Below are 144179 nucleotides of genomic sequence, written 5' to 3'. Positions count from 1 at the left end.
CCCAGATAATCACCGTGGTGTGATCACTCACCTAGAGCCAGACATTCTGGAATTCGAAGTCAAATGGGCCTTAGGAAGCATCGCTATGAACAAAGAAAGTGGAGGTGATGGAATTCCAGTTGAGCTATTTCAAACCCTAAAAGATGATGCTGTGAAAGTGCTGCACTCAATATGCCAGCAAATTTGGAAAACTCAGCAGCGGCCACAGAACTGGAAAAGGTGACTTTGCATTCCAATCCCAAAGAAAGGCAATGGAAAAGCATGCTCAAACTACCACACTATTGCACTCATCTCACACGTTAGTGACGTAATGCTCAAAATTCTCCAAACAGGTCAAAAGGAAATGAATCGTGAACTTCCAGATGTTCAAGTTGTATTTAGAAAAAGTAGAGGAACCAGAGACCAAATTGCCAGCATCCCTGGCATCATTGGAAAAGCAAGAGAGTTCCAGAAAAACATCTCCCTCTGCCTAATTGACTATACCAAAGCCTTTGACTGTGTGGTCACAACAGACTGTGTAAAATTCTCCAAGAGATGGGAATACCAGACCACCTGACCTTCCTCATGAGAAATCTGGATGCAGGTCAAGAAGCAACAGTTAGACCTGGACATGGAACAACAGACTGGTTCCAAATTGGGAAAGGAGGAAGTCAAGGCTGTATATTATCATTCTCTTTATTTAACTGATATGCAGAGTAAATCATGAGAAATGCTGATGGATGCTTGGATGAAGCCCAAGCTGGGATCAAGAGTGCCAGGAGAAACATCAATAACATCAGATATGCAGATGACACCACACTTATGGCAGAAAGCAAAGAGGCACTGAAGAGCATCTTGATGATGGTAAAAGAGAAAAAGCTGGCTTGAAACTGAACATTGGAAAAAACAAAGATCATGGCATATGGTCCCATCACACCATGGCATATACATAGGGCAACAGTGGAAACAGTGAGAAACATTCTTATTTTGCACTCCAAAATCACTGCAGATTGTGACTGCTGCCAGGAAACTAAAAGACGCTTGCTCCTAGGTAGAAAAGTTATGACCAACGTAGACAGCATATTAAAAAGCAGAGATATTACTTTGCCAACAAAGGTCCAGCTATGGAGTCAAAGCTATGGTTTTTCCAGTAGACATGTATGGATGTGAGAGTTGGGCGATAAAGAAAGCTGGGTGCCAAAGAATTGATGCTTTTGAACTGTGGTATTGGAGAAGGCTCTTGACAGTCCTTTGGACAGCAAAGAGATCAAACTAGTCCATCCTAAAGGAAATCAGTTCTGAATATTCACTGGAAGGACTGATGCTGAACCAGAAACTCCAATAGTTTGGCCACCTGATGAGAAGAACTGACTTATCTGAAAAGACCGTGAGGCTGGGAAAGACTGATGGTGGGAGGAGAAAGGCATGACAGAGGAAGAGACGCTGGATGGCATCACCGACTCAATGGACATGAGTTTGAGTAATCTGGGAGGTGGTGAAGGACTGGGAGTTCTGGTGTGCTGTAGTCCATGGGTTCTCAAAGAGCTGGGCACAACTGAGTCACTGAAGTGAACAGAACCCGAATGTGTTAGGAAATTGTTGTCACAGACAATATGAGGAGGGCTGAAATACACGTGCAGGTCCAAAATGAACAATGAAAGCAACAAATGTGCACCCTCCAAACACTCTGATAGGCAAAACAGATAGTGGACCTGTGAAACAGCAGATACAAACAAACCTCTGTCATTCCTGAAGATGTGTTCATTAAGTGAAGTCTATGGAAGGGATCTGTTTTGAAGATGGAAGTTCGATGAAACAGCTGCCTCTAGACATGCCTATCTTAAGAAAATTCCTACCTTGCCCCTGTCTGGATTTCACTTCAAAAAATGGGTCAACTTCACACTCCATATCTAGACATTTGGAAACTGTAACAAAATGGAAGGAACACAAAGGCAGCCCTGGTGCACCCACTCCCCCCAGGTGTGATCCGAGCTCACCTGTCCTTCAGTCCAGCTGCCTTTCTCACCAACAGGGATGGGACGGCTACTGGCCGGGCCACAGAGCTGTGTCTGCTCAAGTCAGGGTCACCCGAATGACCCGCCTGAAAGGCTGGCATAACAAATGAAAAATATATTCCAAGTAATGACTTTTCAGAAGACTTCAGATCTTCAGAGGAATTCTTTCTAAACTGAATTTAAAGTGAAAACTCTATGTTTAAATACAAGCCTATTTTGGTATTATATTCCTATGATGAGATTTAAATTTTTCCACTTTACATAAGATATTAAGGAATAGTGTATAGCTATTAAAATCATATTTTCAAAACCTTTAAGGAATGAATAAGTACTAATATATAGTGGAAAGGTTTCAGTCTCTGAGAGCCAGGCTGGCCTTGGGAACCTCTGCTCAGGGACAAGGTCTGGATGACCCGATGCACCCCACAGGCTGGGTTACGGCTGTGCTGCATGTCAGGAAGCGGATGAGCACTGGCCAGGTCAGGAGGGCAAGAGCTTGGTCCAGACAATGCCCTGGTGCCCAGCAAGTCTTGTTGAATTTGCTTCCCCATCTCTAAAAGTCAATGACCAGATTCCCCAACACCACTTGTTGAAGAAACTGTCTTTTTTTTTTCCTCCACTGTGGGTTCCTTTTATATTTAATTCTGCATTTTAAGGAAAGATGGGATCCTAGCTGTTAGCATAGCCCACCTTCGCTGAAAACCAAGCTATAACCCATATGAATGTCAATTTCTCAGTATTTGAAATATATTTTCAGGGAGTGAAATTCATTACAAAATTTAATGCATGGGTATGGAAACTACAAAGGTTCCTAGGTTAAAGATGAAGGGTTACTGGTGAACCTATTTGTAAGGCAGCGATGGAGAGGCAGACATAGAGAACAGACTACAGACTTGTGGATACAGTCCAGGAACAGAGGGTGGGGCCAACTGAGGAAACAGCATGGAGACATTTGTATGATTTTATGTAAAACCAGAGCAAGTGGGAATTTGCTCTGTGACACAGGGAGCTCAGCCTAGTGCTCTGTGACAACCTGGAGGGGTGGGATGGGCAGGGAGAAGGGAGGGAGTTTCAGCAGCAAGGGGACATATGTATCCCCGTGGCTCAGTCATCCTGATGGATGTCAGAAAACAACACAACCTGTAAAATAATTGTTTTCCCATTAAAAAAAGTAGAAACAAACACTATGCAGTAAACCCACAATTAAAGGCTATTGAGAAAGACAGACCAGCCTGACTTTCTATCATAGAAAAACATTCCTGGTGTTAATAGCATTTTCACTGCTATGACTCCAACTGAAGAAGCTTTAAATCAATCCTTTAGACTGACCTTCACATAACAACATTCTAGGAGACAAAAATTTACCTGTTTTTCTTTGAAGAGACTAAAAAGTGAAATATTTGTTATGGTTATATTCTTTAGTATCCATAAAAAGATCAACTTCAGTTTAAATACTTCTTGCTTGATCAAATAAGGTATAAAATATTCAATGATACATATTTAAACACTATTACTTTGAGAATCACTCATCTCCTCATACTGACAGCATGTTTCCAATGCTTCCACACTGATAACTGTATGTCTGAAAAATCATGAACTCTGAAAAAATAACACATAAACAGCACAATTGAGGCAGTGTGCCATCCTAATGAGGGAAGGTGGTCCTTGTCACCCCTAGTGATTAGTGAGGCTGAGCGTGGAAAACTTGTTGGACATTTGTGGGTCTTTGGAGACAAGTCATAAAGTTGAGAGTCCAGAAACATATCCAAGCAACCATGGTCATCTCATCCGTGACAAAGAAGGGGCGAACATACAAATGGGAACAAGAAAGCCTCTTCAGTAAATGTCCATGGAAAACCAGACAGCTCCATCCAAAGAATGCTATTGGTTTTCATCTCATACCACCTCAATATCAGTGAAACACATCAACCCAAAGACTGACATGATGAGATTTCTAGAAATAAGCATAGGTCGTAGGCTCCTTAACATCAGAGTATGCTTCACATTTGGTGGGCAGAAGCAGAAATGGGACTCTTCAAGTGAGGGAAATAGGAAAACAAACTACACCAGTGGCTTTCCATCCCATTGAACAGCTTTGCAATGGATAAGCTAAGCAGTCACAAATCAAGAAAGATGGTAAACTGAACATGAGAGATTACTTGCAAGTGGTGTATCTGACAAGGGGTTCACATGTAAAAGAGACGAAGCACAAACAGCATTCAAGTCCCGAGAAAAAACACACCACCCTTGTCCCGGCCCCCAAACCAACTCCAACCTAAACCTTTATCTCTCTCTGACCTGTACCTAAAACCTAACCCTAAGCTAAAAATATACATGAGCATTCAAAGCCATCCGTCCATCCACAGGTGAGACAGAGAGAAAGAGAAACAGGAAGACATAGACTGAATTCAGAAAGGTAAAGAGAGAGACACATCTGGAGAGAGACACTGGACAAAAGAGAGGAAATGAGTCGATTGTACAGACTTTTCATAAATCTGTCTCAAAGTTAGAGGCAAGGACCGTGCCCACCCACGCCAGATGCCCGAAAATGACCCAAGGTAATGAGAGCAAAAGACAAGAATGCAGGGAGCCATGATAAGCTCCCACAGAAGCTGAGTTGGGACAACTGAACCAGAATCTCCATGGAAAAAGAGGACCAGAAAGTTGGCTAGGCTTTTATGTAAGAGAGAAAAAGGCGACCATGGAGACTTCCTTTCAGTCTTCCAATTGGGGGGTGGGTTCTTGAAAAGGCAGGAAGGGGAGTGTCTTTTCCTAGGTCCCAGAGCCCATCCAGACCTGTTTCTGCCCCATTCTGTGCTAGGTCAGCCCTGTATTGAATCCTTCCTTTGGGAAGTCTAAGTGCACAAGCTCCATGCGATACCAGCCCCAGTGGAAAGTCATGGGGGTCTCGTAGGCCAAGAGACCTGGGCAGGAGATGGGAGAAAGATCCCCGCTCTGCATATGGAGAGATGGGGGAAGCCCTGAGGGGCACATGCTTGTCCAGGACCACGTCACTTATGACAAGGAGGAGCCTGGTCTGATAGCAGCTGTGTCCCCAGAGCTCAGACCTTGGCGGCACCCAGGCCTCCCCAAGGCTGAGGGCTGGGCAGTGTGGGTGTCACTGTGCCCGCACGTGGCCTAAGGGTGTGGCTGCACAGTCAGAAACACCGAGGTTCCCTTGGGGAGCTCTGTGTAAGGGACCTCTGCAACGAACCCAAGAAATGATGTCACTTCCTGGCAACAGAACCCAACAGGACCCAGAACCCAGGTATCCAGGCACCACTGCGAGAGGAGACCCCAGCCAGATCACTTGGGCCCAACATGTTCTGCTGTTTGCCCCTGCCCAGAGGCCGGGGCCTCAGGAGGGCTCACAGGCAGAGTGTGTGGGATTGCTGTCGACGCTGCCTCAGGGCCCCCCGAGGAGGCCTCTGGCCCTTTGCCCGAAGGAACAGGAAGGTAACACGGGAGCCCCAGGCCGGGCCCGGCCACCTCTCCCATCCCACCCGGGCAACCCTGAGTCCTTTCCCTGGGAACGGGCACGGGGGGTTCTCCGGGTGTGTCTGCCTCAAGCAAGCCCAGACGGATGTGCGGTCACAAGCCTGTGGGCCGGTGGCGTCCCCGCCCCAGGGGAGAGCAGGCTGGGCGGGATGGGGAGAGTCCAGGCAGCGCTGGCTGCCCAGGTTGACCTTACGCCCTAAGAGGTGTCTCCTTCCTCCCGGGTGGGTATCTGAGCAGACACACGTCTCTGCTGGGAGCAGAAATTCAAGTGGGCAGAAGCAGCAGCCATACTGGCCAGGCCCAGCTCGCAAAACACCAAGCAGGCCTGGCTGACGGTTACTGTCGTTGCAGAGCTTCCCACCGGATGCGGCCTCCGAGGGGGACACGCCGTCCACCTCCTCGAGGGAGGGGGCGGAGCCCCACCCCCTGCCCGGGAGGCCCAGTGCAGGGTCCAGGTGAGCGTGCCCATGGAGGGCTCAGCCCAAGGGGCAGCCAAGAGCAAGAGGGGAAGGCCTCCCCAGAAACCACCCAGGAAACACCCCGGGGCCCAGTCTCGGGCTGCTACGGGGCTCAGCACACCTGGCTCCGACCCAGAGCCCCGAGGACCCAACCCTCTGAGGCAGCACGAGGACCTGGCGCCCAGCGCGGCAGAGCACACAGGTGAGGAGGCTGGGGCTGGGAATCTGAGTGGGTGGGGAGGGGTGCGGAGCTTCCCAGGGAGGAGTCCTCCAGAGCTGGGGCTGGGCCTGGAGCAAAGGCTGGCCTCACACCGTCTTGCAGACTGCAGTCAGAGAAGGCATCCTATGCTGGGGATTCTACTGGAAGTTCTGGGAAGCTGGAGAGCCCAGTTAGGCCCGTGACAAGGGAGACCTGTGGGGAGTCTCTTCTTCTCTCCCAGCTCTAGCTCTGACCTTCCAACTCAACCAGGCTCCATTTCCAACACCTGTCCCTACAGAGGAGGTGGCTCCACGTGTAGGACCCAGGGATCCACTGAGGGGACATCGAGACCTGATCCATCCTGTCTCAAAGACACTGGGCCAGCTGGTCACTGGCCACCACTCTGGGCAGATCGGACCTCTGTGCCTGCATGACCACCAGTCGCAGGCACCGATGTCCCACCCCCTCAGCCCGAACGTCCACCTCCACCTGCACCTGCACCTGCACCTGCTCGGGCTTTGGCAGGAGAACCTGACTCAGGGCATGAGTTACCACCTCTGCAGGGAGAGGCTGCCCTGGCTCCTGCTCAAGACCCAGACGCCCACGATGACTGACCAACCGCTGCAGGGAGAACGGGCCCCTGTTCTGGACAGAGACCCAGAGCCCGTTCCGGAAACACCAGGTCCAGGGGAGCCGTGGGCTCTGAAGCCGCGATCCCTGTCTGCCCCCCGTGGATGCCATCACCTCGCTCCCCACCCAGGGGAGACTGAGATCCCTTCCCTTGAGGGTCTTTTCATTTGGCTTTTCTCTACCTATGTTGTGCTATTTTATTTGTTGTATGGTGTTCTGTATTTTTTTGGCTTCCGTTTTAATAAATAAAATTATTCATTTATTTCATAAGAACAATTTAATCATAACAATGATGGTTGTTTAACAATTCTTATTGTTGTTAGCAATTACTGTTGTTTAACAATAACAATTATTCAAAATTGTTGGAATTTGGGAACACTGAGGACCTACAAAGTGCTGTGTGACCATTGCCACCTTGTAGTTTCAGACCCTTTACATATTTCCGCCTCACCTCCCAGCAAACCCTGTGTTCACGGCAAGCACTCCCTGTTCTTCCGTCTCCCTGCCCATGAACACACTTGAAACCTTTTCTTTCTTCATTTCTTCCTATATTCTGGGTGTCCCCATCAATGACTATCAGGGAAACAATGAGGTACTTTTGTTCTGACTCCCCACATTTTGCAAGGCTTTGTTTGAGAACTCTTGTCTTTATTTCATTTGAAGTACCTTTGAGTATCTGAAAGGATGGTGTAGGTACCTTCAAGATATCATGGGCCAGATGAAGCCCTTTAGGCAAATGCCATCGTATTCCCCAGGCAGACATGGCTGTTGTTAAGAATGACATCTCAGCCAGAAGGCAAATGCTGAGCTAGCTCTTCCGGTGGCACAAACAACTCACAAAAGAAGCCAAGAAAGAGAGCTGGAAAAACAAACAACCCCAACAACTGGGAAGCCATCCCTCATGAGACAAGGCTAGAGAAAGACCTAACATCCTGGTGACCCAAAAACCCTCTAGAAAAGCCATGTTCTGGAAAGAAGAGAACACATGGGAAGAACTAAGGAGAGGCAATGCACACGGCCAGTCTAGTTTAGAGAGGGCCTGACTGCTCAGATGGAGACGCACCAATGGAAACCCTTTGCAGACAGCAGTGATGGTCATCACCATGGTAACTGACTTGTCTGGTGACAACCTGCCCTGGGCACCACACGAGGGAGCAGACCTGGTTCTCGTCCTCTGGCCCAACACCACTCCCTGATGAAGGCAGCTCAGGTGCCATTGTGCCCTGCCTGCCTGTCTGACTCATCCATGAACTCTCACCACCTCCAGGGCAGGCCTCCACTTTCTCCTCTCTGTGCACCGTGAACCTGCACACAGTGGGCCTTCAGAATCTCAGGAGACTCGAGCCATTCCCACTAGAGCCAGAACCCTACCCCAGGCATTAAAATGCCTGTGGCGTCACTTTGGCCCAAGCACGGGACCCAGAACCCTGGAGGCAACGACACCCTCTCCACTGGGAAGAGTCAGGGCCCTCTGTGCGGAGCTTCTGAGCCGTCAGATCTGAGCTGTTGTGTCATGTCAGCTCTGTCTGTCCGGGGGCAGCCAGGAGGGCCACGCTGCAGACAAGGGAGCTCACAAGCTGAGTTTCAAGGGAGGGATGGCAAGGGCAGCGAGGGACACAAACTGAGGGAGGGTCCCCACGACATGCGGAAAAGGCCTGCGGTGTGCAAGTGGGGAGTGGGGCCCCCAGGGTCCACAGAAAGAGAGGTGCTCGGGAGCAAAGGCCGCTGGCTTCTCCTCTAGCAGCTCCACATGGCAGCCCTGTGAACAGCAGTCAGCAAATGTGGCCACAAGAGGGTGGCTCTGTCACTTCCTCAGAAATCGAGAGAAAGGTGTCAGTGTAAGTGGGAATCTGGAGGGTGTGGTGGGGTGGACGAAGCGAGGTGCCCTTCCTCTCTTCAGCGCAAACTGCTTTTGGAAATCTCAAAGCTGCCAGATGGCAGTTATCAAGTCAGGCCCCAACAGTATCCAGTATGTGCTGATGCCTTACCCAGGACACACGGACAACCCACACCACTGGCTCCCCTGCGTTCAAACGGCAGGATCCGGGGGTTCTGTCTGGGTGCACACCTCCTGGCTGTAGCCACGTGACCCCCTTCTCAGAGCACCAGTCTCATGCTCTAGAATGAGGACATCGACTGCTCCCTTAGCAGCTTTCTATCTCAATCCTCTCAAGATTAATTCGGGTTATCCCAGAACTAATATCTGACTCGAAGAGATATCACCTGAATCCAGATTCAACTGGAGTCTCCCAGTGGTATCTGGCATTCCTTCCTGAAGCCAGCCAAAACCCACACAGCTGCATTTCCAGGTCTCCACTTGGCCAGCTGGATAGAAAACCCAGCGAGGTTCAAACAGGCTGACAGACAAGCAGAAGAGGACTCACGAGCAGACGGCTTCCCTCAGGTCTCAGGAAGAGCTCCGGGTCCACACTGGGAACGGGCTCTCTCAACCCCTGGGCTCAGTAGCGCCCTCATCCTCAGGCTGGCCGCTCTGCCCTGACGGGAGCTGGAAGGCCACCAACCGCCCCAGGCTGACCTCAAGCCCCTCCCACTGCTGTAGCCTGACGTCACCTGGCCACACCCCTTCCGGCAGAACTAGACCTATCTTCCACTTGATTCCATCTTGAGCCCGTCCCTGGGCCCGGATTGGGCCCTGCCCCAGTCCTGAGCCAATCACGGTGGCCATGGAGGATGGAACACACCGATTGGCCTGGTCCAGGTCTTGTGACCTTACTCTCCGGACCCGTGGTAGCTGCTCATCGTGTGTCAGGTGTGGAGACATTCCGATGCTCCAAGAGCAGGGCTCACATCTTATAAGGGATTTATACCTTTAACATTGCGAACTTCTAAAACCGAACATAAACAATCTGTTCAGAACATGCGCAAGGAAGTTAAATAGACATTTCTCCAAAAACACACCAATGTCCAGCAAGTTAAAGATATTCAGCCTCACTAATCACTAGGGAAGTCAAGGATCACCCTGCCCTGTTAAGATGGCACACTACATCAATTTATGGGGGGTTTGCATTTATTTTTCAGAGTTCACCATTTTATATATCTATAAAATATAGTGGTGGAGAGAACAATATAGGGGTGGGGGAGAAAAAAGTTTATTATGGGAATATAGGAGATTAGGTGAAATCATGTGTGAACCTTTCAAAAATTGTAGAGCACCTTAGAATTTAAAAATCTTTCTCTAAAAATATTGAAATTTTAAACAGTCTTAAGTATGATGTTTCTTTTCTTTCATTTTATGTATTTGTTTTCGTCGCGTCTTACCTACTACATGTTGGATCTTCACTGCATTTTCCCAGACCCCTTGCTGTGGTGCACAGGCTCTCTGGTGTGTCGCGTGGCCTCCAGAGTGGTCAGGCCTCAGTAGTTGTGGTGCGTAGACCCAGTTGCTTCATGGCATGTGCGATTCCAGTTCCTGAGCCCCCTGAATTGCAAAGTGAACTCTCAACCACTGGGCCACCAGGGAAGTCCCTAGTTTTCATCTTGAGGTGATAAAAGTTTCTGAAATTAACAGAGTGTGATGGCTATTTTGAATGAAAATGGCCATATACACTATTCTAGTTGCTCAGTCCTGTCTGACTCCTTGCAACGCCATGAACAGTAGGGTGCATGTGTCTTTTGAAATTATGGTTTTATCAAGGTATTACCAAGTAATGGGATTGCTGTGTCATATGGTAATCCTATTTTCAGATTTTTAACGAACCTCCATACTGCCCTCCATAGTAGCTGTATCAATGTACATTCCCAACAAGAGCCCAAGAGGGTTCCCTTTTCTCTATATCCCCTCCTGCATTGTACATTTTTTGATGATGCCCATTGTGATTGGTGTGAGGTAATACCACATTTGGAGTTTCGATTTGCATTTCTCTAGTCCTGACAGAATAGTGAGTGAGGTTGAGCATCTTTTCATGGGTTTTTGGCCATCTGTATGTCTTCTTTGGAAGACATCAAAGTCTTCTTCTATGTATCACCTCCACTGATCTTTATTTTTGTTCTTGTTCCACTGTCACACTGTCTTGATTACTGTAGCTTTCTGGTATCATCTGAAGTGAGGGAGTCTGATTGTTCCAGATTCAATTCTCATTCTTAAGATGACTTTGGCTATTCGGGTTCTTCTGTGGTTCCATACAAATTGTAAAAATTTTTGTTCTACTTCTGTGAAGAATGCCATTGGTAACTTGACAGGGATTGCATTGCCTCTCTAGATTGCTTTGGGTAGTAGAGTCATTTTCACAATATTGATTCATTTAATCCAAGAACATGGTGTATCTCTCCATCTGTTTGTGTCATCTTTGATCTCTAAGCATAATGTTTTCATATTCACAAATTTTAAGTGTATCAGCAGTTCATTCCTTTATTAAGCTACTTCTGCATTGTTCAGACATAAATTGTTCATCTGTTGAGCAATCGCTTCTTTTCCCACCAAGTTTTGGCTATTTTAAGTAAAACTATTATAAACAGTTCAGTTCAGTGCAGTTCACTCGCTCAGTCGTGTCCAAGTCTTTGCAACCCCATGGACTGCAGCACGCCAGGATTCCCTGTCCATCACCAATTCCTGGAGCCTACTCAAACTTATGTTCATTACATAGGTGATGCCATCCAAACATCTCATCTTCTGTCATCCCCTTCTCCTCCCACCTTCAACCTTTCCCAGCATCAGGCTCTTTTCAAATCAGGCAGTTCTTCACATCAGGTGGCTAAAGGATTGGAGTTTCAGCTTCAGCATCAGTCCTTCCAAGGAATATTCAGTACTGATTTCCTTTAGGATGGACTGGTTGGATCTCCTTGCAGTCCAAGGGACTCTCAAGAGTCTTCTTCAACACCACAGTTAAAAGCATCAATTCTTCGGCACTCAGCTTTATTTATAATCCAACTCTCATATCCATACATGACTAGGGAAAAACCATAGCTTGACTAGATGGACCTTTGTTGGCAAAGTCATGTCTTTGCTTTTTAATATGCTGTCTAGTTTGCTTGTAACTTTTCTGCCAAGGAGCAAGTGTCTTTTAATTTCCTGGCTGCAGTCACCATCTGCAGTGATTTTGGAGCCCAAGAAAATAAAGTCTGTCACTCTTTCCATTGTTTCCCCATCTATTTGCCATGAAGTGATCTGCACAGATGCCATGATCTTAGTTTTCTGAAAGTTGAGTTTTAAGCCAACTTTTACACTCTCCTCTTTGACTTTCATCAAGAGACTCTTTAGTTCTTTGCTTTCTGGCAGAAAACTGATGTCATCTGAGGTTATTGTTATTTCTCCCAGCAATGTTGATTGCAGCTTGTGCTTCATCCAGCCCAGCATTTTTCATGATGGACTCTGATAAATGGTGTCTTAATTGCTGCTAAAAGTCCACTTTTGGGTAGGCGGCCAGAGGGACAGTTAAAAGCAATGATGAGAGAGTTGCCTCGTAGCATAATGGTTAGAATCTGACTCTTTCTCTGTTGTGACCAGAGTTCAATCCCTGGTTGGGAAACTGATATCCAACAAGCAGCATGGCCATAACAAACCCAAAACAAACAAAACAACTGAAAGCTGAGTATAAAAGTGCACTTTGTTGGAAAAGCTCCTCAGGTTCTGCTGTCTGATTTTCACTCTTCTCGCCCTCATTTTAGAAGTTTCTGAAGCATGTACTCTTATTCCTTGTAAAGCTATTGTGCCAGAGTTTGAGACACCACCAGTTTTCTTGGCCTAGCCCTTCATAGGCTTCATCAGAGGGGCTTGGGTTAAAAAGAGAACCAAGATAGCTACGCCCATGTCCACCCTGGGAATAAGTCCCATCAGGGCACTGTGGCTCACATACTTAAGGGAAACTCTGCCTTCAGGACTGGCCCACCTCCTTCTTCTCACCTGCTGATCAGAGGCCCAGACACCACCATCATGGTTCCACTCCCCAGGGCCTGGATTTTGGGATGGCTTTGGGGTCGCAGGAACCTCTTACTCCTCTATCTGGCGGGACACCAGCATGTCTTAAAAGAATCTGAGTGTTTCTGGTCTTAGGAAGCCTTGACCAGCATTGCCTGAATTAGGATTTCTGTTCCGAGCCAGGGACTGCAGTCATGCAATGACAGTGAAAGAGTTGAATCCTTACCACTAGACCGGTTGTCATTGACAAGACACAGGCTGAGTGGCTTTGTATAAATGAATTTCCACAAATAAGCAGACAGGATTGAAACAAGTAAAATGCTTATTAGGACAAAAAATACTCATTGTGAATAGACAAAATGGTGTGCTCAGAAAGAGGTTTCACCATTGTGGTGGCTTAAATCACTTCTATGCAGGGTTTCTTTCAGGTTTCCTCTGGCCAATCATCTTGCTCTGTCTGGTTTTGAGTCCACATTTGGTTTATCTCAGGGTCCTTCCCGTGTGTGCATCTCTTAGCCAAATCAGGTTCTAGCAAGGAAGTGTAAGGATAGTTGATGTCACTTACTGACTGTAGGTTGGCACCCTCTCGCCCTTTGACCCTTTGGAGCTTTTCTGCACATGTGGAATAGAAAAGGTCTCCTGGACCTTGAGAATGAGGACTCTGTGGTCTTTTATCTGTTGTCTGAACAAGGATCAGCTCCTTTCCCCTTCTGCTGTTGTCTTCATCTTGTAGTATCTGTCCACATAGGAGAGCCTCCAGGTTCTCAGTCTGGGGCCTGTCTCTCTTCTGCCTCATTTCCAGCTAGTGTGGGTGGAAGGATGGGGTGTGAGGTTACTCCATCTGCGTGGCATTCCATGTATGAAGGTCTGTGCTTTTCCCCATGTAACCAACTCCCCACACCATCCTCTGAGAAAGCCTAAAGCTAGGATGTGGAGGGCTTATCTATATTTCTTATCTCCCCTTCCTTATGTATAACTTCCACTGTCACAGTGAGACCAGTCTCCCAGTATCTGCCATTTATCTGTGCATTGTACCCTTCCAGATTACATAATAAGTGGTTTCAGAATTGTCAGCTACTGCACTTCCCTTGTGGCTCAGCTGGTAAAGAATCCGCCTTCATTGTGGAGACCTGGGTTCGATCCCTGGGTTGGGACGATCCCCTGGAGAAGGGAAAGGCTACCCACTCCAGGATTTTGGCCTGGAGAATTATTCCATGAGGTCACAAAGAGTCAGACACAACTGAGTGACTTTCACTTTCACACTCTGGACAGAACTCCAGAAAACAAAGCCTACTGCTTAGGTATGGTCCATTTTGCCTTTAGTCTAGAGAGTCTCTTCATTTCTAAAGTTCATTTAGGTCAGCACCTTTTCCCATCCCCTATGGTGAAGTTTTTCCATGCATTTCTAATACAGTTAGATTCTGTTGTATTTGGCGTTCCATTCTATGCACTCTTATAGCCTAAAAAAGTAAATTTGAATAGATCATGATTGACCCCTTGGACTATATGAATTGATATGTTTAGCAAACGCATATTAACAGGAATCCATCTGAAGGGTCACTTCAAATTCCCCACCCCAGGATCTCTTTTAACATCTGTGTAGGTTTGCCTTTCCAAGAATGTCATCAATGGGATCCTACTGTACTCAGCCTCTTCAGACTGCATTCTTTCACTTAGCCATATGCATCTAACATTTATCCCTGTCTTTCAAGGGCTGACTTTTCACTCCTGTCCACTGTTGAGTATTATTCCTTTGCATGTGTGTAGGAGGAAAAACAATTTCCCTCTGCCCTTTTGGTTCTTGGTTGAGCCTTCCTTCTCCATAATTAAAGCCAAATTATCAGAAGAGAAACAGAAGTTTAATAACATGTATATCTCTTGCATATAGAGAAGATGCCAAGGAAAACTGAGTCACTTCCTGAAGTGACCAAAGCCATCACCATATGTATCGTCTTCAGCTAAAAACATATCAAAGACCTTGGGGGAAAGGGGGAGGTCAGTTATGGCAGGTTATCATGGAAAGCACAGTAAAAAAGCTTATGATTCTCTGCAGATTTATGTCGGGACCTCTTCACTGAGAAGAGTTCCTTCAGATGTAACTATCCTATTTCAGGTGCAAAGGTGTAAGGACATACCCTTACAAACAGAGACTTCCCTAATAAACGTAAATGGAACTCACAAAAGGGCAACCTCAGGCTCCCCTGGTGTTCTGCTGGTTCAGGATCTGTATGCTAATGCATGGGATATGGATTTGATTCTTTGTCCAGGAGTATCTCACATGGCTCAGAGTAGCTAAGCTCATCCACCACAACTTCTGAGCCAGCGCTCTAGAGTCTGGGAGTCACAGCTACTTAACACATGCACCACAACGACTGAAGCCTGGACACCTGGACCCGTGCTCTGCATCAAGAGGAGCCCCACTCACCAAAACTAGAGTAAGCCCTCTCAAAGCAATGAAGACCTAGCACGGCCAAAATAAATTAATAAATCTTAAAATCACAAAGGGCAACTTATACTCAGGTTTTTTTTTTTTTTTTTTTTTTACTTTATTGAATTAAACAGAGCAAACTAACCCTATATCAGAAACACATCTTAGGGTAACATGTTCTGCCCCCCTTGACTTGGATGTAAACCAATTTACCTACACATTCATCTTCTGAAGGATATCATAATTTCTTAAAATTTATAGCCATTTTGAACAGAACTGTTGTGCATAATTACGTCCTTGTCTGCATTTTCAGAGCAGTTGCCTAAATACTGAAAGCATGATTGTCAAGTCCCAAGGTGAGACTTGTTTAGCTTTGGGGAAAAACTGCCAAACTGCCTCAGAACATGAGGCATTCCACCATGCATTCCACCAGCAATGAGGGGTAGGTCCTATTGTTGCTCACCCTCCAGTGATAGGTTTTATCATATATTTGGAGTTTAGCAGTCCTAACAGTTGTGGTGTAATATGTCATGATTTTAATCTGTAGTTCCCAGATGGTACATGATGTTGAACCTACGTGATATTATTAACAACTAAAGAAATTCTGAAATGTGCTGCAAAGTGAGTAAACTTTGAAGTCACTATGCTAATTGAAACAAGCCAGAGAGAAAAGGACAGACACTCTATTATTCCACTACGAAGTGTCCATGTAAGTCTACTGCAAAGACAAAGTAGAATAAGGGTGCCAGCAGTGAGGGGAGTTAGACCTGTTGGTCTTGGACAAGGTCCAATGACTGCGTATGATGTTGGTGGTGGTGGTGGTGGTAGACGCTCCATCATATCCGACTCTTTGTGAGCCCATGGACTGTAGCCAACCAGGCTCCTCTTTCCATGGAGTTCTCTAGGCAAGAAACTGCAATGGGTGGAATTCCCTTCTCTAGGCGATGGGCCTCTGGCAAACTTCCTGCTTTACCTGGCAGAACTCTAAGCCAGATGCCATTGCCCCAGTTGAGTTCAGGTCAGTCACTCAGTCATGTCTGACTCTTCCCTCTCCAGATGCGCCTGGACTACCCAGGAGAGACAGGACACAGCCAGTAGCAGCACCTTCTCACATAGTTTTCCTGCTCAGCACCAGTCACCATTTCTACACTCTTGGTCTGTCTCCTTTAGCTCTGAGAGCTCAAGGCTTCTTGGAAGTGAGGTGTTCTCCTTCTCAGAAAATGGAACCTGGCACACAGCCCCGTGCCTCACCCTGCCAGCCAAGGACATCAGCTCCTCTTACTGAAGAGCCGTGTGTCATACGTGTCCTATAGAAGTCCTCACACTAACAACAGCAATGCCAACAAGAACACCTAGGGTCAGGGAGGGCTTAGTGTTAGTGAAGTTATCACCAGATTCGCTAGACTGCCAGCTGCTAAGACAGCAACTTCCTACGGGTCTGACCTCTTGGGGGTCATTTCCTGGACCTGGTGACCAGGTACCTGGGGGACACTGTGGCACTATGATCAGCAGGTACTGAGACCTGGGGGGAAAAGTGGAAATGGACAGAAGGTAGACCCTGCAGCAAGAGCTCACTCTCTGGGTTGATGTGTTTGGCTTAGAATTATAAATGGAACTGTGTAGTGGTGAGGTTATTTAATCTTAGACCAAGCCTTTGGATTTCGCGTGCTCTTGAATTTTTATTTATTTTGCTCTCACTAAGGTGTCTTGGTTTTCCCAAAACTTCAGAAGCTTAAGGAGTATGGGGGAGGAAGGGAGTGAGTGATCAAAAAAATTTGAATCCTAGTTCTAAACTATGAGAGTCTAAGATATTGGCAGTTATGAAAAGATGTCCCTCCTCCAAGAATTTAATTCTGCAAATAGTTAAGCCTTCAGAGATTGAACTTGGCTGACAAAATATTCATTTGCCTATTCCATATTGCATAGTGCACCATCCTTAATTTCGGTCTCTAAAATCTAAATTAATGAGGACATCTTCTAGTAAACACAGTCAGTGTTGTCCTGCCACCACCAACATGCAATCTTAAAACCAAAGGAAGAAAAGGAAGAGCATAAAAGGATAATACAGTACAGCTTCCAGAAACCAGAACCTTTCTCAACTCACCCTCATTCCACCCCCATTCTGCCTCCACTGACATATTTCAATCTGCCATCATAATTCAACTGCAAATGTGTGTGTGTGCTCAGTCACTTCAGTCATGTCTGATGTTGTGTGACCCCATAAACTTTAGCCCACCAGGCTTCTCTGTCCATGGATTCTCCAGGCAAGAATATTGGAGTGGGTTGCCATGCCTTCCTCCAGAGGATCTTCCTGACCAAGGGATCAAACCTGAGTCTGTTATGTCTTCTACATTGGCAGGTGGGTTCTTCACCACTAGAGTCATCTGGGAAGCCCCAGCTCAAGTACACTTAACAGGAAATGCACTCCAGGCCTGTTTGTTCTGTCATCAATCAAAACCCACGAAGATTTGGTCAGAACCAAAAAAATCAAATGACGAAAATTTTGTGAAGACAAACTACACTCAAGGATTCTCTATGTCCACAACCAGTTCAATCGCACATGGCTCTAATGGGGAGAGTCTAACTCTGTCTAGGCAAAGGTGTGCCCAGCTCCCAGCCTGATGGTCATTAGGTCACCTTGACTAGGCTTCCATTCTAGGCCAAAGCTGTTCATGGAGTGTAATGTGGACTACAAATTCAAGCTCCATATAAAACCTTAAATTTTCTAGTATCCACATTTAAAAAGCAAAAAGAAGCAGCTGAAATTAATATTCAAATCATATTTTAATCCAGCATGCAAAAAATATTATCATTTCAATACGTGATCAGTATGTCACAACTCATGGGTTGCATGCAGATAAAGCTGTCCTTATGTTTATGGCGAAATACGTTCCTTTTGAAGACCAAGTGCCTCTCTTGGGATGTGAAGTGGAAATTGGAACCCCTTTTCCTTGGGAGTGAGCCTGACACTAACACTCATCAGAAGCTCTGTATATGAATAATTATTCACAACCACTACTAAGTGTGATCAAAAGTCTCCGATGAACAAAAGCCCAGGGCTTCACAGGTGAATGCTATCGAAGGTTTAGTGATGAGCTAACACCCATCCTGATCAAAGTCTTTCAAAAACTGCAGGCAGGGGGACACTCCCAAACTCCTTCTGTGAGACTGCCATCACAGTGATCCCAAAGCCAACAGAAATACCACTCGGAGAAGAAAATAAAAAGCCGATATCACTGATGAACATAGATGCAAAAAGCTTGAACAAAACATTAGAAAAACAACAACAACAACAACAACAACAACACACAAAGCTACATGAAAAGATTCACACACCAAGTTCGAGTGGACTTTATCCCGGGGTGTGTAAATTTTTCACTATATGCAAATCAAGCAATTTGATACACTATATTAACTAATTGAAAGATAAAAATCATATGATCATTTCAATAGGTGCAGAAAACATTTTTTTCACGAAATTCAACACCAATTTATGTTTTTTTAAAAAAAACTCTCCAGAAAATGGGCACTCTCCAGAAAATAGGCTCCAGAAGGAGCCTACCTCAACATAATAGAGATCATATATGACAATCTCACAGCAAATATTATTCTTGATGGTAAAAACCTGAAAGTATTTCCTCTAAGATTATGAACAACCAGGGCGCCTACTCTCCCTGTTATTATACAATACAGATTTGTAAGTCATAGCCAGAACAATCAGACAAGAAAAAGAAATAAAAGCAATCCAGATTATAAAACAAGAAGTAAAATTCTCATTGTTTGCAGATGACCTGTTTCTATACATAGAAAACCCTAAAGATACAATCAGAGAATTAGAAGAGCTAATCAATGAATTTAGTAAAGCACAGGACACATAATTCATACACAGAAATCCCTTGCATTCCCATACAACACCAATGAAAGATCAGAAAGAGAAATTAAGGAAACAGTATCATTCACAACTGCAAGAAGAATAAAATACCTAGGAATAAGCCTACATAAAGAGACAAAACATGCATATGCAGTAAGAAATGCTGTATGAAGAAAGATATCAAAGATGATACAATATTGTGAAAGAATCAATATTGTGAAAATGACTGTAATACCCAAAGCAATCTGAAGATTCAGTTCATCTCTATCAAATTACCAATGGCATTTTTCAAAGAACTAGAACATATAATTTTATAATTTGTATGGGAAAAAACAAGACCCCTAACGGCCAAAGCAATCTTGAGAAAGAAAGGTGGAACTAGAGGTATCAACTTTTCTGACTTCAGACTATACTCCAAAGTTAGTGTCATCAAGACAATATGGTCCTGGCACAAGAAGAGAAATATATATTGATCTAAGAAGATACCAAGCTGAGAGATAAACTCATGCACCTAAAGGTACCTTTTCTTTCACAAAGTAGGCAAGAATATAATGTGGATAAAAGACAGAAATGAGAGCCTCTTCAATAAGTGGTGCTGGGGAAATTGGACAGCTACATATACAAGAATCAAATTAGAACACTTCTTAGCACTATATGCAAAAGTAAATGCAAGATTGAATAAAGACCTGAATGTAAGGCCAGAAACTATAAAACCTTAGAGGAAAACATAGGCAGAACACTCTTTGACATATATCAAAGCAAGATCCTCTTTGACCCACCTCCTAGAGTAATAGAAATGAACAAAGAAACAAAGAAACAAACAAAAAACACACAAATGGCATTTAGCTAAACTTCAAAGTATTTAAGCAGCAAAGAAAACTATAAACGATGAAAAGACAACTGTCAGTATGGGAGAAAATAATTGCAAATGAAGCAACTGAAAAATGATTCATCTCAAAGGTTACAGGTGGATCATACAGTTTGCTATCAGAAAAACAAACAACCAGTTAAGAAATAAGCAGAAGACTTAAACAGACATTTCTTCAAAGAAGACATTAAGAGGGCCAACAAGCATATGAAAAGATGATAACCCTGCCCATTATTAAAGAAATGCCAATCAAAACTACATGAGCTCTCATGTCGCACCAGTTAGAATGGCCATCATCAAAAATTCTACAAACAATAAATGCTGGACAGGAAATGGGGAAAAGAGAAGCGTCTTGCACTGTTGGAGGGAATATAAATGGATATAGCCAATTAGGAGAACACTATGGAGGTTTCTTTATAAATGAAGAATAAAACTATCATATGACCAAACAATCCCCTCCTGGGCATATACCCTGAAATAATAATAATTGAAAAAAGACATGTACCCCAATGTTCGTTGCGGCACAATTTACACAGCCAGGGCATGGAAGCAACCAAGATGTCCATCGACAGATGCATGGATAAAGAAGTTGTGGAACATGTACACAATGGAATATTACTGAGCCCTCAAAAGGATCAAACACAAGTAAGTTTAATGGAGGTGGATGAATCTAGAGCCTTTGATACAGACTGAACTAAGTCAGAAAGAGATAAACAAATATCATATACCAGTGCATATATATATGGAATCTTGGGAAATGGTACTGGTGAACTTTTTTGCAAGGCAGAAATAGATACACAGATGCAGAGGAAAGACTTGTCTGCCTAGCTATGGTAGGACAGGGTATGACAAATTGGGAGAATAGCATGGAAACATAGCCAGTACCATATGTAAAATAGCTAGCTAGTGGGAAGTTGGTATATAATGTAGGGAGCCCAACACAGTGCTCTGTGATGACCTAGAAGGGTGGGATGGCAGGAGGCGGGAGGGAGGCTCACCAAAGAGGAGATATATATACTTACAACTGATTCGTGTTGTTGTATGAGGGAAAGCAACTAAACATTGTAAAGCAGTTATTCCTCAATTAAAAATAAATAAATTTGAAAACTCTCACTCTATATATCTGCACTATCATCTAAACTCTACGGGATCATGTTCTATTCATAGCTACTTTCCCAATATATTTTAGTGCTTATTCATTCCTTAATGATTTTGAAATATGATTTTAATAGCTACACCCTATTCCTCAATATCTTACATAAATTAGAAAGTTTTCAGCCCTCATCATAGAAATATAACACCAAAATAGATTTATATTTAAAATTAAACCTTTCATGTCAAATTCAGTTTAAAGAGAATTCCTCTGAAGATCTAAAATTCTTATGAAAAGTCATTATTTGGAGGGTTTTTTTTTTCATCTGTTATGCTTTATTGTCATTTTGTTCTAATGACTCTTTTATTTCTGTAATCTTTCCTTTGACTGTAGTTTTTCAGTGAATTAACATTTTAAATTTAAATTTAAAGAATGTCAAAAGGGACTCTTGTGTGTGTTAGTCACTCAGCTGTGCCCAATTCTTTGTGACCTATGGACTGTATCTTGACAGGCCCTTCTGTCCGAACAATGCTGCTGGCAAGAATACTGGAGTGGGTAGCCATTCCCTTCCCCAGGGGACCTTCCTGACCCAGAGATCAAACCTGGGTCTCCCGCATGGTAGGCAGATTCTCTAACATCTGAACCACCAGAGAAGCCTGACCATGGTGTAAACAGATGCAGACATCCTCAAAAGAATATTAGCAAACCAAACTCAAGTATACATTGAAAGAATCATACACTATGCTGCTGCTGCTGCAAAGTCACTTCAGTCATGTCCGACCCTTAGCGACCCCATGGACTGCAGCCTACCAGGCTCCTCTGTCCATGGGATTTTTCAGCGGAGAGTACTGGAGTGGGTTGCCATTGCCTTCTCCATCATACACTATAATCAAGTGGAATTATTTCTAGGGATGCAAGGATGACATTATCTGTGAATCAATCAATGTGATACAGCATATGAACAAACTAAAGAATAAAAATCATATGATCACCTCAAAAGTTGCAGCAAAAGCTCTTGATCAAGTGTAATATCTATATATCATTCCAACTTTCAGTAAAGTGTTTATACATGGAACATACTAAAGGCAATATAAGACAAGACCACAGCTAACATCCGACTAAGTGGTAAAAAGTTGAAAGTTTTCCCTAAAAATCAGGAATAATACAAGCATGTTTGCTCTCGCCAATTTTATTCACTATAGTATTGGAAGTCCTTCCCGGAACAATTAGGCAAGAAAAGAAAATAAAGGCATCTGCATTGGAACAGAAGATGTAAAATATCACTTTTCGATTATTACCTGATATTACATGAAACCCTAAAAAACCCACCAGAAAACGACTATTAGAACAAATAAACTCAGCATGATAATGGGAGATGAACCATCAGAGAGAGAAATGAAGAAAACAGTCCCATTTACAAATGCATCAAAAGGAATAAAATACCTTGAAATAAATGTAAACCAGGAGCTGAACGACTTGCACAGAGTCATGGACTCCGAGACAGGAATTCTGGATTGAAATCCCAGCTCACTCGTTAACCTGCTGAGTGACACAATGATCTGAGGCTCAATCATTTTAACTGCAAAATGGACACAAAACCAGTACCTCCTTCCAGGGTTGTGAAACTAAAAGAAATGCTTATTTAGACCAGGGGGTTGAAGGGTCAGTAGCAGCCTCTCCTTGTGTGAAACTTTTCTGGAACTGGGCTCTCCTCCATCTGTGGGTGAGGGTCCAGTGTGGAGCCGGGAAGCCAGATGGGACTGGATGTGGACCGAGGCAAAACAACAACAACAACAACAACAACTAGTTTCTTCGGGGGGGGGCGGGGGTGGCAGGGAAGCCACCTCCTTTCCAGATCTCAGAGTGGGGCCTGAACCAAGGGCCCAGGGTTGCACAGTCGGAAGTGAACCCTGAGCCCCGCCCCCTCCACAGCAGGGATGGAGCCTTCCTGGAAGGAACCTTTTCTCTGGTCCAGTGTGATGTGGTGCTGCTCCGAGTTCTCCTTGTCTCCACCAGGCAAAGAGCTCCCAGGAGCTGGAGGTCTATTAAGGCACAGGTGGCTGAGTGTCAGAATGACACAAGGACTAAGATAATTGAAAATGAACTATATTGATAAAAATGACAGAAGTACAGACAAGGCAAGGGGTGGAAAGCACAAGTACTGACTGCCTTTCACGCCTTTACCAGAAATGTATCCGAAACATCCCCACACCAGCTCAAGAGAGCCCAAATGGTAGAAACAGAATGGAAAATCAGGCTATGGATCTAATCTCTACACTGCTGGTTGCAGAGACCCACGTTTCAACCCTTCAAACTTCTTGTGGGCAGCCAGACACCAAAGGAAGACACACAGACCTTGCCTTAGGAAGTTACAGCCAGACTTAACCTTGGGGTTGCTCAGCATGGTCAGTGGTCTCACCACGGACTCAGCCCCACCTCTGTGCTCACATTGTCTGTCTTCACAGAAACGTACATAGTTCACTACAGAGAACTTTCTGGGGGCACTTGTGTATACTAGGAACTGGCAATGGTGACATGGGAGGAGAAGACACAGAAAAGGACACCTGCCTCTGGGGTGCTCCACAAATAACCAAAGATTTGAAGTTCTTAATACTTGGGGTTTTGAAAAATGTTTCTTAATATGTAAATGGAGAATGGAAGCCCACTGGGACTATTTGGTATCCATTGGGAAAGTAAGTTGAATCCCTGCCTCACAAAACACCACCAAAGCAATTAGAAACATACCAACACTTGAAAGGAAACCCTGACAAAATTTTGAACTATTTTTGATGAGTGAATATTTTTTTTTAACTTGAGGTATTGTTGACTTTTAATGATTTTTTAGTTTAAGGTGTACAGCTAAAGGATTCAGTGATTTGGTGTCTCAGGTGCTTCCTTGGACAAACTTCACTCCCTTTGACAGGACCTTGGGCCATGTCCTCTACTCAGAACAGGTAATAATCCTGAAAACACAGAGCAGCACGTGATGTTGCTCACTGGTGGTTTCTGACAAAATTAATTATTCTAATATGACACAAAAAACAAACCTAGAGACTAGCAGAGGATCTCCAAACATACCTTCATACAGGAGGCCTTGCTCCCTTGAATGTGGTACGTGAAACAGAAGAGGTGTGTCATGAATATTTTCTCTGCAGCTGACAAAGCAGTGTGTAGAGAGGAGCAGGCACGTCCCAGGACACTGAGCACATGGACACAGTGACTGGATGCTCAGCCTTGCTCTTGGGGCATTGCACTGTCTCCACCCCTGACAGAGGCTAAGCAGCTCCCACATATCCTGGAGATTATGGTCACATGACCTGGACCTGGCCAATTGGTGTGTTCCGTCCTCCCTGGCCACTGTGATTGGCTCAGGACTGGTGCAGTGACCAATCAGGGCCCAGGGCCGGGCCCCAAGCTGGAATCAAGGGGAAGAGGATTTCTCCTTCTGCCAGAAGGGGTGGGGCCAGGTGACGTCAGGCTACAGCAGTGGGCGGGGCATGAGGTCAGCCTGAGGCCGTTGGTGACCTTCCTGCTCCCATCAGGCCAGAGCCACCGACCTGAGGGTGAGGGCGCTGCTGAGCCCAGGGGTTAAGAGCGCCCGTTACTGCTGTGGTCCCGGAGCTCCACCTGAGACCTGAGGGAAGCCGTCTGCCTGTGAGTCCTCTTCTGCTTGTCTGTAGCTTCTTTGAACCCCGCTGGGTTTTCTGTCCAGCGGACTAAGTGGAGATCCTGGAAATGCAACTGTGTGGGTTTTGGCTGGCTTCGGGGAAGAAATGCCAGATGACACTAAGAGACTCCAGTTATTCTGGATTCAGGCGATATCTCTAAGGGCTAGATATTAATTCTCGGATAACCCAAATTAGTCTTCAGAAGATTAAGATAGCAACGTGCTAAGGGAGCAATAGATGTCCTCTTTCTAGAGCATGAAACTGGCGCTCAGAGAAGGGGGTAACGTGGCTACAGCAAACAGATGTGTACCAGACAGAAGCCCCAGATCCTGCCGTTTGAACTCAGGGAAGACACTGGTGAGGCTTTTATCTGTAACAGGGGCTAAGGCACTCAGCCCACACTCGTTACTGTGGGGACCTGACTTGGTAAATGCCATCTGGTAGCTTTGAGACTCACAAAAGCAGTTTGCAGTGAAGAGAGGAAGGGCACCTCCCTTTATCCACCCCACCACACCCTCCAGATTCCCACATACCCTGATCTCTTTCTCTTGGTTTCTGAGGCAGTTACAGAGTCATGCTCATGCGACCACATTTGCTGTCTACTGTTCATGAGCTGCCATCTGGGGCTGCTACAGGAGAGGCCAAGGGCCTTTGCTCCCGAGTACCTCTCTTCCTTTGGACCTTGGGGGCCCTACTCCCCACTTGCACACCACAGGCCTTTCCAAGTATTGTGGGGACCCTCACTCAGTTTGTATCCCATTGTATCCATTGCTGTCCTTTCAGTGCCTCCCTTGAAACTCAGCTTGTGATCTCCTTTGTAGCAGTGTGGCCCACCTGGCTTCTACTGGATGGTCAGAGCTGACAATGAAACAACAGCTCAGGTCTGATAGCTCAGAAGCTCTGTAAAAAGGGACCTCACCCTTCACAGTGCAGAGGGTGTAGTAGCCTCCAGGGTTCTGGAACCAGTTCTTGGGCAAAACTGACTCCACAGGGGTTTTAATGTCTGGGGAGGGTTCTGGAGATTATGACTATATTTCCCAAAGGGTCTTCATTTAGCCCATGATATCTTCAAAGTACCTACACTGTCCTTTCAGATACCCAAAGACTACTTCAAATGAAATAAAAATTCTCAAATGTAGCCTTACAGTATGTGGGGAATCAGAAAAAAACTACTTCTATCATTTTGCTATAGTCTTTGATTGGGGACACCCAGAATATAGGAAGAAATGAAGAAAGAAAAGGATTAAAGTTTGTTCAGGATCAGGGGAATGGACAAACAGAGATGTGAACAAAGGATCTGTTGGGAGCTGGGGCAGAAAGATTGAAAGGGTCTGAAACTACAGAAGGTGATGGTTACACAGCACTTTGAAGGTCCTGAGTGTTCCCAAACTGCAACAATTTTGAATAATTTATTCATTAAAACTTAACCGAAAAAGGCACATAAAGCCATAACACCTAAAAGAGCACAAAAAAGTTACATAAAATCCAAATGAAAAGACCCTCAAGGGAAGGGAAGTCAGTGTCCCCTGGGTGGGGAGCGAGCTGATGGCATCCATGGGGAGCAGACTGGGATGGAGGCTGCAGAGCCAACCATGCCCCTGGACGAGGAGTTTCCAGAATGGGCTCTGGGTCTCTGTCCAGAGCAGGGGCCCGTTCTCCCTGCAGCGCTGGGTCAGTCATCGTGGGCATCTGGGTCTTGGGCAGGAGCCAGGGCAGGCTCTCCCTGCAGAGGTGGTAACTCATGCCCTGACTCGGGTTCTCCTGCCAAAGCCAGAGCAGGGGCATGTGCACGTGGAGGTGGATGTGCTTGCTGAGGGGGTGGGACATCGGTGCCTGGGGCTGGGGATCCTGCACGTGTAGCAACCACTGCTGTAGGGACAGGTCTTGGAAGTGGAGCCCGGTTGAAGGCGAGCAGCAGAGCTGTGAGAGAGGAAAAGATTACCGAGAGCCTTGCCTTGGCGTGTTCGTATCTGAGGATAGAAAGGTTCCCTGAGATTCCCAAAGAATACCCAGCATAGAGGTCTTCTCTGCAATCTACAAGATGGTTTGCTCCAGGCCCAGCCCCAGCTCTGGGGGACTCCTCCCTGTGTAGCTCAGCACCCCTCCCCACAATCACATTCACAGCCCCAACCTCCTCACCTCTGTGCTCTGCCGTGCTGCGCTCCAGGTCCTCCCGCTGCCTCAGAGGCAGAGGTTCTGGGGCTCTGGGTCGGAGCCGGGTGTGCTGAGCCCCATGGCAGGCTGAGACTGGGCCCTGGGGTGTGTCCTGGGTGGTGTCTGGGCAGCAGGCCTTCCCTGCTTCCTCTTAATTCCTGGTTGGGCTGACCCCTCTGTGGGCACACTCTCCTGGAGCCTGCACTGGGCCTCCCGGGCAGGGGCGTGGTGCTCTGACTCCTCCCATGGGAGGGTGGATGGGGTGTCCCCCTCATCAGCCATATCTTGTGGGAAGCTCTGAAATGACAGTGACCGTCAAGCCAGCCCTGCTTGGAGTTTACAGAGCTGGGCCTGGCAGTATGGCTGCTGCTTCTGCCTGCGCGAACTTCTGCTTCTGGAATGAGCAGAAATGCGTGTCTGCTCAGATACCCAACCGGGAGGATGGAGACCCCCTCTGAGGGCGTGAGGTGAGCCTGGGCAGCCGGCGGTGCCTGGACTCTCCTCAGTCCGCCCAGCCTGCTCTCCCCTGGGGTGTGGACAACACCGGCCCACAGGCTCTGACCCCACATCTGCCTGGGCTTGCTGGACGCCAGCACACCCCGAGAAACTCCCTTCTACACTCACAGGGAAAGGACTCAGGGTGACCCGGGTGGGATGGCAGAGGGGACCTGGCCCGGCCTGGGGCTCCCGTGTTACCTTCCTGTTCCTTCGGACAAAGAAAATTCTGGAGACAGAATTCTTCCCTGAACTTTCAAGACAGTTCCCAGTCCAGGAAGTCACAAGAGGATGTTGTCTCTGACTGCAGTCCATCAAGTGGGTGGGCTGAGGCCAGCCTTTGCTCCAGGCCCAGCCCCAGCTCTGGGGGACTCCTCCCTGTATGGCTCAGCTCCCCTCCCCACACTCACATTCACAGCCCCAGCCTCCTCACCTCTGTGCTCTGCCGTGCTGCGCTCCAGGTCCGAGGCAGCAGTTCTCAGGGCTCTGGGTTGGAGCCGGGTGTGCTGAGCCCTGTGGCAGGCTGAGACTGGACCCCGAGGTGTGTCCCGGGTGGTGTCTGGGCAGCAGGCCTTCCCAATGCCTCTTCATTCCCAGCTGGGCAGAACCCTCCGTGGGCATGCTCACCTGGATCCTGAACTGGGCCTCCCGGGCAGGGTGCGTGGTGCTCTGACTCCTCCCATGGGAGGGTGGATGGGGTGTCCCCCTCATCAGCCATATCTTGTGGGAAGCTCTGAAATGACAGTGACCGTCAAGCCAGCCCTGCTTGGAGTTTACCGAGCTGGGCCTGGCAGTATGGCTGCTGCTTCTGCCTGCGCGAACTTCTGCTTCTGGAATGAGCAGAAATGCGTGTCTGCTCAGATACCCAACCAGGAGGATGGAGACCCCCTCTGAGGGCGTGAGGTGAGCCTGGGCAGCCGGCGGTGCCTGGACTCTCCCCATCCCGCCCAGCCTGCTCTCCCCTGGGGTGTGGACAACACCGGCCCACAGGCTCTGACCCCACATCTGCCTGGGCTTGCTGGAGGCCAGCACACCCCGAGAAACCCCCTTCTACACTCACAGGGAAAGGACTCAGGGTGACCCGGGTGGGATGGCAGAGGGGACCTGGCCCGGCTTGGGGCTCCCGTGTTACCTTCCTGTTCCTTCGGGCAAAGGGCCAGAGGCCTCCTCGGGGGGCCCTGAGCCAGCGTCGACAGCGATCCCACACACTCTTCCTGTGAGCTCTCCTGAGGCTCCAGCCTCTGGGCAGGGGCAAACAGCAGAATATCTTGGCACCAAGTAATATGGCTTTGGGTTCCTCTCCACTGTGGAGACCTGGATACCTGGGTTCTGGGTTCTGTTGGTTTCTATTTCCGGGAAGTGACATCACTTTTTGTGGTTCGTTGCTGAGGTCCCTTACACAAAGCTCCCCAAGGGAACCTCGGTGTTTCTGACTGTTCACCCACACCCTTAGGCCACGTGCGGGCACAGTGACACCCACACCGCCCATCCCTCGGCCTTGGGGAGGCCTGGGTGCCTCCAGTGCCTGAGCTCTGAGGACACAGCTGCTTTCAGACCAGGCTCCTCTTTCTCATAAGTGACGTGGCCCTGGACAAGCATGTGCCCCTCAGGGTTTCCCCCGTCTCTCCATCTGCAGAGCGGGGGTCATTCTCCCATCTCCTGCCCAGGTCTGTTGGCCTAGGAGCAGCTCCAGTGCCTGTTCAACCCGTGGGCTGGTGTCACATGGAGTTCATGCACTGACTCTTCACAGAGGAAGGATTCAATACAGGGCTCACCTAGCACAGAATGAGGCAGAAGCAGGCCTTGATGGGCTTTGGGACCTAGGAAAAGGCAGTCCTCTCACCTGCCTAACTATTTCAAGTTCCCCCCAGCCCCCCACCCAGTGGGAGGTCTGAAGGTAAGATTCAGACATCACCCCCTCTAATCTACAACAACCTTCATCGGTCCTCCTGTTCCATTGAGATTCTGGCTTAAGTTTCCCATCTCAGCCTCTAGGGGAGGGCGAGGCTGCCCCTCCAATGGCTCCCAGCATTCTCTCTTTTACTCTTGTCACCTTGGGTCATTTCCCCCCTTGCAGAGTGAATGGGCCCTGTCACTGGTTGAAACCTCAAGATTGATTCATGCAAATCCTGTGAAATCTTCTCATTTCCTCTTTCTTAACCTTTCTAAGTTCAGTCTATCAGTTTTTCCCTCCCTGACTGTCTCTCCTGTGGATGCATGCCTATGAATATATATTGCATGTCTATTGTTAGCCTAGCGTTAGGTTTTAGGGTTTAGCTTTCAGTGAGAGAAAGGATTGGGATTGGAGTTGCTGTGAGGGGAAGGGATAGGGGTGGTGCTATTGTTTCTGGTTCACTGAGTGGTGTGAGTTCTTAGTCTGTTTTCCATATGAACCCCTCATCAGAGACACCACTTGCAAATAGTCTCTCGTGTTCAGTTTTCCACCTTTTTGATTTGTGAATGCTTAGCTTTTCCGTTGCAAAGCTCTTCAGTTGGATGGAAGCCCCTGGTGTTCTTTGGTTTCCTGTTTCCCTTACTCGAAGAGACCCATTTTTGCTTCCCACACCAAATGTTAAGGAGCTCTGATGTGGTGGAGCCGACGGCACATGCTTATTTCCAGGAGTTTCAAACTTCCCTTGTGGCTCATCCTGTAAAGAATCCACCTGCAGTGTGGGACACCTGGGTTCGATTCCTGGGTTGGGAAGATCCCCTGGAGAAGGGAAAGGCTACCCACTCCAGTATTCTGGCCTGGAGAATCCAATGGCCTGTATAGTCCATGGGGTTGCAGAGAGTCGGAGACACTGAGTGACTTTCACTTTCACTCATAACTTCAGGCTTGGGGTTGATGTGTTTCACCGATATTGAGGTGCTATGAGAACAAAAGCCAACGTGATTCTTCAGATGTAGCCATCCAGCTTTGCCATGGCCCTTTCTTGGAGTCTTTTGTATTCCTATTTGCATATTCTCCTCTCCTTTGTAGTAGATGAATTGACCATAGAAGCTAGGGTTTATCTCTTGGACTCTCAGCTCTATTGTATGGATCTGGATCTGCATGTATGTTTGTGTGACCGACACCATACTGTCCAGATGATCCTAGTGTTGCAGTCTAGTTGGCTATCAGGCAGTCTGGTAGGCCCGTATCAGGCCTTCTTTCCTTAGACTGTACAGACGATTTAGGCTCCTTTGTGTTTCCATACCCATTTTGAAATTCCTTGGTCTAGCGCCCCGAAAATATCCCTTGGCCTTTTGAGAGCAATAACATGCACCGGACCCTCTGGATTGCCTTTGGGGGTGTGACATCATTTTACCAATAGGAATCCTTGCAATGCATGAGCTCAGCTTATTTTCCATCGGATCGTGTGGACTTCACCTTCTTTCATCCATCTCTTGCAGTTTTCTGAGAACAGGTCCTTCCCTCCTGGGTTAGATGGACTCCTGGGTATTTCCTTTTGGTGTATCTCATTGTCAGTGGGGTTGATACTTGCCTTGTCATTCTAAGAGTTTGCTGTGAGCATTGGAAACGCAAACGATTTCCTCCCTTCCATCTCTCTGAGCCACCAGGTAGCACAGGCCTAGTCGGGGTCACGCGGGGCTCGGGGAGTGCAGCTAGACCGTGTTTCTCGGGCCCTCAGTGCTGGGCATCATTCGGTGTGCTCTCCGTGTGCCTTCCTCGGCCTGGTGCCCCTTCAGGCCTTTCCCTAGTTTTAGTAGCCTTGTTTGTGTTCTTTGTCTCTTTGGAGACAAATCCTTTATCAGCTGTGTGTTTGCAAGCATTTGTGTGCCAGTGAGTGGTGTGTCCTTTGCTTTTTTTCATAAGGTCTTTACCAGAGCAGAAACCTTTGATTTTACACAGTCCACAGTATTGCCTTTTTGTGCATTGCCTTTCTGTATTGTGTGTGAAGACTCAAAGGTCATGTCTAGCCTCTGCTTGATTTTCTTCTGGATTTGTGAGACGTTTGGCATGGAAAATATGTCTCAGAAAAATTTGAAGTGAATTTGATGTAAGGTGTCAAGTTTCCATCCACATTCACGTCATCCCCTCTGGTTTTCAATTCATCACTCCTGAACTCTTTTGGAGAACTTGTGGGAAGTTTGGTTGCATTTCAGTTTGAATTTCTGCCCTTTAGTAGATTCACCCAGTTCTGCCAACAGGGACACTGTGAAGGGTGAGTGAGGGGCAGCCTGCACTCCCAGCAGTGACCACAGGGTGGGAAGAATGCTGCTCTCCCCTCGGGAGCCACAGGCCACAGGCATCCCAGTGAGGAGCAGGCTGTGTGTGCAGCTAAAAGGAGTTAGTCTCTCAGGCGCCTGTGCGACGTTGCCTTTGGGTCACCCAGGGTGGGCGTTTACAGTGACAGGAACCATTGCACCGCAAGCGAAGTGAGAGCCGGTCTGAAATCCGCCACTGCTCCTAAAGAGATGCACCTGAGGCCCCTTGAGGGTCCTGCACAGAGCGCTCTTTGGTGGACATGCTGGGGACACTGCTGCCTCGTGGGCTGCCCAGGGCAGGCTGTCACCAGTCCAGACACGGACCACGGCGATGACCATCACTGCTGTCTCCAAACGGTTTTCATTGGTGCGTGTCCTCATCTGAGCGGTCAGGCCATGTGCACTGCCTCCCCTTGCAACTTCTAGGCTAGGTCTCCTAGGCTAGAGCTCTCAGGTCTAACTTGTAGGGCTAGGCTACACTGGCCATGTGCATTGCCTCTCCTTGCAACTTCACCGCTTTCTTCTCTTCTTTACTGCACATTGATTTTCAAGAGTGTTTGGGCCACAAGGATGTTGGGTCTTTCTCTAGCCTTGTCATGAGGTTGAGACAGTGCTTCCCAGTTGTTGGCATGCTCATTTTGCCCGCTTTCTTTCCTGGCTTCTCTTTGTGACTGTGCCTGAGGAAGAGCTCAGCATTTCCCTTCTGGCTGAGACGTCATGCAACAGTAATGCCTGCCTGGAGATTATTTGCCAAAAGGGTCTCATTTTGCAGATGACATCTTGAAATCACCTGCAGTGCCCTTTCCGATACACAAAGGCTGCCTGAAAGGAAACAAAAAAATGAGAATTCCCAAGTCTACTCTTAAAATATGTGCAGAGTCTAATAAAACCACCTTTTCTATGATTTTTTTCATCAGCACTGACGGGAGACATCCAGGATATGGGAAGACACTCAGATATAAGAGGATTAAAGGTTGTCAGGGGCAAGGGAGGAACAGGGAGTGCTTGAGGTGAATACAGGATTTGCTGGGGCGGGGGGTGGGGTTCGGGAAATGAAAGGGTCCCAAGCTAGAGAGTGGTGCCTGCTGCACAGCATTGTGAAGGTCCTTAATGCTCCGGAAGTGTACCACTGAACGCCAATTTTACTGATTGACACTTAAAGGGGAAAAATACACAAATCTGTGAAGAACAGAATATAAATCAAGAAAATACAGAGAAACCGAATAAAAAGAAGCTCAGGAAAGGGAACTGAGTCTCCACTGGCTAGAGAGAGAGTTGATGGCGTCCACAGGGAGCAGACAGGGATGGAGGCTGCAGAACCAACCCCTCCGCTGGACACGGTGTTTCCAGAAATGGAAATGGAAAGGGCTCTGGGTCTCTGTCCAGAGCAGGGGCCTGTTCTCTGCAGCGGTGGGTCAGTCATCATTGGTGTCTGGGTCTTGAGCAGGAGCCAGGGCAGGCTCTCCCTGCAGAGGCGGTGACTCATCCCCTGACTCAGGTTCTCCTGCCAAAGCCGGAGCAGTGGCAGGCGTAACTGCACATGTAGGTGGACCAGCAGCTTCTCCCTGGGGGATTGGAGCACTGGTGCCTGGGGCTGAGGTCTTGCAGGCACAGAGATCTGATCTTCCCCGTGTGCTGGCCAATACCCAGCCGGCCCACTGTCTTTGGGAAGGCATGTCTCAGGTCTCGATCTCCCCTCAGTGGATCCCTGGGTCCTGCACGTGTGGCAGCCAGCTCTGTATGAACAGGTCTTCAAAGCGGAGCCTGGTTGAACTTGGGGGCAGGTACTAGAGTTGTGAGAGAAGAAAAGATTACCCATGGCCAGCCTTGCCCTGTGCCTCTCTGGAGACAGAATTCTTCCCTGAACTTTCAAGACAGTTCCCAGTCCAGGAAGTCACAATAGGATGTCGTCTCTGACGCAGTCCACCAAGTGGGTGGGCTGAGGCCAGCCTTTGCTCCAGGCCCAGCCCCAGCTCTGGGGGACTCTCCCGCTGCATGGCTCAGCTCCCCTCCCCACACGCACATTCCCAGCCCCAGCCTCCTCACCTCTGTGCTCTGCCGCGCTGGGCTCCAGGTCCGAGGCAGCAGTTCTCAGGGCTCTGGGTTGGAGCCGGGTGTGCTGAGCCCCGTGGCAGGCTGAGACTGGGCCCCGAGGTGTGTCCCAGGTGGTGTCTGGGCAGCAGGCCTCCTCCGCTTCCTCTTCATTCCCAGTTGGGCAGAACCCTCCGTGGGCACGCTCACCTGGAGCCTGCACTGGGCCTCACGGGCAGGGGGTGGTGCTCCGACCCTTCTCTCAGGGAGGTGCTACTTCAGAAGAAATAAAAACAAGAATTCTCAAGTTTGGTCTTACAATATATGGGGAGTCAGAAAAATTCCCTGGAGAAGGGAAAAGCTACCCACTCCAGTATTGTGGCCTAGAGAATTCCATGGACTGTAAAATCCATGGGGTTGCAGAATCTAACAAGACTGAGCGACTATAACTTTCACATTCAGTCAGAAAAAATCCAGTTTTCTATCATTTCAGTGATTGGCATTGATTGGAGACACCCAAAGGATGGGAAGAACTGGAGAAAGAGGACGAGTAAATGTTGTCAGGGGCCAGGATGAGGGAGGGAGGAACGGGGAGTGCTTGACATGAATCCAGGCTTTGCTGGGAAGTGGGGGGGATAGAATGAGAGGGTCTGAATGTAGACAGTGGGGATGGTTACACAGCATTGTGAAGGCCTTAATATTCCCTAATTGCATCAATTAAGGTAAAATTTATTAACAAAAACTTAACAGAAAAAAATACATAAAGCTACAAAAAAAAATGACAAGAAAGCCAAACACAAACCAGATGACCAGAATCTCAGGTGAAGTGAACTGAATCTCCCCTGGGTGGGGAGCGAGGTGATGGCATCCACGGGGGGCAGACAGGGATCGCTGCTGCAGAGCCCACAGCTCCCCTGGACCTGGTGTTTCCGGAACGGACTCTGGGTCTCTGTCCAGAACAGGGGCCCATTCTCCCTGCAGCGGTGGGTCAGTCATCGTGGGCGTCTGGGTCTTGGGCAGGAGCCAGGGCAGGCTCTCCCTGCAGACGTGGTAACTCATGCCCTGACTCGGGTTCTCCTGCCAAAGCCCGAGGGTGCAGGTGGAGGTGGGCAGTTGGTGCCTGGGGCTGGGGTCCTGCAGGCACAGAGCTCCGATCTGCCCACTGTGGTGGCCAGTAACCAGCTGACCTGGTGTCTTTGGGGAAAGGCTCAGCTCTCGATCTCCTGTGAGTGGATCCCTGGGTCCTGCACATGTGTATAGCAACCACCTCTATGGGGACACGTCTTGGAAGTGGAGCCTGGTTGTATTTGAAGGTCAGAACTAGAGCTGGGAGAGAAGAAAAGTTTGCCCACAGGCCAGCCTTGCCATGTGCCTAACTGGGCACTAAAGCTTCCCTGAGATTCCCAAAGAATACCCAGCATAAGAGAGTTCTGTGCAGTCTACAAGATGGGTGGTCTGAGGCCAGCCTTTGCTCCAGGCCCAGCCCCAGCTCTGGGGGACTCCTCCCTGTGTAGCTCAGCACCCCTCCCCACAATCACATTCACAGCCCCAACCTCCTCACCTCTGTGCTCTGCCGTGCTGGGCTCCAGGTCCTCCTGCTGCCTCAGAGGCATCAGTTCTCAGGGCTCTGGGTCGGAGCCGGGTGTGCTGAGCCCCATGGCAGGCTGAGACTGGGCCCTGGGGTGTGTCCTGGGTGGTGTCTGGGCAGCAGGCCTTCCCCACTTCCCCTTCATTCCCAGTTGGGCTGACCCCTCCGTGGGCATGCTCACCTGGACCCTGCAGTGGGCCTCACGGGCAGGCGGGTGGGGCTCTGACCCTTCCCCTGGGGAGGTGGACGGCGTGTCCCCCTCGGAGGCCACATCCAGTGGGAAGCTCTGCAATGACAGTGACCATCAGCCAGGCCTGCCTGGAGTTTTCCGAGCTGGGCCTGGCCAGTATGGCTGCTGCTTCTGCCCGCTCAACCTTCTGCTCCCAGAACGAGCAGAGACGAGTGCCTGGTCAGATAACACCCAGGAGGAAGAAGACCCCCCTGGGGGCGTGAGGCCAGCCTGGGCAGCCGGCGGTGCCTGGACTCTCCCCATCCCGCCCAGCCTGCTCTCCGCTGGGGTACGGACATACCGGCCCACAGGCTTCTGACCGCACATCCGCCTGGGCTTGCTGGAAGCCGACAGACCCCGAGAAACCCCCGTCTACACTCACAGGGAAAGGACTCAGGGTTGCCCGGGTGGGAGGGAGAGGGGACCTGGCCCGGCCTGGGCCTCCCGTGTTACCTTCCTGTTCCTTCGGCCAAAGCCCCCCTCCTCGGGGGGCTCTGAGCCAGCCTCGACGGCGATCCCACACACTCTGCCTGTGAGCTCTGCTGAGGCCCCGGCCTCTGGGCAGGGGCAAACAGCAGAACATCTTGGCAACAAGTGATCTGGCCGGTGGCTCCTCTCCGATGTGGAGACCTGGAGACCTGGATACTAGCTGAACAGTATTGTTTCACAATGATCTATAGTCCTATCTGACTGAGTTGTTCTAAACCTTTTTGATATGTGTTGACAAAGCTTCTTAAATCATTCTAATGAAGAAGATTTCTAGCCTAACTTTGGGATACTTCAGAGGGCCCCTGAAACATCCCAGAGAGAGGTATTACACTAATTAGGTTCGTTTTGTATACAGAATTACATGGGAAGTATTGTCAAGTGAGTAATAAGTCTCCAGGTTATATTGTATGTATCTTCCTGACCCAGGGATCGAACCAGGGTCTCCCGAATTGTAGGCAGCCACTTTACGGTCTGAGCTACCAGGGAAGCCCATTGTATGGTAATATGTTAGCAATATAGATACCCTAGAAACTGTGTGGAGTTCCTAAAATTTTGATGTGTTTGGGTAAAATGTTTTCAGGCATGATTCAGTTACTATCTCAAAATATTGTCATACACTAACCAAATTTCGCAAAAATGCTTCCTCTTCAAGCTTTATAAAAAGGACTTTTGGATAAATACCAGTTCCTGAACTGGGAAAAGATTCTAATGAAAAATCTGACTTCACAAAGGTTAACAAAAGGACTGAATGAACTGGTGAATATGCTTATCACTTTTATGGTTTTTAGTTTTCCAGGTTTAAGAAAAACCTTCCCTTCAAACTAATTATGATGGTAATTTGGTAAAATTATATTTTATAACAAATCGAAACATTTATCTTTTCTCTCTGTCTGAACTTCCAGAGACTGGAAACTCTTTAAGTTTCCAGTAATTTTATCAGATAAGTTAGGAAGGTTATTTCACTAACAGGTACAGAAATCTGAAGGAACTTGCAGGAATCTGAGACCTTGAGAAGGGAGGAATTCACTTAGATCTGTTAGGGAAAATCTGTGATAAACATTTGGCATGACTTTCCTAGCCCTGAAAGGTTTTATTTTAAAAGTTCAGTCTGAGACTTTTATAGTCTCAGCAAAGCAAAAAAGTCTGTGATCAATTATGGTTGTATAAATCATCAGGCAAAGTTTATTGCAACCAGACCTATATTACAAACAAGTCTTAATTTGGTTATATTTGGTAAAAATGGTGGTGATTTTAGGGAGAAAAAGATGTTTCAATGAATGTTAAATCCCAATTTGTTAATGGAGGTCTGTATCTACTAAGACTCATTTCCTGGATAGTTCTTTGTTGTTAGGATATATTAATGTAAAATTTAATTGCATTATTAAAGGACACTCTAGGGTTGTTTCTGAAGCTTATTTTAGTAATCTGTCTTTGGATGAAGATCAGAGTGCCTCACACATGACCTGCAATCAAGACTGAAAGAAGACATAATTTAAGGAACTTTCCAACCTGGATGGATGGACCTTTCTATCAGGTACTCTTACCTAGCTCATGCCCAGTGAAATTGAAGGGAAATGACTCTTGGGTTAACTCCCACTTCCAAAGGCCCCTAAGCTGGACTGGTCTATAGAGAGGCCTGCTGACCTCAAACTCACCTTAAAACAATGCTCAAACAGAGGAAACTACACTACACTAGGACGAGAAGAAGCTGACATCAGAAGTAGACAGCTTGCCCAAGATGCTGATCTGACTTTTATGACCATTTGTAGTGTTCTCTTGATTCCTTGGACCTATGCCTATCAATCAAATCTTTTCTATCATGGACACAATTCTATGCTAGTTTAAAACTCAATCCAATTGTTTGTGGCCAATTACTTATGTCTGGTACTTCTGGGTTTCCTTGGTGGATTTCTGTTCTCTAGGGATACCCACTAGGAAATTTATTTTAGATGAGAGTTCAGTCCTGTTCTATCTTCATGATATTACAAATGGAATTCTCTCACCTGGCCAATTAATAATATCTGCTCTGGGGATGCAAGCAATAGATATAAGTTTTCTCTTAGGATCATTTTAACTCAATCGGAGTGATGAGCCAAGTCTCAATTTAAAAAATTAACCTATCAATGGAAAGGAAAATTCCCACAATTACAGGGTGGATCTACATGGTTAACACCAGGCTATGTTCATTTAAGTTTAAAAGCTCCTCTATGTTGGGAAGGGTTCAGCTCAGTTCAGTTCAGTCACTCAGTCGTGTCCGACTCTTTGCAAGCCCATGAATCACAGCACATTAGGCCTCCCTGTCCATCACCAACTCCCGGAGTTTACTCAAACTCATGTCCATCGAGTCGGTGATGCCATCCTGCCATCTCATCTTATGTTGTGCCCTTCTTCTCCTGCCCCCAATCCCTCCCAGCATCAGGGTCTTTTCCAATGAGTCAACTCTTCACATGAGGTGGCCAAAGTACTGGAGTTTCAGCTTCAGCATCAGTCCTTCCAGTGAACACCCAGGACTGATCTCCTTTAGGATGGACTGGTTGGAGCTCCTTGCAGTCAAATCATACTAAAAATGATCAACCTGGTAATTATGAAACAAGGCTGGGTGCTTTATGAACTGTGTCTCTTACTACCCTTAGAGAGAGTGATTGGTATGGAACTCAGTGGATTTGTGGCACTAATTTATGGCCTTCACATCTACAGGGATGGATACAAAGGTGTAGCCTGGGATTCCCATGAATTTAAGGTCATACATGTTAACGAAATAGAGGTAACCCTAACCAATCTACCATTGGTATGATCCCAATGGGTCAAAGATCTGTATTGTACTGGTATGACCATTTAGCAGCTTGTGTATATGTGTTTGTGTGTGTGTGTGTGTGCACGCCTTCAATGGGGTTGGAGGATATCATTGACCATATCTAAGCCTTAACATCTTTCATAAGCTTTAAGTGAGAGTAACCAGGCTATTAGCCTATTGAATTCTGAGATCTCTATGATGAGAGAGGCAATGCTACAGTACAACTGCAAGGCCCTTGACACCTTACAGGATCTCAGGGAGATATCTGTCCTATAGTTCAATCTGAATGCCAGATTTTCATACCTGGTAAATCCTTTAATGTAACACATTTGAACCACATGAAAAATCAGATTTCTGCTTTAAGTGACCCCTTCCCTAATCTTGACGATCTTTTAAGAAAAAAAAAAACTGGTGTAGGAGGCTCATGGCTAAAGTATTTACTTTTAATTCCATTAGTGTTATTAACTATACCATTTGTAATTTGCTTGTTTCACAAGATTATCATTTCATGTATTACCAACTGTATGAACCTCCAACGAAAATGATGACTAGACTTGAAGCAGTTGATCAAATGTATAGCTCAATATATGATCAATGATTGTAATAGTGTAACTCTAGGTTTGAAAAGATGCAATGAGAGGGAATACTTTCCTGGACCATAACTAGAAGACAGGTGTCCAGAGATCTTTGACTATTAAGACCTAGTCCAGTAATAGCACATTGAGTGTCTTATCAACAAAAACCTTCTTCATAACTGGGAACGAGCCTTCCCAGCAACGCGGAACAAAATGGTCATGAGATGCCTGCCAAAGTATGGTCGGATTTATGACCACTAGGGGGCCATGTCAACTACAAGTTGGCATGTACCAAGAGCATTGCCAATGACTGAACAACAAAGGCGTCTACAGAGATTGAGCCCCATGCTGCTATAGCTGGTGGCCTTCAACAACCCCTGAGAGAGTTCAGGCTGGAGTGAGGCACTCTCTGCTCCAGGGAATCTGGTGGGACAGGTCTTTAGATAGTTGGATGTTTTTAGGGACAGATTTTATGATCACAATCCTTGCATCTCCTCATATCTAGAGAAACACTAAAGCCCTTCCTGGTGATATCAGATCCTCATGACAAACAAAAAGACTTTTGTAAAATGAGTGCTTCGTGGTATTGAACTCTCCCTTCCCCGAAACCTTATATATTGTCCTTCCCCCACTGCTGCTTGAGAGCAGTTTCTCAGAGCTATCTGAGAGGCTGCCTCCTCGGCTGCAGTTCTCATTTTACCCCAAATAAAACTTTTAACTCACAACTCTCAAGTTGTACATCTTTTTTTAGTCGACACGTGCCACTGTAAAAGTTACCCTAGGCTCCACAGAGGTGATGAGAGTCGGGGCCTGGGGTCCTGGGCACCTTTAGTCTACAGTGGCAAGTCCGAGGAGGCTGGGCAGAGCTGGGTCAGAGGACTCCTGCTCAGGACCAGGAGGGGATGTCCGGATCTCTAGAGGGACCCAATGTCCCTTTATGCCACAGCTGGGACATGGACCTGGAGGGGGCCTTGGCTTTAGACATGAGCCGGCCTTCTTTGCCGCCTTTGAAGCAGGGCCCAGGTCACTTCCTTTCTTTGTTGGTTGATAGAGGCTTGGAGCCATGTAGGGCAGTGGCTAAAAGGTGGCATTTGGCCTGATCTCGTTGGGCCTTCTCTAGCTTTGCCTGTCCTTCCTGGTTGTTGAAAATCTTAAAGGCTAAATTTAAAAGGTCTCATTGAGGGGTTTGAGGGTCTTCTGCCTTTTTTAGTTTCTTTCTGATATCTAGGGATGACTGGGAGATAAAATAGGTGTTAAGGACAATGGAGCCTTCTGCTGAAGTGGGGTCTAATTTTGTATATTTTTGTAGCGCTTCCATTAACCTGGCTAGACATTGTGCTGGGTTTTCATCTATCCCTTGAGTTACTTCCCTGAGCTTATCAAAGTTGACGGATTTATGCCCTGCCTCCTTTAGGCATGAGCCGGCCTTCTTTGCTGCCTTTGAAGCAGGGCCCAGGTCACTTCCTTTCTTTGTTGGTTGATAGAGGCTTGGAGCCATGTAGGGCAGTGGCTAAAAGGTGGCATTTGGCCTGATCTCGTTGGGCCTTCTCTAGCTTTGCCTGTCCTTCCTGGTTGTTGAAAATCTTAAAGGCTAAATTTAAAAGGTCTCATTGAGGGGTTTGAGGGTCTTCTGCCTTTTTTAGTTTCTTTCTGATATCTAGGGATGACTGGCAGATAAAATCGGTGTTAAGGACAATGGTGCCCTCTGCTGAAGTGGGGTTTAATTTTGTATATTTTTGTAGCACTTCTGTTAACCTGGCTAGAAATTGTGCTGGGTTTTCAACTAGCCCTTGAGTTATTTCCAAGAGCTTATCAAAGTTGACAGCTTTATGCCCTGACTTTTGAAGGCCCACAATGAAGCAAGCAACCGCGTGATTACGGGCTGCTCGTCCAGGTCTCCCTGCCTGGTAATCCCAGTTGGGATCTTCTCAGGGGACAGCTGTTGCCCGTACGTGCTTAGGGTCGTCTGTCCTGTATATCTCATCAGCATGAGCCTGAGACGCTTGGCATCCTCTTTCCTTCTCTTCTGGGAGAAGAGTGGGGGAAAGGATGGTGTAAATATCATGCCAGGTTAAGCTGTAAGACTGGGTACGATGCTTGAATTCTTTTAGATAATTATCAGGGTCCGAGGAGAAGGAGTCAAGACGCTTCTCAATCTGAGATAGACCAGAGAGGGAGAATGGGACACGAACCCGAACAATGCCTTCTGCACCAGCTACTTCCCCTAGAGGGAGTGGAGCAGAGAAAGGAGCTGGGTCCTGCAGTGAAGTTTCCTGCTTTAAAGGTGCTCGGGACAGGGTACAGGGAGGGGATCTAGGGAGGTCGGGGTAAAGCCTTGGGACCCTTGGGTAGAGGGTGGGGCTGAGGTCTCAGAGCTTTTCTCAGGCACAGGCTGGGGAGGGGTTGGGAGCTGCAGTGGCCTGCGCCTGAGAAGGAGGGAGGGAGGTGGGGGCGTAAGGTGGAGGTCGTGGAACTGGATCTGGGGCTGCTACAACAGGATTGGGAGTGATAGTGGGTGGGCTGTGGTCAGAAGAGTAGAAGGAAGAAGAAGAAAAGTCTGAACAGGGATCGGGAGACATTATATTAGGAGGATGTGGCCCAGAGTGGATTCACAGAGAGAGGATCGAGAGTGAAGAGCAAAGAAAGCCTGAACATAAGGGATTTCTAACCACTTGCCATTGCAGTGGCAGAAGTTATCGAGGTCTGGTATAGTGTCATAATCAAGAGTTCCATTTCTTGCCATTGGGACCTTTTATCAAGTCTGTATTGCAGCCAGACAGTGTTAGAATAGTAAATAAGTCTTTTTGGTCTTATCTCCCCTTGGAAGCCCAAGGCTTTTAGGTTACGGAGAAGGCATCCTAGAGGAGTAGGTTTTGAGGGCTGGGATTGAGAATTTCCCATCGCGGCTGAATGAGTACGGAGGTTAGAGAAGGGCGAGAGAAAGTGAGGAGAACGGTAATCCGAGAGAAAAGGTGTCCCCATTCTCAGGACTTGCTCAAAGAGTAATAACAGTCTGCTTTGAAATGGGCATCCCCTATTTCAAAGTCAGACGGGGGTGCAAGGCCGAGGACCCAAGGGCCATGGGAACCTCCCACCGAGTAGGAGAGAGAGGGGATCCGAGAGAATGGGGTTTCACTCACCCTTGTAATCGATGGATGAAAAGTGGGCAGGTCTGTGGATGTCAGTCCAGCAAGGCAAGTGAAGAGTCCCATCCCAGAGATGGTCTCGGTTTCTCAGAAAGGTCCAAGGGAGGGGACCACTAGCGGTGGGCTCTTGAGAGGAGCCTACCCAGTTGCCATGGATTTTCCTTCCCAGGTTTTGGCACCAGAATGTAAGGTGAGTGCAGAGAAAAAGAGCAAGCTGGGCAGTCAGGCAAGAAAAGGAAATTTATTAGAGGGAAAAGAGAGGGTGACTGGCTCTTAAGGAGAACCAGCATTCCCCCTTTCTAACAGAATCCTTCTTATACCCCACCAATGGAAAATTCTCTGATGGGATTATCACGTAGCCAGAGGTCTGGAATCTGGTGGTCTCCCAGCTTTAAGAAGATAGGCAGCAGTGAGACAATAGGATGCCATTTGGGCAATTTGATCAATCTCACAGATCACTGTGATTTATTCTTTGCGAGGTCAACAGAGCCATCTTATCAATGAGATTCCATGTGGGCCCTATCGCATAATAGGCTTGTTCCAAAGTACTGATGCTGAATGTCAGCTCAGAGGCAGCAGCTTGAAAAGTGCATGGGTCATATGGGAAGGAGAATTATGGACTAACTTTAGGACAAGTGCCAAAGGGGCAAGGATTTGTTGCAACTTCCTCTAGGGATGAAATCACACATTGATGACATTTAAAAAAATCGTCCCTGTAGCCAGCTGGTCCAGTGCTGGCTGGAGACATTTCTGACATTGCCCACTTACCTTCCTAGCACTGCTTGCCCTGCTATGTCTCTGGGTTCCCTGTAGAACACACATATCCAACCCAGTCATGCCCACAACGCTCCTCTAAAATGGCTTCCCCCTCAAGAGCCTGGATTTCCTCCACAAGAGCCTCCTTCCCTTCCACGCACAGTGGGTGGACTCAGCCATGACTTGCATCCCCTCAAGGTGCTCCCACTCCAGGTCAGCTCCAGCCAGAATCACATCTGCAACTGCTGAGGTGGGGCTCACGTTCAGCTCCACTGGTGGCCAACCAGACCCACCACCATGCCCAAAGCAATGATGGTACATCCAACAGGACACCATACTCAGCCTACACAGCCTACCCTGGGTTTCCTGTCTCTGCTGACCTGGAGTGGGTAACTGTTCTTCTGAGCCACACAGGGGACACTCCACATAGGTCCACTCATTCAGCATGGAGACATAGTTCATCTACCTAATATTAATGCACAGAAACAAAAAAGATCAGCAAAATGAGGAGACAAAGAATATATTCCAAATGAACAGCTAAGACATGACCTCAGAAAAAGAATTAAACACGATGGAGATAAATAATCTACTGGTTCATTGGTTAAGATGTTCCTGATAATGTAGGGTACAAGGGTTCAACTCCTGGTCTGGGAACTAAGATCCCAGGCTGTGGGGCAACTAAACCTGCATGTCACAGCTATTGAACTCATGCACCCTAGAGCCTGTGCTCCTCAAGAAGAGAAGATAGAACACTGGGAAGCCCAAACACCAAAACTAGAGTGTAGCCCCTACTCTAGGCAACAAGAGAAAGTCAGTGACACAACAAGACCCAGTGGACCCATGACATAAGTAAATAAAAGATATTTACTCATCTCAGGGAAGAATGGAGAACAGAGTGAGAACCTCCACAAAGAGGTAATAAGTATAAAATAGAGTTGATTATAATTGAAGAATACAAAAACTGACTTGAAAAATACAGCAGGTGACTCAACAGATTATATGATTCAGAAGGACAGATCAGTAAGCTGAAATACAGAGTAGTGGAAATCACCAAATTTGAGCACCAAAAGAAAAAAAAAGCCATGAAGTTGAGAATAGTTTAATGCATTTGGTGAATAATATCAAGCATAATAACATTTGCATTATAAGGACTCAAGGAAAAGAGAGAGAAAGATAAAAATTCACTTGAAGAAAGAATGACTGAAAATTTCCCTATCTTTGTGAAGGAAAGACACACAGGTCCAAGAAACACAGAGAGTCCAATACAGGGTAAGCCAAAGGAGAAACATGCCAAGACACATATCAATCACCTAAGAAAAATTAAACAAATAGAGAAAACATTAAAAGCACGAAGGGAAAAGCAACAAATAACAAGGGAACCCCCATAAGTTTAACAACTGATCTTTCAGAAGAAATGCTGCAGGGCAGAAGGGTATGGCATGATATACTTAAAGTTATGAAAGGGAAAAACTTACCAGCAAGATTACTCTAGCCAGCTAAGTTCTCACTCAGGCTCAAAAAAGAACTCAGTAGTTTTACAAATAAGCAAAAGTTAAGAAATTCAGCACCAGCAAAGTAGCTTTACAACAAATGTTAAAGGACGTTCTCCAGGCAGGAACCAGAAGAGAATGAATAGACCTGGAAATAAAAAAACACCCAGGAAAATAAAGTAAATAATAATAAGTTCATACATATCAATAATTACCTTAAATGTAAATTGACGAAATGCTCCAACCAAAACACAGACAGGCTGAATGGAAACAAAAACAAGATCCATATAAATGTTGATAATACATCCACTTCAGATCTAGGGACACATACAGACTATAAGTTAGGACCTGGGAAAAGATATTCCATGCAAATGGAAATCACAAGAAAGCTGGAGTAGCAATTCTCATATCAGAGAAAATAGACTTTTAAGTAAAGGCTATTACAAGAGACAAGGAAGAACACTACAAAATGATAAAGAGATCAATCCAGGAAGAAGATATTGCAATTCTAAATACACATGCATCCAACATAGAAGCACCTAAATACATAAGACAAATACAAACAACCATAAGGGGAAATTGACAGTAAAAAAAAATAATACTAGCGGATTTTAACACGAGACTTGTATGGGGTGTCCACCTCAGTGGACAGATCATCCACACAGATAATTAATATAGAAACATAGGCCTTAAATCACACATTAGACTAGATGGACCTTATTGATATCTTTAGCATACTGCATCCCCAAACAGCAGAATAATTTTTTTTCCTCAAGTGCACATGAAAGACTCTCTGGAATGGATCACCTCCTGCATCACAAATCAAACCTTGATAAGTTTAAGAAAATTGAAATCCTAGCAAACATCTTTTCCGATCACAATGCTATGTGATTAGGAATCATTTATAGGAAAAATCTGTAAAAAAACACAAACACATGGAGAAATCAAACAGGTCACTGAATAAATCAAAGTGGAAATTTAAAAATACCTAAAAACAAATGGCAATGAAAAAATGACAACCCAAAACCTACATGATGCGCTAAAAGCAATGCTAAGAGGGAATTTTACAGCAATACAAGAAGCCTACCTGAAGAAATGAAAAGAACATTAAAAAAAAAACCTAATCTAACACCTGAAGAACCTAGAAAAAGAAGAAAAACAGCCACAAAACCTCCAAAGTTAGCAGAAGGAAAGAAATTATAAAGATCACAGCAGAAATAAGTGAAAAAGAAATGAAGGAAACACTAGCAAAGATCAATAAACAATAAGAAAAGTCTTGGAGAAGATGAACAAAATTGAGAAATCATTAACCAGACTCATCACGAAAAATAGAAGACTCAAATCAATTAGAAATGAAGAAGGAGAAGTTACAACAGACAACACAGAAGTAGAAATGATCATAAAGGCAATTAGAAACAACCATATGCCAATAAAATGGACAACATGGAACAAATGGACAAATATTTAGAAAAGTACAATCTTCTGAGTCTGAACCAGGAAGAACTAGAAAATAGGAATAAATCAATCACAAGCACTAACACCAATCACAAGCTCTAACTATGAACAGATCAATCACAAGCACTAGTAACTGTGAGCAAAAGTCTCCAACAAACAAAAGCCCAGGACTTCACAGATGAATACTCTCAAACGGTGGAGGTGTGACAATACCTATCTTGATCAAAGGCTTCCAGAAACATGAAGGGAGGAACATCCCCAGCTCATTCTGTGAGGCCGCCATCACCATGAACCAAAATGAAGCAGAAATGCCACACAAAGAAGAAAATTGCAGGCTAATATCACTGATGAACATAAACACAAAAATCCTGAAGAAAATCCTACCAAAAAAAAAAAAAAAACCTCATTAAAAGGATTGTACACCAAGTATAAGTGGGGTTTATCCCAGGGTTTCAAAGATTCTTCACTATCTGCAAATCAATCAATGTGATACACTATATTAACAAATTGAAAGGTAAAAACCATATGATAATCTCAATAGATGCAGAAAAAGATTTTGACAAAGTTTAACACCAGTTTATGAATTAAAAAATGCTTTGTAAATGGGTGTAGAAGAAAACTACCTAAACATAATAAAAGTCATATAGAAAAATCTCTCAGTAAACATTCTCAATGGTGTCAAAATTTAAGCATTTCCTCTAAGATCAGGATCAAGACCATGGTGCCCACTCTCATTCCTATTATTCAATATAGTTTTGTAACTCATAGGCATAGCAATCAGAGAAGAAAAAGAAAAATAGAGCCTATTGGAAAAGAAGATGGATGTACATCTCTCACTGATTGCAGAGGACCTGTTTCTATTCACAGAAGACCCTAAAGATAGAACCAGAAAATTACTAGAGCTAATCAGTGAATTTAGTAAAGCACAGGATACAAAAGTAATACACAGAAATCCTTTGCATTCCTATAGTACAACAGGAAAAATCAGAAAGAGAAACTAAGGAAACAGTGCCATTCCCCACTGCAACAAAAAGAATAACATAGCTAGGATTAAATCTACCTAAACAGACAAAAACACGTGTATGCAGAAAGATGGGCTGTATGATGAAAGATATCAAAGATGAAACACACAGATAGAAAGACATGCCATGTTCTTGAATTGGAAGAAATCAATTATCGTGAAAATGACTATACTACCCAAAGCAATCTGCAGATTCAATTCATCCCTATCAAACAATCAATGACATTTTTAAAAGAACTAGTACTAATAATTTTGTAATTTATATGCGGGAATAAAAGACCCAGAATAGCCAAAGCAATCTTGGAAAGAAATGTGGAGCTGGAGGAATCAACCTTTCTGACTTCAGACTATACTACCAAGCTAGAGTCATCAAGACACTAAGGTACAGGCACAAAAACAGCAACATAGAGCAATGGACCAAGATACAAAGCGAGGGATAAACCCACACTCCTATAGGCACCTTTTCTTAGACAAGGGAGCAAGAATGGACAATGGAGAAAGGACAGAAAAGAGAGCCTCTTCAATAACTGGTGCTGGAAAGCGGGACAAATACATGTAGAAGAATGAAATTAGAACACTTCTTAACACTATACACAAAAATAAATTCAAATGGATTAAAGACAATATGTAAGGCCAGAAACTATAAAATTCTTAGAGGAAAACATAGGCAGGACACTCTGTGACATTTATCACAGCAAGATCCTCCTTGACCACCTCCTAGAGAGACTGAAATAAAGACAAAAATAAGTATGGCATCTAGAGAAACTTCCAAGTATTTAAACAGCAAAGAAAACTATAAACAAGATGAAAAGACAACTCTCCGAATGGGAGAAAATAATTGTAAATGAAGCAACTGACAAAGGATTATCTGCAAAATACACAAGTAGATCACAGAGCCTAATATCAGGGAAAAATATGACCAATTAAAAAATGTTCAAGAAGACTTGAACACATTTCTCCAAAGGAGACATTAATAAGGCCACCAAACACAAGAAAAGATGCTCCACATCACTCATTATTATGGAAATGCTAATCAAAATGACATGAGGTATCACCTCACACCAGTCAGAATGGCCATCATCAGCAATTCTACAAATAATAAATGCTGGACAGGACATGGAAGAAAGGGAACCCTCTTGCACTGTCAGTGGACACGTAAATGGATACAGCCACTATGGAGAAGAGAACGTAGGTTTCTTAAAAAAAACTAGGAATAAAACTATCATACGACCCAACAGTCCCCTACTGGCCATATACCCTGAGAAAACCATAACTCTAAAAAGACACATGTACCCCAATGACCATTGAAGCACTATTCAACATAGCAAGGGCATGGAAGCAACCCAATGTCCATCAATAGAACAGTGGGTAAAGAAGTTGTGGAACACATACACAATGGAATATTACTCCACCATGAAAAGGAACAAATTTGAATCATCTTAACTGAGATGGATAAACCTAGAACCTGTGATAGAGTGAAGTAAGTCAGAAGGAGAAAAACAAATATAGTATATTAATGCATACACATGAAGCTTGAAAAATGGTACTGGTAAACACATGAAGGGCAGAAATAGATACACAGATGTAGAGGAAGGACTTGTGAACTCAGCTGGAGAAGGAGAGGGTGGGATGAATTGAGGGAGTACCACTGAAACACAGCCACAACCATATGTAAACAAACTAACTAGTGGGAAGTTGCTATATAACATAGGGAGCCCAGCATGATGCTCTGTGATGGCCTAGATGGTGGGATGGTGGGAAGTGAGAGGGAGGCTCGCCAAAGAGTGGATAATATACTTATGGCTGATTCGTGTTGATGTATGAGGGAAACCAACCAAACATTGTAAAGCAGATATTCTTCAACTAAAAATAAATAAGTACAATCCGAAAACTATCATTCAACACGTCTGTACTGTCATCTAAAGCTATATGGGATCATCTATTCCTAGCTACTTTTCCACTATATATTAGTGCTTATAAATATCATTAAAGGTTTTAAAAATATGATTTTAATAGCTACACAGTATTCCTTAATATCTTATACATAAATTATAAAGATTTCAGCCTCATCATAGAAACATAACCCCTGGAGCAAATTTCACAAAACAACTTCTGATCGCTAGCAGAGGACATCAGGCGCCCAGAAAAGCAGCCCATTGTCTTCGAAGGGAGGAGTTCATGATCCAGACATTCCTCAGTTGCTGCTGAAAGACAGGACGCATCACCTAGACATGTGAGGAAAAAACTTAAACAACTTACCTGAGATTCTTCATCCAAAAGAAGATAGGATCAAGCTAGGGATCAAGACAAACTTGACCCTGGAATTCACATGCTTGCCATGATGCTCTGCTGAAAAGCTGAGCTGAGGCTAGGGATAAGAAAAGACTGCAGCCTCTCTGTTCTGAGTTAGGGAAGTTCAAAAGAGAAGGCAGGATTGAAGCAACTGGTGACTCAGCGGTAAAGAATCTGATTGCACTGCAGGAGACTCAGGAGACATGGGTTCGATCCCTGGATGAGGAAGATCCCCTGGAGGAGGACATGGCAACCTACTCCATAGTCTTGTCTGGAGCATCCCATGGACAGAGGAGCCTAGGGCTGCAAAGAGTCAGACAGGACTGAAGTGGTTGAGCATGCATGCACACACAATAAATTGCACATATGGAAATGTATAATTTATTTAGTTCACACGTGTACATGAATTGCTCACCACAATCATAATAATGAAGTATTTATGCCTTCCAGCTTCCTTTCACTCCTCTGTAATTCTTTTTCCAATACCTTCCCTACTATGCTTTCTGTCCCATAGTTAGGTAGCCATTAATCTGCTTTCTCTCCCTATATACTAATTTGTATTTCCTAGAATTATATATAAATATAATTATTTGGTATGTATTATTTTGCTGTGTACTTTCTACTTTCACACAATGTATCTATTTTGAAATGTATCCCTATTGTAGAGTATAGCAATAGTTCATCACTTTTTATTATTGTGTATGATTCCATTGTATAAATATACTGGTCTCTTGATGGGCTTCTGGGCTGTTTCCAGTTTCTAACTATTACAAATAATGCAGCTTTGGACATTTTGTAAAAAAAAAAAAAAAAAAGAAAAGAAACATAACCCCTAAAAAGGTTTATATTTTAAACTAAAGCTTGCATTTTCTATACAGTTTAGTGAGAATTCCTCTGAAGACCTAAAATTCTTATGAAAAGTAAATTATGTGGAGTCCTTGCTCTCATCTCTTTTGCCTTATTGTCATTTACTTCTAAGAACTCTTTGACTTTTGACATTTTTGCCTTTGACTATAATTTTTCACTGAGATAAAAATCTTAAATTTAGATATTAAGAATGTCAAGAAGAACCCTGTTAAGTGTGAGTCACTCAGTCACGTCAAATTTTTTGTGACACATGGACTGCAGCCCACCAGGTTCTCTGTCCACAGAATTTTCCAGGCAAGAATACTGGAGTGGGTAGCCATTCCTTTCTCGAGGGGATCCTCCTGACCCAGGGGTCAAACCCAGGTCTCCCACATTGCAGGCAGATTCTTTACCATATGAACCACCAGAGAACCCTGACCGTGGTGTACCTGGATGTACAAATCCTCAAAAGAATATTAGTAAACCAAATTCAAGAATACATGAAAAGAATCATGCCTTATGATCAAATGGAATTTATCCTGTCACCAAGGGTGATTTACTATCTGCACATCAATCAATATGATACACAATATGAGCAAAATTAAGAAGAAAATCATGTGTTCTTCTCAATAATTGCAGAAAAAGCTTTCGACAAAGTGTAATATCAATTTTGATACAATCTCTCAATACTTTGGTTATACATGGCACATACTAAAAGGTATATAAGACAAGCCCACAGCTAATATCCAACTCAGTGGTAAAAAGGTGAAAGATTCTCTGCAAAGATCAGGAATAGTAGAAAGATGCCCACTCTCACCAATTTTGTTCAACATAGTAGTGGAAGTGTCCTACCCAGAGTAACTAGGCAAGAAAAGGAAATAAAAGGCATCCCCATTGGAACAGAAGTAACACTGTCACTATTCGATTATGACAACATTTATGTGAAACTGTAAAAACTACACCAAGTAATGACTATTAAAACTAATAAATTCAGCAAGATAGCAGGATATGAACCATCAGAGAGAAGAGTGTAGTCCCATATATGAATTCATAAAAAAAAAATCTGAAATAAATTTAACCAAGGAGCAGAAACACCTGTACAGTCATGGACTCCAAGACATGGAGTCTGGGTTCAAATCCCAGCTCACCCGCTGACCTGCAGAGTGACCCAGGGCAAACCACACAATGATCTGAGGCACAACGTATTCAACTGTAAAATGGATACAGACCCAGTATCTCCTCCCAGGGTTGTGAAACTCCAAGGAAATGCTTATTTAGGCTCCTAGGGATGGAGTGTTTCAAGGAGCCTCTCCTTGTATGAAACTCCTCTAGAACTGGACTCCCCTGATCCTGTGGGTGAGGGTCCAGGGTTGAGCCTGGGAGCCAAATGGGACTGGATGAGGATCAGGATAAAGAGAAATACTAGTTTTGTGTCAGGGAGGGAAGCCATGTCCTTTCCAGATCTCACAGTGGGGCCTGCACCAAAGGCCCAGGGGACGCACAATCAGAGGTGATAACTCCGACCCCCCCCACACACAGACACACACAGCACGGATGGAGGCTTCCTGGCAAGGACCTTCTCTCTGGTCCAGGCTCCAGTGTGATGCAATGCTTCTCCACGAGTTCTCTATGTCTCCACCTGACAAAGAGGTCTTGGGAGCTGGAGGTCTATTAAACCACAGGTGTCTAAGTTTCAGAATGCAACAAGCACTAACAACACTGAAAATTAGCTATATATTTTTTTTTAATGACAGAAGTACAGACAAGGCAGGAGATGGGAAGCAGAAGGATAGAGTACCTCTCAAGCTTTTAGCAGAAGTATTTCCACACTAGCTCAGCAGAGCCCAGAGGAAGAAAAATAATGGAAAAGCAGGCTATGGGTCTTTCTCTACTCCTCTGGGCCCAAACACCCAAGTCCCAATCTACCAACTAATTATTGTGCACATCCAGACACCAAAAGGAAGAAACACAGCTTGTCTTAGGCAGTTTCAGCCAGACTTAATGTTCGGGTTGCTAAGCACGGTCAGAGGTACTATGGACTCACCCCTCCTCTGTGCTCACATTCCCGGTCCTCATGGAAACATTCGTGGTTCACTATAGAGAACCCTCTGAGGGCACTTGTGTATACTAGAAACTGGCAATAGCTAAATGCAGGGAAAAGGAATGGAAACATGTCTCTGGGGTGCTCCACAAATTACCAGAGACCTGAAGTTCTTGATACTTGGGATTTTTAAAAAGAGCTTGTTAATATGCAAACGGAGAAAGGGCATTTACAGGAGAAAGGAGAAAGGAATCTTCCCATTGGGACAATTTGGTACCCATACAGGAAAGTAAGTTGGATCCCTACCTCACAAACCACCACCAAACCAATTAGACACATACTAAGAACCAACAATTGAAAGAAAACCTTCACACATTTTAGAACAATGTTTGATGAGGGAGTATCATTTTTTTTCTAATTGAGGTATTGCTGATTGATTTACAGTAATTTGTTAGCTTAAGGTGCACAGCAAAGTGATTCAGTGCCTCAGGTGCTCCCTTGGACAAAATTCACTCCCATTGGGAGGCCCCTGGGCCATGTCCTCAACTCAGAACAGCTAAGACTCCTGAAAGCGCAAAGCAGGATGTGGTGGTGTTCGTGGGTGTTTTTGACTAAATAAAGTATTCTAATACGACACAAAAAACAAGCCTAGATGCTAGGAGGGGATCTCCAAACCTACCTTCAAACCGAAGCCCTTGCTACCTTCAATGGGAAGGGCAGAGGTCTGCCATGAATATTTTGTCTGCAGACCACAAACCGCTGTGTAGCGAGGATGGGCAGGCTCGTCCCAGGATACTGAGCACACGGACACAGTGTCTGGACTCTCAGCCTCACTCTTGCTGCATCACACTCTCTCCACCCCTGACATACGGTGAGCTGCTCACAGGTGTCCTGAACAGTATGGTCACATGACCTGGACCTGGCCAATCGATGTGTTCCATCCTCCCTGGCCACCGTGATTGGCTTAGGACTGGGGAAGTGACCAATCAGGGCTCAGGGCCGGGCCTCCTGCAGGAATCAAGGGGAAGAGGATTTCTCCTTCTGCCGGAAGGGGTGGGGCCGGGTAATGTCAGCCTACAGTAGTGGGAGGGGCGTGAGGTCGGCCTGGGGCGGTTTGGTGGCCTTCCTGCTCCAGTCAGGGCAGAGCCGCCGCCTATGGACGAGGGCGCTGCTGAGCGCCAGTTCTTGCTGGGGTCCCGGAGCTCGACCTGAGACCTGAGAGAAGTCGTCTGCCTGTGAGTCCTCTTCTGCTTGTCTGTCAGCTTGTTTCAACTACGCTGGGTTTTCTGTCCAGCGGGCTAAGTGGAGACCCTGGAAATGCAACTGTGTGGGTTTTGGCTGGCTACAGGGAAGAAATGCCAGATGACACTGGAGACTCCAGTCTAATCTGGATTCACGTGATATCTCTCGAAAGTGAAGTGAAAGTCCCTCAGTCATGTCCGACTCTTTGCAACCCATTAGACTATATGGTCCATGGAATTCTCTAGGCCAGAACACTGGAGTGGGCAGCCTTTCCCTTCTCGATGGGATCTTCCAAACCCAGGGATCGAACCCAGGTCTCACTCATTGCAGGCAGATTCTTTACCAGCTGAGCAACAAGGGAAGCCCAAGAATCCTGAACTGGGTAGCCTGTCCCTTCGGCAGCGGATCAGGATTCCCGACCCCGGAATCAAACCAGGGTCTCCTGCATTGCAGGAGGATCCTTCACCAGCTGAGGTATCAGGGAAGTCAAATATCTCTTATGGCCAGCTATTTATGCTATGATTACCCTAAAGAGTCTTCACAGGATTAAGGTAGCAACCTGCTAAGGTAGGTTATGTCCTTATTCTAGAGAAGAAAACTGAGGCTCCAAGAAAGGGGTAACTCAGGTACTGCAAGGAAGTGTGTACCCAGACAAAGCCCCAGTTCCTGCTGTTAGAACTCAGGGAGGCCACATGGTGGGGCTTGTCCTGTGACAGGGGCTAAGGCACCCAGCCCACACTGGGTACTGTGGGGACCTGACTTGGTAACTGCCGTCTGGCAGCTCTGAGACTCAGAAAAGCAGTTTGCACTGAAGAGAGGAAGGGCACCTCCCTTCATGCACCCAGTGCACCCTCCGGGTATTCCCTCACCCTGCCCCCTTTCTCTTGCTGTGTGAGGAAATTAGAGTCATGCCCATGTGACCACATTGGCTGTCCACTGCTCATGGGCTACCAACTGGAGCTGCCACAGGAGGGGCCAAGAGCCTTGGCCAGGTGGTTCCTCTCTTTCCTTTGCACCCATGGGGGCCCTCCTCCGCACTTGCACACCAGAGGCCGTTTCTGAGTCATGCAGGGACCGTCCCTCAGGTTGCAACAGGTTGTATCCACCACTGTCCTTTCAATGACTCCCTTGAAACTCAGCTCGTGAGCTCCTTCACCTGCATCATGGCCCACCTGGCTGCCACAGGAGGGACAGAGCTGACAATGAGTCCAAAGCTCAGATCTGACAGCTGGGAATCTGTGTATAAAGGACCTGATTATTCACGCTGTAGAGGCTGTAGTAGGCTCCAGGGATCCGTAACCAGGGCTTGGGCCAAAGTGACTCCACAGGCGTTGTGATGCCTGGGGAGGCTTCTGACTATAGTGGGGGTGGGGCGAGTCTCCTGAAGTTCTGAAGGCCCACTGTGTGCGTGTTCAAGGTGCATAGAGAAGAGAAGGTGGACTCCTGCCCTGGAGGTGGTCACAGGTCACGGTTGAGCCAGACAGGCAGGCAGGTCCCAAAAGCACCTGAGCTGCCTTCATGAGGGAGTGGTGTGGGGGCAGAGGAAGAGAACCACGTCTGCTCCCTTGTCTGGTGCCCAGAGCAGGTTGTCACCAGACTAAACACTTACCGTGGTGATGACCGTCACTGCTGTCTGCAAAGGGTTTACACTGGAGTGTGTCTTCCTCTGGTTGGTCAGGCTGTCTCTAAACTACACTGGCCATGGGCATGGCCTCTCCTTGGAACTTCACGTGTTTCTTCTCTTCCTTACTAAACATTCATTTTCAAGAGGGTTTTTGGGTCACAGGATGTTGGGTTTTCTCTAGCTTTGTCTCATGAGGAACGTTTTTCGGTTGCTGGTGTGGTTCTTTTTTCCAGCTCTCTTTCTTGGCTTATTCTGTGAATTTGCTTGTGCCAGAGGAAGAGTTCAGCATCTCCCTTTTGGCTGAGATATCACACTTACAACAGCAATGCCTACCTGGAGATTCTGACCACATTTGCCGAAAGGGCTTCATTTTCCAGATGACATCTTAAAAGTACCTACACTGTCCTTTCAGATACCCAAAGCCTACTTCAAATGAAATAAAAACAAGAATTCCCAAATTTGGTCTTACAATATGTGGGGAGTCAGAAAAATCCCCTGGGGAAGGGAAAAGCTACTCACTCCACTATTCTGGCCTAGAGAATTCCATGGACTGTAGAATCCATGGGGTTGCAAAGAGTCTCACAAGACTGAGAGATTATAACTTTCACATTCAGTCAGAAAAAAATCCAGTTTTCTATCATTTCAGTGATTGGCATTGATTGGGGACACAGAAGGGATGGGAAGAAATGGAGAAGGAAGAAGACTAAATGTTGTCAGGGGCCAGGGGTGAGGGAGGAATGGGAAGTGCTTGACATGAATCCAGGCTTTGCTGGGAAGTTTGGGGGATAGAATGAGAGGGTCCAAAAGTAGACAGTGGTGATGGTTACACAGCATTGTGAAGGCCTTAATATTCCCAAATTGCATCAATTAAGGTAAAATTTATTAACAAAAACTTAACAGAAAAAAACACATAAAGCCATAAAAAAAAATCACAAGAAGGCCAAACACAAACCAGATGAAAAGACCCTCAAGGGAAGGGAACTCAGTCTCCCCTGGGTGGGGAGCGAGGTGATGGCATCCATGGGGGGCAGACAGGGATCGCGGCTTCAGAGCCCACGGCTCCCCTGGACCTGGTGTTTCCGGAACGGGCTCCGGGTCTCTGTCCAGAACGGGGGCCCGTTCTCCCTGCAGCGGTTGGTCAGTCATCATGGGCGTCTGGGTCTTGAGCAGGAGCCAGGGCAGCCTCTCCCTGCAGAGGTGGTAACTCATGCCCTGAGTCAGGTTCTCCTGCCAAAGCCCGAGCAGGTGCAGGTGGAGGTGGAGGTGGACGTTCAGGCTGAGGGGGTGGACATCGGTGCCTGGGGCTGGGGGTCATGCAGGCACAGAGGTCCGATCTTCTCAGGATGTTGGCCAGTACCCAGCTGGCCTGGTGTCTTTGGGAGGAGAAGGCTCAAGTCTCGACCTCCCCTCAGTGGATCCCTGGGTCCTGCACATGTAGCAACCACCTCTGTGGGGATAGGGCTTGGAAGTGGAGCCTGGTTATATTTGAAGGTCAGAGCTAGAGCTGGGAGAGAAGAAAAGTTTGCCCACAGGCCAGCCTTGCCATGTGCCTAACTAGGCACTAAAGCTTCCCTGAGATTCCCTAAGAATACCCAGCATAGGATGTCTTCTCTGACTGCAGTCTACAAGATGGGTAGTCTGAGGCCAGCCTTTGCTCCAGGCCCAGCCCCAGCTCTGGGGGACTCCTCCCTGTGAAGCTGCGCACCCCTCCCCACACACTCAGATTCCCAGCCCCAGCCTCCTCACCTGTGTGCTCTGCCGCGCTGGGCTCCAGGTCCTCGTGCTGCCTCAGAAGGTTGGGTCCTCGGGGCTCTGGGTCGGAGCCAGGTGTGCTGAGCCCCGTAGCAGCCCGAGACTGGGCCCCAGGGTGTGTCCTGGTGGTGTCTGGGCAGCAGGCCTTCCCTGCTTCCTCTCCATTTCCCCTTGGGCTGACCCCTCCGTGGGCACGCTCACCTGGAGCCCGCACTGGGCCTCACGGGCAGCGGGGTGGGGTTCCGATCAACCTGCTCTCTCCTGGGGTATGGACACCACCAGACCACAGGCTTCTGACCCCACATCTGCCTGGGCTTGCTGGAGGCCGGCACACCCCCAGAAACCCCATCCACACCCACAGGGAAAGAACTCAGGGTTACCCGGGTGGGATGGGAGAGGGGACCTGGCCTCGCCTGGTTCTTCCATGTTACCTTTCTGTTCCTTCGGACAAAGGGCCAGAGGCTTCCTCGGGGGGCTCTGAGCCAGCATCGACAGCGATCCCACACACTCTGCCTGTGAGCCCTCCTGAGGCCCCGGCCTCTGGGCAGGGGCAAACAGCAGAACATCTTTGGCAGCAAGTGATCTTGCTGGGGTCTCTTCTCTGCCCTGGAGACCTGGATTCCCGGGTTCCGGGTTCTGCTGGGTTCTGTTGCCGGGAAGTGACATCATTTCCTGGGATTCATTGCTGAGGTCCCTTACACAAACCTCCCCAAGAGAACCTCGGGGTTTCTGACTGTTCACCCATCCGCTTAGGCCACGTGCGGGCACAGTGACACCCACACTGCCCAGCCCTCAGCCTTGGGGAGGCCTGGGTGCCACCAGGGCCTGAGCTCTGAGGACACAGCTGCTTTCAGACCAGGCTCCTCCTTCTCATAAGTGATGTAGCCCTGGACAAGCATGTGCCCCTCAGGGCTTCCCCAGTCTCTCCGTCTGCAGAGTTGGGTCATTCTCCCATCTCCTGCCCAGGTATCTTGGCCTGTGAGCAGCTGCAGTGCCTGTTCAGACTGTGGGCTTGTATCACATGGTGCTTGTGCACTGAGACTTGTGCACTTTCCTGTGCACACAGGAAAGATTCAGTGCAGGACTGACACAGCACAGAATGGGGCAGAAACAGGCCTGGATGGGCTCTGGGACCTAGGAAGAGGCACTCCCCTTCCTGCCTGCTTCTTGACCCCCCATTGGGAGGACCAGAAAGTAACATTCAGACATCACTGCCTCTGATACCAACCTTTCTCGTCCTTCTGTTCCATTGAGATTCTGGTTCAAGTGTCCCATCTCAGCCTCTAGGGGAGGGGGAGGCTGCCCCTACAATGTCTCCCAGCATCCTTGTCTTTTACTCCCATCACCTTGGGTCATTTCGCCCCTTGCAGGGTGAATAGGCACTGTGATTGGTTCAAACCTCAAGATAGATTCATGCAAATTCTGTGAAATCTACTCATTTCCTTTCTCCATGGTTCAGTCTCTCTAGATCCGTCTCTTTTTTGACCTTTCTAAGCTCAGTCTGTCTCTTCCTCTCTGTCTCTCTCCTGTGGATGCATGCATGCCTATGAATGCATGTACGCATGTATATTGTTCACTTAGGGTTTTAGGCTTTAGGGTTTAGTTTAGAGTGAGATAAAGGTTTGGGGTTGGAGATGGTGTTAGGCGAAGGGATAGGTTTGGTGTTGTTTCTGGGAGACTTAGTGGTGTGAGTTCTTAGTCTATTTTACGTATGAACCCCTTATCAGATATTCTGCTTCCAAATATTCTTTCATGTTCAGTTTGGTACCATTTTGATTTGCAAATGCTTAGCTTTTCTGTTGCAAAGCTGTTCAATTGAATGGAAGCCTGTTGATGTACTTTGGTTTCCTGTTTCCTTTACTTGAAGAGACCCATTTTTGCTTCCCCCCACCACATGTTCAGAAGCCCCTGACATTAAGGGGCCTATGGCCCATGCTTATTTCAAGGAGTTTCATAACTTCAGGCTTTGCATTAATGTGTTTCACCAAATCTGAGGTGTTGTGAGACCAAAAGCCAGTGTGATTGTTCAGATGTAACTGTCTGGTTTTCCCATGGCCTTTTATTGAAGAAGCTCTTGTTCCCATTTGTATATTCTCCCCTCCTTTGTAGTAGATGAATTGACCATAGAAGCTTGGGTTTATTTCGGGACTCTCAACTTTAATCCATTTATCTGGTCCTATGTGTTTTATTTATTACCAGTACCATGCTGTCCTGATGATCCTAGTGCTGTAGTCTAACTGGCTATCAGGCAGCCTGGTATGTCCATTTCGGGGCTTTTCACCAGATTTTATTGACTATTTTGGCTCCTTTGTGTTTCCATACACATTTTGGAATTCTTTGGTTATAATCTCCTGAGAATATCCGTTGGTATTTTGAGAGGAATAGCATGGACCCTCTGGATTGCCCCATGGCGGTGGGGGTAGGGAGGGCAGTATGACATCATTTTACCAATAGGAATTCTTCTGGTCCATGAGCACAGCTTATTTTCCATTGGATCATATGGACTGCACCTTCTCTCATCCATCTCTTGCAGTTCTCTGAGAACAGGTGCTTCCCTCCTGGGTTAGATGGACTCCTAGGTATTTCCTTTCAGAATGTCATTGTCAGTGGGCTTGATACTTAGCTTCTCATTCTAAAAGTTTGCTGTGAGTGTTAGAAATGCAAATGATTTCCCCTTCTTCCCTGTCCATCTGTCTGAGCCTCCAGGTAGAACAGGCCTAGTCCAGGGTCACACAGGGCTCGGGGAGTGCAGCTGGCCGTGTTTCTCAGGCCCTCAGTGCTGGGTGTCATTCGGTGTGCTCTCCATGTGCCTTCCTTAGCCTGGTGTCCCTTCATACCTTTCCTTCAGGCTCGTTGGTGTCAATCTTCTTTGTGTTCAGTTCAGTCGCTCAGTCATGTCTGACTCTTTGCAACCCCATGAATCGCAGCAAACCAGGCCTCCCTGTCCATCACAAACTCTCGGAGTTTACTCAAATTCATGTCCATCGAGTCGGTGATGGCATCCAGCCAGCTCATCCTCTGTCATCCCCTTCTCCTCCTGCCCCCAATCCCTCCCAGCATCAGGGTCTTTTCCAATGAGTCAACTCTTCGCATGAGGTGGCCAAAGTATTGGAGTTTCAGCTTCAGCATCAGTCCTTCCAATGAACATCCAGGACTGATCTCCCTTAGGATGGACTGGTTGGATCTCCTTGCAGTCCAAGGGATTCTCAAGAGTCTTCTCCAACACCACAATTCAAATGCATCAATTTTTCGGTGCTCAGCTTTCTTCACAGTCCAACTCTCACATCCATACATGACCACTGGAAAAACCATAGCCTTGACTAGACAGACCTTTGTTGGGAAAGTAATGTCTCTGCTTTTTAATATGCTATCTAGGTTGGTCATAACTTTCCTTCCAAGGAGTAAAGCATCTTCTAATTTCATTGCTGCAATCACCGTCTGCAGTGATTTTGGAGCCCCAAAAAATAAAGTCTGACACTGTTTCCACTGTTTCCCCATCTATTTGCCATGAAGTGATGTTTTAGGAGACAAATCCTTTATAAGCTGTGTGTTTGCAAATGTTTGTCTCCCAGTTCGTGATGTGTCCTTTGCATTTTTCATAAGGTCTTTACCAGACTACAAATCTTTGATTTTACAAAGTTTACTGTATTCCCTTGTTATTCTTTGTGTACTGCCTTTTTGTATTGTTTGTGAAGACTCAGAGCTCATGTCTAATTTCTGCTTGATTTCCTTCTGGATTTGTGATGTGTTTTGCATGGAAAGTAGGTCTAGGAATAATTTGAAGTGAATTTGTTGTAAGGTGTTAAGTTTCCATCTACATTCATGTCATCCCCTCTGGTTTCCAAATTCATTGCTCCTAAACTCTTTTGGAGACCTTATCGGAAAGATGGTTGTTGTTCAGTTAGAATTTCCACAGTTTAATGGATTCAGCAGTTCTACCAGCAGGGACACTGTGTCCAGTGAAAGGTTACTCAGGTGCAGCCTCACTTTCAGCACCAACCCCCAGGTTGGATTGACAGGGTGCTGATCTTACATCTGTGAGCCACAGGCCACAGGCATTCTTGTGTGCCCTTGGCTGTGTGAGCAGCTGAAGGGAGTTTAGTCTCCGCAGGCGCCCACCAGGCCTTCAGCTTTGGACCGCCAAAGGTGAGCATCTAAGATGACAGGAAAAACTGTGCCAGAAGTGGAGTGGGATCCACCCTGAGTATGGGCACTGATAGTAAAGAGACGCATCTGTGGGACTTTGATGGGTCCTGCACACTCTTCTCCCAGAGAGCAAGAGAGATGTCTATGGGCTCTGCTAGGACCTCTGCTCCCTCTTGTGGTCCCAAAGGCTGGTTGTCACCACACTGAGCACCTAGCGCTGAGACGATGACCGCCACTCTCTGCACTGTGTTTACCTTTGCCCGCGTGTACATCCGAAGCGTCAGGCCGTCTCTGAGCTGCACTAGCCGTGTGCATTGCCGCTCACTGGACCTGCACATGTTTCTTCTGTTTCCTTAGAGAACATTGATTTTCTCGAGCATATGGGGGCCACAGGATATTGGGTCTGTCTCTGGCCTTGTCTTATGAGGAACGCTTGTCCCTTTGTTGGTGTGAGTTTATCTTTCCAGTTCTCCTGCTTGGTTTATTTTTGTGAGTTTGTTTGCGCCAGCGGAAGAGCTCAGCATTTCCCTTTTGGCTGAGTTGTCACACTTAACAACAGCAGTGCCTACCCATCTTTGCCAATAAGGCTTCATTTTGCAGATGACATCTCAAAACAACCTGAACTGCCCTTTCCGATACCAAAAGGCTATTTCAAATGAAATCAAAAGCAAGAGTACCCTAGTCCAGTCTTAAATTATGTGGGCAGTCAGAAAAAGCCCCCTTTTCTATGGTTTCATTGGTAGGCGTTTATTGGAAACATCCAGAATACGGGAAGAAACAGAGAAAGGAGGATTACAGGTTGTCAACAACCTCATATTCACAGATGATACCACTGCAATGGTGGAAGGCAGAGAGGAACCAAAGAGCCTCTTGATGAAGGTGAAAGAGGAGAGTGAAAAATCTGTCTTAAAACTTAACATTCAAAAAACTAAGATCATGTCATCTGGTCCCATCTCTTCATGGCAAATAGATGGGGAGAAGTAGGAACAGTGACAGATTTTATTTTCTTGGGTTCCAGAATCACTGTGGACGATGACTGCAGCCATGTAATTTAAATATACCTGCTTCTTAGAAGGAAAGCTATGACAAACCTAGACACTGTATTAAAAAGCAGAGACACCACTTTGCCAACAATTGTCCATATAGTCAAAGCTATGGTTTTTCCAGTAGTCATACTATATGACTGTGATAGTTGGACCATAAAAGGTTGAGCACCAAAGAATTGATGCTTTCAGATTGTGCTGGAGAAGACTCTTGAGAGTTTCTTGGACAGCAAGGAGATCAAACCAGTCTGTGCTAAAGGAAATCAGTCCTGAATATTCATTGGAAGGACTGATGCTGAAGCTGGTGCTCCAATACTTGCCCACCTGATGTGAAGAGCCAGCTCATTGGGAACAACCCTCATGCTGGGAACGATTGAAAGCAAAAGGAGATGAGGTGGGCAGAGGATGAGATGGTTAGATAGTGTCCCTGACTCAATGGACATGAATTTGAGCAAACTGCAGGAGATAGTGGAGGACAGAGGAGCCTGGCTTGCTGCAGTTCATAGGGTTGCAAAGAGTCAGACACTACTCAGTGACTGAACAATAGCAACAAGTCATTGTCTTGGCTCTTAAAATACGCTTAAGTTTTAGATTTTAATGTATTTTGTCTTAAATTGTCTTAAGTAATGTGCAATTGCTAGTATTTTAAAGATTACAACTGTTTGGATATTCTAAACTGATTGACAATATTTTTATTAATCTCAAAAAATTTTGGTAGTGACTCTGATATTTTTATTTTTAACAATACTAGTCAGATGTTGCAAAACATGTTTCAATAAACTAATATTTACAAATATTTATCTCTATGCTATGAGAAAATATCAAGCATAGCAATATTTTAATTTGAAAACAAGCTAAGAATTATATTTTAGATATGCTATAGATAATTTGTATTCTTTTAAAGCCATGAAAGTAAAATTATAAAAAAATCTGATTTTGACATATTTAAAATATGAATACATTAATGTGTTTTCATACACTTCCATCTTAGGTGGGGTTTTTTTTATATTTTTTCAATCACTTTTACATTCTATGCATATTGTCTGCCCACAGCACATGTTTAGTAAAGATCTTTGCACCGGTGAATAAGTGAGTAATTCAGTGCCCTTGAGGATCAGGGAGGCAAACTCTCTTCTATGCCACTAGTGAAATAGACATTTTTATAACCTTACAGAGGGCATGTGAAGAAGAAATAATGACAGCATGTTCATAATTGTAAGGGATTCTGTGTCTCTCACCAGGCCCACCCTCCATGTCCCTGTCTCATTCAACTCCTGGAGTGGAAGGTCCTTGTCACTGATAATTTCCTGTCCTTGCACACGTTTCCGTCTCTGAATCGTGCAGGGTTTCCTCCCACAAGACAACCCTGAGTCTGTGACGGACCCCAGAGCACGCATTTCCTCCAAAACAGCCCCTCAAAACCAGCTCCAGCTATAAAATAAGCCTCGTTAACATATTCAGTTCATTTCAGTTCAGTCGCTCAGTCGTGTCCGACTCTTTGCGACCCCATGAATCACAGCACGCCAGGCCTCCCTGTCCATTCCCAACTCCCGGAGTTCACTCAAACTCATGTCCATCAAGTCGGTGATGCCATCCAGCCAGCTCATCCTCGTCACCCCCTTCTCCTCCTGCCCCCAATCCCTCCCAGCATCAGGGTCTTTTCCAGTGAGTCAACTCTTCACATGAGGTGGCCAAAGTATTGGAGTTTCAGCTTTAGCATCAGTCCTTCCAATGAACACCCAGGACTGATCTCCTTTAGGATGGACTGGTTGGATCTCCTTGCAGTCCAAGGGACACTCAAGAGTCTTCTCCAACACCACAGTTCAAAAGCATCAATTCTTCGGTGCTCAGCTTTCTTCACAGTCCAACTCTCACATCCATACATGACCACTGGAAAAACCATAGCCTTGACTAGACGGACCTTTGTTGGGAAAGTAATGTTTCTGCTTTTTAATATGCTATCTAGGTTGGTCATTAACATATTACCTGAATATAAATAATAAACTAGTGAATAAAACAAAAAAGAAAGACTCATAGATACAGAGAACAAACTAGTGGGAAGAGGGAAGAAGGAGGGGCAGTATAAGACCAGGGAATTAGGAGGTACAAAATTTTATGTTTAAGCTACAAGGAAATATTGTACAGTGCAAGGAATATAGCCAATGTTTTATGATAACTATAAACAGAGTGCATGCTCAGTCGCCTCTGACTCTGCGACCCTATGAACTGTAGGTTGCCAGGCTTCTCTGTTCATGGGATTCTCCAGGCGAGGATACTGGAGTGGGTTGCTGTTTCCTCCTTCTGGGGATCGTCCCAACCCAAGGATGGAACTTGCGTCTCCTGCATCTAATGCATTGAAGGTGGCTTCTTTATCCACTGAGCCATTGGAAAAGGCCCCATAAATGGAGTATATACTTTTAAAATTGTGAATCACTGTCTCACAGACTTTATTGTATATCATCTATACTTCAATAAAAAAGGTTTTAAATGAAAAAATTTAAACAATAATGTAGAAAGTAGAGAGGAAAACACAGGGGAGCTTCCAGAAAAGGAAAGCTCTGTGCTGCTCAGTTCCATTCAGTTCAGTCGCTCAGTTGTGTCCAACTCTTTGTAACACCATGGACTGCAGCACACCAGGCCTCCCTGTCCATCACTAACTCCCGGAGTTCTCTCAAACTCATGTCCATCCAGTTGGTGATGCCATCCAGCCATCTCATCCTCTGTCATCCGCTTCTCCTCCCACCTTCAATCTTTCCCAGCATCAGGGTCTTTTCCAATGGGTCAGTTCTTTGCATCAAGTGGCCCAAGTATATGAGTTTCAGCTTCAGCATCAGTCCTTCCAATGAATATTCAGGACTGATTTCCTTTAGGATGGACTGGTTGGATCTCCTTGCTCTCCAAAGGACTCTCAAGAGTCTTCTCCAACACCACAGTTCAAAAGCATCAATTCTTTGGTGCTCAGCTTTCTTTATAGTTCAGCTCTCACATCCATACATGACTACTGGAAAATCATAGCTTATACTAGACAGATCTTTGTTGGCAAAATAATGTCTCTGCTTTTTAATGTGCTGTCTAGGTTTCTCATAGCTTTGCTTCCAAGGAGCAAGCATCTTTAAATTTCATGGCTGCAGTCACCATCTGCAGTGATTTTGGAACCCAAGAAAATATAAAGTCTCTCACTGTTCCCATTGTTTATCCATGTATTTGCCATGAAGTGATGGGACCAGATGCCATGATCTTAGTTTTCTGAATGTTGAGTTTTAAGCCAGCTTTTTCACTCTCTTCTTTCACTTTCAACAAAAGGCTCTTTAGTTCCTCTTCATTTTCTGCCATAAGAGGTGATGTCATCTGTCATCTGTGTATCTGTGTATCTGAGGTTATTGATACTTCTCCCAGCAATCTTGATTCTCTGCTGCTATTTAAGAAAAAAATGTCCTGGACAAGTGCTCCACAGCCTCTCCTCAGACGCCGTAGCGCCAACAGAGAGATCTCTTTTCCTGCAGACGTGGCCACATGCAGGCACTTGTCCCAAAAACACTGTGATGCCCCCTCAGTCATCCTGAGGGAAAAAAATCTCTTGGCTGCAGGGAAGAATGACCTGCAAGTAAATCCATTTACAGGTTGCGCTGGAGCCCTGCACATGGAAGAAAGGGCAGGTTCTTGCGCCACCTGCCGGCCATCTGATGGAAGAGCAGGACGCTCAGAACAGCATTTGGAGAGGTACATGCTCCCCACCCTCCCCCTACCCCGCTTGGCCAGGATTGATAAAATTACTAAATGTATCAATGTCCCAACCTCTCTCCTGATGACACTGGTGATGCCCTGCTCCCGTCATGCCTGCTTTCCTGCTGGACACGTGCCTCACCCCTTGAAACCACGGCCTAAAGAACAAGAGTCATCAGCTTTTTATGCCACCTGAAAAAAATCCCCTCTATTCCGTCCCTAGAAAAGAGCTGCGCATTTCCACCATCAGATTCTCCGCTGGATCATTAACCTGATTATATAAATGGCTATAAGATACATGAAATGGTGCTCAACATCACTAACCATCAGGGAAATGCAAATCAAAACCCTGGTGAGACGTCACCTTACACTTCTTACAATAGCTGTCAAAAAAATGATCAGAAATAAATGCTGGCAATAACGTGCAGCAAAGGGAACCCTCTTTCTGTGTTGGTAGGAATGTGACTTGCTGCAACTGCTATGAAAAACAGTATGAATATTCCTCAAAATATTAAAAACATAGTTGAGTTCAGTCGCTCAGTTGTGTCTGACTCTTTGCGTCCCATGGACTGCAGCACACCAGGCTTCCCTGTCCATTACCAACTCCCAGAGCTTGCTCAAACTCATGTCTATCAAGTCAGTGATCCCATCCAACATCTCATCCTCTGTCATCCCCTTCTCCTCCCACCTTTGATCTTTCCCAGCATCAAGGCTTTTCCAGTGAGTCAGTTCTTCGCATCAGATGACCAAAATATTGGAACTTCAGCTTCATCATCAGTCCTTCCAGTGAATATTCAGGACTGACTTCCTTTACAATTGACTGGTTTGATCTCCTTGCAGTCCAAGGGACTCTCAAGAGTCTCTCCTACACCACATTCAAAAGCATCAATTCTTCAGCACTCAGCTTTCTTTCTAGTCCCAACTCTCACCCATACATGACTACTAGAAAAACCACAGCTTTGACAAGATGGACCTTTATTGGCAAAGTAATGTCTCTGCTTTTTAATATGCTGTCTAGGTTGGTCATAGCTTTTCTTCCAAGGAGCAAGCATCTTTTAATCCCATGGCTGCAGTCATTATTTGCAATGATTTTGGAGCCCAAGAAAATAAAGTCTGTCATTGTTTCCATTGTTTCCCCATCTGTTTGCCATGAAGTGATGGGACCGGATGCCATGATCTTAGTTTTCTGAATGTTGAGTTGTTTTAAGCCAGCTTTTTCATTCTTCTCTTCCACTTTCATCAAGAGGCTCTTTAGTTCCTCTTCACTTTCTGTCATAGGGTGGTATCATCTGCAGATGTGAGGTTATTGATATTTCTTCCTGCAATCTTGATTCCAGCTTGTGCGTCATCCAGCCTGGCATTTCACATGATGTTCTCCGCATATATGGAGAAGGAAATGGCAACCCACTCCAGTATCCTTGCCTGGAAAATCTCATGGACAGAGGAGCCTGCCTGGTGAGCTACAGTCCATGGGGTCGCGAAGACTCGGGCACGACTGAACGACTAACACTTACTTACTTACACTTACTCTGCAGAGAAGTTAAATAAGCAGAGTGACAATATACAGCCTTGATGCACTCCTTTCCCAATTTGGAACTGTCTGTTGTGCCATGTCCAGTTCTCAGTGTTGCTTCTTGAACTGCATACAGATTTCTCAGGAGGCAGGTAAGGTGGTCTGGTTTTCCCATCTCTTTTTCCACGGATTGTTGTGATTCACACAGTCAAAGGTTTTGGCTTAGTCAATAAAGCAGAGGTAGATGTTTTTCTGGAACTCTTGCTTTTTCGATAATTCAGTGGATGTTGGCAATTTGATCTCTGGTTCCTCTGCCTTTTCTGAATCCAGCTTGAACATCTGGAACTTCACAGTTCACGTACTAGTGAAGCCTGGCTTGGAGAATTTTGAGCATTACTTTGCTAGCGTGTGAGATGAGTGCAATTATATGGTAGTTTGAACATTCTTTGGCATTGCCTTTCTTTGGGATCGGAATGAAAACTGACCTTTTTCAGTCCTGTGGGCACTGCTGAGTTTTTCAAATTTGCTGACATGTTGAGTGCAGCACTTTCACAGCATCATCTTTTAGGATCTGAAGTAGCTCAACTGGAATTCCATCACCTCCACTAGCTTTGTTCATAGTGATGCTTCCTAAGGCCCACTTGACTTCACATTTCAGGATGTCTGGCTCTAGATGAGTGATTACACCATCATGATTATCTGGGTCATGAAGATCTTTTTTGTATAGTTCTTCCATATATTCTTGCCACCTCTTCTTAATATCTTCTGCTTCTGTTAGGTCTGTACAGTTTCTGTCCTTTATTATGCCCATCTTTTCATGAAATATTCCTTTGGTATCTCTAGTCCATCCTAAAGGAGATCAGTCCTGGGTGTTCATTGGAAGGGCTGATGTTGAAGCTGAAACTCCAATACTTTGGCCACCTGATTCAGAGAGCTGACTCATTTGAAAAGACCCTGATGCTGGGAAATATTGAGGGCAGGAGGAGAAGGGGACAACAGAGGATGAGATGGCTGGATGGCATCACCGACACAATGGACATGGGTTTGGGTAAACTCTGGGAGTTGGTGATGGACAGGGAGGCCTGGCGTGCTGAGGTTCATGGGGTCGCAAAGAGTCAGACACAACTGAACGACTGAACTGAACTGAACTGAATTTTCTTGAAGAGATCTCTAGTCTTTCCCTTTCTATTGTTTTCCTGTTTCTTTGCATTGATCACTGAGGAAGGCTTTCTCATCTCTCCTTGCTATTCTTTGGAACTCTGCATTCAGATGTGTATATCTTTCATTTTCTCCTTTGCCTTTAGCTTCTCTTCTTTACTCAGCTATTTGTAAGGCCTCTTCAGACAAGTTTGGCCTTTTTGCATTTCTTTTTCTTGGAGATGGTCTTGATCACTGCTTCCGTCCAATCCACAGACCATCCATAGTGCTTCAGGCACTCTGTCTATCAGATCTAATCCCTTGAATCTATTTCTCACTTCCACTATATAATCATAAGGGATTTGATTTAGTTCATACCTGAATGGTGTCATGGTTTTCCCTATCTTCTTCAAGTGAAGTCTGAATTTGGCAATAAGGAATTCATGATCTGAACCACAGTTGGCTCCTGGTCTTGTTTTTGCTGACTGTATAGAGCTTCTCCATCTTTGGCTGCAAAGAATATAATCAGTCTGATTTCAGTATTGACCATCTGGTGATGTCCATGTGTAGAGTCATCTGTTGTGTTGTTGGAAGAGAGTGTTTGCTATGACCAGGGCATTCTCTTGGCAAAACTCTTGTCAGCTTTTGCCCTGCTTCATTCTGTACTCCAAGGCCAAACTTGTCTGTTACTCCAGATATCTCTTGACTTCCTACGTTTTCCAGTCTCCTATGATGAAAAGGTCATCTTTTTTTGGTGTTAATTCTAGAAGGTCTTGTAGGGCCTCATAGAACTGTTTAACTTCAGCTTCTTCAGCATTACTGGTTGGGGCGTGGACTTGGCTTACTGTCATAATGAATGGTTTGCCTTGGAAACAACAGAGATCATTCTCTCATTTTTGAGATTGCACCCAAGTACTGCATTTCGGACTCTTTTGTTGACTATGAGGGCTACTCCATTTCTTCTATGGGATTCTTGCCCACAGTAATAGATATAATGGTCATCTGAATTAAATTTGCCTGCTCCAGTGCATTTTAGTTCACTGATTCCTAAACTGTCGATGTTCACTCTTGCCATCTCCTGTTTGACCACTTCCAATTTGCCTTGATTCATGAACCTAACATTCCAAGTTCCTATGTAATAATGCTCTTTATAGCATCGGACTTATACTTCTATCACCAGTCACATCCACAACTGGGCATTGTTTTCGCTTTGGCTCCATCTCTTCATTGTTTCTTGAATTATTTCTCCACTCTTCTCATAACTACTATATAATCTCACAATTCCACCTCTGGGTATTGTATCCAAAGAAAATGAAAATTACCATGGAGAAGACATAGTTGCACCTTCATGTTCATAGCAGCATTAGTTACCATAGCCAAGATACGGAAACAACCCAAGTGCTCATCAATAGATGATTGGTTGAAGAAGGTATGAAATGTGTATATATACACACACACATATATACATGCATATATGCACATACACAGAATATTACTCAGCATAAAAAGAATATAAGAGACTCAGGTTGGATCCCTGGGTTGGGAAGATTCCTTGGAGAAGGAAATGGCAACCCACTCCAGTGTTCTTGCCTGAAGGGTCCCATGGATGGAGGAGCCTGAGGGCTTCAGTCCATAGGGTAGCAAAGAGCCAGACATGGCTGAAGTGACTTCACATGCACACAATAAAAAATGAAATATTGCTATTTTCATCAATACAAATGGACCTAGAGGTTATTATACTAAATGAAATAAGTCACACAGAGAAAGGCAAATTATATATATATAATTTATATCTGAAATCTAAAGAAATAATGCAAATGAATCTATATACAAGGAATCTATATACAGAAACAGATTGGCCAACATAGAAAACAAACTTATGAGGAAGGATAAATTGGGAGTATAGGGTAAATAGATACAAGCTACCATATATAAAATAAATAAGCAACAAGGCATTACTTTATAGTTCAAGGAACTGTATTCAATATCTTATAATAACCTATAGTAAAAAATAGTCTAAAATGTATATAACTGAATCACTCTTGGTACACTTGAAACTAACATAGTATTGTAAATCAACTATATTATACTCTTTCAAAAAAGAAAGACAAAGGAAAGAATAGATATAACAAAAGGAACATCATCTGATTCTCATGCTCATTTCACCATTATTTCAAACAGTTTATGAGATGGTCTATTTCTAGGAAAACTGACCTTATTAAGATCTGTTCTAAGACAACAAAATGAATAAACAATCAGTTATTACAAAGATTCCTAGATTATTTTTTATTTTAGATATGGTCATAAACTACAAAAGCTTTTTCAGAAATAGTACACTAACCATGCAAAATTGAAATGCATATTATATCATTGTCTGTAATTGATAATGACTTGATATATTTGAACCATAGCTTTCCATTGAAAGAGGACAACACTTTTACAGACATTTGACTGTAAAAGCAAGCCTATAGTCAAAATTTATGGACTGCTCTATAAATTTCTAATGCCTTTTTTAAAAAAAAGTCTCTGCATGTGGCTTAAGGGATCTTAGTTCCCAGACCAGAAATCGAACCAGAGTCCCAGCAGTGAAAGTCTCGAGTCCTAACCACTGAACCCCCGGGGTATTCTCTCTAATGCTCTCTTAGTAAAATTTGTATTTAGTTTAACAGAATTTACATCTTTCAACAGAATTTTTTTAGAAAAGTTTAAGCTAATAATAAATCAAGCATTACAATATGGTTAATCAAAATGCCCCAAACCAAAAAATAGTAAGGGAAAGATTTATTCAACATATTTGAAAGGTAATACAGAAAAGATGCTATCTTATTAATCCAGAATTTGCTGCAATATATTATATGCTCAAGTATCAACTAACCACTTTGGCCAGAATTATACATTTTAACGATGAGGACAAATCATATCAAATTCAGAATGAATAATCTATTATTAATATTAACATTTTGGTATCAGTTCAGTTCTGTCGCTCAGTCATGTCCGACTCTTTGAGACCCCATGGACTGCAGCACAACAGACTTCCCTGTCCATCACCAACTCCCAGAGCTTGTTCACACTCATGTCCATTGAGTCAGTGATGTCATCCAACTATCTCATCCTCTGTCATCCCCTTCTCCCGCCTTCAATCTTTCCCAACATCAGGGCCTTTTCCAGTGAGTCAGCTCTTTGCATCAGGTGGCCAAAATATTAGAGCTTCAGCTTTAGCATCAGCCCTTCCAGTGAATATTCAGGACTGATTTCCTTTATGATTGACTGGTTGGATCTCCTTGCAGTCCAAGGGACTCTCAAGAGTCTTCTTCAACTCTGTTCAAAACCATCAATTCTTCGGTGCTCAGCTTTCTTTATAGTCCAACACTTACATCCATACATGACCACTGGAAAAACCATACCTTTGACTAGATGGACCTTTGTTGGCAAAGTAATGTCTCTGGTTTTTAATATGCTGTCTAGGTTGGTCATAGCTTTTCTTCCAAGGAGCAAGTGTCTTTTAATTTCATGGCTGCAGTCACTATCTGCAGCAATTTTAGAGCCCAAGAAAATAAAGTCTGTCTTTGTTTCCATTGTTTCCCCATCTGTTTGCCATGAAGTGATGGGACTGGGTGCCATGATCTTGTTTTTTTGAGCGTTGAGTTGTTTTAAGCCAGCTTTTTCATTCTTCTCTTTCACTATCATCAAGAGGCTCTTTAGTTCCTCTTCACTTTCTGTCATAGGGTGGTATCATCTGCATATCTGAGGTTATTGATATTTCTCCCTGCAATGTTGATTCCAGCTTGTGCTTCATCCAGTCCAGCATTTCTCAAGATGTACTCTGCATATAAGTTAAATAAGCAAGGTGACAGTATACAGCCTTGACATACTCATTTCCCAATTTGGAACCAGTCCATTGTTCCATGTCCACTTCTAACTGTTGCTTCTTGACCTGTGAACAGATTTCTCAGGAGGCAGGTCAGGTGGTCTGGTATTCCCATCTCTTGAAGAATTTTCCAGTTTGTTGTGATCCACACAGTGAAAGGCTTTGGTGTAGTCAATAAAGCAGAAGTAGATGTTTTTCTGTAACTCTTGCTCTTTCTATGATCCGACAGATGTTGGCAACTTGATCTCTGTTTCCTCTGCCTTTCCTAAATACAGCTTGAACATCTGGAAGTTCTCAGTTCATGTACTGTTGAAGCCTTGCTTGGAGAATTTTGAGCATTACTTTGATAGTGTGTGAAATGTATATTGAACATATTACTGAATACCTTAACCAATTTCCTTAAGTGTATGTTTTATTCTGTATAAGACATAAATAGCATATGTTAGCTAGGAAAAAATTGATCCATGAATTAAAATGTTTTATTGTTACCTCTGAAAAATAAATTTTCAACAAATATTTTACTCCTTTATGTAATTCTGATTTTAAGATTTTAGTAGGTACAGAATCAGAATGCTTTGTTTGATCAAAGTTGTCTCAAGTGAAAGAGCTCAGGCAAAACAGCAGGGTCAAAACAGAAGAATGAAAATGGCAAGACTAAATTTTCCAAGCCTCATTTCTCTGTATTTGTACTTTTAAAATAATATTTTTATTGATGTAAAATACACATAATGTACAATTTATCATCGTATTTTATGTGTATAAGTCATTAAGTACATTTTAAGTATATTGTTGTTTTTCAGTTGCTAAGTTGTGTCCAACTTTTTGCAACCCCATTGACAGCAACATGCCAGGCTTCCCTGTCCATCACCAACTCCCAGAGTTTGCTCATACTCATGTCCATTGAGTCAGTCATGCCATCCAACCATCTTATGCTCTGTAGTCCCCTTCTCCTCCTGTCCTCAGTCTTTCCCAGCATCAGGGTATTTTCCAATGAGTTGTCTCTTCACATCAGGTGGCCAAAGTATTGGAGCTTCAGCTTCAGCATCAGTCCTTCCAAAGAATATTCAGGCTTGATTTCCTTTAGCATTGACTGGTTTGATCTCCTTGCTGTCCAGGGGACTTTCAAGAGTTTTCTCCAGAATTATTAAATACATTAATATTGCTGTGCAGCTGTCCCCAGTATCGATCTCCAAACTCTCACCTTGCGAAATGAAAACTGTATACCACTTAGTCAACAACTTTCCATTACCCCCTCCTCCCAGCCCCCTGGCAAACACCGTTCTACTGTCTGACTCTACGAATCTGACTATCCAGTTTCCTCCTATGATTGGAATCTCGCAAGTTTGTGTTTTGTGACTGTCATCACACTTAGCATAACAACCTAAAGGTTCATCCATGTTGTGGCATATGTCAATATTTCCTTCCTTTGTAAAGATGGATAATGTTTCATTATTTGTGTGTATATACCATATTTTACTTATCCATTCATCCCTGGATGATTGCTTCCATGTTTTATCCTTGGGTTGCTTCCATGTTTTCGCTATTATGAATAGTGATGCTGTGAACATGGGTGTTCAGCTGTGTCTTCAAGACAGTGTTTTCAATTATTTGGGGTGTATATCTGTATGTGAGGTTTGGGGCTTCCCTGGTGGCTCAGATGGTAAAGAACCCGCCCCTTATGTGGGAAATCAGGGTTCAATCCCTGGGTCAGGAAAATCCTCTGGAGAAGGAAATGGCAACCCACTCCAGTATTCTTGCCTGGGAAATTCCATGGGCAGAGAAGCCTGGTGGGCTCCAGTTCATATGGTGGCAAAGAGTTGGACACGACTGAGTGACTAACACTACACTCTCCATAAATGGAATTGCTAGATCATATGGCAATTTTTAAAATTTCTTTTTAGAAACGTTCATACTCATCTCCACAAAACTGTACCATTTTATGTTTCCACAACCATGCACAAGGGTTCCAGTTTCTCCACACCTTTGTCAAAATTTCTTTCTCTCTCACTCTTTCTTTTTGGCCACACCGTATGACATGTTGGATCTTAGTTGCCTGACCAGCGATCAAACCCATATCCCCTGCAGTGGAATCACAGAGTCGTAACCACTAGACCGCCAGAGAAGTCCTGTTGAACATCTCATATGCTTATTAACCCTGCATATATCTTCTTTAAGAAAATGTCTTTTCACATTGTTTGCTTTTTTCAGTTAAGGTGAAAAGTTCTTTGTTCCAGATATTAAGCCCTTATCAGATTTATGACTTGTAAATATGATCTCTCATTCTGTCAGTTGTGTTTTCACTTGGTTAATAATGTTTTTGAGACACAAAAATTTTTAATATTTATGAAGTCCAGTGTGTGCACTTAAAAAATTTTATGGCCTGTGTCTAGGGTGTCCTACCCATTAAATCATTACTAAAGCCTACTTCGTCAAGTTGCTAAAAATGATTACTATTGAACTTCATTTCCAGAGATTAAAAAAGCGTTTGGTTGGTGCAGTAGGACAGCAGCCTGTAGAGCCAGTGGCATGAGGGGTGGGGCCATGACGTGTGACTGCATGGTGAGAGGACTGTGCTTGGTGGGCAAGTGTGAGATGTGCACGGAGAATGGTAGCTTCTTCAGTGTCTATACTCTCTGCATGATGATAGCAGCTGTGAGAGACACGGCTGGAATTGTCCCCACGTCAGCTCATCTTCAAAGCTAGCCATTCATTTCACTGATTGCACTGATGCAGAGAGTTTCTTAATCCCATGAGAAGGGGCTTATCCTCTAACTGTAGGGTAATAGTGAGAGTGTGGGGTGACTCCTAAATCCAAGAACTCATAATCCTCCTCAGTGTGACGTATCCAGTGTGTGGAGTCAATTTTAAAAGAGTTTAGAATGACTGGAAGAGACCCAGTTTAAGCCCAAAAGATGAACTGTATGTTATTCACTTGCTGAGGAGAGTGAAAAAGTTGGCTTAAAGCACAACATTCAAAAAACCAAGATCATGGCATCCGGTCCCATTACTTCATGACAAATAGATAGTGAAACAATGGAAACAGAGAGAGACTTTATATTTTCTTAAGTTCCAAAATCACTGCAGAGGGTGACTGCAGCTATGGAATTAAAAAACGCTTGCTTCTTGGAAGAAAAGCTGTGACCAACCTAGACAGCATATTAAAAAGCAGAGACATTACTTTGCCAACAAAGGTCCATCTAATCAAAGCTATGGTTTTTCCAGTGGTCATGTATGCTTGTGAGAGTTGGACCATAAAGAAGGCTGAATGCCAAAGAATTGATGCTTTTGAGCTGTGGTGTTGGAGAAGATTCCTGAGAGTCCCTTGGACTGCGAGGAGATCCAACCAGTCAATCCTAAAGGAAATCAATCTTGAATATTCATTAGAAGGACTGATGCTGAAGCTCCAATACTTTGGCCACCTGATGTGAAGAACTGACTGATTGGAAAAGATCCTGATGCTGGGAAATATTGAAGGCAGAAGGAGAAGGGGACGACAGAAGATCAGATAGTTCGATGGCATCACTGATTGAACGGACCTGAGTTTGAGCAACCTGTGGGAGATGGTGATGGACAGGAAGCCTGGCGTGCTGCAGTCCATGGGGTCGCAAAGAGTCGGGCACGACTGACTGACTGAACAACAACAAAGCTGGATTCAGGTGAGAACCTGAAACACTGGCTCATCAGCCCCTGTCCTTTTTCACTGATTTCCTCTAGTTTGTACGTGGGAGAGATGAACTCACACATAAAGGTGAGCTGCAGTGCCGTGCCATTTCTCCTCTATGAATGTGATGTGGACACTGACCCCCGTCAGCCTGTAGGTGAAAGAACTGATCGATGTCACTGAAGGTAAAACCATCCTCCCACCACTGATTGTGCCCCGTGCCATGGAAAACTGAGAAGAGACTTACAGGTGGCATCAGGAGTACACCTGTAGTAGTAAGGTGACTCGTGTTAAAGGAAAAACTGTTACAACCCAGTTATTTTTTTGTTTGTTTCGGCCGTATGGCATACAGGATATTAGTTCCCTGACCAGGGATGGAACCAACGCCCACTGCAGTGGAAGCATGGAGTCTTAACCACTGGACTGCCAGGGAAGTGCCCCACAATCTAATTATGATGACCTTGATTCACACAAAGGACACGGGGGTTGAAATTGAGGACATTTAAAAATGCCTATTAAAGAGACTCACAGACTTAGAAAATGAACTTATGGTTGTCGGGGAGAAGGGATAGTTAGGGTCTTTGGGAAGGTCATGTACACACTGCTATGTTTAAAATGGATAATCAGCAAAGACCTATTGTATAGCATGTGGTGCTCTGTTCAATGTTGTGTGCCAGCCTGGAGGGGAGGGGTGTTTGGGGGAGACTGGATACATGCACATATATGGCTGAGTCCCTTCTCTGTTCACCTGAAACTACCACAACATTGTTAACTGGCTGTACTTCAATACAAAATAGGGGTTTAAGGTTAAAAAAAGCTTAATAGAATATTAGAAAGTTATAAAATAAATAAAAACACCAAAAGAATACTAGAAAGTTATAAAATAAATAAAAACACCTATTGAGGGCTGAACTGAAAATGTCAACATTTAGTGAGAGTTCCCACATCTCAAATAACCCATTTTGTTTCAGTGCTAATGGGAAGAATAAAATTGTCTTGCGTTTTTGTGTTTGGGGGAAAAAAACCCACAAATCTTAACTATTCTTTAAGACAATATGTTTGTATCTTTCAAATATTGACTGTCACTCTTTTTTAAATAAGACACATATCCTTTCACTAAAGGATATGTCCGTTGAACTTTGAAAAAGGAAAGTTCTTCATTTTTCCTTCCTCAGTGATCGAGGAACATAATCCAGGTGTCAGGAAACTTTGTGTAATTGTTGAAGTGGTGACCGCACTAATAATCTGTAAAATGGAGGTGGATAGGGATGCTAAATATTTTCCAAAAGTTTGTGCTTCTGAGACTCAGTGGGCATAGAGTCAAGTGCCCACTTGATTAAAAAGACATTTTAAAATTATTAAGACATAGCCTTGTAGAATCTAGAAACCAGATGTGTATAACCCTAATATGAATTCTTTAAGTGAATTTCTCTTACACATAAAATGTCATAAACAGTACCTTTAGCTTGGAGAGAAAGCCAGGTATGTCTCCTTCCATATTATTAAACAACACTGTTGCCCTTGGGCCTTTAAATTATCTTTAATGTAGATTTATGTTCTGCCCGATGTGACTCTTACTATGACCTCCAGGGAGCGCTTTCTAACCTTTACTATCAATAATATCCATGAATTAAAAGTCTTGCCTCCGGATGTGAGGGCCAGCTGACTGGTGATCACCAAAGTTGACCTGGCTGATGAGGCAGGTGACCCCCTCCGTCCCACCACGCCACATGTGTGCCTTCCATTCTGCTTTTCCATGCTCTTGGTTCCCCAGGCCCCAGGGGCTCTCTCCTCTGAGGGACCTCCGTGAGCGAAAGCATTTTTCCCAAGCTCACACAGCACAGTGGGTCGTGCTTGGAGAACTGAGGTTAACAGACATTTTCAAGCACACAGAACCCTTGGGGTCAGCCAACATAAGCATCCCAGGAAAGAAACAGTCCCTCTTGCGTGTAGCTTCTGTCTATCCTAGGAGATAGGGTGTGTGTTCGGTCTCTCGGATTTGAGAGTGGTGGGTTGTAAGGCCCCAGACCGTGTCCCCTGGGGACACTGTGGAAATGGCCCTAGCGCAGGCAAGACTGTAAGTATTGCGAGAATCTCCGTCATTCTGTGACCCTCCAGATGGATCGCCAGGGCAGTAGGTGTACCTGATCCACGGCAGAGCTGTCTCCAACTTCCCTCTCCTCTCTCACTTGTCACTTCTATTGTGTCTGTTCTTCCTTAACCACCCTCCCACAGTCCCCAGCTGCGGAGTCTGTTTCTGTTTGTGCACACCTCTGTGGTTATGGAAATGCAGAGAGATAAATGTCCTGACTTGTAAGGGGATGGCTCATGTTCACCAAGATCTTAAGGGCTTTCATTTCCAAACTAAATATGATGGAGGAATTGAGTGGTGGCCGAGGAAACTGGAATCATCACTTTTCTTCTGGATTCTGCCCACACACGCACATGCATACTCAGTTGCTCAGTCGTGTCCAACTCTTTGCAACTCCTGGACTGCAGCCCACCAGCATCTTCTGTCCATGGGATTCTCCAGGCAAGAATACTGGCATGGGTTGCCATTTCCTCCTCCGGGGGGATCCTCCCAACTCAAGGACTGAACCCACATCTCCTGCTTCTCCTGCACTGGCAGGCGAATTCTTTATCACTGAGCCAGCTGGGAAGCCTCTTCTGCCCACATACTGAGCTCTAAACCAGTGTCTACCTCTTTGGGGTCTCAGTTTCCCAATTACACACAGTGTGTTTGGACCCAGAATTGCATCAGCACATGCATGGGTGGGCATATTCTCAGACTCCATCAACACTGGATGGGTTGCTGGTGTGTGTGGGCTCAGGAGGCACAGGTCTCCTAATGTGGGTGGATGCAGGTGGATCTGTAGCTGGAATGGCCAGCTACAGATGGACTCTGAGGTCCTCTGGGACCTCTGTTGAGGTCCCAGCTGAAACAAGTGGCCACAGGTGGGCCCCAGCACAGTGAGTGAATCTGAAACCCACCTCCTTGCACAAACATGCACTCTGGACCAAGGGATCTGTTCTGCTCAGGAGGTGAACTCTTTGCAGTGCTCCCCCATGAAGCCTCTAAGTACCCCACATCCTCTGGATTCCAGATGGCAAAGATAATTACACATGTAAGTAGTTCTCAGTGAGGCAGTGGGGGTGGAAGTGACATTTACCCATGTATAGGCTCATTTCCCCCTTAGGACTAAGTGGAATAAACCCAACCAATGCAACAAGAGTTGAAGTCACATGTTGATTATGGCGCATCCATAATGCGATTGAAGGTTGCTGGGTGCCTGAATGAAATCAACAAGCAGAGTCATTTGTTATTTGAGAGCCTCTGTTGAGGTGTGTTGTGTGAAGTAAATAGAAGTTTATAAAAAGTTCAGACAACTAATATGTTCATGTACACCTGTTATAGCAGCTAACTTTAACTTAGAAACAAAAGAATTTTGCAGTTTTTCAAGAAAAAGTTTGTGCCAAAATCTGAAAACAGCGTATATCACTTGAGGTTCTGAAAAAGGATAAATTAAAAATTCTTGGGTTTGCTTATTTAAGAAACACAGATTGTATTCTCTCTAATAAATTTTTTGGATATTCAAGATGTATCGTATTTCAAGTCTGTTACTATTATTTTGTCTTCACATGTTTTACAGCTGGAATGAGTGCTGCTTACTTTCTAGTGCATAAAATATAATTGAGTAAAAGGGTCATGGGCTTAATGTTCTTCCTTATTTCTTTATATTTTGAGAGCAATTGATAAATGAGAGGGAGGCACAGTTCGATCCGCTCCCTGACAAGCTCCAAGACCTCCCAGCTGTATTCCTCTGCTTCAGATAGCTATTGCTTCCTTGGAATCTTCTCTGGAACTCAATTCCCAGAGAATTTTATACAAACAGCATGCCTGAACCGTCTCATGTTTCATCATAGGACTTGCTGCTTTCTGCTTTACAAGTTAATTGTTTTCCATTTGTTATTAACAGCATGTCTGTCCCACATGATTATAAGGTACAGAGTAGATTGCAAACACCTAGAACATTTAACACATCAGATGATCAATGACCACTGATTAATGAGAAATGAATCTACACTCTCTACCTAGATGGTCTTATCCATCATCAATGGCATTTATATTTACATGCAGCCCAAACAGGTCCTCTGATCTCCAAACCCATATCCAACTCCCTTCTTGACATTCATTTTGATGTATCATAGGAATCTCTAAGTTAATGTATCTAAAACCAAACTCTCAATTCATATCCCAATATATGTTACTTGAGACTCCTGCTAATGAAAGTAAAACTAATGAATTGGTGGTGGTATTAGAATAAGCACTTAGGGGCTTCCCTCGTGGTCCAGTGATTAAGAATCCACCTGCCAATGCAGGGAACACGGGTTCCAACCCTGGTCCGGGAAGAGCCCACATACCGCCGGCCAACTAAGCCCCCAAGCCACAGCCACTGAGCTCGCTTGCTTCAACTATTGAAGCCCATGCACCTAGAGCACATGCCCTTTAACACAAGAAGCCACCGTAATGAGAAGCCTGCACACCACAACGAAAAGTAGCCCCCACTCGCCTCTAGAGAAAGCCCGTGCGCAGCGACAGAGACCCAGTGTAACCAAAAATAAATAAATAAATACATGTATTTATTAAAAAAGAAGAAGAAGAAACACGTAGATCCCTGACTTTATCTTTTGCTTCAAGGCTGATCATTTATCAAGCAACCTGGGTATCCATGTCTATCAGTGGTTTCTGCATGGTAAGAGGACAGAATGATCGACAGAGCATTTAAAAATTTTGTACTAGCTACATTTATACAATATTGCAGTTAAAAAGTGTACAGTGCCTAGACTTGCCTGAGTGATAGCACCTTTTTATAGAATCCATTTTTGAGATCTGCCCTCATTTGCAGATCCAAGAACCGTAATTGAGTTCTGAATATTAATCAGATTCTGAGAAATATCTCAGGCTAATGTTTAAACTTGGATATTAAGGTAATAGTTTGCAGTGGGAGACATTCTCCTAATGTACCTGAAAGGCATATATCTTTGAATGGTTCAGATGATCCAGGACCATTTGAATGCAGTATCTATTGTGTTGTAATTTGCCAGCACAATATTGAAGACTATAACCATCACTTCCCATTTTCATTAAGTGTTTTAATATTAGTAGTACTTCACCAGATTAGATATTAACCAACAGGTATGTCTTGGGTTGGTTTCTACCAGAATATGTCTACATTTTTTTGGCTTTACTCTTTGGGTAAAATGCAAATACTGATTGCTACAGATTTAGCATCTCATGGTCTCGATGTCCATGATGTCACACATCTGTAACTACGATTTTCCCTGCAACATCGATGAATATGTGCACAGAATAGGGCATAATGGAAGAGCAGGTTAAGTAAGCATAGTCTACCCACAAAAAAAAGCTAACCCTGGCTCTTCATTTTCCTGACTATTCTTGTTTTTTTCATTTTTAAGTTGTTCAGTGGTGTCCAACGCTTTGCAAACCCATGGACCGTAGCCTGCCAGGCTCCTCTGTCCATGGGATTTCCCAGGCAAGAATACTGGTGTGGGTTGCCATTTCCTCCTTCCTCCAGGGGAATCTTCCTGGCCCAGGGATCACTCGTGTCTCCGCATCTCCTTCATTGCAGGCGGATTCAGCAGTAAAGCCAACTCTCTAGCTGACCCAGAGCCTGCTTTACTGTTATCCCTGTCTTTTTGGCCTGTTCCAGAACCATCAGACTCCTCTGTGATTAGCGGCATGTAGCTGTTTCCAATTCCAGTCTTGGCTTTATTTCTGTAGTGCCTCAACTTAGCTATACCCAGTGTCAAAGTTGGCATGTGTAAGAAGACCTTCTTTTCCCTGTGAGTGCTATCATAAAACCCCTGAAACATGCTGTTAAATAACTGCAGATCATTTAGATTCCAAATTGCTGTTTGAATGGAAGAGTTGAGGTTTTGCTGCTGCTGTTTTTATTCTATTTTGCTAGCTGAACCATAATGAGTGTAAATCAAATTACATTGAAGTTCTTTTCCCCTTTGAAAGAGTACGAGGGTATCTATTACCCTTATCACTGGGAATAATTAGAAGATCGCCAGTGAATTAATTTTCTAGAGGAAGCAGGGGCCATTCTCAGGCCTAGAAGGCAGACAGTGGCCCCAGGAAGGGGCACTGGGAAGCAGCTGATGGGCCATGTGAGCAAGAGAGCAGTGCACTTACTGATGGGTGTTTTGTAAGACCAATCTGGGTTTTAGAGCTTGAGGGTTCAGTGCTTCATGTGCAGAGGGACATGTTTCACTTTGCTTGGAAGATGTCCTATAATCACTGTGGAGATTCTCTCAAGATCTGGATCATTTCAGCATATTGTATAGAAAAGCTGCTACAGTGAAAGAATCATCTCAATCCTAATAATATATTTAATGGCTTCAGAGGATCTTATGTGAGAGATATAAAGCAAATAAACTGAAAAAAGAAATGGAAAACAAATTAGGAATACCTCAAGGTCTAAAACCCCACAAGTTTTATTGTCTGTTGAAAAGTGGTACCAGCCTACTTAAAAGAGGTAAAATTTGAATAACACATGGATCTTCAAATACCTATTTTCCTTAACTAGGCTTTGTTAGGTGTGTTTATTGCAATCAGCATTATCTCTAAGAGTCACTAACGGATGTTATTCTTTATCTGTTACCTAAATTCTAGTTAATATATCTTAGAAGTATCCATTGAGAGGTGAGAAAAAAACGTTAAGTTGTGCAGAAATATCACTAAGAGCATAATGGAGCCAGTGGAGGTATAATTTGGTAGAAACTCCTCTGAGCAATTAGGTGGTAATGCAGCAATTTTAAGTGCATACACCTTTTGATCCAGCAGTTCCCTTTCTAGGAATGTAATCTATAAATATCTCTGCATATGCAAGTAGAGATTTACACATTACAGCAGTATTTGCAGCAGGAAGACTATAACATAAATGCCCAGCAGGGGGCCATATGAACAAACTGTGGGGAAAATACTTTTGCAAATCATATAGCACCAAGGGATTAATACCAACAACATGGAGAACTAAAACTGAACAAAAACAACCTGATTTTAAAATGTGCAGATACTGTACAGCAGAGGTTGGCACAGCATAGTAAATCAACTACTTCAATTAAAACAATAAAAAATAATAAATTTGCAAAGGACTTGAATGACATTTCCTGAAGACATACACATGGCTTAACAAGTGAAAAGATGTTCACTTATCATTAGGGAAATGAAAATTAAAGATCACCACAAAAAAAAATAAAAATAAAAAATAAAAAAAATCAAGATCACCACACCTCAGTTAGGATAGCTGCTACTTCACACTACTGGACTATATACTTGGAAATGGTTAGAACAGTAAACTTTGTTATCACAATTAAACTTTTTTAAGGACTTGGGAACATCAATTTATGGGTTGGTTTTTTTTACATTTCTCAAATTTTCTTGGAGAAATTTAAATAATATATGGAAGTACTGGATTCATGATGGCAGTATGAAGAGACTTGACTGATTCTTAAAACAACAGTGTTTAAAAATGTAGAATTCAGTATTTTATGTTTTTATAAAACCCCAAGTACTTAAATTTGAGTTGAAATTTCCTGTGTGGATCTTAAGGACTATAGCATTTTTTACTTAAGGAGTATATACATTTTTTACATAGGGTTTTACTATATTTAAAGAAAAGTAAATTTTATCTGCTATAATATTGCTATGTTAAGGTCAGTCTTTAAAGAGTTTAAAGCTTCTTCAATGTTGTCAAAGCAGTGAAAAAGAAGCTAACACAATAAGTTTTTTTTCTATGATAAAAGAAACAAGCTGATCTTTCTCAATAGCAGTCTTTAAAGAGTTAAAAGCTTTTTCAGTGTTGTCAAAGCAGTGAAAAAGCTGTTAACACAATAAATTGTTTTACAAAAGAAACAACCTGATCTTTCTCAATAGCCTTTTATATTTACCAAATAGTATTTAGTACTTTAATACTTAACCTACTTTGAGATGAAACAGTGAAAGGATTTCATGGGACCAAAATATGCAACAGCTATTCCTTACATTTTCGACTAGCACCCCATGCTAGAATAAACCCTGGATAAATTCATTTCCATGAAAACATATGACTGATCATGTTCCCTCACTTTCCCCTAGTTTTGTGTAGCTTTCTATTCCCTATATGATAATTACTAATATTAATATTTAGTATTTATATTTGTGTATAATTAGTTAGGCCCTCATTACCTAATCTTGTATTACTTATTTATGCAGTAAATTTCCTGGTATTACTGATTGGCAGATTGGAGAGAAAAGGAAAGTAAACGTAGAAATTAACAAATTAGAAAACACGAGTTCTGTGAGAAACGACAGCCTCCTTTTATTCCTGTGTGCACAGAGTCTTCCTTGGTATACCTGTTTTCTCTAGTTGGGGCGGGCGGACTTAGAGCAGTGGCTTCTCCTTGCAGAGATGGACTCCAGGCTGCGCGGGCTTCAGTAGGCGTGGCCTGCGCTCTCAGTGGCTGTGGCACAGGGGCTTAGTAGCCCCCAAGCATGTGGAATCTTCCCAATTCAGGGGTCTAACCCATGTGCCCTGTATTGCAAGGCGAACTCCTAACCACTGGAACACTCTATGTCAAATATGAATTCACAAGTGTGACTATATCTTCCTAAATGAGCAAATTTAAGCTGGTAGTTAAGTTGAATAGATAAAACAGAAGAAACAGGAAAAGTAATCAAGGGCTTTCAAGAGGGTAAATCTGGCATACCACAAATAAAAGATGAAAACTCTTCAGCTCATGTAAAGCTAGGATGTGCTTTGTGCTGTGCTGTGACAGACCGGAACATTTTTCATTATATCCAACTATTATCAACCATAATTTATCAATAACATTTATTAAACTTTAAGGAAATATCTTCTGTATCACTTATGGATAGGACTTCTGCCTTTAAGTTCTCAGATCTTGAAAGTTGGAGAAATGAGTATCAGGTAATGTTAGATAATTATTGTTAGTATGAGAATAGTACAAGGTAGGGAATTACTGGTTTTGGGAGAAGGATGTTGATCTACTTAGGGATGAAGTATAGTGATATGTGTAAATTACTCTGAAATATTTTGGCAACACATAATGTATGTACATATAAGTACAATTATACATGTATGTGAAAGTGAAAGTCACTCAGTCGTGTCTGGCATATGCATATACATATGTGAAAGTGTTACTCAGTTGTGTCCAACTCTCTAGACCCCACAGACTAGAGCCCACCAAGCTCCTCTACCCATGGGATTTTTCAGGAAATACTGAAGAGGGTTGCCATTTCCTCCTCCAGGGGATCTTCCCAGCCCAGGGATTGAACCTGTGTCTCCTGCATTGGCAGGTGGATTCTTTACAACTGAGCCATCTGGTAAGCCCAAAAGGTAGGATAACTGATGACAAAACTGAAAACAAAGAATTAAGCCAATCACTGAGGTCCAATAAAAAAACTCTCAACTCAGGTGAGCTTCCCTGATTGGCAGTATTTGTGTTTATTGTTATTCACTAATGACAAGAGATAAAACATACCCATGACTTCCCAAGGAAAAAAGAACAGAACCTCAGTGTTTGGTACCCTCCTAGACATTTTCCCTTGGCTAATTTAAACCTGTATCTTTACCCTGTAATAAACTGTAGCCATGAATATACTGGTTTCAGTTGAGTTCTATCTTCCCAGTGACTTATCAAACCTAAGAATGATTTGGAGAACCTCCTCAAGCTGCAATTGGTGTCAGAAGTGAGTGGTCTCAGGGGGACTGTCTTCCCCCTAACTATACGGTTGTTTAAACTGACGTAACACTCTTCAGTGACTCCCCTCCCCTTGAATATGGGTGGAAATAGTGACTTGCTTCCAACCAATTATGTAGTAAAGGGCATGAGATACATATGATTACATGTTCGCTGTTAGGTGAAATAAGACTGTTATACGCTCTTGCTGGAGTTTTTCCCTCCCTTGCTAGCAGTGAACTGCTGACATGCTGAGGGCTGCCAATGCTGGCCATTCATATGGCAGGGAACTGAAGGCAGTTTCTAGCAGCTGAGGACAATCTCTGGCCAACAGTCAGCAAGAAACTGAAGTCTTCAGTCTTACAACCGTAAGAAACTGAATTCTCCGGTCAAGCCTCAGATAAGACTGCAACCCCAACTTACACCTTGATTGAAGTGTTGTGAGATATTGTGCAGAACTATCCCAGAATCCTATCCCAGAGAAACAGTGAGATAATAAATGTGTATAGTTTAAGCCACTAATTTTATGGTAAGTTTAATGCAGCAGTAGAAAACTAATATAGCCCAACTCTCTCTACCATCATTGTTACACATAAGCACTCAGACTGTTATCCTATCTTCTCTATATAACTAATCATAATTCTGATCAAATTAATAGCCAATAGTTATAATATTACTTTGACTTCATAAATACAGCTGAGAAATATTCTCAAACTAGACTATGATTAATTTTCTTTTCTTGCACACAATTTTTCCTGGAGTTAAGTTTGGATTTTTTGTTTGCCCAATTTTCTATTTATTTATCATACTATTTTCTATTTATTTATCACTGAAACTCTTCTCCAAATGTCCAATGATTAGTATGTTCGAACACATTAGGTTGTTAAACAAGATACATAAAATTGCACATAAGCATAAAGACTGACAAGTTCAAGAAGTAAATTTTAAAACCTCACTCACTAGAAGACACAAAAATGATATAGACAATCCACACAGAAGTTATTCATTACATGAGAATAACAACAAAATAAAATGACAGTGAGAAAACAATAAAACAGCCAATAAGAAAATGTGCAAAATACATGAATAGAAAAAAGTTAACAAGCAGCAGCTCCCTCCAGTTGAATGCTTCCCGAGTGCAGAGAGAGGGTAACATTTTCATACTCTTTTGAGTTTTGTACCATATGTATATTATTGCTTTTTCAGAAATACATATAAAAGTATTACTGAAAGTAAAAGAAAACAAGTTATGTTTTATATTTAGCCAGGTAGGAAAGTATCCTATATTTTTCTATAAAAGATAATCAATTTCCCAAGACATGCAGAACCGATTTTTTCATTTCCTTCTTAACCTATCCTAACGCATAGGATAGGACACTGCTTCCAAATATATTCGTATGTTCAACAAAATCTACCCGTTCATGGAAGCAATGATCATTTCTAACATTGTCTCTTGCCACCTTCCACACACTTGTGCTCGGTGAGGAGTGCTGTTCAGTAAGTGCTTGATGAATTTAATTGAGGTGATCTGTATTTCGTCCATCTTTTCGCCCCACTCTGAGAAAGCTTTTATATTTTAAATACTTCTCTGTCTTTAAAAGATTTACGTATTTATTTCTGGCTGGGTCTTCGTTGCTGCACGAGGGCTTTCTCTGGTTGGGGGCGGGGGGGCTGTTCTCGAGTCGTTGGAGGACTTTTCGCTGTAGTGACTTCTCTGTTACGGAGCACAGGCTCCAGGGGGCGCTGGTGCACACGGGCTCAGCAGCTGCGAGCTGCAGGCCCCAGAGCTCACGCTCAGGCCTTGTGACACAGGGTGAGCTGCCCCGGGGCATGCGGGGTTTTCTCAGAGCGAAGCTCAAACTCGTGTCCTCTGCATTGGCAGGTGGATTCTCAACCACTGGACCACCGGGGAAACCCTTAAGTACTCCTTTGCTTCCATTAAATAATCTCTTTTCTAGAATAATCCATCCTTTTATATTGATTAGACTTTATGAAGACAAACTGATGGCTGAACAACTATATTCATTTTAGTCAATCACTGTTGTGGTACATTTCAATTATTATAAAGTCACTCTAACTCTTGGATTCTTTTTAAAAATAAAGGTTCAAAATTCATCAAAAACTGGAAATCCATTGTTTTGCTGATATTCAATCTGCTTTGAGAGAAATTCTTTACTTAGCTTGTTAATTTCGTCTCGAGAGAAGAGATTGACATCCGGAATGAAATAATTCTCAAGGCGCTCTGTCTTGAGGCACTGAAGAAAGTACGTCACACAGTTATCAAAGCAGAGCTCCAGGTCCTCGTAGTGCCACTGGCTGTCATGTGGGTTCTGGGTACAGACGTGGAAGAAGGCAGTCTTCACGTGGTAAGAACAAAACTTATCCAGTCCCCTTTGGTCTCCAAACTTTTTTTTCAGTTGTTCTAAAAGGTATTTCATCAGCTTTAAACACTCTTTCCTGTTGAATAGAAAAGAGAAGCATTTATTTTTATTTCTTTACCTTTTTCATTCCACAAAGAACTTTAGGCATCTTACAGGAAAAACATACAAAGATGTAATGAACAATACAGATATATAATACATTTTTTATAAAGACACAAAAAACAATAAAGGTATGTATGTGTGCGTGCGTGCTCAGTCACTTCAGTCCTGTAGGACTCTTTCTGACCCTATTTACTGTAGCCCACTAGGCTCCTCTGTCCATGGGATTCTCCAGGCAAGAATACTGGAGTGGGTTGCCATGCCCTCCTCCAGCGGATCATCCCAACCCAGGGATTGAACCCACATCTCCTGCATTGCAAGTGGATTCTTTACTGCTGAGCTACTAGGGAAGCCCAAAGATATGTATAAAGAATTAATTAGAGTCATTCTAAAACCTAATTATTTTTTCAAATACATACTTTAAAAGTTTCAAAAACATATTTTCTCCTTCCCTCCTCCCCATTCCTAGCTTAAGTATTTTATTCTATTAGGATTAATTCAACTACATGAAAACTAGCAGATATTTACATTATTCATCCAGTTGAGTATTTAGAAAAATCTTGTTTCAATTTTTATAAAATCATTGTCTTATTTTGATTTACATTAATCATTCAGTTATTTTGGTAGCTGACAAAATTTAATGTTTATAAAATTATTAAGCCTTATCAACAATATACTTTTCTTAATGGTTACTTCAAAGCCTGCATGTGAAGCCTTAAAGAACCCCCTTGTGCTCACACTTTGGGCATCCTTGCTTTAACCTTTTAACTCTTGTGATCCTTATTCTATTCAGCTTTGAAAATGAAAATGACAGTCGCTCAGTCGTGTCCAACTCTTTGCAACTCCATGGACTATATTCAGTCCATGGAATTCTCTAGGCCAGAATACTGGAGTGGGTAGCCTTTCCCTGCCCTTGGGGATCTTCCCAACCCAGGGATCGAACCCAGGTCTCCCGCATTGCAGGCAGATTCTTTACCAGCTGATCCACAAGGGAAGCCCAAGAATACCAGAGTGGGTAGCCTGTCCCTTCTCCAGCGGATCTTCCCAACCCAGGAATCAAACTGGGGTCTCCTGCATTGCAAGCAGATTCTTTACCAACTGAGCTATCAGGAAAACCCAACTTTAGAAACTGAAATGAATGATTCTTTTCAAAACTCAGTTCTTTATGGTATGTATGCTAATCAAGAAAAATAATTACCCACATCTTAGTGTTGTTTCAAATTTGGTTTGTCATTCCCTGGCCTTCCTCATAGCTAAACCATCTCAAAGCAAGCACCAGCATCCAATAAGAGTGGTCCTTTGGTCTCTTCCCATTATGCAACATTGTTATTCATTGCCTTGAACCAACCAGAACACTAAGGCAAATCCAATTGTCATGGCTAGTCATGACTAGTATTCACACCCTCCACTCTTTCCTCCTCTCAGACTTCCACAGCATCGAGGCTCAGGTCCATGCTCCCCAGCAGTCCCTTTTTAAAAAAAATTTTTTTTAATGTGGACCATTTTAAAAGTCTTTATCAAATTTATTACAATGCTGCTTCTGTTTTATGTTTTAGTTTTTGTGCCTCAAGGCACGTGGGATCTTAGCTTCCCGACCAGGATCAAACCCACATCCTCTGCACTGGAAGCTGAGGCCTAGCCCACTGGACCACCAGGGAGGTCTCAGCAGTGCCTTCTAACAACACTCTTTCCTTAGTCCCTGGACCTGGCGTCCTTGGTTTCATGCTTACACTCCAATACCCCCGCTCAATCCAGCCATGCACTGCCCCCAGAACTCAACCCAGCAATGGTCATCTTCAGGTTTCAACTGTGGAGTCAGCAAAGAACAAAGCATTCTATTGGTATGTCTGTCATTTACAAAATAAGGAGGTTACCTGCAACATTTTACTCCATCAATTTCACAGCATGTTTTAGATTGTCCGTGATTTTTCAAAATGGCCTTTTCAATGTGAGAGAAGGACAGCCGCCATGTTTCTTCTTAATATCCAAAAGAAAAACAGAAAAGCACTTTACCAAAAACATCTGTTTACAAACAACAAATATTTAAGTGATTTTCTTCATTAAAATATAATTCTGAAAAATTTTCTAGGGGGAGATAGACCAAAAGAAGTGAACGGATAAATAATGTGATTACATATTAAAACAAGTGACTTGACCAAGCAAACAATGGACCAAGATAGAGAACAATTAGAGGAAGAAGTCAGAGCTTAATATAGTGAGCTATAAGTCCTATTGCTTTTTATGTGTTGCTAAATTCTGTTTGCTGATGTTTTGTCTCTATAATAATTTGCATTGTTTGAAATTTTTTGTTTATTCTTTTATACTATCCTTGCAAAGTTTTAGTATTTATGCAAAATGAATCAGGGAACGTTTCCTTTTTTTCTGTTTTTGGAAGTTTATGTAAGAATAGAATGATTTTCCCCCATCTCCCCAAGTTTTACCATGGATAGCTCTGACCCATCCTACCACTGTTGAGTTTTAATACCAGGAATTGGTTTTTCATTTTAAAAATCAAGCAACACAACCTGTCACATTAACAGAACAGGGGAGAAACATATGACCAACTCAACAGAAGCAGAAAATGCAGTCAATAAAATTTAACATTCATTCATCGTTAAAAGAAAACACCTTTCAGTAATTTAAATGCAGATGGAACCTTGATCTGATGATAGCAATATGATAATCTAACATTATAAAGTTGAAGTTTTTTCTTTGAAAACAGGAAGGCAGGCTGCTATCCTCATTGTTTGACGTGCAATGGCTATCGTAGCAAGCACAGTAAGAGAAGGAAAGATAGGGTGATAGCACTGGAAAGAGAAAAACAAAGCCATCATTACTGATGATGTAATCATGTATACAGAAAATACAAAAGAAACAGAATGACAGGTATGCATGAGTTCCATATATTCTTCAGTCTACTTTTCTGTTGTTTTAGTTTTTCATAATGTTACAAGTGCATATGAGTAAATCTGATAAAAGATACACAAAATTTCTGTGGAGACAATTCTAAAACTTCACTGAAAAGTATTAGAGGCAATCCAGATAGAGAGATGTGCGCCTGCACATGAATTAAAGACGCACTATCATAAACAGGTCACATCTCCCCACATTCGTCTGCAGATTCAATGCTCTCACAATCAAAACTCCAAAAAGAAGTGTTTGTGGAACTTGACAATACCAACATCTTTATAAAAATAACAAAGGGTCAAGAATATCTAAAACACTGTTGAAGAAGGACAGAGTGGGAAAGCAAATATCGAGACTAGTGACATTATGTATGACATAATGGTATATAGCCCATGGACAGACAGAGATTTTGGGGGGATAAAGCATATAATAGGTACACAATATACAGATAATAAATATATGGAAAAGGTGGCATAGAGAGAGTTGTGCTCACTGCTGCTATATAAATCCATTTACAACAATCCATTCATGCCATTCTGGAAAAGGCAAACTCTGCAGAGATGGTAAACAGGTCAGTGGCTCAAGAGATTTGGGATGGGGAAGGTGGAGTAAGTAGAGGGACTTTTTAGGGAAGTGAAACTATTATTTAATTACAGATAACGATGCAATCCATTTGTCAAAACCAATAGGAGGACTTCATGGCATGGGAACCTTAACGTACACAAACTGTTAAAAAGTCATTTAGATGGTCAAAGGATCTCAGGAAGGATTGCAGACTGTGAAATGCGGCTCTAACTGTATCACAAACATATGACACAACCTCCCTGAAGGGGGTGGGGGCAAAAGGTGCTGACCGGAGTTACTTTGGAAACGCGGTCTTTAAGACTGAAGGCTAAAGGAACTGTACATGTGCACTGTGCACGCAGGGGAGTGGGTTTGCAATTCTGAAGCGTCCATACATGTGGGCTAGAACTGAGCAAGGAACGATGGACCAGGCGGATGGCAGATGGCAGGAGCCAAGCTTCTCACTGTTGGAATGAAAGGTTACAGATAGCAAAGAGGGAAGGTAGGATGATCCATGTGGCAATGGATTCCAGTTAGAGACATCAGTATGAACTCATGTACCACTTGATACAGATACAGGTGGTGAGCTGTGCATATCCTGGGGATAGTGTACATACACATATTTCCTTGCTCCTCCAGCTGAAAGGGATGATACCCTAGCAGCAGAACACACACAGCAAACAGATCATGGTTCTAGGACACACTCTCCAATAAAAGGATCCAGAGAGTTCCTTGGAGAAATGGCTGATTCTAGGACTGAAACAGGAACTACACAAGATGAGCCTGGAGCATCCTGTAGTGCCAGAAAGTGAGTTAGTGCTGAAAATAAAAAAAACCCACAATTACGGGACATATGTCAAAAGGATACAGGAGCCAACTGCAAGAGCTCCTGAAGACCAAAGCTAGAACAATTTAGGCAACAAAATGAAAGCAGTATTGAATTATAGCCCAAAATACGAGACAAATATCCGTGAGTCCATACAGATATGATTTAAGTAAATAAATTAGAGAGAAGAGATAAACCTCCCATGCAGAAGAATTCTGAATAATTTGTGTAAACACTCTGCTCTTAAAGAGGTGAGCTTAAGTGTGAGCTGTGCACAGTGACTTCCTTCCAAAACGCACAGTACGAAAAGGGGGAAAGAGAAGATCTTAACAGGGAGGAAACCTGAAAAACACTCCCTGAGCCAGGAGACTAAGGTCCACACCAGCAGAGCCAAGTCAGGCCCACGATGAACCGCTGATGCAATGTTATGAGAACGGCACTTCATTTCTGCAGTCCTCCTCCCCCAAACCCAGAACTGCAATCTAATCACAAGAAAAACATGAGCCACACGCCAAATGAGGGCTGTAACACAAAGCATCTGACTGATACTCTTCAAAACTGTGAGGGTCACCAACAACAAGGAAGGACTGAGGCGCGGTCACAGTCGAGAGGAGAGTGAGGAGACATGATGACTGCGTGGAACGTAGCATCCCACATGGGCTCCTGGAACAGGAGGAGGACGTCAGGCAAAAACTAAGGAAGTCTGAGTAACAGGACCACATTCATATCGGTTCACTAAATGTGACAGATGCATCATATTAATGTAAGATGCTAAAATGGAAAATTGGTTACGTGGTATATAGGAACTCTCTATACTATCTTTGTACTTGTTTTGGCAAATCTTAAAACTATTCTAAAATTTAAAGTTTATTTTAAATAACTACATTGAGGTATCATTTCTCCCTTTTTGAGTTATTGGCAAACATTCCAAAATTTAATGAGTTCTGTTGATGAAGTTGAGGGTGAAATGGGCACTCTCATACACACAGCTGTTGGGAATGCAAATTGGGAAATTCTGTATAGAGGTGACTTTGGCAATATGAGCAAAATTAGATATGGATTTACTATTCCTTGACAAACTGCAAAAATAGACTGTAAAAAGGAATGGGTGCTCAAAAAAACCCCACTAATTTGAAAAGGTACACACACCTCAATGTTCACAGCCACATCATTCACAATTGCCAAGATATGAAAGTAACCTAAGTGTCCATCAACAGATGAATGGATAAAGCAGCTGTGGTATATATACAGTGGAATACTACTCAGTCATTAAAAAAAAAGAATGAAATTTTGCCATCTGCAGCAACATGGATAGACTTGAAGGGCATCATGCTAAATGAAATAAGACAGAGAAAGACAAAAACACTATATGACATGATTTATACATGGAATCTAAAAAAATAAACTAGTGAATATAACAAAGAATAAGGAGATTCACAGATATAAGAGAACAAACGAGTGGTTACCAGTGGAAGGGACACTACAGAGGTGGGGAAGTGGGAAGGACAAACTCCTGGGCATGAGATAAGACTACAAGGATGTATCGTCATACAACACAGGAAATACATAGATAATATTTTGTAGTAATTCTAAATAGAAAGTAACCTTTAAAAAGAGTATAAAAATGTTGTTAAAATTTTTGTTAAAAAAAGGAATGAGTGCTGGGCTTCCCTGGTGGCTCAGTGATAAAGAATCAGCCTGGCAACGGAGGATCGGCAGGAGACACAGGTTCGGTCCCTCATCTGGGAAGATCTCACAGGCCATGGAGAAACGAAGCCTGTGCACCATAGCTATACAGCCTGTGCCCTAGAGCCGGGGAGCCACAACTGTGGCCGCGACCACGGAAGCCCATGCCCCACAAGAGAAGCTGCCGCAATGAAAAGTCTGCGCACCACAGCTAGAGAAAAGGCAAAGGAGCAATGAAGACCCAGCACAGCCAAAAGAAAATAAATACATGGAAGTATTTAAAAAAAACAAGGAATGAGTGCTATCTCTATACAGAGCTATGGAGTGATAGCCAAGATAATCTTAAGTAAAAATAGAAAAATTGTACTCATTATCTTAAAAAGGGGGTTGCATATAAAAAAATTATATATATGCATATATATACACACAAAATACTTGTACCTTTTAAAAATGAAAGGTAAACCCAAAACAATTAATGGATTTCCAATCAGGAAAGAAGAGAAGAGGGTAGAGAAAACATAAAGGGAAGAAGCTGTGTTTCCCTAAGAATACTTTTCTCTGTAGCTTTGACTTTGGGACCATATGAATGCTTCATAAATTTAAAAAATAAAACTAAATCAACATTTAAAATCCAATAACTAAAGTTAGAAACAATGATGAAAATGAATTTTAAGCATGCTGAGTTGGTTAGCTTAACCCACCAAGCATCAGTGGCTGCAGAATATGAGCTCAGTAGTTGCTGCTCCGGGTCTTAGAGCTTAAGACTCAGGAGTTGTGGTGCCCGGGCTTAGCTGCCCTGCAAGCATGTGGGATCTTGTCGGACCAGGGATCAAACCCATGACCCCTGCACAGGCAGGTGGATTCTTAACCACTGCACTACCAGGGACGCCCGAGAAAAATGTGGTTTCAAAACAAGTTGTGGAATTAGTTAGAATACTTCACCCATAAACATTTCAGCATGAGTATTACAGAGTTCAGTATTCATTTGTGTGTGTTTGATACTTAAGGTAAGATTTGCAAACAGTGAAACACACAAATCTTCAATGTTGCATTTGATGAGTTTTGACAAATGACTACACCTGAGTAATTTAAGCTGTATCTGGAGTTAAAAAGTTATCATCACTCCAGAAAGTTCTCTTGTGCCCCTGCCTAATCAATCCTCAGTCACCTCAGGCAACCAATGTTCTAATTAAAAACCGTAGATAAATTTTGCCTGTTCTTAAACTTAGTATAACTTGAGATTATACAGTATGGACCCTTTGTTTCTGTTTTCTTTCACCTGTCTTAATGTTTTTAAGATCCTCTTTTATCAGTAGTTCATTGATTTTTGTTGCTGAGTAGTATTCTAGTTTATAAATATACCACAGTTTCTATATCTATTATCTTTTGATGGACTTCTGGGCTATTTGCAGATTTTGGCTATTACGTATATTCTTGTATAAATGTGTTATGTACTTCATGTTGGATTAGGGAAGACATATGTTTTACTTTATAAGAAACTGCCAGACTGTTTCTCAAAGTGATTGCACCATTTAACACTTCTATCAACAGTGTATGGATTATTCTTTTTAAATAAAGCTTTTCACGTTCATTGATTGGAATATCAGAACTGAAATTGATGAATAAATTTCAAATGAATTTAAAATGCAGGGCAGACAATTTAGATATTTGAGAACACTGCAGTTTCACTGGTTTTTTTCTATTTTAGCATTCATCACATGCATGCCTTGACATGAGGTACTGATAAATGTGATGGAATGTATAGTCCTTGCCCTGCTTACTAAGTATCATTCTGAAATGGTCTTTAATGCAAAGAAAATATCTTCTAATTTTATTTTATATGTAACGATACTTGTACTTAGTTGATATTCAATCTCTTTTGTTAGATAAAGTCAACTATGGATGATTACCAGTTTGAAGGAATTTTTATTTTAATGTTTGTACATTTTAGTATAATAAAAACTATATGTTTCAAGTCTTAAGGTCAAAAAAAAACTTACTATTTTGACTGTCTTTCTATCTTAAGAACAAAAAGAACTGCAAATAAAGTTTATACTTTTAAAAAATAATTATACTCTTGGTGACACCACCTGTATTATTATTTTGATAACATCAATTTTTTTTCATTTTTTGATAGTATCAAAATCATATTTATTTTGATTCAAAAAACATATTGAAATTTTTTATCAAAAATCAAACAAAGTATATTTTTTAAAATATACCTTGTGACCAGGAGATTTTTAATAAGACATTTGAAAAGGAAAAAGCTAAAATAGGTGTAATACATGCCTATCTATTGATAGTACAAGTTATTTTCATTGCCCCTCTTAGCCCCTCAGATATACACATACACACAGACATAGCCACAGGGTTTTGCCTAAATATGAATAATCTGAAATGAGGAGAGATGGAGACCAGCCAAGGGTACCAGAGCAGAGGTCAGCTGAGTGCCTGGCAGCCTCCACTTTTATCTTAGGAACTTATATGAGGAACTATCCAACCACACTGGCCTTTGTATAGCCCCATGGCCACTGAAGGATGCTTCCTCATCTCTAGGCTGATGGTTCTCCCAGTCATCCCCAAGGTAGTTGGCCAAGGGCCACAAAAAGAGCAGTATGGGTCCTGGTGAGATTTCTGTATCACATGCAGTGAGGGTTTCTTGGGACAGCCCTTCTACAAACTGTACACCCTTCTCCAGAAAAGTTATATTCCTTTTATAAAATCATAATGATGCATATAATTCCTTCTTAAAAACAACTTTTCTTACAGAAAATGACTCCTATATATATGCAATCTAAAGTTATGATGTGTGTCCACAAAACAAGCCATCAAACTAAGCATGATGGACAATTTCTCAGATATGTTCAACAATACTCATTTATAACTTGGGTTCATTTGTTATCTGATCTCCTCCAATTTCCTTGGAGTCCAGCAGTAGTAGGTGCCAAAAGTCCTTACATAATTTATGAGAGAAAAAGAAAATAATCGGTGAATTTTTTTTCTACCTCAGAAGATATCACCATTATTCAGTTCCACCTGTAGACTATCTCAGCCCAGTCTTCACAACTTGAATGTTACCCAAGAGCAACACCTGAAAACCTGTCCTGACCCAGGAGGCCAGGGTACACGGGTGAGGAGACCCAATCAGTGGGCAGACCTGCAGCTGAGGCTGCAAGAAAGCTCTGCCAGGGGCATGGGGCGCAGTGGAAGGAGGTGAGGAAAGACAGAAACAAGGGCAGAATGACAGCCAAGGCTCTGGTGACATCAGTAATACACAGCTGCCATTAACTCAACTAGGGATTCTGCAAGTAGCACTGCATCATTTTTATCTTCCTAGAATCTTTCAAGTCGTTTTGATTACCCCACATATGCAGAGGACTAAAACAGGTTTAGAGGGGCTTGATGACCAGCTCCAGATCACACACCTAATGAGGGAAGAAGCCTCAGGATTCAAATCTAAGGCAGTCAGATTGCAGGGCCAGTACTGCTTTTCTTTACTAGCAAGAAACAAACAAAAACAACATTCAAATGCGGGCTAGTAAACATTTTAAAGCTGAGTATTCAATATTACTATTAATATTATGCCCTTTGTAATTCCATCTCTCACCAAACTCCCGTCTTAGCCAATGGTTCTTGAAACGCCAACAGCACCAGTAGATCTTTCACTGCCCTAGGATGTAGCGTTAATGATTCTCTTATCTATGGATGTCTTTACATAAAGCTTCATAATCAAGATACCTTGGAAACGACTTCCTTCCTTTGCAAGCTTGGGTACCAGGTAAAATGGCTGGCGTTTTAGATTGCTCTTAACTTTTCCTCCAAGCCAGTTATTGATGGGCAGGCCTTTCTGGGTGCTAGCGGGCCAGCTGCTTCTTGACTCCAAGGCCAGGATTACATCCACAGATATTTCTCTAGGTTTTCTAATCAGGAGTGTTACTGCAGGGCTCCCTCTTTTCTTCCTCTGCATAATGACATCAGTATCTGTTTAAAGATATAATAAGGAAGACAGGGCTTATCAATCCATTTTTCTCTGACAACACAGGAAAAATAACTATAATTGGAGATCTGTAAATACTAACTGTAAGACAAAAATTAGTTCTAAAGAAGAAAATGACCCCACAAGGCAGTGTTTTACTCATTTAACCAGTATTTATTGATACCCCTCATGCGGTGGGGGTATGTGGGATCTGGGAGTTCTGTGATTAAATTTTCATTTCAATTTGTGTTTGGCAGCTGGAGGGACGCCTGCATATGAGGCCGGATGAGCAGCACGGAGAAGAGACGTGATTAAGAAGACCTCAGCAGGAAGTCCCTAGCAGTCCAGTGGTTAGGACTCTGAACTACTGCTGCCAAGGTTGGGAGTTCAAACCTTGGTCTGGGAACTAAGATCCTACAAGCCATGTAGTACAGCCAAATTAAAAAAAAGAAAAAGACCGCAGCAACAAACTAACTCAGAGGACAGATGCCTGTCGTACAGAGAGACAGTGACCATTAAGACACAGGGAGCAACTGTCATTCACTGTAGCGTTATTCACAACAGCCAAGATATGGAGACAATCCACTGACATATGAATAAGTAAAGAGACTGTGGCATATACAGACAATGGAATATTATTCAGCCTTAACAAGGAAGAAAATCCTGCCATTTGTAACAATGTGGATGAATGTGGAAGACATTCAATTCAGTTCAGTTGCTCAGTCTTGTCCAACTCTTTGTGACCTCATGGACTGCAGCACGCAGGCCTCCCTGTCCATCACCAACTCCTGGAGCTTCCTCAAACTCATGTCCATGGAGTAAATGATGCCATCCAACCATCTCATCCTCTGTCGTCCCCTTCTCCCGCCTTCAATCTTTCCCAGCACCAGGGTCTTTTCAAATGACTCAGTTCTTTGCATTAGGTGGCCAAAGTATTCAGCTTCAGTATCAGTCCTTCCAATCAGGACTGATTTCCTTTAGGATGGTCTGGTTGGATCTCCTTGCCGTCCAAGGGGCTCTCAAAAGTCTTCTCCAATACCATAGTTCAAAAGCATCAATTCTTCAATGCTCTGCTTTCTTTATAGTCCAACTCTCACATCCATACATGACTACTGGAAAAACCATAGCTTTGACCAGATGGACCTTTGTTGGCAAAGTAATGTCTCTGCTTTTTAATATGCTGTCTAGGTTTATCATAGCTTTTCTTCCAAGGAGCGAGCGTCTTTTAATTTCATGGTGGCAGTCACTATCTGCAGTGATTTTGGAGACCCCAAAAATAAAGTCTGTCACTGTTTCCACTGTTTCCCCATCTATTTGCCATGAAGTGATGGGACCAGATGCCATGATCTCAAGTTTTCTGAATGTTGAGTTTTAAGCCAACTTTTTCACTCTCCTTTTTCACCTTCATCAAGAAGGTGCCATAAGTGTGATGTCATTTGCATATCTGAGGTTATTGATATTTCTCCCAGCAATCTTGATTCCAGCTTGTGCTTTATCCAGTCCAGCATTTCTCATGATGTACTCTGCATATAAGTTAAATAAGCAGGGTGACAATATACAGCCTTGACTTACTCCTTTCCCAATTCAGAACCAGTCTGTTGTTCTATGTCCAGTTCTAACTGTTGCTTCTTGACCTGCATAGATTTCTCAGGAAGCAGGTCAGGTGGTTTGGTATTCCCATCTCTTGAAGAATTCTCCACAGTTTGTTGTGATCCACACAGTGAAAGGCTTTGGCATAGTCAATGAAGGTGTTTTTCTGGAACTCTTGCTTTTTTGATGATCCAGCAGATGTTGGCAATTTGATCTCTGGTTCCTCTGCCTTTACTAAATCCATCCTGAACATTTAAGAGAGGCTGAGAAGGTCTAGGCTTGAGGCCTCAGGGGCTTAAAGGGATTATGATGAAGAAAGTGTGAAAGGAAAGAAAGGAAGAGGGAGCAGAGTAAACCAGATACAAGGAGACCTTTGGGGAAGATGGACCCTTGCCCAGCCAGTGACACAGAGGGAGAGGGAGCTAGAGCCCAGGGACAGAGCTCCACCAGCCTTGCTGGGGTCCCCTCCCAAGAAAGGGGCAGAGCGGGGCAAGAGACAGGAACCCCCCTTCCTATCCAGTCTCAGCGTCCTGGGCAGGCCATCTGAGCACTTCTCATGTGTCAGTGTGTGCCATGCCTCCATCAGAACCCTGCTTGTGGGAGCAGGTAACTCAGCTGTCACTCAGCCCTGTCTTGTTTTCCAGGTTTGGGCATGACCCCTCCATCTCAGGGAATATGTGTGCCACTCAGAAGACCCTCGGGGACAGCCCTGGAGGTCCAGTAGCTAAGATGCCTCGCTCCCAATGTGGTGGCTGAGTGGCGCTGGAGTGTCTTTGAGGAGATACCCCACATCCGAGGACAGGGGAGAAGCCCCAGCAAGACAGCAGGAGGGACAAAATCACATTTAGAATCAAACCCCATGCCTGCCAGAGACACTCGGAGGGCTCAAACAAACCCTGTGTGCACCAGGACCCAGAGGCCCCACCCAGACTGAGGCAAAGCTGTGTCTGAGTCCCTCCCGCGGAGGTCTCGTCAGCAGTGGGAGTCACTGTGCTAAGCAAAATGCATGACCTCATTTATGCAAGGAATCTAAAGACGTCAAATACATAGCAGCAGACTGTGGGACAGTGGTTACCGGTGGTGGGCAGGAGGGGGAAATGGGAAGATGTTCATCAAAGAGTACAGCTGCAGTTACGTAGGGCGAGTAAGTCTAGAGATCCAACATACAGCATGATGACTAGTAATACAACTGTACTGTTACGGACAATGTGCCAAGAGAGTAGATTTCAGATACTCTCACTTCACACACAAAAAAGGCAACTCTGTGAGAAGATGCTAATTAGCTTGACTGTGCTAACCAGTTCACTATGTGTATCAAAACATCACGCTATACACCTTGATTATGGACAATTTTTATTTTAAAAAAAACCCCAAGTAGCGGAAGTGAAAGCAATGAAAGAGGTTTAAATTAGCAGAACTGGTAGATAAGACTGAATCTGGGAGGTAAGGGAGAAGGCAGGAGTTGGGGAGGCCATCCCATGACCTGGGAAATGGGAAATGGTTGGTGCTGAGTCTACTGTTCAACACAGGGTTGGCAGAAGGAAGACAGACCAGACTGAGATAAACTTCATTTCATCTACACTGAGTTCTAGGTGCATGTGGGACACCCAACTGGAGATGGCCACTGGCCAGAAATATGGGAAAGGCTTCTAGAGGAGAGATACTGGCTTTGGGGGCAGCGTGTACAAGCAGAAGTGAAAGACCTCTCCCAGATTAAGACTTTCGGAAAGGACCACAATGGGAGAGAGGACATATCTCCAAGGAGAAAATCCCAGAGCATACCCTCATTTTCTTTGTCACTAAATCCAGAAACTCACCCTCTTCTTACCCATTACTTCTCCTTTAGTCCTATTACCACCTAGGAGCGTCCAGCCATCTTTCAGAGGCCCCTCCGCACATGATCTCTGGATCCCTTCCTTCTTACCTCACTCCTTCATCGCTCCCTCTCCTGCATCAGCGGCCTCCCCTCCTACCTGATCATTCCTGTCTTCACAGAAAGGGATCCAGTGTGTCTCATCCTAAAGGACACGCTCCGTTGACTCTGCATCTATGCTGCCTCCCCACTTACCCATCTATCTAGTTCCTTTGCAGCCAACACTTTCTAAAGATTTACCATAATGCTGTCTCTACAGCATCCCGGCCCTTCTCTCTCATGTGCTGAGGACTCCACGGAAACTTCTGAGTCAAACTTACCAACCCCCACAAAACAAACTGAAGACCAAGTCCAAACATGATCCGGATGTTAGTGCACTGTAAACACCGACCACTCCTGCAGAACACTCAGTCTCCTTTTGCTCCCTCTCCTCTCTCCAGCCCCTAATGAGATCCTCTTCTTACCACTCTGCTTAATACTGCAACTTCCCCCCAGGCCATCCCCCAGCATGCCTGAACCCTCTCACTTTACTGTACTTTTTCACCATAGGATTCTCTAACTTATATCCAAAGCCAAACTCTCAACTGCCTTCTTAAACTATCTTCTCCGCAGAAGTCAGAGCAAATTTTTTAAAGTATGAAGTCAATCAATCATTAATGAATGAAAGTCACTCAGTCGTGTCCGACTCTTTGTGACCCCATGTACTATGCAGTCCATGCAATTCTCTAGGCCAGAATACTGAAGTGGGTAGCGTTTCCCTTCTCCAGGGGATCTTCCCAACCCAGGTCTCCCGCATTGCAGGCAGATTCTTTACCAGCCGAGCCACAAGGGAATCAATCATTACCCTCTAATTAAGACCTGGATTCTCAATAGAACATGGCATGAAATCTGAACTCCTTTCCAAGATCTACAAGTCCTCCTAGAATCCGGCCCCTAGCCACTTTTACTTCATGTTACTCTTTCCCTTGTCCACATGGCCCTCTTTTTGTTCCTTGAGCTTATCAAGCTCTTTTCTGCTGCAGGGCTTTACTCCACCACCCACTGTATCCCAGCTGCTACCACATCTCCCAGTTCATTCCCTTCAAAGCACACACTGTATTTGTTTTTACAAGTTCAGGAGGGGAGTCCCACTGATTTTATTCAACCACCTACACCCAAGGGTACAGGCAGCATCTCAGCAAATATTCAGTAAAGATCAAAATAGAGCCAACTGGAAAGTCTCTGGTGGTTCAGTGGCTAAGACTCTGTGCTTTCACCACCAGGAGCCCAGGTTCAATCCCTGATCAGGGAACTAAGATCCTACAGGGCCACATGGTGTGGCTGAAAGAAACAAAAACAAAATAGAGTCAATCAACATTTAGTATGAATACCAAGAAAATGTAGTAGACTAAAATTAAGAGCAAAAGCTTGTTTCTAGAAGGTAGTCTGGGCTTCCCAGGTGGTGCTAGTGGTGAAGAACCCGCCTGCCAATGCAGGAGACATAAGAGACACGGGGTCAATCCCTGGGTCAGGAAGATCCCCTGGAGGAGGTCATGGCAACCTACTCCAGTATTCTTGCCTGAAGAATCCCATGGACAGAGGAGCCTGGTGGGCTACAGTTTCCGTAGGGTCTCAAAGAGTCAGACACGACTGAAATGACTTGGTATGCATGCAGTCAACAGTCTGCTGCAGGGAAATCAAAAAAGATCAGGAGAGGAAATTAATAGGTATGATTAGACCTTAAAGAATCAAAAGTCAAAGATCTTACCTTCAATATTTTTAATTTCTTCATTAATGATTTTCCTAAACCTGGACAGCATCTTAGAAGCCGATAAGATTCCCCCTTCTAAGAACTGATCCAGAGGACTTCCTTTGGGATTTCTTTTGAATTTCACAAAGCAATGAGCACTACTGTTGCAATATTCTTCCAGCTGAATTCGGGGAACCTCCAGTTTGAACATAACATCAAATTCATTAGGAGCAGAAATCTAAGAAACAGGAAAAATAGCACTGATTGTGTTTGATTGTAAATATTTTCCAACCAACTACAATTTTTTTCTTGAAATTTCCACTTAAAATCATACTGTGAAAAGCAAGATTCCTAATATTTATACCCACTGAGACTAGTAGAGCTGGAAGAATATCATTGGTTTTAGTTTGAAGGTTCTATACTCATTTATACTCATTTTTAAAAACAATTTAAAATAAAATTCAAGGTTTAAAAATCTGTACCAGTTTTTCCCCAGAGTCTAAAGCTTGATAAAATTAAAGACCTTTAAGATGCTACCTTTTATATCACAAGCTACACACTGAGCCACCCTCCAGTCACTGGTCTCAAAAATGTGTGTAGTTACTTCCTGGCTAGTTGAGCAAGGACCATCTCATAGCTAACTAAAATCCAAATGAGTATTAGCTCCAAGTCACACACTAACTAATTAGTGTCTTTGAACCACAGCATTTAAAAAGCTTCACAGTATTCGTGGAAATCCTGTGGTTAGGACTCCAAGCTTTTGCTGCCAAGGGCACATGTTCAGTCCCTGATGGGGGAACCAAAATCCCGAAAGCTGGACAGCATGGCCAGAAAATAAATATCATATACATAAAGAGCATCAAAGAATCTTCTTCATCACCACAAAAATAATGATAGCAATTATAATAAATGATTATCATACTAAAAATGCAGGGACTTCCCCAGTGGTTAAGAATCTGCCTTGCAATGCAGGGCACATGGGTTGAATCCTTGTCAGGGAATTAAGATTGCACACGCCGTGGGGCAGCTGGGCCCGACCACCTGCACCTACTGAGCCTGTGCACTCCAGTCTGGGCGCCACACTCGGGAGTGGCCCACGTGCCACTGCAGAGGATCCCACGTGCTGCAACTAAGGCCCCATGGAGCCAAAATAAATAAAAAATAATTTTATAAATGCACAAGTCTTTCACTCGTTAGCAGTGAGCTTCAAATACAGCTACTGGACTGTCTTATTGAACACAATTATCTGGTGGCCCTATGTCTTTTGCCCACCCCCCCCAAGTCAATGTTGCTAGTACCAGGAGGTATGTGAACTATATCCTCTCCAAATTCATATACTGAAGCCCTAGCCCTCAATGTGACTGTACTTGGGAGACAGGACTTTTAGGAATTAATGAAAGTTAAATGAGATCTTAAGGGTAGGATCTTAGTTGATAGGACTGGTGGATTCAGAAGAAGTGAGATGAGCCGTGGCGCTCTGTACAGGTGCTGAGGAACACAGTGAGGACGCGGGGACAAGGTCTGCAAAGCGGATGAGAGCCCTCACCGGAACCTAGCCCTTCTGGCACCCCGATCAGGGACTTCCAGCCTCCAGAACTGTGCGAAAATAAGTGTCTGTTGTTTAAGCCTCTCAGTCTATGATGTTTTGTTATGGCAGCCCAAGCTGAGTGGGACATACTACAAAGGTAAAACAAACACTTGGAGTGCCACCCGTGGGAATGAAGTACAAGACTCTGAAAATCCACTCCTCCAGAAATGGTCAAATTCAGCTTTTTCAGATCTCTGTAAATTAACCAAATGACCTGCAACAATCCAAGGAGGATTTATTCAAGAAAAACGGCTGAATCTCAGTAAGGACAATGAGCCTTGTGGACATTCTACTGCCATGCCCAGCAGCATTCCCACTTCTGATCAGAAACCTCCACCAAGAGTAGCCACGCCCTGACGTCTAACAGCAAATGTTAGGTTTGCCTGTTTGGGAACATCACATAAACTAAATCATATAGTAGGAACTCTTTACTTCTTTCATTCATCATTGTTCGTGAGATTCATCCATATCACTGTTCTTTTATATGCTTTTCTGAATTTTCCAGGGACATCAACACAGAACAGCAGCAAATATGGGAGAGGCTGAGGACAGAGGTACAGAGGGGTGGTACTGCTGTGCCATGGTCTACTGGAGGGCAGGCAGTGGGTCAACTCTAAAATGAACATGAAGACCTTTTATAATCAATTTTTAAAAATCAATATATGTTTTAGATTAAACAAATTTCGCTGGATTTCTTTTCATCAGCTTGATTTTAAAAAGGAGACTTGTCAATGGATAACAAGGAATTCTGCTCAAACTAAATGGGAAAAGAATTTGAAAAAGAATAGATACACGTGAATAAATGAATCCCTTTCTGTACTCTTGAAACTATCACAACACTGTTAATCAACTATACTCCAATATAAAATAAAGTTTTTTAAAAAATAAATAAAAAGGAGAGTGATTCTGATTGGACACTGCTCTCTAAATGTCTTAATTGTCCTTGAGTTCTAACTAATAACTTTCTCTTTTCCTTTGAACCATCCGTAGAACTGAACAGTTTGATATTTATGTAATAGGAATCATGCTCAAGACAGTCTGATGTAAGTTTTGCTCACTTGGCTTTCAAGGAGCTTTAGATGAAATTATGAGTGGTCTTCAGTACTAAAAGCATTTAAGATCCAAAATCAGGTACATACACTACATTTTCCTATGATAAATATTACTGCATGCGTGTCTGCTCAGTCCTGTCCAACACTTGGGGACCCCGTGGTCTGTAGCCTGCCGGGCTCCTCAGTCCTTGGAATTTTCCAGGCAAGAATACTGGAGTGGGTTGCCATTTCCTACTCCAGAAAAACTGTACAAAAAAAAAAAAGTCTTAATGACTCGGATAACCACGATGGTGTGGTCACTAACCTAGAGCCAGACATCTTGGAGAGGGAAGTCAAGTGGGCCTTAGGAGGCTTTACTACAAACAAAGCTAGTGGAGATGATGGAATTCCAGCTGAGCTATTTAAAATCCTTCAAGATGATGCTGTTATAAGTGCTGCACTCAAACTGGCAGCAAATTTGGAAAACTCAGCAGTGGACACAGGACTGGAAAAGTCAGTTTTCATTTCAATTCCGAAGAAGGGCAATGCCAAAGAATGTTCAAACTATCACACAACTGCACCCATTTCACATGCTAGCGAAATAATGCTCAAGATCCTTCAAGCTAGGCTTCAACAGTAAGTGAACCAAGAACTTCCAGATGTACAAGCTGGATTTAGAAAAAGCAGAGGAACCAGAGATCAAATTGCCAAGATCTGCTGGATCACAGATAAAGCAAGAGAATTCCAGAAAAATATCTCCTTCTGCTTCACTGATTATGCTAAAACTTTTGACTGTGTGGATCACAACAAATTGTGGGAAATTCTTAAAGAGATGGGAATACCAGACCACCTTACCTACCTCCTGAGAAATCTGTATGCAGGTCAAGAAGCAACAGTTAGAACCAAACATGGAACAACAGACTGGTTCCAAATTGGGAAGCGAGTATGTCAAGGCTGTATATTGTCACTCTACTTAATGAACTTCTATGAAGAGTACATCAGAAGAGTGCAAATAATGACAGGCTGGATGAAACTCAAACTGGAATCAAGATTGCAGGGAGAAATATCAATGAGCTCAGATATACAGATAATACCACCTAATGGCAGAAAATGAAGAGGAACTAAAGAACCTCTTCATGAAGCTGAAAGCGAAGAGTGAAAAGCTGGCTTAAAACTCAAACCATTAAGAAAACTAAGATGATGGCATCCAGTCCCATCACTTCATGGCAAATAGAAAAGGAAAATATAGAAACAGTGACAGATTTTATTTTCCTGGGCTCCAAAATCACTGTGGACAGTGACTGCAGCCATGAAATTAAAAGACACTTGCTCCTTAGAAAAAAAGCTATGACCAACCTAGACAGTGTATTAAAAAGCAGAACCATCACTTTGCCAAAAAACATCCATCTAGTCAAGGCTATGCTTTTTCCAGTAGTCATGTATGGATGTGGGAGTTGGACCTTCAAGAAGGCTGAGTGTGAAGAACTGATGCTCTCAAACTGTGGTGCTGGAGAACTCTTGAGAGTCCTTTGGACAGCAGAGAAATCAAACCAGTCAATCCTAAAGTAAATCAACCCTGAATATTCATTAGAAGGACTGATGCTAAAGCTGAAGCTCCAATACTTTGGCCACCTGGAAGAGCTGACTCACTAGAAAAGACTCTGAGATGGGAAAGATTGAGGGCAGGGGGAGAAGGGAAAGACAGAGGATGGGATGGTTCCATGGCATCACACAATCAATGGACAGGAGTTTGAACAAACTCCCAGAGATGGTGAAGGACAGGGAAGCCTGGCGTGCTGCAGTCCATGGTATGGCAAAGAGTCAGACAAACACGACTTAGTGACGGAACAACAACTACTCCAGGGGATCTTCGCCATCCAGAGGTCGAACTCGGGTCACCTGCATTGGCAGACAGATTCTTAACCACTGTGCTAACCTGGAAGCTCAAATAGCACTGTTCAGTTCAGTTGTCCCTCAGTCGTGTCTGACTCTTTGCGACCCCAAGGACTGCAGCACGCCAGGCCTCCCTGTCCATCACCAACTCCCGGAGTTTACTCAAACACATGCCCATTGAGTCGGTGATGCCATCCAGCCATCTCATCCTCTGTCGTCCCCTTCTCCTCCCGCCTTCAATCTTTCCCAGCATCAGGGTCTTTTCAAATGAGTAAGCTCTTCGCATCAGGTGGCCAAAGTATTTGGAATTTCAGCTTCAACACTGAACTTCAAATAGCAGTGAGTCCACACCAATAAAATGAGCAGCCATACAGGGTTCAAAATGTGTAAAACATTCTCCGACGGTGCAGCTTACAATCTACAGGGAAAGCCAAATCAAATCAGTGTCACAGGCCACTCAAGCATTACTTCCGAAGAGAAGTGAGGGGCACCTTAGAGGTGGGTATTCGCCCGGGAACTGCGGTGGCGGCGCCCGGCGGCTCACCTTCACGCGCTCGTAGTAGCTCCCGGAGCGGAGCAGGTCGACGCCTTTGAACTCCGACTCGCGGCTATTCAGCCGCCGCAGCAGGTGGTCCACCAGCGAGTTCACCACCGCCGCCGCCACGGAGATCTCCTGACGTTTCAGCCTCAACTTCTCCAGCACGGCCCGGGGCTTCCAGGCGCCGGGCGCCTCCTCCTTTTGCCCGAGATGCGGGGCGGGGGCCCGCGGGCCGGGGCCGGGGCCTTCCGGGGGCCCGGACTGCGGTCTCCCCGCCCGAGCGGAGCGCGCGGTCGCCCGGCTGCGAGCGGTAGCCCTGGGCAGGGGGTGCCCGGGGACCGCGGGGGGCTCTGCGTCTGCGGTCGGAGCCGCCGGCCCCTCCGCCTGGTCCTCGGCGCGGGCCGCCCGCGCGCGCACCTGCGGCTTCTTCCTCCCGGCCCCCGACGCCCCAGCGGGACCGCACCTGCGCGCGCCAGGCCGGGCGGCCTCTGGGACAGCCGCGGGCTCCCTGGGCTCCGCGGCAGCGCCGCCCTTCACACCCGGCGCCGAAACCCCGGAGGCGGTTTCCGCAGCTCTCCGCGTCGCCTTTCCCCGCGGTGGGGCCATGGCTGGCGTTCTCTTGTTCCCCTGAGGGAGACCAGCTCCGGGAACAGGCCGCGCGGGAGGAGGAGCCGGCATTCGCGGTGGGAAATGAAACTTAAAAATGTGGCGGGAACTGAGCGAACGCCAGCCGGGAAAGCCAGCCCGGGCTGGGCGGTCACGCGGAGGCACGTCCCCGCCCCCGCGCAGGCACGTCCCCGCCCCCGCGCGCACGCGCGCGCGCCAGGGTGTCCGCTGGATTTCCTGGCATCCAGCTCTGCCTTGTGGCTTGCGAACCTGGCAGAACCGAACCCAGGAAAGCGCAGAAGAGCTTCCCGAGCTTCGAAAGCGAGAGGCGTTTAATGGCCTATCGCCTAAGAACATTTGGGAAAAACTATCTCACGCATTGAACTTGACGGAGCAACTTTCTAAATGCAAGTTTAAATAAAGGATTTTCTTAGTAAATAGCAAAGGATTTTTTTTAACCAAGTGGAATAATATGGATTGAATATTGAATAATAATCGGATTGAATAATGTGGATTGAATATGTAATATTAACCTTTAAAAAAAAACATCGTTTTAAAAGCACGCACAATCTTAAAGTGTAAAGTTCTTATTGGTGAGTTTTATCCACTGGTTCTCAAAAGCCCATCAGAAAACGGCACTTATATTTTAAATATTTAATATTGCTTCAGTCATTGTGATTCCAGAGTATCTCAACACAGGCTTTCAAGTATCGATTTCTAAAGCCAAGCAAGTCCTTTACAGAAATACATATTTGATAGAAAGTCCTAGGTTTGGCATGACTTGGTAGTTTTCTTTAACCATCCTAACCATTTTAAGTGTACAGTTCAGTGTGAAACCATCACCACCATCAGTCTCAGAACTCTTCATCTTGAAAAACTGAAACTCTACCCATTAAACACCCCATTCCCTCCTGCTTGCTCTGACTTCTGGAAAGCACCCTTCTACTTTCTGTCTCTGAATCTGACCATCTAGGTTCCTTATGTAAGTGGAATCACACAGTATTTTTCCTTTCATGATAAGCTTATTCAATAATCAAGTCCTCAAGGTTTCTCTATGTTGTAGCGCACCCCAGCCTTCCTTTTTAAGGCTGAGTAACTTCATTGTATTCTATGTCTGCAGAGAAATGGACGGCAGAGGACGGGAGGGTTGGATGACATCACGGGCTCCATGGACATGAGTTTGAGTAAACTCCAGAGTGGGTGACAGACAGGGAGGCCTGGTGTGGTGCAGTCCATGGGGTCACAAACAGTCGGACACAACTGAGCCTGAGTGACGAACTGATGACATGTGTGTACCACACACTGTTTTCAATTCATCTGTCAAGGGACAAAATGGCTTGATTAATTTTCTAAAAGCTTTCTTTGAAACTAGTATTTTGACATATCCTTCTCTTTGAATTCTAAGAGATGTTTTTCTTTTGTAAAATGGAAGGAGGACTAGTGTGTAGTCAGACTTCTTCTCAAGCAGACCAATTTCAGGCAAGAGTAAAACGGAAGTTGAAAGATGGAAGCCATTTCCTTAAAACTGCAGGTCCCTTGGACTGTCTTCCAGGATGTGCAGGAGTATGCCTCTTCCACATGGAAGACCTCTGCTCTATGGTTCTGTTTTTGTCCTCCAAGGGCTCCATGCCTGTCCTGAAATCCTGTAAATGCCAAGGCAGCTGGCTTAATGCTATCTTCTAGCTGTTTCCAAAGTGCACTAGTGTTAGCTTAACCAAAAGCGTACAAACAACAGGCCAACAGACCACAAATACCTCTTCTGCTGACCTGTCAAAAGATGAAAACTTATTCCTTGCTCAATCTTGCAGCAGCAATCAGTGTCCAAATCACTGAAGGAAAGACTACATGGAGTTTGGACTTTATCAGGTAGGAAAAAACAAGAGATTTGCTTGTGGGTATATATTTTACCTAGATGATTTTGTATCTTTTCTTTTATGTCCCATGTTTGTCTCAGTAATTCACTTATTCAACAAATATTTGCCACAAATACTATGTGCCAAGCTCAACCCTAGACATTCAAGACATACTGATAAACAAAAATCTTACCCTCCTAGAGCTTGCACTCTGGCAGGGAGAAACACACAATAAAATAATACATACATAAATTACCCCGTATCATAGAAAATGATGAGCTGTATTAAAAGAAGTGAAAGTCTCTCAGTCATGTCCAACTCTTTGGGATCCCATGGACTGTAGCCCACCAGGCTCCTCTGTCCATGGAATTCTCTAGGCGAGAATACTAGAGTAGGTTGCCATTCCCTTCTGCAGGGGATCTTTCTGACCCAGGGATCAAACATGGTCTCTTGCACTGCAGGCAGATTCTTTACCATCTGAGCCACCAAGGAAGCCCAAATAACATATGGAACCTGGGACCACTTACGGTTGAAGTGAAGTGTTAGTCGCTCAGTCATGTCTGACTCTTTTCGACCCCCATGGTCTGCCAGGCTCCTCTGTCCAAGGATACTGGAGTGGGTAGCCATTCCCTTCTCCAGGGGATCTTCCTGTCCCAGGGATCCCAACTTGCAGGCAGATTCTTTACTGTCTGAGCTACTGGGGAAAATAGTGCAGGAAAAAAAAAATAATGCAAGAAAAATCAGGAATGAGGAATTGTACAATACTAAAATAGTGTTCAGTTCAGTCGCTCAGTCATGTCCAACTCTTTGCAACCCCATGGACTGCAGCATGCCAGGCCTCCCTGTCCATCACCAACTCCTGGAGCTTGCTCAAACTCATGTCCAACCATCTTATCCTCTGGTGTCCCCTTCTCCTCTGCCTTCAATCTTTCCCAGCATCAGGGTCTCTTCCAGTGAGTCAGCTCTTCCCATCAGGTGGCCAAAGTATAGGAGCTTCAGCTTTAGCATCAGTCCTTCCAATGAATATTCAGGACTGATTTCCTTTAGGATGCACTGGTTGGATCTCCTTGCAGTCCAAGGGACTTTCAAGAGTCATCTCCAGCACCACAGTTCAAAAGCATCAATTCTTCAGTGCTCAGCTTTCCTTATGGTCCAACTCTCACATCCATAAATGACTACTGGGAAAACCATAGCTTTGAATAGACAGACCTTTGTTGGCAAAGTAATGTCTCTGCTTTTTAATATGCTGTCTAGGTTTGTCATAGCTTTTCTTCCAAGGAGCAAGCGTCTTTTAATTTCATGGCTGCAGTCACCATATGCAGTGATTTTGGAGCCCAAGAAAATAAAGTCTGTCACCGTTTCCACTGTTTCCCCATCTATTTGCCATGAAGTGATGGGACCAAGTGCCATGATCTTAGTTTTCTGAATGTTGAGTTTTAAGCCAGCTTTTTCACTCTACTCTTTCACTTTCATCAAAAGGCTCTTCAGTTTCTCTTCACTTTCTGCCATAAGGGTGGTGTCATCTGCTTGTCTGAGGTTATTGATATTTCTCCCGGCAATCTTGATTCCAGCTTGTGCTTCATCCAGCCTGGCATTTCACGAGATGTACTCTGCATATAAGTTAAATAAGCAGGGTGACAGTATACAGCCTTGACGTACTCCTTTCCCAATTTGCAACCAGTCTGTTTGTTGTGATCCACATAGTCAAAGGCTTTGGTGTAGTCAATAAAGCAGAAGTAGGTGTTTTTCTGGAACTCTCTTGCTTTTCCTATGATCCAACGGATGTTGGAAATTTGATCTCTGGTTCCTCTGCCTTTTCTAAATCCAGATTGAACATCTGGAGGTTCTCTGTTCACATACTGTTGAAGCCTGGCTTGGAGAATTTTGAGCATTACTTTACTAGCGTGTGAAATGAGTGCAATTGTGCTGTAGTTTGAACATTCTTTGGCATTGCCTTTCTTTGGGATTGGAATGAAAACTGACTTTTCCAGTCCTGTGGCCACTGCTGAGTTTTCCAAATTGGCTGGCATATTGAGTGCAGCACTTTAACAGCATCATCTTTTAGGCCTTGAAATAGCTCAACTGGAATTCCATCACCTCCACTAGCTATGTTTGATGCTTCCTAAGGCCCACCTGACTTCAGACTCCGGGATATCCAGCTCTATATGTGATCACACCATCATGATTATCTGGATCATTAAGATCTCTTTTGTATAGTTCTTGCTTGTATTCTTGCCACCTCTTCTTAATATCTTCTGCTTCTGTTAGGTCTATCCCATTTCTATCCTTTATTATGCTCATCTTTGCATGAACTCTTCCCTTGGTATCTCTAATTTTCTTGAAGAGATCTCTAGTCCTTCCCATTCTACTGTTTTCCTGATAGCTCAGTTGGTAAAGAATCCGCTTGCCTAGAGTCCATGCTCTGCAACAAGAGAAGCCACAGCAATTAGAAGCTTGAGCATTGCAACCGGAGAGTAGCCATGGCTTGCCACAGCCAGAGAAAAAGTACACGCAGCAACAAAGACCCAGCAAAGGCAAAATGCTTCTTAAATATATGATTAGTTTAAAATAAGTAAAGGGAAATGCTTAAAGAAATTCTGTTTATCAGTAAGCTTTTATTGAAGGGCATGTTTGAAGCTGAGAGGCAATCAGGGGATAACCCACACTCTTCCCCTGGGTATCCCTTCCTTTAAATTTTGCTCAAATGTCATTCTCTCACTATTTTAGCGAAAGTTGCTCAGTTTTGTCCGACTCTTCTGGCCTAGAATTCTCTGGCCCAGAGTACTGGAGTGGGTAGCCTTTCCCTTTTCCAGTCCAGGGATCAAACCCAGGTCTCCCACATTGCGGGTGTATTCTTTACCAGCTAAGCCACAAGGGAAGCCCAAAGAAGTACCATATGATTCCGTTACTCCGCTTCTGGGTACTTATCTGACAAATAAGAAAACACTAATTTGAAAAGATATGTAGCCCTATGTTCACCACAGTATTATTAAAATTAACAATAGGCAAGATATGGAAACATCCTAAGTGTCCATTGACAGATGAATGAATAAAGAAGATGGGTCTATATGTACAATGGAATACTACTCAGCCATTAAAAGATGAAATCTTTCCATTTGAAACAATATTGAGGCTATTATGCTAAGTGAGATAAGTCAAATGGAAAAGACTAATAGCATGTGATTTTACAAATAGGTAGAATTTAAAAAAAAAAAAGTGAACTAACCAAACCAAATGAAAACAAACACATAGATATACAGAGCAGAGCATTGGTTACCAGAGGGAAAAGGGAGTGGAGGGAGGGTGAATGGGTAAAAGGGGTCAACTGTACAGTGACTGATGGAAACGAAATTTTTGGTGGTAAGTACCCTTGTGTAGTGCCTCCTCAGTTATGTCCGACTCTCTGCAGCCCCATGGATTGTAGCCTGTGAGGTTTCTCTGTCCATGGAATTCTCCAGGCAAGAATACCAGAGTGAGTTGCCATTTCCTTCTCCAGGGTTCCAACCCACACACCGAACCTGGGTCTCTTGTGTCTCCTGCATTGGTAGGCAGATTCTCGATCACTAGTGCCAACTGGCAAGCCCATAATATGGTACAGGGGAAACACATAATGTTATAATCCAGTGTTACAAAAACAAGAAAGAAACAGCTGTGAAGGAAAAAAGTATTAACATATAAAATGTCCACCTTCTTGCCTACAATTAACTTCCTTGTGTGATGAATGCTACTCTTTTTTTTAAGCATGAAATACCATAACGTTTGTGGGGAGACGTGGGTGCAGGGCAAGAGTAAAAGGAAAAATGTGTTGCAGGCTGAAGGAACAGCAAATGCAAAAGAAAAAAAGACTAAGAAAGGTATCTGGAGGCCAGATAATAAAGAATCCAACCACTGTGCTTTCCTTTTAGGATGACTGACTTCAAGTCCATTTCATAAATCAATTCTTTTAAGAAGCAAGCATTTCCTATCATCTGCCGTGGGCAGGATCATGCCCTCTGTAATTGCAGCTCACTTTGCCTTTATTCCAGAGTCCAGGAGCTGCAAATACTGAAGCCTGCGCGCCCTAGAGCTTGCGCTCTGCAACAAGCTAAGTCACCACAATGAGAAGCCTGTGCAGAGCAACTAGAGAGCAGCCCCTGCTGGCCACAACTAGAGGAAGGCCCACGCAGCAACAGACTAGCACAGCCAATAGACAAATAAACTGTTAAAAATAAACATACACCATGTGACGGGAATAGTCAAATTGAAAATGTAGGCCTGAGATTCTCTAATCAAAGTCTCAAGCTACTAATTTAAAAATACTTACTAATAAAACCGTACATTGTGTAGCCTTGAAAATGGCATAAAACCTGTATTCCTTGGCATAGAAAAATGTCCATGATAAACTATTATGTGAAAAAGTAGGTTACAAAACACTGTACACAGATCACAGTATGACCACATTTTCCTTAAAAGATAATGAAAATACATTTATAATTAAAACAACTAAAATCCAGTGCCGGCTACCATGAGATGAAATAATCTTACACTGTCCATGCAACCTGACACAAAGATTTTAGAAAGTTAATTTAGTAGTGATGAAAAATTTAAACATTGAGGAGTTCTTTTACCCAGAATTTTCACTTCTGATGAGTCCCGTGACTTTTTTTAAAAAGGACTTTTATTTATTTGTCAGTATTTAGTTATTTTTGGCTCTGCTGAGTTTTCATTGCTGTGAGGGCTTTTTCTCTAGTTGTGGCAAGCGGGGACTAGTCTCAAGTTGCAGTGCTCGGGCTGCCAGTAGTTGTGGCCCATGGGCTTAGTTGCTCTGTAGCAGGTGGGATCCTCCCGGATCAGGCAGGGATCCAACTCGTGTCCCCTGTGTTGGCAGGTGAGTTCTTTACCCCAGAGCCACCAAGGAAGCCCAAGAGTCCCAGAACTTTTAAAAGATATATGTACAAAGATGACCATAATATCAAAAAATTAGAAATGTGACCCAGGAGTGCTGCCTGCCCTATCAGTAAACAAAGGATGTTGGAGCCATCCAGCCACCACATGTCTGGATGGTGAGCCCTGAGAGAACACAGGATGGAAACCAGGGATGCCCACCATCTAGCAGCCAACTGCTGCAGCCATCCGCTCAGAAATAAACTATGGTTCATATAAACAACTGACTGTATCACTAAAAAGTGAGATAGATTCATATATATTGGCACAGACAGAAAAAAATACATTGTTTAAAAAAGTAGCAAACTAAAAAACAATATAATCACATGTAATATATTACATGTGCAAAATAATAGTAGCATTAGTATAACTATAAAAAATGAGACACGGGGACTTCCCTGGTGGTCCAGTGGCTAAAACTCCACGCTCCCAATGCAGGGGGCCTGGGTTCTATCCCTGTCAGAGGAACTAGATTCCACATGCTACAACTATGTTCACATGCCACAAATAAGACCTGGTGCAGTCAAATTAATAAATAAAAATTAGAAGGCATTAGCAACAAAATGCTGACAATTATTACAGAGATGAAAGTTGGAAGGCCCAATGGAAGTTACAAGTTCCTTAACTCTCAAAGTTTTGTATTTCTGTAAGCTCTAAACTTCGTATAAAAATACTTACTAATAATGTAACAACAAAAATTATGTATTCGATAGATATTAATAATAATAAAACAGCCATATGGGTTATTTTACAATCCAACCAGTGAAAAGTTTCCTCTCCAAGGAAAGTGTTGGGTTGCACACTACCCTTCCCCACCACCACCAGGGTGTGTTTGCACAGCTTCAAAACTGAAGAAACAGCCTGGAGTCAGCACAGAGACATCAATGGTTTAAGGGCAGGGAGTGCTTACTAGTCTGCAGCAAGGTCCTCGAGCGACACCCCACTGTGTACCTTGGAAGGAGGACAGACCACAGCCGCAGAATTCCCTCCCAGTGGAAGGGGGAGGTTAGCAGTTACATGGTGAAGTAACCGGGACATGACCCCCTCAGCAGCCCTTTGTTCAGCGGTCACAAGCTAGGGCCTGGGGCAACAGTATGTAGGAAGGTCAGTCGTGTGAGTAGGGTGTAGGTGAGGTAGACACTGGCTGACTAGGGCATGAGCAGGGGATGTACCTGACCACATAGAGGTTTTAAAAGTATCAGTTCCAAAAGGCTGGGCATTTAACCTTCAATTCTTCAGTTCTTCTAACTAGCCATCATGAACCTTTCATCCACAAATACATTTGAATGTCTCTGCAATCTATCGCTATTCAGACTCTAATCTTCATAAACAGAAGGCAAGGTGATGGCTGCACTAGAAATTTCAAAGACTCATATAAAGCAAAAGGACCTAAATTATTGTTTATAGGCAGTCACATGGTGATGAGGGCAGCAATTCGCTGAAAAGGACAAAAGATGACTGAGTAGAAGTCCCCGCCCCAAATCCAGAACCAAAGGTAATCCAACAGCCTCCGCCAGGCAAGAAACGAGATTCAGTTCAGTTCAGTTTCTCAGTCGTGTCCGACTCTGCGACCCCAAAACCGCAGCACGCCAGGCCTTCCTGTCCATCACCAACTCCCGGAGTCCACTCAAACCCATGTCCATTGAGTCGGTGATGCCATCCAGCCATCTCATCCTCTGTCGTCCCCTTCTCCAACCATAGGTAATCCAACAGCCTCCGCCAGGCAAGAAACGAGGTACACACGCACCAACCCACATGCACACACTCCAACACGCTTCGCCAGGAAAGTCGCGCCAAACTGCCAATCAGCGGCGACGCTGGACGTAGACGTGACGCTGTGACATCATAACAAGATGGCTGCCCCTTGAAGGCTTTCTCTAGTAAGTGTTTTCCCTTCGCTTGTGTCAGGATCCGAGTTACAGACGCTGCCTTTCTCCAGCAATGTTCTGTATCCGAGGCTGTGGCCGCCGGGTCGCGGCTTCCCTCACCAAACAGCACCTTGCGTCGGTCCGGTTCGGCGGTGACAGCGCGGCGCCCTGGACCCCGCACTTCGACGTGGTGGTCATCGGCGGAGGACACGCAGGGACCGAAGCCGCCGCCGCAGCAGCTCGGTGCGGCTCCCGGACTCTGCTGCTGACGCACCGAGTGGACACCATCGGTGAGTGGCGCGGTGTGAGGCTTGCCGAGAGACGCACGCTGCCAGGGTCCTTCTCCCCCTCCCAGTGCCTTTTCCTCCGTAAGTCTGGTGAGAATCCTGCGGAACGTTGTTTTGGCCTGATGTGTGTGGCGGCACCGGGCCAGAACTCTGGACTCTGCTATTCTGTGGACCACGAATTGTGCTGCTGTTCACAGGAGTAATTAGTTGGAGGAGGGATGGGGGAGAGATGCCTGGAGAAAAGAGCAAACTCTTAAGAATACTGCTGATACTTTATTTCAATGTTGCCATTTGGTCTTTACCATCTTGTTGACTCTGTTAAAAAGTGAATTAACGTTATTAGTACTCGTTTATTAAACACCCATTGTGTTTTTCTGGAGATTTTGTGAAACCCTTTTGAAGAACGAGGCTATTGTATTTTATATTCATACTGAATGTTTATTCCCCAATTTTCTGGCTAGGACCCGACTGTGCTTTTTGGCACTTCACAAGCAGTGTTTGGACGGCCATAATTTAAAGCAAGACCCCTCTCTGGCATCATCATAGATGCCAGCTAGGACACTATCTTGTAAATTATGCATGCCTATGTCTTTCCTCGTGCATTTTGCTTACGAGTCATCAGTAATTGAAATGTTAACTTCACTTTCTGTACTGAAATCCTGTTTAGAAATAACCATTCCGTTTATAACTGTGGAGAAATATATACTTCTGTTAACAGCGGTTCTTTTGGAGAGAGACTATGTGATTACCCAAGTAAAAACCAGGTACTGCATTTCAATAATAATAATTTTAGAAGTTGAATGAACAAAAAAGTATATTATTGAACTAAGATGATCAGATAATAGTATAAGTGGTGTAGTTTTGTCAGGGATAAAGGAATTCCCATCAAAACCTGTATTTATATTTTTATACCAATACAGTGTGACCTAAGTTTTCTTTTTAAATAAATGGATTTAAGAGATATTTAATAACTCTTATAAATGAGCTTAATGAATGACAGTTCTATCTTAAAATCAAAGTCTCATTTTTTTAAGGTACTTTGATGTAATGGAGTATGAAGTATTTCTGCTTGTTCTCAGAAAGATAGCTTTGACTTAGAAGGTTAAAATTCCATAGGAATACAGAATGCAGGAATTGTCCTGTATCAATTCAGTCGTGTCATCTGCCATAATAAAGTCAGAGGTCGAAAATTTTTTATTTTATTAATAACCTCGGAAATAGTGCTTTTTGACAAACTATTGTTTGCCATTCATGACTAAAGAGAAAAGTCTTTTAACGCTAAACCACTCACTGGCAAGTAGGAACAGGATTACTTTAGATCAGTAAAGATTTATCCCTAAACTAAGTTTAGATCACACTCCCCAAACACAAAGCCTCATCCGGAGGAGTGTTTACCTAAATAAATAGCAATTCTATATCAAAGGAAGGAGGAAAATAATCTGCGCAGCTGTCATCCCTGTTTTTACAGTAGGGACACTGAGATACAGACTATTAGACAACTTGCCAAGATCACGTAGTGCTTATAAGTGGTAAGTATAGGAACTGAACCAGAACTCTGCCTTGCTTCTAACCATGCTCATAATGACCACACTATTCAGCCTCCCTCTGGAGACCATGAAAACTTTTGGAGGCCTTGATGCTGGCCACAGAGGATCAGCAGTTGGCCTTTATGGAAGACATTAATTGACTGTAACTGTGAACCAGTACGAAGAAATTTTGTAAATTATGCTTGATTTAGGAAGGTTTCATGAGGAAAGGTTTTCAAAATCACATTGTGAAGGAAAAGGCAGCATAATGAAGTGCTACAAATATGTACAAGAGAAAGATTCAAAAGAAACTTCCAGCAATGGTTTGTCTTCCAAGGTGCCCTGAATAACTCTTGCGTCCCATTGGGACTTCAGCAGTTTTAGTGTTTGCTTCAAGTGTTTTATTTTTAGTCACGTGATTCTAGTCATTAGTACAAACATTTCCCTATCAACATGCACTATGTGGAAGATGCTCATATATTTATTTTGTTTATGTCTGTTCTCTTTAGGTCAGATGTCCTGTAATCCTTCCTTTGGCGGCATTGGAAAGGGGCATTTAATGAGGGAAGTTGATGCCTTGGATGGCCTGTGTTCTCGAATCTGTGACCAGTCTGGTATACATTACAAAGTATTAAACCGGCGCAAGGGACCAGCTGTTTGGGGTCTGAGAGCTCAAATTGATAGGAAGCTTTATAAGCAGAATATGCAGGTAAGAACAGGGCACAAAAACAGAAAGGATTGTAGTGATTATTTAACTGTTCTTTTCAACTTGCATTCTCTTTTGATAGAAAGAGATCCTCAATACACCGCGGCTTACTATTCAGGAGGGAGCTGTGGAAGATCTCATTCTTACAGAACCAGAGCCAGAGCACACTGGGAAATACCGTGTCAGTGGCGTGGTTTTGGGTATGTACTGCTTACAGATGATAATGACAGTATCAGACTCCATGTGAAAAGTTTATTCTGAGTAGCTTCTGGAGGGGTTTTGCTTATTCTAAGAAATTGTTGTGTTTTCTGTTCAAGTATGAGGGAAACTGTATAGAAAAAAATCCTATTCCTCATTTCATTTTCACCATGAAGCTCACATTCTGTACCATCTTATTTTGGGACTCTATAGCCTGCATAATTGTGTATTTTCCTCTTGGTATTTCTGTGGCCATTTTTATTTTTGTTAGTTCTGACTTGAGACATTTTAAATTTCTGTTTCACAAGATTATTGTGTATTTATTTGAATTATATATTAATTTTTAAAATAAAATTGCACATGCACATGTTTTTTACAGAAATTAAATAGAATTTAAGTTTGAATGGAAAAGCAGTTTGTCTCTGTTTTCTCCCCTTAAAGACTTAACCACTTCAGCCTTTTTAGCCTTCACTGCAAACACTAATTGGAAGATTTGTGTGTGCACAGTTGTTTTATGGTTTGACTGACTCTGTACAGTCTAATGCTTAGGGATTGAAATGGCCTTTTTGCTGGGGAATTCCCAAACATCTATGTCTGTTAGTGCTCAGGACCAGACTGTTAGCTTTCCAGGCAGAAAGTGGCAGGAGGGGCTGCGCTGGAGAAATGTATCCTTTTTTTTTTTAATTGGAGGAGAATTGCTTTACAGTGTTGTGTTGGTTTCTGCTGCACGACAACTCAAATCAGCCATAAAAACTTCATCATTTAAAATACAGATCTTAACTAATTTTCTGTTTCAATTTTATCATAGGTTTATTTTTTAGAATGGGATATACATATACATGGTAAAGTGTTGGGTTTTTTTTATTTTTTTACTTAGGAAAAAATGAGTGTATTTGTCTTACACAATAAGAAGGACATGGGTAGACAATCCACATTGTTATGAAAGTCCTAGCCATGTCACCAGACACCCTTGCCCCTTCCATTGTCCTGTTCTATCACCTTTGGCTGTAGCTTTCATTCCAGTGTTCATAAGACCAAAGTCACACACCCAGGTATCCATTATCATATCAGAAAGAAAATGAAAAAGAGGGAAAGGGTAAAGACCAAATAAAGACAGAGCAAACATGCTGCATTTCCTTTTAAATAGGATTTCCACTTTCCTATTAATAGAAGTCTAGCCCAGCATCTTCTTGAAGTCCATTGGCAAAAACTGCATCCTAATGACCTTCTATGGCCTCAAATTGGTGTGAGAAGATATATATTCTTAATTAGTATATTTCACCCAAGGAAAATTAGAGTTACTAGTCAAGAAAGAGTGTCAGTTGGGTATGGAATTACTTATATTGAGAGTTCTATCATGACATAAATATATCACCTATAATTTACATCCCACATAGGCGTTGAATATATCTGGTGTTACAAGTAAAAACAATAATCAAATACTGTGGTAGCCATACTATGCAGCAATCCTGCTACTGGGCATATACCCTGAGAAAACTTCATAATTCAAAAAGACACATGTACCCCAATGTTCATTGCAGCACTATTTACAATAGCCAGGACACGGAAGCACCCTAGATGTCCATTGATGGATGGATGGAGAAAGAAGTTGTGGTACATATACAGAATGGAATTTTACTCAGCCATAAAAGGAACAAATTTGAGTGAGTTCTAGTGAGAGATGGGTGAACCTAGAGCCTGTTATACAGAGTGAAGTAAGTCAGAAAGAAAAACAAATACCATATATTAACGCATACATATGGAATATAGAAAAATGATACTGATGGACCTATTTGCAGGCAGCAATAGAGGCACAGACATAGAGGACAGACTTGCGGACACAGTGGGGGAAGAAGAGCGTGGGACAGATGGAGAGAGTAGCATTAAAACATATACATAACCATGTGTAAAATAGATAGCAAGTGGGAAGTTGCTGTATCATACAGGAAGCTCAGCCCAGTGCTCTGTGACAGCCTAGAGCGGTGGGGTCAGTGGGGAGTCGGAGGGAAGGTTCAAGAGGGAGGGGACACATGTGTACGTCTGGCTGATTCGTGTAGCTATTCTATGGCAGAATCCATCACAGCGTTGCAAAGCAGTTATCCTGTAAAAGGAAAAAGGAAAGACAAAATGAAGAAAAGCAGGATGATACTGCTCAAACTTTACTGTGAGGAATTTGGTGGAACCAAAGAGTAAAAAAGAAAATACATTGACTGGAGAAGGTGCTTTGGAATTAGACTTGTGTTCAGACTCAGCTTTGGGTTTCAGTTTGTTCATCTACAAAATTGGGAGAGTAGTGTGTATTTCATGAAATGAGAAAATGTGACTTGAGGTTGAGGTTGGCACATAGTAAGGATTTAATAGATTATAATAAAATATTTAATAATTATGAATTACTTAATAAATAATTGCAACCTTAATAATAAAAAAACATGGTAGCTGCAGCCAGCTAATGCCTAAAAAAAATTTTTTAAGAAAAAATAAATTGCTATTTACCACAGGCAATTAAAGCCAGGGGTCTGAAGAAATTTTCAATTGCTGTATATTCCACTTGAATTTTTAAAATTCTGTATGAGTAATTTATGATGTAGGCATATCTTTTTTATAGATTAGAAACCCAGCTTTCGTAAAGTTCACGTAGTTTCCCCAAGTCCCAAAGCTAGAAAATATCACAGTCAAGAATTCAACCCAGGTATTTGAAAACTTAAATGTTCCTTTTGCATCATCAGCAGTTCAAAGGGGATGAAAGAAGGTAGAGTGCAAAGGTGGTCTCTCTCTCATCTTGTGCTCCAGGCAGCCCGTTTCCTTCCTCAGGAGCATTCCTAGGCTCTGGTGTGGTCTTTCTGTCTGTGATTTTACACTTGGACTTCACACATAGGTATATGTATTCCACCCCCACACATAGTAGTAACATATTGTACACACTCTGCTATACTTTTTTTTTAACCATTTAATCTGTATTTGCTTTGCTTTTTGGGAGCTATGTTTCTTTCTTATAAGCTCATGGCTTTTATTCTGTGATTACCTTAGTAACTATTATTTTGTATAATACACTTAATCTTCCCTTTCTTCTGTCAATGTTTCCTGACTTCCCTATGTTGAATAGTTACTACTTTTATTTTCATTTCCCTTTCTCTCTGCCTCCTTTCCTCTCCAGACTTGATTTAGGTAGCCCTTTATCCTTTTTGAATTATTTTTACTTGTTACTTAAATTAGTATCTTCAAATGCTATTTCTTGGACCCTGTCTATATTTTATGGGCTCAACAATACAATTTTTAATTAACTTTTTTTACTGAAGTGTAATTGATTTACAATGTTTCAGATGTACAGTGAAGTGATATATATATATATTCTTTTCCAGTCTTTTCCATTATAGCTTATTAATAATTGGTTTTTATTGTAGTAAAATGTATATAGCATAAAGTCTGCTGTTGTAGCCATTTTGAAGTACACAGTCCCACACCATTAAGCACCCCACAGTGTTGTGCAGCTGTCAGCACTCTCCATTTCTAGAACTTTTGAAATTTACTTGAAATACTGTACCCATTAACAGTAACTCCCTATTACCCAAAGACCTGCGTTTTCTTCTATGGTAGATCCATCTGTAGACAAACCTTTATATGTGGGTTTCACCTCTTTCTCTCATCTTCAGCCCCCAGCTACACTCCTACATTTCTCACATTCAGTCCTCCAGTTCCTGAGCCTCTGCAGGGCAGATTACTTCATTGTCATCTGTATGTTCTCTTTAGGTTCTTGAGTTATAGCTTTCTCCCCTCTGCTCAATCAGTTATCACTCTTCCAACCACTTTTTAAAAAAATTTATGTTAGAGTATGGTTGATTTACAGTATTGTGTTAGTTTCAGGTGTTCAGTAAAGCGATTCAGCTAAACATATATGATGTATGTATCCATTCTTTTTTCAGGGTCTTTTCCACTGTAGGTTATTATAGAATATTATGTAGAGTTCCTTGTGTTATACAGTAGGTCCTTGTTGACTGTCTATTTTATTTATTGTGGTGTGTTTGTTAATCCCAAATTCCTAATTTATCCATCCCCCCAACCTCTTTCTTTCAAAAATATTTGAAACTTTTCATCTTTTGACAAGTTCTTTCCCATTCTTATGGTTCTCGTGGTTTCATATCTTTTTTGCTCCTTTATTTTCTTTTGGAATTTTAAGAAGGAGAAGAAATCATGTGAGGTGGGATCTGTTAAATTTAACTAGAAGTCTAAATTTAATTAATTTAAAAAATTAACTGAGACCAGCTATTCAGTGCTGACTAGACTTTATGTGTATCTGTGATAATACATTATGCTCTCCATCTCAGCTTTCTTGGATTCTTCAGATTGATAACATACAGCCTTCTTACTGATTTTAAAAATCTTTTTCAAGTTTCTAAAGACAAATTTTTCTGTAATTCTCCTACAAAAGAGTAACATTCTAATTTGATTCATGGTAACAATTAGAACATGAATTTTGTTCTCTTTCCTGTCCTTTAGCGGATGGAAGTACAATATATGCAGAGAGTGTGGTTCTGACTACTGGGACATTTCTGAGAGGCATGATTGTAATCGGATTGGAGATGCATCCAGCAGGACGTTTAGGGGATCAGCCTTCCATAGGATTGGCTCAGACTCTGGAGAAGTTGGGGTTTGTGGTGGGAAGATTGAAGACTGGGACTCCGCCCCGAATCGCCAAAGAATCGGTTAATTTCAGCATTCTAAACAAGCAGACACCAGATAATCCATCCATACCGTTCAGCTTTATCAATCAGACAGTGTGGATTAAGGTGAGATAATTTATGAAAATCTGATTTTAAATAGGGAATGTAGACTTTTTTTTTTTGGTATTCATTTTTCACCACTATTAATTGGGGCACAAAAATGTGTTCTTTAAAAGGATTAGCTGATTTGGCTACTTAGGTACTTCTTCATAAATTTTTTTTCTTTCTTTTTTTTTTTTAATTGGAGGCTAATTACTTTACAGTATTGTGGTGGTTTCTGCCATACATTCACCTGAATCAGCCAGGGGTATACATGTGTTCCCCATCCTGACTCTCCCTCCACCTCCCTCCCCATTCCCCATAAATTCTTAAATTTCATTGCTTTGATAACTTTACTTATTTAAACTTTTTGAAATAATTTCAGAAAAGTTGTAGGACTGTTACTTGCCCTCTCCACATATAGAGACATAGATACATATATTTAACATATAGAACAGTAACATACACATTTATTTTTATTCTTTTTTCTTTTCCCAAAACATTTAAGAGTAAGTTGCGGAGATCATGACCCTTTACCTCTAAATACCTCAGTCTGCATCTCAGCTAAGCCCAAAGACATCCTCATATAACCTCAATGCAGTGATGAAATTTGGGGAATTTAACATTGACACAGTGCTGTTATCGAAAATAAAATTCATAGTCAGATTTTTCTGACCACCCCAATACATTTTTTTGTCCCAACGTTCTTTTTCCAACCTAGGATCATATATTGCATTTAATTGTCATTTCTTTTTAATTTGGAATAGTTCCTCAGTCTTAATAGTACTGATACTTTTGAAGATATAGGCTACTTTTACCTATCCTTGGAATTTAAAAAAAAAGCAAGCTATATATTGTGTGTTTAGAATTACAGGCTAGTAGTTGACGCTCCTAATTTCTAGTGAGTGTTACCCTGATGAGTGCCTATTTATTTATTTGACCATGCTGCACAGCTTGTGGGAACTTAGTTCCCCAATCAGGGATTGAATCCATGCCTCCTACAGTGGAAGTGTGGAGTCCTAACCACTAAACCATCAGGGAATTCCCTCTCTTGACATTCTTATCTTTCCTCAACACTTTGTCTTAATGAGTTTTAAAGTAAGTCTCAGACATCATTTCATCCAGAAATACCTTGGTACATGTCTTCAACAAATAAGGATTTTGTAAAAATCAACCATAATACTATTATCGCACATAGCAAAATATAATTTCTTAATATCATCTGATACTCAGTGCTCAGTTTTCCCTAGTATTAAATATCAGTCAGTTCAGTTCAGTTCAGTTGCTCAGTCATGTCTGACTCTTTGAGACTGCGACCCCATGAATCACAGCACGCCAGGCCTCCCTGTCCTTCACCAACTCCCAGAATTCACTCAAACTCATGTCTATCGAGTCGGTGATGCCATCCAGCCATCTCATCCTCTGTCATCCCCTTCTCCTCCTGCCCCCAATTCCTCCCAGCATCAGGGTCTTATCCAGTGAGTCAACTCTTCACATGAGGTGGGCAAAGTATTGGACTTGCAGCAGTATTAAATATATATATATATATATATATATATATATATACACATATATATATATATATAAAATTGAAGTATAGTTGAACTACAATGTTCCAAGTGCATTCCTAGTATTTTAGAGTTGTTTTATTTGAACCAAAAACCAAATGAGTTTCATACATTATATATCTTATAATAGTTCCCCTCTTTTTTACATCTGTGTGCTGTGCTGTGCTGTGCTTAGTCGCTCAGTTGTGTCTGACTCTTTGCAATGCCGTGGACTGTAGCCCGCCAGATTCCTCTGTCCATGGGACTTCTCCTGGCAAGAATACTGGAGTGGGTTTGCCATGCCCTCCAGGACATTCTCCCGACCCAGGATTCGAACCAGGGTCTTCTGCATTGCAGGTGGATTCTTTACTAGCTGAGCTTCCAGGGGAGCCTCTTTTACATCTATATATGGAAGAAACAGGCATTTCTTTTCTGGTATTTCCTACATTCTAGATTTGTAGATTTGTCTGATTTCACTGCTCTGGTGCCTTAAACATGTTCTGCATCATCAGTATTTTCTGTAAACTGTAGATCTGGAGGCTTATGTAAATTTAGGTTCATCTTTTGGGTTGTTTTAACAAGCATACTTCACCATTAGTATTTGGCATTATGCATAGATTTGATATCTATACAAGTAAGTTTATATCATGTGTGGAATTTATTTGAATTAGAGGCAAACTAATAGAGAAGCAAAACAGTATTGTGATGAGTTCCCGTGTTTTAGCCAGAAGATCAGCTGCCATGTTACTTGACTCACACTAACCCTCGAGTGGATGAGATTGTCCTTGAGAACCTTCACCTTAACTGTCACGTTAAGGAAACTACAAGAGGACCCCGGTAAGACAAAATACCTGTGCTTAATTACAGTAAGGATTACTGTAATCCTCTTTTATTTGTTTCATTAAATTTTTAAATTCCAATGTCCTATTCTAGATACTGTCCCTCCATTGAATCAAAGGTCTTGCGTTTTCCAAACCGTGTGCATCAGGTTTGGTTGGAACCTGAAGGAATGGATTCCGACCTCATCTACCCCCAAGGGTTATCTGTGACACTGCCAGCTGAATTACAGGAGAAGATGATCACCTGCATCAGAGGCTTGGAGAATGCTAAAATGGTTCAGCCAGGTAAAGAGAATGCCAGCTGCCCTTTGGTCTGAGCTCAGCGTTGCGTAGCAGACAGTGGAGAGATTGAAGCTACAGTCATGATGCTTAGAGCCCAAGGAGACAATACCCAGCATCTGCATATTTATTAATAAAATAGTCTTCACATTTGAAGAGCATTTAATGATAATCTTTTCATGTCTGCCTTGAGGCAAACCCAGCGCTGTTTTTGCTTATTTTGTACCACCTGTTCTTTGGCCAGGCTATGGTGTTCAGTATGATTACATGGACCCCCGGCAGATCTCTCCTTCTCTCGAGACTCATTTGGTACAGCGGCTCTTCTTTGCTGGACAGATAAATGGCACTACTGGTTATGAGGAAGCTGCAGCTCAAGTAAGAAGTGTTTCAAATGTTACTATAAACAGAAAAGGACTGTTTAACTGGTGTTCCTCCTCTTGACATCTGTCGTGATTGCTATATAGAGCTTAGATACAACTTATAGCTATAATAGAAAACTGACTTCTATTTTAGGACATATGGGGGTGGCTTCTGTATACAGCAGGATTTTTAAAACACTGTGTCTTTGTTACTCTTTTCTGAGCTCCTAGATCCAGTTGCATTTTTTGATTAGATTTTTGTATTGCTTCTGAAATTTAAAAGAAGAAAATTTAGTTCTTTTAACCTAACCTAACTTTATTGAAAATTACCCTGTTATTACTCCTTTTTAAACAGAAAGTTATGTTGTTTTTACTTGTAAGTGGGAAAAGGCTAAAAAAGTCTTACAAGTGGATTTTTTTTTTAAAGATTAGCCACCTGGTTTATCAAGAATATTAGATATTTTTGAAAACAGTGAATTATAGCATTCTAAAGTGGTACATTACCCATATTCTGTTTGTGAATATGAACCGCATTTTCTGTCTGTTGTGTCCCTTTTGGGCCGGCCTGTTTCCTTACTGCCTGAACCATTTTTTCCAGGTAGTATCTTAATAGGATAGCTCTTTGTTCAGTTCATAATGGCCTTTTAAACATTTCAGTCCTCTTGTAGGGCGTGATAGCTGGAATCAATGCAAGTCTTCGGGTCAGACACAAGCCTCCTTTTGTCATTAGCCGAACAGAAGGTTACATAGGAGTCTTGATTGATGACCTCACCACGCTGGGCACCAACGAACCATACCGCATGTTTACCAGCCGAGCCGAGTTCCGGTTGTCACTGCGTCCTGATAACGCCGACAGCAGGCTCACATTCCGAGGTAACTCTTACACTGAGTCCTGCAACCAGACATTCTCTGCTTTTAAGACCTCTTTCATTATAATCTCCCCCTCCCCTTTCTAGGGTATAAGGAAGCTGGTTGTGTGTCCCAACAACGATATGAGAGAGCTTCTTGGATGAAGTCTTCTTTAGAAGAAGGCATTTCTATGCTAAAATCCATTGAGTTTTTAAGTACTAAGTGGAAAACCTTAATTCCAGAGTCTTCTATAAGTAGTGGTAAAAGTCTGCCTCTCAGGTATGCGTTTTTTGTGTCAACTTTCTTTTTATAGAAGAATGGAGTTGTCTCAGAGAGATATTACCTATAGATTGCTAGGTACACGTTTTAAACGGATGCAGTGGTTATGTTTGCTTCTTTTCAAAATTCTTTAGACATAACTTATCTCCTTACTCATGAATGACAATATATATGATTCTAAATTGTTTTTTATGGTATTTCTCTGGGGCTCCCATTGAGTTCTGCCTTTCCTAAGATTTAGAGGGCATAAACCAAGAACTAGCATAATCTGCTTTCTTTTTTAAGCATTGAACATTTGGAATGGTCTCATCTTGCCTGTGAGCCATAGCAGGGAAACTCTGATTAAGCAGTGTTACCAATTCTTGAAGAGTCCCTTGCTACATTTTAGGAGTTTTTTTGTCCTTGTTTTTACCATTCTGGTTGTATGGACTCTTAAGTCTAAAGGACATTAATAGAGAGCTTTTTTGATTCAGAGATACATTTCTAAAAACCTCATGTAATTCAAAATTTGCATCAGTTACCACTGGTTTTTCCCATTTAAAAAATGTAAGCTAACAGGTGGGGAGGGGGGTGGCGGGGAGGTTTAGAAGGTATAAATCTACAATCATTGTATCTTAGAACCTCACACACTGACTTGGTCTTGCTGCTGTGTCTCCAGTCTGTTTTTTGTTTATAGTTTTCTCCTTTTTCTCAGTCCCTGTTTTGCTCATGAGGAAATTTGTAGACTTAATGGTGTATTCATTTTAATGCCACTTTTTGTCATCCCCGATCTCTGTAAGTGCTCTCTCCTTAACTGACAGCCAGACTAACATGTCTTTGACTTTCATCTCATCACAGTGTTTTTTGTTTACAATTTGTGTTCCCAAATTTTCATTTTCATGGGAATTCCCCAAAGCACTGGCACCACTGTTAGAGGATAGTAAGCAGTTTTTAATTATTGTAACAGTAAATAATGGGCTTCCCAGGTGGCACTAGTGGTAAAGAACCCACCTGCCAATGCAGGAAACATAAGAGATGTGGGTTCGATCCCTAGGTCAGAAAGATCCCCTGGAGAAGGACATGGCAACCCACTCCAGTATTTTTGCCTGGAGAATCCCATGGACAGAGGAGCCTGGTGGACTACAATCCATAGGCTAGTAAAGAGTCAGACATGACTGAAGTGACTTAGCAACAATAAATAATAAAGAATCTGCATGGTTGTCACCCAAACCAGGGGGTCTCATTCACAGGAAAGACAGCTTGGTTCACAAATAAGGGTAGCAGATTTATTTGTTTACCAGTTAAGTGGTACTGGGAGATGGTAGTAGTATAAGCATAGTTTTATATTTCACTCTGTTGTCCGGCTATTTGTTTAAATTTAAGGGGGTTTATTATTATTTCAAACTTTGCAGAAGAATTTGTAGCATTATGCTTCTTTTAGGGCAATATTGCACTATGTTAGATTCTATATAATTAGAATTTGTATTCAATGTGACTAATGTGGATTGAGGTCATAGTGAGAGCAAGGGAAGTGATTATTTTCAACACAGTTTAGGATGCTAATTGATGAATAAAAATATGAAAAAGGAGGCGGCTGTCAGTTTTATATTTTTACCTAATCCCAAGAGTAGCCATTTTGTTAAGGTAACTTTTTTTTTTAAACAGAAATTTGACCAAATGCTTTTCTTGTTAATTCAGGTGTCTTTCCTTTCAGAAGGAAACAGGGGCCTCATCCTCCTGTTTGATTTTGGCAGAATATTTATAGTCTAGTGTTGAGCTTCCCTGAAAGAACTCACTTGATCAATTCCTAGATATATGAAGCTCGAAAGACAGAAAATTGGTCCAAGGACGTGTGTCATATCTGCCGCACACATAGCAAGCTGTGCGCCAGGCACTGAGAAGCGGAACTGGACTTTGAGCTACCATTTTGACAAAAGAGATCCACAGAGCGTGTGCGCACACATTTCCTGTCAGGATCATAGGGAAACGCACTGATGTGCCAGGTAGCGCAGAAACTGTCTCTTGTGTTCTGCAGAAGTGTGCTAACTTGTCCTTCTGTGGCAGCCCTCTGTACTCTGAGGCTTAGGCTTCATTCAAAGCTGGTCTTGAAGTTTGGACCTGCAAACTGCTCCAGGCCTTCTAAACAAATTGTTTAAAAGCCTTTTAAGATGTATTTATTTTTGGCTGCTCTGGGTCTTCATTGTTGCCCGTGGGCTTTCTCTAGTTGCAGCAGGTGGGAGCTGCTCTTCACTGCGGGGCCGGGGCGCCTCGCTGCAGCGGCTTCTCCTGTCGTGGAGCACAGGCTTCAGCAGTTGCAGCTGGTAGGCTCCAGAGTGCTGGGTCAGTCATTGTGGTGCACAGGCTCAGTTGCCCCGCGGCATCTGGGATCTTCCCAGACCAGGGATCAAACCCATGTCCCCTGCATTGGCAGGCAGATTCTTAACCACTGGACCACCAGGGAACCCTAAAACCTTTTTAATAAATGGTCATAGGCTTTTCTTTGAGGTCACCATCCTGTAAGATTCCTAAGGTAGCTCTTTTTTTGGTTAGTCATTAGGAGGTGTGTTCCTGTATGTTCTATAATTTTTTTATTTTATTTTTGGCCACCCTGGGTCTTCATTGCTACATGCAAGCTTTCTCTAGTTGTGACTGGTGTGGGCTGCTCTCAAGTTGCAGAGCATGGGCTTCTCGTTGTGATGGCTTTTCATGTCACAGAGCACCAGTTCCAAGGCGAGTGAGCTCTGTAGTTCTGGCACACAGGCTTAGTTGCCCCATAGCATGTGGGATCTCCCCAAACCAGGGATTGAACCCATATTCCTTGCATTGGCACGTGATTCCTAACCATTGAGCCACCAGGGAAGTCTTGATCTATAATTTCTGAAAGGACAACCTCTTTTCTTTTGGAGTTTAGAGTTACTTGGTTTCATTGTTTGGTTTTAATAGCTTATCTGATGAGACTTCTGAAATTGACATAATTCATCTTGTGGAGCACAACAAAGTTGACAGCTGCTTGTGGGAAGAGGTGTCTGGCCTTTCCTAGACTGTCAAGATGAGACAGGCCTCTGCAGAGAGTGTGACACATGACTGTGGTGATAGAATGAGCTGTAAAAAAAAAAAAACACATCTGGGAGGCCTGAAAGGACTTGGGATGCTGGGATGGGCAGATTTGACTTTCTTTTGACTTGATAAATTAATTGGTTTAATTGATTTTGGGTGGACAAAGTTGATGAAAAAAGCGATCTATTAAAAGAGGGAAAGGGGAAAGTAAATAAAAATAAAATTAAGGCAGTAAGTTTAGGGAAAGTGTACAGATCAATGAGACCTTGTGAGAACCAAGCAAAATGAGAAGGAAACTGCAGGGTATTTTCCACTCTTGGAACAAGCAGGAGATCTCCTTTAGTTGGTCCTGAGCCTGTGTGTAGAAGGATGATGCATTCACAGGACGTGGGCTTAATGTGACTTAGATGTAAATTCTTAGGGAGTTCAATCACACCCTTGTTTTCAGAGGATATTCTGTCCTAATAGGAAAGCTCTGGAGGACAAATGGATTGTTGCAGTACCACTTTACCAACCACTTACCTCTCTTGATAAAGGAAATGAGTTGAGAATCACATGCTTTCTTTCAAAAAATTGCAGAGGAAGGAACACTTCCAAACTCATTCTATGAAGCTACCATCACCCAGATAACAAAACCAGAGACATCACCAAAAAAGAAAATTACAGGCCAATATTACTGATAAACATAGATGCAAAAATCCTCACAAAATTCTAACAGAACTCAGCAACACATTAAAAAGATTATACACCATGATCAAGTCGGGTTTATCCCAGGGATGCAAGGATTCTTCAATATACACAAATCAATCAGTGTGATACACCATATCACCAAATTGAAAGATAAATACCATATGATAATCTCAGTAGATGTAGAAGAGCTTTCGACAGAATTCAGCCTGAGAACCACATGCTGATCTTCTGGAGGTCTGGCTGTGTTGCAGATGCTGCTGTGTTTGCTCGGTGTACTTGGGGAAAATTAGAAATATATTGATATTATTTATTCTGAGATTTGCCATTACTTTCAAGGAATTTTGCTCTTAATCTGCCTGATATGATATGGACCCTTGTGTTAATGAAACTTTCCTGTGTTTGTAGAGCTCTTGATGTTCTGAAGTATGAGGAAGTTGACATGGAGTTGTTGGCCAGGGCTGTTCCAGAGCCCTTGAAGAAGTACACCCAGTGTAGAGAGCTGGCCGAAAGACTGAAAATAGAAGGTAGAAAATTTTCTAGTTAGGATGTCTGTATGCTCTCTTCTTCATTTGTGCAAATAATGAGTGAATTGCAGATACACAGAGAGCTCTGTGTCAAGAGGAGCCATTATTACTGTAAGACCAGTATCATCATAGGCTCTGACCACTCAGAGTAGGTTTCCTAGGTAGCGTTGTAACATATCAGAATGTGTTAGGAATACACAATCTCAGGCTCCGCCCCAGACCCACTGAGTGAGCATTTGCATTTTAACAAGATCCCTAGGTGATCTGTGTGTATATTTCATGCTGGGAAGTGCCACTGTAGAGCTCTCCTTTTAAAAAAAAAAAAACCTAAAATCTTCTTTCCTTTTGAACTTTTTTTTTAATGTTTTCTCCACTTAAATGCTCTAATAATGAGGAAAATAATGCCATCTTTGGCTTTAATGATGTGTTATAATACTCTTCCATTAACAAAGACTTATTTTGTACCAGGCAAAGAAGTTCACAGTCTGCCCCTGTATGTTATAACATTTGGCATGCTCTCATACCCTTGGTCAATATATTGACTGTCAAAGTCACATGTGACTTTTGGAGTTGTGTTGCAATTTTTAATTTTTTCTTTATAAAAAAAAAATTTTCAGGACTTCCCTGGTGATTTAAGACTCTGTACTCCAAATGCAGAGGGCACAGGTTTGATCCTCAGGGAAGATCCTGCATGCCAAAAACAAAAAAAATTCAAACAGAAATACTGATAATAGCATTAGCCTCTGCATTGTGATAGAAGATTTTTTTTCCTCCACTGGAAAATTGTGTGGAGAAAAAGTCAGGAAACAGAATAAGATGGGACAGAAGGGTAGGAAAGGCAGGATAATGGTGGACTGTTCAAACAGGAAAGGACTTCAGGCTCCTTGGGGACCAGCGAAGGTGATAAGAATGCCACAGTCCTTCTAGTGGTAACATTTTCTTTCAGTTCCAGAGAGGTCTGTCACCTTGCTGTGGTTTGACTGATTGTATAGGATGACCCAAGGGCTACCTATCATTCTTCCAAATGACCATGCCCTGGTCATTTGCTAACGTGTAAGAAGTATTGTTAACCTTATATCTCAACATCATGATCTTTCTATTGAGTAAAAGTTACTTTATTGAACATAGAGGCCGTTAGCATCTAGGAAAAGGTGATTAAACTCTGTATTTTACACTTGGTTTGCAGTTTTACTGTGTCCAATAAATCATCCAAAATAATTACCTTCAACTTGTTTATAGGAAACCCTGACTTCAGCCATGGAGTAACTACTGTTTTGGCTTGTTCTTTAAAACTGGCATATATAAAGACTAATACTCATGGCTTAAAGGAAACCACACTAGGTTAAAATATAGCACATATCAGTAGTTTTCAAATTACTACCTAGATCCTCCACTAGATAAGTTTTATCTTTTTTTTTTTTATGTGGACTGTTTTAAAAATCTATTGAATTTATTACAATCTTGCTTTTGTTTTATGTCTTGGTTTTTTTGGCCCTGAGGCATGTGTGATCTTAGCTCCCTGACCAGGGATCAAACCTGCACCCTGTGAATTAGAAGGTAAAGGCTTAACCACTGGACTGCCAGGGAAGTCCTTAGATAAGTTTTTTGAAGGCAGAAATCAGTTGCAGATTCTTCTTTGTACTATTTCTCATGGTTTGCTCTACATATTTGAAAAATTAAATATATCTTTAACATATACACTGTTTATATTCTGTGATCCTATAGGCTATTCCTAGTCATAAAATTTCATTACAGTTTGTCATGCTGATGTGTTATCAGTCAGTTCAGTTCAGACGCTCAGTCATGTCCGACTCTTTGCAACCCCATGAATCGCAGCACGACAGGCCCCCCTGTCCATCACCAACTCCCGGAGTCCACCCAAACCCATGTCCATCGAGTCGGTGATGCCATCCAGCCATCTCATCCTCTGTTGTCCCCTTCTCCTCCTGTCCTCAATCTGTCCCAGCATCAGGGTCTTTTCCAGTGAGTCAGCTCTTCGCATCAGGTGACCAAAGTATTGGAGTTTCAGCTTCAACATCAGTCCTTCCAATGAACACCCAGGACTGATCTCCTTTAGGATGGACTGGTTGGATCTCCTTGCCGTCCAAGAGACTCTCAAGAGTCTTCTCCAGTACCACAGTTCAAAAGCATCAATTCTTCAGTGCTCAGCTTTCTTTACAGTCCACCTCTCACATCCGTACATGACCACTGGAAAAATATGTTATATTAATCCCTTTATGTGCATTATTTCATTTGATACTTAAAAAGTGTCATGTGAAGGATAGCTGCTAGCATTATGTCTTAATTTACAGATAGTCATACTTGCCCTGGGTCACATGGTTGGGGAGTGACAGAACTGGGCTTTGAACCTGGTAAATCTGTCTACAAGCCCTGTGCACCTCACAGCTCTCTTTTGTTGTCAAAAAGACCACCATAACTCCTCTGGGTCAGCCCATAATAGCCCGTAACATTTCGAGATAAGGCAGCTAAGGCCCAGAAGTATCATGATGTGTTCATTGTCAGAGGGTAATTTATTGGTAGAGCCAGGCTCAGAGCTGAGGTTTTCTGGCTACCAGTCAAGTGATGGAAGCAGAAGCTGCCAAAACCTCTAGGGAAGACTTGCTTTTCTTAAACAGGACAGAATGACCACCTCAATATAGGTTTTAAAACAGCTCTTGGATTTATTTTTCTAAGAATGGAATGCTTTAATTACAAAATAATTGCTGAATTATCTTTCTAAGTTCACTCTGAATAAAACTTCAGTTAATTTATTTAAATTATATGTTATCATCCAAGAATATATACTTTTAACAATTATAGCTTTATTTGAAAACCATCTTCTTGGAGAAACACCTTATCTTTACAACTTCAAACCTACAGCCTGTTGAAGAAATTGTTCCAACCAAAATTTGCATTAAGAAAGAAAGCAATTTTTTTTTCTTAAAAGTTTCTAGACTTTTTAAATGATAAGGACATGGAATAAACTGCCAGACAGAATGTTGTAGTTAATACGCAAGATAGTCCTTCTCTTTTTAACCTCAGTCTCCTCTTCTTCGAAAGGGAACACCTACCCCACCTGTCGTGGTACTGAGATCATGTATCCAAAAACTCTCTGTAAATTGTAAAAAGCTAGAAACATGTAGGTCATTAATGTTATCTGAATATTACAACATAATTAATTTTGTTCACCAGCCACTTATGAATCAGTATTGTTCCATCAGCAACAAGAAATAAAGGAAGTTCAGCAAGATGAAGCTCTCCAACTGCCAAAGGACCTAGATTATTTGACTCTCAAGGATATATCTTTGTCCTATGAAGTTCGAGAGAAGCTCCATTTCAGTCGCCCACAGACGGTAAGAAAACAGGCAGTGGATAGGAACAGATCATAAAGAGCCAATGCTTTAATTTTTAAAAGCTGGATTTGTAGTGGCCATGTAACTAATGTTTTATTTCATCATAAAGAGCTTACCCTCTTATTTTCTTTATATGACATATTCACTTTATATGACAGGTGTCATATTTTTTATGACAGATAAAAAAGCTTAGTCTAAATAAGTATCTTGAAGTCAAGAATTGGGTTGATTATAATTATCCAACCATGTGCATGCTTGTTTATATTCGTGACTTAAACTACTTTAGGTTAAACTAGAATACATGTCAGTGGTTTTCAGATCACTGCTTGGATCCCTCTCAGGAGTTCCACAGTGTGGCCTTGGGAGCCGGTAGGAGGAAGTAGAGGAGCAAAGAGGCCCCACCCGTGATCCTGCGTGTGTCTGTGTGCTTTGCATTTGCATGAGTGCGTGGACACCATGCTGTACACATCTGTTAAAAAACTTGGCAGCACACAGTATTGAATTTGTAATAACAAATATTTAAAGACTTGTAGGCTGTATTTATTGATTCTGAGATACATTTTTAACATCTCTGAGTTAGCTTAAAAATTGATGGTGTACCATAGTTTAATGGGCATTGGGTTGGGTTTTTTTTTCCCCCCCAGTGGTTCATAAAATAAAGGAGCATTTAACAAAACCATAGCTTGCAAAAATTTTTGAAAAGATTTGTTTAAAAGAGGAGTGATTTCATCAACTAACTTGGTATTCTTAGTTATAGTCATCATGGAAAGCAGCAAAGAGGCCTTAAGTTTTATAGCTGTATCTTACTCATTTTTGGTTACGTTTTTGTGGATAGTCATAGGCTGCGCGGCCCAATATGATAGCCGCTAACCAAGTGCAACCATTTACAGTAATTAAAATGAAATAAAAGTTAAAAATTCAACTCCTCAGTCACAGTGGCCACATTTCCGATGCTCAGTAACTGCAAAAGGCTATTGGCTGTCATACTGGACAGTTACCACATTTTTACACTGCCAGTGTTACAGAAATTTTCCATTGTCACAGAAAAGTTCAGTTGCATTGTACTGGTCATCAGAGTTCACTTAACCAAAATTCTAAAATACCAAAAGCTCTAACAAACGTTTGCTACAGAGTCATTTGGTGGCAAAACAGACCTGAACTGATACGAGGTCTTTATACCACTTGGAGTGAATAAGTCATACATTTCAGTGCAAAAATATACCATAGAAATATTACTGAGATTAGTCACAGGGTGCTGACCAACACACTGCCAGTGCTGTTAGTTTAGTTTAACAAAAAGAAAAGGTTAGGTACTGTAACATCTGTCACATGATCTTAGACAAGTCATTTTAATGTCTCTGAGTCTGTTTCCTCTGTTTTTAAAGTGAAGATATTAATTATAACCACATTTCTACCTACTTTCTAAAGTTACTTTGACAATACGTTAAGATAAAGTTTTGAAAATAATTTATAAACTGTAACATACAGATCATTATCAAGAGGAGAATAAATTTGGTTATAACTGACATAGCTCATTTATGTTTCTCTTGTGGTTTTAATTCCTAGATTGGGGCTGCCAGTCGTATACCTGGAGTGACACCTGCTGCCATCGTCAACCTGCTGAGATTTGTGAAGACCACTCAGCAAAGACAGGCAGCTATGAATAGGTTGCCCAGAACTGATCAACAGTTATGTGATACAGACAGACTTGAAGAGAGTCAGCTATAGCTTTCTATTCATAGAAGAGTTAATCGGAACAGGAGTGTAGACAGGAGATAAGAAGTATTTATATTTAGCACCTGTTAAAATAACATTATTAGGTTTTGTGGCTTTGTCATTAATTTATAAATAGATTATAATTCTGCTTTTTTGTTTATCTGAAAAAACAATTATAAAGTCACTTTATACCCTTTCTTTCAGGTGTTCTAATACAGTATACATATTCATGTAAGTTTGGGCAGTGTTCATCAAAGAGAGATACAGTGGAACTAAAACTGATCCTGAAAAAAAAAAAAAAAAAACTCAGCTTGTGGATTTGCCTACTCATAAGGACAAACTTACTGGGAATTCCCTGGTAGTCCAGTGGTTCAAACTCTGCACTTCTACTGCAGGGGACCTGGATTGGGACCCTGGTCAGGCAACTAAGATCTGCATGGCGTGGCCAAAAATAAATAAGAACTTTGTCCATTAAAGGTACCAAATTAAAAGTCTTATCTTTCAACTAGTTTTGAAAGTTAGCAGGCTTCTGCTTAGTTACGTTATTTCAAAGCCCTCAAATTCTTAAGGCTAAAAATTTGAAACTGTACAAAACCATCCAGAATCATTCAGCTAATTTCCAGTGCTGGGCTGCAGCATGGCGACTAAAGTTCCCCTACTGAAAGAGAATTGACAGAAAAATCTGAATGGCGCTGGTTCTCTCCAGTACTTCTGTGATTCATGGTTACAGGGGTTGGGGGGTGGCCAGCCGGGTCTTTGGCTAGCTCCTCAGTCACCTTGACCTTTCTTCACTGACTAGAGGATGAATGTAGCCAAGTAGACAAGAGGACCCTACTTATCCTTGGAAATACCAACTGAGACCTTTCTTGTCAGTCCAGGGAGAAGCTCCCTTGTCAGCCTCAAGCCACAGCAGGTATCTCAGACAGTTCTAAGCGCCCTGAAATCACTTTGGTTACAGATCTATGTGTTAAGCCTGATTATGGGTGTGGGATAAATATCTTCTTGCTATAATCATATATAGCCTCTTGGACATAGCTCGGATTCCATGGCTTTCATCTAATTTTGCCTTTCCATGACACAGTCCAGGATCAGTAGCAAGTAAAAAGCATTGGACTGGCCAAAAAGTTTGTTCGGAAGATGTTACGGAACACCCCGTGTGAACTTTGTGACCAACCCAATATGTGTAATGCTGGATGTTTTAGCAATGATGAATTCTTTTTGATACTTGATTTAGTAATTTCAGTAAGTGGTAAGTTTTAGTTATTATGGCCATTCCTAGGCAGAATTCTTACCACAGATGCATATTGAGTACAATTCTGTATGGTATTTGTTAAAAGGGTATTTTGTACTACCTGTTTATCACTAGGGGGAACCACTGATTGTAAACTTCTCTTTTTCTGGTTAATTGCAGGAGTGAAAGTAGTGAGTGGGGTGCTTATTGAATGGAATATAGCAAAAATTTATTTTGAGGAAATAAAAAATTCCTAAATGCTTTGGAAGTTTCTCAACAGCTGTAATTTGGGCCTAGTGACACCACATATAAAGAAGCTTGGGTTTTACAATTTGATTCTATTACAGTAGTAACTTACTGAAAAATGTTTGATAGAAAACATATGTTTTAGGTTCCACATTTAGGATATGAATGCTCTTTAAATCCACAATTTAAAATATATTGTTATATATATTATACAAAATTATCTCACTTAACAGAATATTTCAGAACAGCCTACTTCCTGGTGCTGGGAGCCAGAAGTGCTACAGCCAGAAGTGCTACGCTGGGAAAATCAGCTGAAAATGTAACCTTAGTCCAGTTACTCTATGGAAATCCCCCAACAGTGACAACAGTCAGCTTCCAACAGAAGTTGGCCTTATGATTTCCTCCACCCACCACAGACCACATAGCCTAGTAGTTTGAAAAGCTGAGCACATACTGAAGTTCATTTCAACAGGAACACCAGAATTAAAATGAGGAAATGAGGGACTTCCCTCGTGGTCCAATGGTTAAGAATCTGCACTTCCAACGCAGGGGGCATGGGTCCAATCCCTGGTCAGGGAACTAAGATGTTACGAGCCACACTGAGCAGCCAAAAAAGGAAAAGACTAAGAAACACCACGCATTTGTAAAATTGGTTGAGGAAGGAGGGAATATGAAGATAAGGACCTATGCTAAATTAAACCATCACAGCCTTGAATTACAAAGTTACCTTATAGACAAGTGTTTGAGTTTTATTACTGATTGTTTTAAACTGTTTTGTCATTTTTTAGTTTCAGCCTCCATTGGAATAGCCATGACTTTTCCCCTTCAGAAATTTCAGCTCCTAGAAGAATGCCCTGCTCAGGAGAAGTGGTCAGAAATACCAGGAAAGCCCCCAGCAGACTAGGGGTTCCCTCAGAGTTGGCAAAGCTGCTTACACTAGAAGGTACTCAGTATCCATAAACGTTCCCCAGGCTCCCTCTTCACAATCTTTTCTTGTTGCACTTATGTCATCCACCTTAATTTTAAACACCTGTCTTACTTAAACTTACTCTTATTAACATGTAAACCTCTTCAATGCAGGCAGCGCCATGGTTGTAGACAGTCAGAACATGATTTTTGAATAAATGAAAAAATAGTACTAAAGGCAAGAGATGGCAAAACTAAAACCTAACTGAATAATTAAATGGGATAAAAAGATGACACGTATTAAGAACTGCACACTTAAGCCTTTGCCTTTCTCTGTCTCTCTTCTGTCTTCACGTTCTCTTCAGCTTCATTTCCTCTTTCTGTACTGTTATCCCTGCTTGTCACTGCTCCTGATATGATACTAACGCCTATTTTTTATATTCAAGCCATTTTATTCAATCAGGAAATATTTCCTAATTTAAAAGTCAGATTAAAGACACAATTGAGGAAATTCTCTGGCAGTCCAGTGGTTAGGACACAGTGCTTTCATTGTCAGGGCCTAGGTTTGATCTCTAGTCGGGGAACGAAGATCCCATAAGCTATATGGATGGTATAGCAAAAAAGTAAAAAGCATTTAAAAGAAAATTAAAATGGGCAAAAGGCTTGAATAGACATAGCTCCAAATAAGATATGCAAATGGCCAATAACCCCATGAAAAGATGCTCAACATCCCGAGTCATTCAGTTCAGTTCAGTCGCTCAGTCAGGTCCGACTCTTTGCAACCCCATGAATCACAGCACGCCAGGCATCCCTGTCCATCACCAACTCCCAGAGTTTACTCAAACTCAGGTCCATCGAGTCGATGATGCCATCCAGCCATCTCATCCTCTGTTGTCCCCTTCTCCTCCTGCCCCCAATCCCTCCCAGCACCCTAGTCATTAGGAAAGTGCAAATCAAAACCACAGTGAGGGACTCCCTAGACTGTCAGTGTCCAGACTTCAAGCTTACACTGTAGGGGCATGGTTTCTATCCCTGGTCAGGGAACTAAGATTCTAAATGCTGCATAGTGTGGCCAAAAAAAAAGAGAGACCATTTCACACCTGTTAGGATGGCTGTTAACAATCAGGAAATAATAAATGTCGGGACTTCTGTGGTGGTCCAGTGGCTAAAACTGCACTCCCAATAAAGGGAGCGTGGGTTCAATCCTGGTAGGGGAACTGGATCCCACATGTTGCAACTAAAGATGCCTGGTGCCACAACAAAGATCCAAGATCCAGCATGCCGCAACTAAGACCCAATGCAGCAAAATAAATATGTAATATATTTTTTAAAAAGAAAACAACAAATGTTGAGAACACTGTGGAGAAAGTGGAACACTTAGAACTGCTGGTGGAAGTGTAAAATGGTGTAGCCACTTTGGAAAACAGGGTGACAGTTCCCCTCAAAAGTAGAGTTGCTGTGTGACCCTGAAATCTCACATACATGTATATATTCAAAAGTATTGAAAGCAGGGTCTGAGATCTGTTCAAGGGTCACGTTCATAGCGTTATTCACAATAGCCAAAGGTGGAAGCTACCTAAGTACGTCAACAGATGTATGGATAAACAATGTATATAAATGCAATGAGATATTTTCAGCCTTTGAGAAGAAGCAAATTCTGACACAAGCTACAACTTGGACAAACTTTGAGGACATTATGCTAACTGAAATAAGCCAGTCACAAAAGGACAAACTCTGTATTATTCCACTTACATGGGGTATTTAGAGTAGTTAAATTTATGGAGACAAAGTAGAATGGTGACTGCCAGGAGTTGGGGTGAGGGAGGAATGGGAATTTCCTGTTTGATAGAGTTTCAGCTTTACAAGATGAAGAGTTCTTGCAGGAGGATGGTGTTAATGGTTGCACAACAATGTGAATGGACTTAACACCACTTTACAGTTAAAGACAGTTTAAGATGTTGGGATTTCACCTGCTGATCCAGTGGCTAAGACTCCACACTCCCAATGCTGGGGGCCTGGGTTTGATCCCTGGTCAGGGAACTAGATCCTGCATGCCACAGCTAGGAGTTTGCAAGCCACAACTGAAAAAAAAAAGATCCCACATACTGATGATACCTTGTGCTGCAGTTAAGACCTGGCACAGCCAAATAAAAAACTGAAAGATATTAAAATTTGTATAACAATTTTAAAAGCCATGAATTAACTTGTATCTCAGACTCCAAAACCTGCTGATTGATAACTTATCCCCTTATTTCTAAAAAATAGAGACATTTTAAAGAGAAGGGTTCAAACTTAAAGATTATCTGAGGAAAAGGCACATTGCATTTAAATGTTAAACCCCAGTTCTTTCTGTCCCATCAAGGGGACCAGGAGAAAACTTTTTCCTATTAACTAAAATCTTAAGAGAAATCACATAACCCCATAGGGAGAATTATGCTTTCCATTGTTGTTCAGTTGCCAAGTTGTGTCCGACTCTCCATAACCCCATGGGCTGCAGCACGCCAGGCCTCTCTGTCCTTCACCATCTCCCTGAGCTTGCTCAAACTCAGGTCCATTGAGTCTTTATGCCATCCAACCATCTCATCCTCTGCCACCCCCCTCTGTCTTCAGTCTTTCCTAGGACCACGGTCTTTTCCAGTGAGTTGGCTCTTTGCATCTGGTGGCCAAAGTATTGGAGCTTCAGCTTCAGCATCAATTCTTGCAATGAATATTCAGAGTTGATTTCCTTTGGGATTGACTGGTTTGATCTTGCTGTCCAGAGGACTCTGAAGAGTCTTCTGCAGCGCCACAATTTGAAAGCATCAATTCTTGGGCACTCAGCCTTCTTTTAAAAGAATAGCTACTACCTAATAATGTTTACTGTGTGTCAGATAGGAAGTTAAGGACTTTACATGGATTCTTGCGCTTTAAACCATGATAAATCAGTTCCTGTTCTAGAGATGAGAAACAACACCTGGGAACATTAAACACTTCTGGTTGTCTTCCTGATAGCCATGTCTGTGCACTGCTCTCCTCCTTGCCTAAAGAACCATGCTTTTGTTCACTCTCTTTCCTTCCACAGCCCCAGAAGCTTTAACTCTTCATTAGTTTAATCTTGGACATTGCAGCCTCCCAGCATTTGGTCGAGGCCTGAGGCTGGTGTGCAAACTGCTGCTGCTAATTCGCTTCAGTCGTGTCTGACTGTGCGACCCAATGAATTAGAAAGGCAGTCTTCTGGGTAGCATCTTTGCTTTTTAAAAGGGTACCTGTT

General features: G+C 43.2%; 2 protein-coding genes and 2 long non-coding RNA genes across 7 annotated transcripts; 1 reads left to right on the top strand and 3 right to left on the bottom strand.

The window, feature by feature from the left end:
* Positions 1-84264: 84264 nt before the first annotated feature.
* On the bottom strand, positions 84265-109116 carry CGAS (cyclic GMP-AMP synthase). Of its 3 annotated transcripts, XM_070480796.1 has the most exons (5): positions 108358-109115; positions 103320-103539; positions 97872-98114; positions 90025-90127; positions 84265-88127 (listed from the first exon to the last, which is right to left on the bottom strand). In XM_070480796.1, the coding sequence occupies exons 1-5, from the start codon at positions 109027-109029 to the stop codon at positions 87776-87778; spliced, it is 1590 nt and encodes a 529-aa protein (XP_070336897.1). In that variant the 5' UTR covers positions 109030-109115; the 3' UTR covers positions 84265-87775. The 3 variants fall into 3 exon arrangements, with proteins under 3 accessions (XP_070336897.1, XP_070336898.1, XP_070336899.1); XM_070480797.1 differs by lacking the exon at positions 97872-98114 and having other exon boundaries at positions 108358-109116; XM_070480798.1 differs by lacking the exons at positions 84265-88127; positions 90025-90127 and adding an exon at positions 90521-90957 and having other exon boundaries at positions 108358-109116.
* Positions 109117-113253: 4137 nt separating this feature from the next.
* On the bottom strand, positions 113254-117491 carry LOC139039643 (uncharacterized). Its single transcript, XR_011492986.1, has 3 exons — positions 116644-117491; positions 114179-114346; positions 113254-113738 (listed from the first exon to the last, which is right to left on the bottom strand). It is a non-coding gene; the product is annotated as an uncharacterized lncRNA (long non-coding RNA).
* Positions 117492-117577: 86 nt separating this feature from the next.
* MTO1 (mitochondrial tRNA translation optimization 1) lies at positions 117578-140045 on the top strand. Of its 2 annotated transcripts, XM_020909719.2 has the most exons (12): positions 117578-117891; positions 119924-120123; positions 120203-120320; positions 124813-125102; positions 127347-127459; positions 127556-127746; positions 127985-128115; positions 128768-128972; positions 129056-129227; positions 133359-133477; positions 136670-136830; positions 138397-140045. In XM_020909719.2, the coding sequence occupies exons 1-12, from the start codon at positions 117675-117677 to the stop codon at positions 138556-138558; spliced, it is 2079 nt and encodes a 692-aa protein (XP_020765378.2). In that variant the 5' UTR covers positions 117578-117674; the 3' UTR covers positions 138559-140045. The 2 variants fall into 2 exon arrangements, with proteins under 2 accessions (XP_020765378.2, XP_020765379.2); XM_020909720.2 differs by lacking the exon at positions 138397-140045 and having other exon boundaries at positions 136699-136822.
* Positions 130479-133363, bottom strand: LOC139029679 (uncharacterized). The gene is made up of 2 exons (XR_011481868.1): positions 133112-133363; positions 130479-132308 (listed from the first exon to the last, which is right to left on the bottom strand). It is a non-coding gene; the product is annotated as an uncharacterized lncRNA (long non-coding RNA).
* Positions 140046-144179: the final 4134 nt, after the last annotated feature.

Source organism: Odocoileus virginianus, chromosome 19 (assembly GCF_023699985.2).
Source record: "Odocoileus virginianus isolate 20LAN1187 ecotype Illinois chromosome 19, Ovbor_1.2, whole genome shotgun sequence".
NCBI classification, from domain to species: domain Eukaryota; kingdom Metazoa; phylum Chordata; class Mammalia; order Artiodactyla; family Cervidae; genus Odocoileus; species Odocoileus virginianus.
This window is presented reverse-complemented; position numbering and strand designations above follow the sequence as displayed.

What these genes read in the sequence shown, in the direction of transcription:
- MTO1 (XM_020909719.2), top strand. Translation starts at nt 117,675, where the DNA reads ATGTTCTGTATCCGAGGCTGTGGCCGCCGGGTCGCGGCTTCCCTCACC. An exon ending in GCACCGAGTGGACACCATCG is followed by an intron (nt 117,892 to 119,923) that starts GTGAGTGGCGCG and finishes TGTTCTCTTTAG; the next exon opens with GTCAGATGTCCTGTAATCCT. An exon ending in ATGAGGAAGCTGCAGCTCAA is followed by an intron (nt 128,116 to 128,767) that starts GTAAGAAGTGTT and finishes GTCCTCTTGTAG; the next exon opens with GGCGTGATAGCTGGAATCAA.
- CGAS (XM_070480796.1), bottom strand. Translation starts at nt 109,029, where the DNA reads ATGCCGGCTCCTCCTCCCGCGCGGCCTGTTCCCGGAGCTGGTCTCCCT. An exon ending in GCTACTACGAGCGCGTGAAG is followed by an intron (nt 103,540 to 108,357) that starts GTGAGCCGCCGG and finishes CCTGTTTCTTAG; the next exon opens with ATTTCTGCTCCTAATGAATT. An exon ending in GGAAGGAAGTCGTTTCCAAG is followed by an intron (nt 90,128 to 97,871) that starts GTATCTTGATTA and finishes TTGGATATTAAG; the next exon opens with AAGAAACATGGCGGCTGTCC.